Source organism: Oncorhynchus kisutch, linkage group LG13 (assembly GCF_002021735.2).
Source record: "Oncorhynchus kisutch isolate 150728-3 linkage group LG13, Okis_V2, whole genome shotgun sequence".
NCBI lineage: Eukaryota > Metazoa > Chordata > Actinopteri > Salmoniformes > Salmonidae > Oncorhynchus > Oncorhynchus kisutch.
The window spans coordinates 69,699,677-69,841,142 of NC_034186.2; the positions used below are offsets into that span (position 1 = coordinate 69,699,677).

General features: G+C 42.5%; 10 protein-coding genes and 1 pseudogene across 16 annotated transcripts; 4 read left to right on the top strand and 7 right to left on the bottom strand.

Annotated features, from left to right (window-relative positions):
* Positions 1-5,365: 5,365 nt before the first annotated feature.
* Positions 5,366-60,921, bottom strand: kmt2bb (lysine (K)-specific methyltransferase 2Bb). 3 transcript variants are annotated; one of them, XM_031837986.1, is made up of 34 exons: positions 60,500-60,921; positions 54,500-54,578; positions 43,950-48,266; positions 43,568-43,761; positions 43,229-43,342; positions 42,824-42,986; positions 42,442-42,676; positions 42,032-42,330; positions 38,457-38,560; positions 37,703-37,813; positions 36,774-36,887; positions 36,435-36,584; positions 35,884-36,094; positions 35,637-35,750; positions 28,144-28,328; positions 27,705-27,806; positions 27,470-27,580; positions 26,716-26,792; positions 25,294-25,529; positions 25,026-25,180; positions 23,685-23,822; positions 23,371-23,529; positions 23,162-23,279; positions 22,954-23,032; positions 22,696-22,856; positions 21,243-21,386; positions 17,780-21,080; positions 17,162-17,211; positions 16,839-16,970; positions 13,608-13,860; positions 10,028-10,135; positions 9,830-9,913; positions 8,407-8,536; positions 5,366-8,217 (listed from the first exon to the last, which is right to left on the bottom strand). In XM_031837986.1, the coding sequence occupies exons 1-34, from the start codon at positions 60,830-60,832 to the stop codon at positions 7,942-7,944; spliced, it is 12,537 nt and encodes a 4,178-aa protein (XP_031693846.1). In that variant the 5' UTR covers positions 60,833-60,921; the 3' UTR covers positions 5,366-7,941. The 3 variants fall into 3 exon arrangements, with proteins under 3 accessions (XP_031693846.1, XP_031693844.1, XP_031693845.1); XM_031837984.1 differs by having other exon boundaries at positions 17,099-17,211; XM_031837985.1 differs by having other exon boundaries at positions 17,099-17,211; positions 60,524-60,884.
* A 734-nt stretch (positions 60,922-61,655) lies between these two features.
* On the top strand, positions 61,656-63,358 carry LOC109901819 (presenilin enhancer, gamma-secretase subunit). Of its 2 annotated transcripts, none has more exons than XM_020497802.2 (4): positions 61,656-61,777; positions 62,180-62,290; positions 62,498-62,602; positions 62,916-63,358. In XM_020497802.2, exons 2-4 carry the CDS (start codon positions 62,230-62,232, stop codon positions 63,053-63,055), a joined length of 306 nt encoding a protein of 101 aa, XP_020353391.1. In that variant the 5' UTR covers positions 61,656-61,777; positions 62,180-62,229; the 3' UTR covers positions 63,056-63,358. The 2 variants fall into 2 exon arrangements, with proteins under 2 accessions (XP_020353391.1, XP_031693874.1); XM_031838014.1 differs by having other exon boundaries at positions 61,676-61,809.
* A 1,584-nt stretch (positions 63,359-64,942) lies between these two features.
* Positions 64,943-67,457, top strand: hspb6 (heat shock protein, alpha-crystallin-related, b6). 2 transcript variants are annotated; one of them, XM_020497796.2, is made up of 4 exons: positions 64,943-65,135; positions 65,532-65,697; positions 65,992-66,114; positions 66,334-67,457. In XM_020497796.2, the coding sequence occupies exons 2-4, from the start codon at positions 65,539-65,541 to the stop codon at positions 66,499-66,501; spliced, it is 450 nt and encodes a 149-aa protein (XP_020353385.1). In that variant the 5' UTR covers positions 64,943-65,135; positions 65,532-65,538; the 3' UTR covers positions 66,502-67,457. The 2 variants fall into 2 exon arrangements, with proteins under 2 accessions (XP_020353385.1, XP_020353386.1); XM_020497797.2 differs by lacking the exon at positions 64,943-65,135 and adding an exon at positions 65,165-65,329 and having other exon boundaries at positions 66,334-66,564.
* Positions 66,775-71,477, bottom strand: LOC109901818 (proline and serine-rich protein 3-like). The gene is made up of 5 exons (XM_020497801.1): positions 71,391-71,477; positions 70,675-71,253; positions 70,331-70,493; positions 69,709-69,788; positions 66,775-67,536 (listed from the first exon to the last, which is right to left on the bottom strand). Exons 2-5 carry the CDS (start codon positions 71,080-71,082, stop codon positions 67,513-67,515), a joined length of 675 nt encoding a protein of 224 aa, XP_020353390.1. The 5' UTR covers positions 71,083-71,253; positions 71,391-71,477; the 3' UTR covers positions 66,775-67,512.
* A 3,505-nt stretch (positions 71,478-74,982) lies between these two features.
* LOC109901815 (protein lin-37 homolog) lies at positions 74,983-77,857 on the top strand. 3 transcript variants are annotated; one of them, XM_020497791.2, is made up of 10 exons: positions 74,983-75,111; positions 75,456-75,505; positions 75,629-75,704; positions 75,840-75,887; positions 76,026-76,055; positions 76,155-76,240; positions 76,388-76,548; positions 76,661-76,792; positions 76,886-76,959; positions 77,142-77,857. In XM_020497791.2, the coding sequence occupies exons 2-10, from the start codon at positions 75,472-75,474 to the stop codon at positions 77,227-77,229; spliced, it is 729 nt and encodes a 242-aa protein (XP_020353380.1). In that variant the 5' UTR covers positions 74,983-75,111; positions 75,456-75,471; the 3' UTR covers positions 77,230-77,857. The 3 variants fall into 3 exon arrangements, with proteins under 3 accessions (XP_020353380.1, XP_031693870.1, XP_031693871.1); XM_031838010.1 differs by lacking the exon at positions 74,983-75,111 and adding an exon at positions 75,118-75,319; XM_031838011.1 differs by lacking the exon at positions 74,983-75,111 and adding an exon at positions 75,118-75,283.
* Positions 77,858-78,638: 781 nt separating this feature from the next.
* LOC109901657 (C3a anaphylatoxin chemotactic receptor-like) lies at positions 78,639-79,380 on the bottom strand (annotated as a pseudogene).
* A 3,676-nt stretch (positions 79,381-83,056) lies between these two features.
* Positions 83,057-85,366, bottom strand: LOC109901812 (chymotrypsin-like protease CTRL-1). Its single transcript, XM_020497786.2, has 7 exons — positions 85,215-85,366; positions 84,842-84,942; positions 84,536-84,615; positions 84,325-84,406; positions 83,997-84,177; positions 83,711-83,841; positions 83,057-83,439 (listed from the first exon to the last, which is right to left on the bottom strand). Exons 1-7 carry the CDS (start codon positions 85,327-85,329, stop codon positions 83,278-83,280), a joined length of 852 nt encoding a protein of 283 aa, XP_020353375.1. The 5' UTR covers positions 85,330-85,366; the 3' UTR covers positions 83,057-83,277.
* A 1,006-nt stretch (positions 85,367-86,372) lies between these two features.
* hsc70 (heat shock cognate 70) lies at positions 86,373-91,942 on the bottom strand. Its single transcript, XM_020497763.2, has 9 exons — positions 91,523-91,942; positions 89,533-89,738; positions 89,045-89,250; positions 88,699-88,851; positions 88,028-88,583; positions 87,731-87,933; positions 87,421-87,619; positions 87,012-87,244; positions 86,373-86,798 (listed from the first exon to the last, which is right to left on the bottom strand). Exons 2-9 carry the CDS (start codon positions 89,735-89,737, stop codon positions 86,610-86,612), a joined length of 1,944 nt encoding a protein of 647 aa, XP_020353352.1. The 5' UTR covers position 89,738; positions 91,523-91,942; the 3' UTR covers positions 86,373-86,609.
* Positions 91,943-92,300: 358 nt separating this feature from the next.
* Positions 92,301-102,165, bottom strand: si:dkey-238d18.4 (GTPase-activating protein GYP7). The gene is made up of 10 exons (XM_020497772.2): positions 101,404-102,165; positions 99,508-99,693; positions 99,171-99,289; positions 98,590-98,693; positions 96,475-96,542; positions 95,952-96,098; positions 95,739-95,829; positions 94,346-94,494; positions 93,694-93,835; positions 92,301-93,583 (listed from the first exon to the last, which is right to left on the bottom strand). The coding sequence occupies exons 1-10, from the start codon at positions 101,699-101,701 to the stop codon at positions 93,421-93,423; spliced, it is 1,467 nt and encodes a 488-aa protein (XP_020353361.1). The 5' UTR covers positions 101,702-102,165; the 3' UTR covers positions 92,301-93,420.
* Positions 102,166-105,676: 3,511 nt separating this feature from the next.
* Positions 105,677-110,945, top strand: LOC109901811 (uncharacterized). Its single transcript, XM_020497785.2, has 9 exons — positions 105,677-105,804; positions 106,042-106,102; positions 106,211-106,585; positions 106,688-106,735; positions 106,914-106,952; positions 109,730-109,841; positions 109,998-110,072; positions 110,213-110,291; positions 110,612-110,945. The coding sequence occupies exons 1-9, from the start codon at positions 105,724-105,726 to the stop codon at positions 110,684-110,686; spliced, it is 945 nt and encodes a 314-aa protein (XP_020353374.1). The 5' UTR covers positions 105,677-105,723; the 3' UTR covers positions 110,687-110,945.
* Positions 110,946-115,803: 4,858 nt separating this feature from the next.
* Positions 115,804-118,625, bottom strand: LOC109901655 (myelin-associated glycoprotein-like). Its single transcript, XM_020497649.1, has 9 exons — positions 118,265-118,625; positions 118,051-118,072; positions 117,781-117,956; positions 117,309-117,560; positions 116,909-117,178; positions 116,696-116,792; positions 116,505-116,591; positions 116,306-116,381; positions 115,804-116,176 (listed from the first exon to the last, which is right to left on the bottom strand). Exons 1-9 carry the CDS (start codon positions 118,623-118,625, stop codon positions 116,111-116,113), a joined length of 1,407 nt encoding a protein of 468 aa, XP_020353238.1. The 3' UTR covers positions 115,804-116,110.
* Positions 118,626-141,466: the final 22,841 nt, after the last annotated feature.

Consider the following 141,466-nt stretch of genomic DNA (forward strand, 5'->3'; position numbering starts at 1 on the left):
CCCCGTTGAGTTTCATGTCCAGGATCACCTCCGCATGATCAGCTATGACTGTGCTTCCTATCCTAACGGATAAAACAGACTGCAAAGACGTCCTGGGCATAAAAAAGTAATCTATTCTAGTCTGACATCCATGAGGCACAGAGAAAAAAGTGATCTCTCTGTTAGAGGGATGAAAGGTTCTCCAAACATCAGCATACCCCAGATCATCACAAATAGCTTTAAGCGACCTAGCTTGAGGAGAGAGTGAAGCTATACCGCTGGGAAACTTGTCAATAAGGGGGTTCAACAAACAATTAAAATCTCCTCCAACCACTTCAGTGTCTGAGTTCAATTCTGAAAAGTCTATAAATACCTTAGTGAGGAAATCAGGGGGGTGGGGAGTAAATATCCATTATGGAAATGTTCTGCCCAAAGGCGCCCATCTTAAAGAGTACAATTACCCTTTCAAAAAGAGGATGGTGTGATTGACTGAGACAGCCACCCCCAGGACAACACATAACTGTTTTCAAACATTTGTTATGTGGTCTCCTGAGGTGTAAGGGTTGTAAACATTGTTGACCCTTCATATAGATACGCCGAGAAGTCTTGACAGGTTTTAAAAAAACGCTGGTACAAGCACACATACAGACACACACAACCATATGTATTTGTCTTAGAAAATAATGTTTCCAGTAAGTTTCTCTGCTTGTAACCTAACGCCCTGCCTCAGGTTCACACACACAGAGCCTTATATTTCATAAAAGGTCAATTACATTTTAAAACCCTTTATTTCTTTGAAAATGTTACCACCAACATTTAAACATATTACTATTATTAAAAGTTACTATGCAATATTAAACTATACCTCTGTTTTTTTACTCAACCTTTATGTTTGTCATACAGAACTACAAAATACATATTTAAAAAGTATAATTATTTTAACTGTTGGAAAGACAGATATTTTAAAGGAAGACACACACACACACACACACACACACACGACAAGTCTAACAGCTACTTATACTCAGGCAGACCTACCTGGAAAATACCTTTTCATTTCAGCAGCTCCATAAGTTCACCACATAAATTCCCAACTGTTTCACATGTTCAACCTCAGGCCTCCCCAATTCACTATAAATACCCATCTGTTTAAAATGGTCAACCTCAGGCCTCCCCAATTCACTATAAATACCCATCTGTTTAAAATGGTCAACCTCAGGCCTCCCCAATTCACTATAAATACCCATCTGTTTAAAATGGTCAACCTCAGGCCTCCCCAATTCACTATATAAATACCCATCTGTTTAAAATTGTCAAACTCAGGCCTCCCCATTGACTACATAAATTCCCAAATTTCCCAGCTGTTTCACATCTTCTTTCAGTTCAACAAGGTCACTACACATCAATCACCAGGACAACTTTATTGCAAACACGTTTTACCCAAAACAGCTGCACTATCAGGTTACATAAGCACTCACTCAATAGCTTGAGAACACCCGGACAGGATGTCATAAATGCGCATAACTACGTGACACATAAAATAGGTCATCAATCACTTTCGGACACATGCGCTCAACTATAACTCTTCTATTAGTATTACTAGTACCTCTAAATCACTATTCTTCCATAAGTTGCTAGGCGGCTCTTGAGGTTTTAGCATGCAATTTGAATTTCAGCACAAATCTCCCATGACATTTGGGTGGTTCCACGAAATGGGTCCCTTTTGTGTGTCTTTCATATTTTAAGTAGAAATTGTACCCCATATTTAATTTTAAAAGCCTTTTATATTAAATTACATGCCATTTAATATAGACCACATGGATAATTACATAAATCAGGTCTTTCATATGACTGAAAAGACTTTAAACTATTCCTTTTAAACATTTAATAGTCAAATCATAGTGTAAAAGCAGGTGAGCTGGTTCTACTCTTTTGTACATTTTCTGGTGTTTTGAGGTTGAAAACTGAGTGGGTTGAGCATAACAAGTCAACCCTGTTACCCAACAATTTACATTGTGAAGCTTACATTCAATTCCCCCTTCCTGTTGCACACAAACTTCCATTCCCCCTGTCAAAGGGGGTTCATAGCTGATTTAAGATTAAATCGTCATCCCTGCCACTTAATATAGTAATTATTTGATTGAACCTCTTGATATGGGAAAACATGTTTTTTATTAAGTTGACTGTGTGCTCATGATATAATGTTAAAATGATGTGAAATCAGGTTTTTCTCCAAGTTACACTACGCAAAAGGGACTCATTTCATGGAACGACCCATTAATACATGATTTACACATTTGTTCTAGAGAAACTTGTGATCCTGCTGGACCCGGAGATCCCTGAGGTGAAGAACACCAGCCACCTAGAATCTCGCTGCTCCTTCCCCGACACCTAGATCACCTACACCTACTCCTTGATGGACAGAAAGAGCCCCCTGAGGGCTGTGCTGGAGGGGGTCATCATCAAGCACCCAGACGGGACTGTAGGACAATTGGCCAGGCTGCTGAGAAATGGACCAGAACGACGCAGTGGAAATACGCACCAAGCACATCTTGCTTACGGTTGTCTAGTCTGGGTGTGGTCTGTGTTGGGTGCGGAAAAGATGGCTCCATCCAGATACAATCACGGAGTCTCTACCACCTGCCAGGCACTGAGATATAACAGGAGGGCCAGTAGAAGGCATGCTTTCCGTAGGGACCCCAAGGTCGCAAGGCAGTGATTGGGAACACTGTTCTTTTGCATTAGGGTTCAAATAAGATATTTAACTGTGATAACATGGCGCTTACCACTTAAAGCAGGGATGTTAAAACCTCTTAGTGATCCCTTCACGCGCCAATCACGTTAGCGGGATAGATTTGACAACATCCAGTGAAATTGCAGAGCGCCAAATTCAAACTACAGAAATATCAATATTCAACATTCACAAAAATATAAGTGTAATACACTAAAATAAAGCTTAACTTCTTGTTAAGCTACTGTGTCAGATTTCAAAAAGGCTTTACGGCAAAAGCACACCATGCGATTATCTGAGGACAGCGCCCCGCATACAAACACATGAAAATCATTTTTCAACCAGGCAGGTGCGACACAAAAGTCAGAAATAACGATACAATAAATGCCTTACCTTTAAAGAGCTTGTATTTAATGCAATCCCAAATGTCTCAGTGACACAATGAATGATCGTTTTGTTCGATAAATTCCTTCTTTATATCGCCAAAATGTCAATTTATTTGGCGTGTTTGATTCAGAAATACACCGGTTCCAACTCGCCCAACATGACTACAAAAAAGGAATCTAAAAAGTTACCTGTAAACCTCGTCAAAACAATTCAAACAACGTTCTAATCCAACCTCAGGTACCCTAATATGTAAATAATTGATCAATTTAAGACGGGATAATTTGTTTCCAATACCGAAGAAAAATAACACGGAGCGCGCTCCTGTTCACGTGCAACAAAATACTAGAGACCTTCTGAGTGACACATGGAATGAATAGCACTACTTCTTCATTTCTCAAAAGAAAAACATCGACCAATTTCTAAAGACTGTTGACATCCAGTGGAAGCCATAGGAACTGCAACCAGGTTCAAAATAAATAGGTTTCCTATAGAAAACCATTGGAAAATCCTATGACCTCAATTTCTTCCACCCTGGATGGTTTGTCCTTGGGGTTTCGCCTGCCAAATCAGTTCTGTTATACTCACAGACATTATTTAACAGTTTTAGAAACTTTAGAGTGTTTTCTATCCAAATCTACCAATTATATACATATCCTAGCTTCTGGGCCTGAGTAACAGGCAGTTTACTTTGGGCTCGCTTTTTCTCTGGACGTCAAAATACTGCCCCCTAGCCTTAAGAAGTTTTAACCCCGGTGTCCTGAAAAAGGAAAGCCACACACTCCAGGAGCTCAGATGCAATAATGTAATAACCAACGTTTCGACAGACAAGCTGTCTTCATCAGGGTATAACGACAAACGCTGCAGGTCACTAGTTTTTATAGTGTCAAAGGACACACACAGGTGTCTGTAATCATGACCGGGTGTGGCTTGACATCATTGGTTAATTTTCAGATATAAATAGAACATACAAAAAACATGAATGGATAGCATACAATCATAGATAACATTTATAATGAATAGCAAAATCACAATAATGGCTTCAGATCAGTCTACGTTGAGCCCGAGGGGAGCAAGGGTAATTAAATTTAAGATCCAGGCAGCCTCTCGTTTTAACAATAAGGGTGGATGATGTGTTCGATGCCGATATAACGTAGGGATGAAATCGAGTGGTTCACTTCCAAAAGGTGGGCCGCAACTGGGTACGTTGAGTTTTTGCACATAATGGTACTACAACTTGCACTTTTAATTCACCCTTGGTTTTACCCACATCATTTTACCACAAGGACAAGTTAAGATACATAATACCGTTGATTGGGATCTGTTTCCCTGTTTGGGGGTGTTTAAGGGATCTACATTTGTAAGTGACATTGCATTGAGCGCAGCCATTACATTTGTAGTTTCCATCCGGTAGAGGTGCAAATAGACATTGTGCAGGGGCTGTTCTACAAACAAATTTCTGTGTTCATGCAAGTGGCTGACTGGAGAAGTCACACCTATCAGTAACTGCAATTTGGCAGTAAGCCCAGAACGTGTTTTGAGAACAAAAAGATCTGTTTCAAGGTCTCAGCTTAGAGAAAGAAGCCTTGTGAGGTGTTGGTCTGTCATGTTATGAAACAAAACGGTAATGATTAATGAATTATTCTAAATCATGCAAATGTAACTAGTCTGTGTATAGCCGTACATGAGACAACTGTTGGGACTGCCCCGGCAGAGTTTTTCCTGACAGACGGGAGTACTATAGTGCAATGAGTTGGTTGGAACCTTTCTAGCGCACTGACATATAAACTATTATTCATTTAAGATTGACATTCAGTGTCCCTGTGTAAATATTTGTTTTGGATTTGCTCAATGGCAGTATTAAATCAGACAATTTTTGTACCCTCTCCCCTTGAATTTTCTTTGCATCTCAGCCAAGTTTTTTGATGCGACAGAATTGGCTGTAGGGCAAACTGTATTTAATGGGAAGCGTGTGACAGCTATCAGCCCTCAAACTGTTACATCAATAGGTTTCCTATAAAGATCAGTGTATAGAACATCATCCTCACACGAAATCAGATCAAGGAAACTGATTTGACGTGTGTCAGATGGCATCGTAAATCTCAGGTGCTCAGAACAGGTGTTACGTTCCCAGCCTGGCCCTCACACAATCATTATCATCGATTGTCAAATGTAATATCACCAACCAATGATATTGCTGTACTTATACATTGCATGTTATATAAATGTCATATCAGCATTTGTTTATTTACATTTTTAATTGACCAAGTCTGATTTGTTCAAACATCTTAACATCTTTATTAAGCAAATAACATTATAAATAAAAAAAGTGCATAGAAAAATTAAACGGGTTTAGAAATATGTATACAATTATTTACAAACTCAGGGTTTATTTGTACAAGGTAACAAAGACAAGTTCACACATTTTCTTATGTCTTTTACACTTTGTTATACTTTAAAATAACCCTACCATATAGAACATACAGCTTTCTGAACCAGTTCTGGGAGAGATCGTCATGGTAACTTCAGGTTTCCAACTAGTGCTTTGTATGCTTCATCGAACACACAGGCCAGCTCTGCAGGACATTAAAACCAAGTTACTCTTATTATCATCATCATCCTCTTTTTTGCATTAGTATTCTTTAACATCTGTCAGAACTACTGAGGTAGAATCCTGGCAAAAGGTTGGGGAGTAGAGTGGGCATAGAGAAACCTTCTCCTCTGAGAATTGTTCCCACATCAGGTTTTAAGCAGAAAAGGAAGCTAGGTAAAGGATAGCCGTATCCCTGAAAACCAGATGCATCCTGTTAATGGCAAACTCTGCTAAGGGTGTTAGATGATTGACACATGGGAATACAGGCTCCATCTCACTGATTGGTCGCGCAGGCAGGCGGGCTTAAGCTCTTCCTTACTGTGTATTAAATTCCAAAAGGACAGTGCTCATTTCCTTTAGATTATTATCTCTAGCTTGAAAGGTTCTCTGTGGCACGCAGATGGGAAGAATAGCATGGACTCGAATGCTTGCTATTCTTCTGTTATAAGGCCTGCCGATTATAAGGCCTGCTGTACTTTCTCCATGAAAATTATACCAGAACAAAGAAATAAAATCAAAAACAATTAAAAAAGACCTGCTTTAGAACAACGTCTTGTGTAAAGACTGAAATGTTATACACAACTTTCCTCAAACATCAAGGTTCAAATAAAAGAAAGAGGAAACAAAGTAAACAAAAAGAGGAAACGAGGGGAGGAAGATTTCCCACAAGACCACCACCATTTACACTAAGCAAAGCTAGTTTCACCAGTCCAAAATCTGAACAGAAACATGAATAAATACCACTATTCTAGAACTCAAGCATTCTCCCACTGTAAAGATGTGAACAACAGTGTGTACATTTGATTTCCTAATATGTCTGACTGAACTGACAGCGTTGTCTAAAGTTGTACGACAGCAAACGTTAAGGTGCTGAGTGCATTCTCTCCCCATCTTGGTTTTACACCAAGACATGATTCTCTCTTAAAGCCATCCTACGGAGCAACATACAGTACAGTACTGGCCTAATGCAATGCTTGAGATCTCCAGTGCACAGGGGTGCTGTCAGTCCACACAGACGGGAATATATAGAGTTTATAACACATCTCTTTGTGGTGTAACATGAACAGTGTTCCACCCTTTGTGGATTGTGGAGAATGTCAGAGAGAGAAGTCAGTTCTTTGTTAACTCCACTGAATGTTGAGAAATATGGAGTCTGGATTTTGTTAGTTCACTAAAGACGAGCAACTGTAACGCAGCAAAGTCATAGGCCTAATATTATTGCAAAAGGTAATCAGCATTTGCCATGATAGTAATAAAATATATTTTAAAATAAAAAAAGATGCACTGAGGTTTCCAGCTAAACTCTTCACTCTTGGATTGGGTAGTGTTTGCAACATACAAAAATGGCAAAGGGAAAGTTCTTAAAGATATGATTTAGCTGCAGCAAACTTTATAAGGGTGACACTAACCGTTATCTAACCGTTTAACTGAACATAATGGAGGTCCCTTCCCCGGTCTGTGTGACAAGGGAGTGGAGAATGGATAGAAAAATAGGTATTATTTGCAGGGTCTCTGACCTAGGAGCCTCCAAGCCTATTGCCCATCATATCTAGCACCATGGTTCTCTGAACAGTCAACGGAAAGCAAATATGTACAACCTGACGCATGATGAGCACTGTGAAATATGATTTCAAATAAATAAAACTATGATTACAGGATCAAGTAAAGATGGGAGATATGGCTAAGGGATCAACTAGATAGCATGGAGCCAACATGATTATGGGTGTCAAAATTCAAAATATACCCACGCCACCCGACAACAAAATAAAGAATATCTCCAAGTCTAGCTTTTCTGGTCCACCCTTATTTCAACAGAAAGGACTTGACGTTATGGCGTCAAGGAAAATACCTTCATGCAACATAGAACCAGCATAACCACAAGATGTCTGCAGGGTTCCTGTTCTCAAGAAAAAACCCACACTATAACGGTAGCTACTTCCACCCTTTCCTGTGGTGAACTTGTCCAACCCTTGGCAAGTGCATATTGGTTAGAAGTCAATGTGAGCTTATGGATGCATGTCTCTGTGTGGCGCTCCTCTTCCCTCTTGCTCCCCATCTCCTGGCCCCTCTCCCAGTCTCTTCGTAGTGGCTCATCCTTTCCTGTATTTTCTCTTCACCCACCTCCCAACCCAGTAAAACCTTAATTTAAGGATTTTAACCTCTGTCTTCCCCTGTTGCCTCTGCTCGCACCCCATTCCCTTGTGCCTTGTTCCCCCTGCAGAGACTGTGGCAGTACCACGTCCTCCTCCTGCCCCTAGTTGAGGAAGCGTCTGCATTTCCGGGCCCCGCAGTTGCAGTTGAGCTTGCTTGCTGGGTCTTCGATGGGGAACTTGTAGTCGTAGGTGAGCTCCTCGCCCCGGTAGATCTTGCGCAGGGCGAAGATGACGATGTGCTTCTGGCCCTCCACGTTGATGACGCGCGAGTAGCAGTTGGGCTCGCACGAGTGGTTGATGAAGCGCGCCGCATTGCCGTGCATGGTGGCGTCCACCACGTCAAAGTCATCGATACGGAACATGTAGCAGCCGATACCCTGTGGAGGAAGGAGGGAAGGAAGACAGGGGACCTAGTTTTAGTTTAACATGTATTATGTTGGTATCAATAACATTTATTCATTCAAGCCCACAATTTGTGGATTTAAAAAAAGTCCAACTAAGGTCTCGTTGGGACAAACCATAGGGCTCATGTCGTCTCAACCACACTCTGGACTGATAAATCTCACCTTGCCATCGTAGTACTTCTCCCGCTTGTCTGTGAGCACTGAGCGAATGACGATGCCGGCATACTCGATGACCATCTCCTGAGCATCGATGTTCCTCTTGCAGAACAGACCTCGGCCGTGGATAGCAGACCTACACCAGAGAGAGATGTCAAAAGAGGCCCAAGTATGAACAACAGTTTCCATAGCTAATCTCCTTGGCAAATAAAAGGATGCGATGATCACATGATTTATTTATTTATTATCTGATCCTGAGTCAATGGGAATTCATGTTATTCATTTTGTAACAGAATGACATAATAGCAGAAAAGGGAGAGACAGGAAATATAAACCATGCCTCAGTTTCTAGTTTGCTGTGATAGCTGTAGAGAACCGCAGTGACGGCTTCCTGTCCAGACAGACTGCAAATTATCTGTTGTGGGGTCAGTTGGCACCCCACTGGCACACTCCAACACTCTACTCAGCAAACTGGATGCAGTCTATCACAGTGCCATCCGTTTTGTCACTAAAGCACCTTATACCACCCACCACTGCGACTTGTATGCTCTAGTCGGCTGGCCCTCGCTACATATTCGTCGCCAGACCCACTGGCTCCAGGTCATCTACAAGTCCATGCTAGGTAAAGCTCCGCCTTATCTCAGCTCACTGGTCACGATGGCTACACCAATCCGTAGCACGCGCTCCAGCAGGTGTATCTCACTGATCATCCCTAAAGCCAACACCTCATTTGGCCGCCTTTCGTTCCAGTACTCTGCTGCCTGTGACTGGAACGAATTGCAAAAATCGCTGAAGTTGGAGACTTTTATCTCCCTCACCAACTTCAAACATCAGCTATCTGAGCAGCTAACCGATCGCTGCAGCTGTACATAGTCTATTGGTAAATAGCCCACCCTTTTCACCTACCTCATCCCCATACTGTTTTTATTTATTTACTTTTCTGCTCTTCTGCACACCAATATCTCTACCTGTACATGACCATCTGATCATTTATCACTCCAGTGTTAATCTGCAAAATTGTAATTATTTGCCTACCTCCTCATGCCTTTTGCACACATTGTATATAGACCCCCCCTTTGTTTTCTACTGTGTTATTGACTTGTTAATTGTTTACTCCATGAGTAACTCTTTGTTGTATGCTCACACTGCTATGCTTTATCTTGGCCAGGTCGCAGTTGCAAATGAGAACTTGTTCTCAACTAGCCTACCTGGTTAAATAAAGGTGTTCTCAACTAGCCTACCTGGTTAAATAAAGGTGTTCTCAACTAGCCTACCTGGTTAAATAAAGGTGAAATAAAATAAATTAAAAAAACTGAGAAACACATGAGCTCTTCAGCCCAGAATCATGATCATAGTCACAGGCTCTGTCCATAGTATTGGCTTTGACCTCAGGGCCTCAGGCAAGGATGAGGACTAGTTGTGTGCTGACCTGTACACGCCTACAGCCTCCTTAGATGTCCTCTCCAGATGTCTGAAGCGCATGGCCATGGGGAGCTCCAAGCTAGTGGCACGTCTAGGAGAAAAGGGATAAGGAAAGAAGATGACGATGTGCTTCTAACCTTTTACCTTTTAGCATTTAGCTAACTTCCTTTACAATGGCCAGCATACAATAACTCTGTAATCCGACCTTGTGGATTTGAGTGGGACTTCATCTTCTTCCTCATCGTAAGGGTTGATGTCAGGCAGCTGGCGGTGCTGGGAAGCCAGGAAGTTGAACATGTCGAAGGTGGTCTTCCTGTAAGAGAAGACAGGAACAAGGTGTCACGTTACATTTTACAGTATGCAGGCTTGACTTTCTTTATCATTGTTTCCCCCCCAGCATTGGTGTAGAATTTGGGATGTGGACATCACCCACACACTCTTCATATGTTAATGAATGGAGCAGCATAGATGTCATACAGGTCTTATTTCTAGCTTACGCAGACTGTGGAGGTGGAGATGACGCTCACATAGAAACACAACAGCCACAGCCCTTGTTCCTCTAAACCTGACAGATGTCTACATTCAAAACATACATTCCACCAATACTCTACACAGAGAGACTAGCTTCCACTTTGAAGTTGAAAACCACCTACAGAGGGGAAAACCCAGATTCTCCAGACATTTGCTAGACAGTGGTATGGGTTGACCAACTGCAAGGTATGGACAAAGTAATACCGGTTCCCACCATTACACTTGTGGCGATGTACCAATTCTCTGAAACTTCCAAATTAACACATTTTTATTTATTAAAACTTCTTCCAACCAATAACGCATGATTAGTGTTGCACATTCTGGGGGAAATTCAGAGGTGGAAACTTTCCGTGGAAATTAACGGGAATATACAGGAATATATGCAAATTAATATTAACATAATTTAAAAGTAAATGTTTTTTGCATTAGATATATTTACCATATCATATGGAGACAGAAACAAACATTTTACCTTATCATAAGTAGACATAATTGCAAATGATTACCGGTAAATCCTTCCAATAGAAGAAAAAAAAACTTGGTTGCGAATTTAACTTTAATTAAATGAGTTGACTCTTCACATGGCATGATTTCACTGAACAAAACGAAAGGGAATATTGAATGATCCATCGCATCTCCCAAAAACATTTTCAACATACATCTGTAAAATGACAGTCTAGAAACTAAAGCTTTAGTTGTCTTCCTCTCAGGCTTCCATGTCTTCTCCCTGGACCTCCTCAATGTCCACCTCTTGAACATCAGATTCTGAGGCCTCATCTTCACTATCACTTTCCAACCTTGTTAAGGATTGTTCGTTGTTAGGCTCAAAAAGCCTCAAATTTGCCCGGATGGACACCAATTTTTCAACCCTTGTATTGGTCAGCCTGTTGCCTGCTTTGGTGTGTGTGCTCCCAAACAAGGACCAGTTGCGCTTTGAGGCAGCTGATGTTGGTGGGATTTGGAGGATGATGGAGGCAACAGGGGAAAGAGCCTCAGATCCACAAAGCCCCTTTCACCAGGTGGCTGATGAGATATGCTGGCACGACTGCCATATTGCATCTCCATCCCAAAGCCCTTGCTTGGAAGTGTACTTCGCCAGACTGCCAAGAACCTTGCCCTCATCCAGGCCAAGGTGGCAAGGACACGGTAGTGATGACACCATAGGCCTTTTTGATATCTGCACCAGACAGGATGCTCTTGCCAGCATACTTGGGGTCCAACATGTACGCTGTGGCGTGTATGGGCTTCAGGATTTCAGAACTGCCGTTTCCTCTGCTCGGAGCAACAGTGAAGTGGGCAGGGCAGTACGGATTTCTTCTCTTTCATCTGCAAGCAGAGTCTGAACATCAGACAGGATGACATTGTCTCCCTCAATCCGTGCAATGGCTACTGCTATAGGTTTCAGGAGTTTCAGGCTACTCACCACTCTCCCAAAATACATCCTCCAGGAGGATCCTCTTGATGGGGCTGTCCATATCGGCAGACTGTGATATGGCCATTTCTAGGAGAGACTCCTTCCCCTGCAGGAGACTGTCAAACATGGGTGGGTGCTGCTGTGCAGCTTCAATGTGGGGCTCTTATTCTTCTCACTTTTCTTGGTGACGTAGATTGCTGCTATAACTTGATGACCCTTCACATACATAACCATTTCCTTGGATCTCTTGTAGAGTGTATCCATTGTTTTCAGTGTCATGATGTCCTTGAGGAGCAGATTCAAAGCATGAGCAGCACAGCCAATAGGTGTAATGTGAGGGTAGGACTCCTCCACTTTAGACCAAGCAGCCTTCAAGTTTGCAGCATTGTCAGTCACCAGTGCAAATACCTTCTGTGGTCCAAGGTCATTGATGACTGCCTTCAGCTCATCTGTCCCTTGTGTCTGTGCTCTTATAGAATACTAGTTGAGGGGTGGAGATGATGTAGTTAATTATTCCTTGCCCACGAACATTCAACCACCCATTAGAGGTGAATGCAATACATTCTGCTTTCTCTATGATTTGCTTGACCTCATCCAGCAAATGAGTAGATGAAGCATGTCTGGTTGGAGGGGTGAATGCTAGGCGAAGAACATTCAGAAATCTCTTCCAATACACATTGCCTGTGGGCATCCGAGGTGAACCAGTTGCATGCACAGCTCAAGCAAGACATTCATCAGCATTTCTCTGATTACGTTCCTCCATTGAGTCAAATAAACTTCTGATTCCAGGAGGACCATGAGCTGTTGCTATCGATAAGGTGTCTCATCATTTTCACCTCGAATAGAAGTAGAGGGACATTTGTCAGAGGTTGCTTGTGAGCGCTGAGGGAACTTTATGCACTTGGCCAGATGATTCTGCATCTTTGTTGCATTCTTCACATGGTTTGGCACAGTATTTGCAAATGTGCACAACTTTTCCTTCTACATTAGCTGCAGTGAAATGTCTCCATACATCAGATAGTGCCTGTGGCATTTTCCTGTAAAGATTAGAAAATAATTGTAAGAAAAACCAAAATACAATTCCATGTACAGATAAATAGTTAAGCAGTCAGATTAAACAACTCCTTTGTAAGATAAATGTTTTAAAATGAAACATGTATGGAAACGGGTGAATTAATACTTCTCAGTTAGCAGGCTCAAGCAAGCTGAAACCCACATGGTAGCAAACACTAACTAGCAGAAATTGTTAACCAGTTAGAAATTATTTAAACACACTTTGCTGTAGACTACCATTTACTAAAAATCATGTTTGTCATATAAAATATATTCACCCCACCCAGTATTGTAATCTAAACTTACCAGAAAGCATGTAGTCCATGGCTCAGACAGTGTAGTAGTGTGGGCTCAATAGCATCTCATTAGTGTGCAAGATCTTGAGAATCTTGATGGAAGAGTACACTGCACATGTGATGGAAGAATGCACTGTGCATGCAGAGGGTTGCAATTCCATTGAATTGGGGATAGTTTAACCAAAATATGCCACCAGACCTTGCCTTATGTGTATCCCACAAAAAAGGTTTACTGTTATAAGCTAACTTTTTTGATGAATTTAAGCAAAATTCCCGGGCTTAACTTCCCATGGAAAAATTCCTGGAAAGTTTGACACTTTGCAACCCTACTCATGATACCTAGGAAGTATTGGTGAAATGTTTACAAGATATGTAAGATTAATCTGTAAGACAACTCGGACTCAATTTACATTACAAAATAATGACTTCCCTTATATTTTCTATATTTAACTTCCAGGGCCCCTGTAGTGAACAGACACCGGGACACTGACCTGAGGTAGACCTCAGAGCGGGCGCATCCAGAGGGGTTGACAGGCAGGTCCTCCTCTTGGCTGATCTGTTTAAAGAAGCGGAAGGCGTGGCTATGGCAGCGGCGGGCCCCCTGGAGCTGCTCCACCAGGAAGACCACTGTATCGTGGAGCAGGCCCAGCATACGGGCACCTGTCATCCCAGAAAAGGACAGCTGCCGAAGCCTGGCCCCTGCCCGCGCCTCCTGGACACAGTCTATCACTGCCCTCCAGGCCTCTGAGGGAAAGGAGGGGGAAGAGGAAGAGAAGAGTCAAACGTGAGTAACACAGAATAACACACAAATGTAAAACAGCCAACATTTAGTGCTAGATGGTTTATTACACAAGTTCATTCTAGCTGATTACGAGAAAGAATGTGTCATAATCTTATGTTTAGTCATACAGTCAAAGTCCGAAGTTTCCATACACCTTAGCCAAATACATTTCAACTCAGTTTTTCACAATTCCTGACATTTAATCCTAGTAAAAATTCCCTGTCAGTTAGGATCACCACTTTATTTTAAGAATGTGAAATGTCAGAATAATAGTAGAGAACGATTTATTTCATCTTTTACTTATTTCATCACATTCCCAGTGGGTCAGAAGCTTACATACATTCAATTAGTATTTGGTAGCATTGCCTTTAAATTGTTGGGTCAAACGTTTTGGGTAGCCTTCCACAAGCTTCCAACAATAAGTTGGGTGAATTTTGACCCATTCCTCCTGACAGAGCTGGTGTAACTGAGTCCGGTTTGTAGGCCTCCTTGCTCACAAACACTTTTTCAGTTCTGCCCACAATCTTTCTATAGGATTGAGGTCAGGGCTTTGTGATGGCCACTCCAATACCTTGACCTTGTTGTCCTTAAGCCATTTTGCCACAACTTTGGAAGTATGCCTGGGGTCATTGTCCATTTGGAAGACCCATTTGCGACTAAGCTTTAACTTCCTGACTGATGTCTTGAGATGTTGCTTAAATATGACTTACTTTTCTTTCCTCATGATGCTATCTATTTTGTGAAGTGCACCAGTCCCTCCTGCAGCAAAGCACCCCCACAACATGATGCTGCCACCCCGTGCTTCACGGTTGGGATGGTGTTCTTCGGCTTGCAAGCCTCCCCCTTTTTCCTCTAAACATAACGATGGTCATTATGGCCAGTTCTATTTTTGTTTCATCAGACCAGAGGATATTTTTCAAAAAAGTACAATCTTTGTCCCCATGTGCAGTTGCAAACCGTAGTCTGGCTTTTTTATGGCGGTTTTGGAGCAGTGGCTTCTTCCTTGCTGAGTGGCCTTTCAGGTTATGTCGATATAGGACTCATTTTTACTGTGGATATAGTTACTTTTGTACCAGTTTCCTCCAGCATCTTCACAAGGTCCTTTGCTGTTGCTTTGGGACTGATTTGCACCAAAGTACGTTCATCTCTAGGAGACAGAACGCGTCTCCTTCCTGAGCGGTATGACGGCTGCGTGGTCCCATGGTGTATATATTAGCATACTATTGTTTGTAAACTTCTGACCCACCGGAATTGTGATACAGTGAATTATAAGTGAAATAATCTGCAGTAAACAATTGTTGGGAAAATTACTTGTGTCATACACAAAGTAGACGTCCTAACTGACTTGCCAAAACTGTAGTTTGTTAACTTCTTTGGGGTAAGGGGCAGTATTTTCACGTCCGGATGAAAAGCGTGCCCAGAGTAAACTGCCTGCTACTGCAGATCCTAGGATATGCATATTATGTGTAGATTTGGATAGAAAACACTCTGAAGTTTCTAAAACTGTTTGAATGATGTCTGTGAGTATAACAGAACTGATATGGCAGGCAAAAAAACGGAGAAAAAAATCCAACCAGGAAGTGGTTAATCTGAGGTTTGTAGGTTTTCAACTCTTTGCTTATCCAAGATACAGTGGAAACGGGGTCATGTTGAACTTCCAAAGGCTTTCACTAGATGTTTAGAACCTTGTTTGATGCTTCTACTGTGAAGTGGGGCCGAATGAGAGGGGAATGAGTCAGAGGTCTGCCAGAGAGCCACGAGCTGATCACGAGCATTCACATGAGAGGTAGCTTGCATTCCATTGCTTTTCTACAGACAAAGGAATTCTCCGGTTGAAACATTATTCAAGATTTATGATAAAAACATCCTAAAGATTGATTCTATACATCATTTGACATGTTTCTACGAACTGTAACGGAACTTTTTGGACTTTTTGTCCGTACGGTCCGCTGGACTTGTACGTGTGTCGTGAGTTTAGATTGTGTACTGAACGCGCGAAAAACAAGGAGGAATTTGGACAAAAATGGACATTATCAAACAAAACAAACATTTGTTGTGGAACTGGGATTCCTGGGAGTGCATTCTGATGAAGATCATCAAATGTAAGTTAATATTTATAATGTTGACTCCAACATGGCGGATATGTCTTTGGGTAGATTTGTCATCTGAGCACCGTACTCAGATTATTGCATGGTTTGCTTTTTCCGTAAAGTTTTTTAAAGACCTAAGGAGAAGTGGATCTAAAATTCCACGTATAACACTTGTATTTTCATCAACATTTATGATGACTATTTCTGTAAATTGATGTGGCTCTCTGCAAAATCACTGGATGTTTTGGAACTACTGAACATAACGCGCCAATGTAAACTCGGATTTTTGGATATAAATATGAACTTTAACGAACAAAACATACATGTATTGTGTAACATGAAGTCCTATGAGTGTCATCTGATGAAGATCATCAAAGGTTAGTGATTCATTTGATCTATATTTCTGTTTTTTGTGACTCCTCTCTTTGGCTGGAAAAATGGCTGTGTTTTTCTGTGACTTGGCTCTGACCTAACATAATCGTTTGGGTTGCTTTCGTCGTAAAGCCTTTTTGAAATCAGACACTGTGGCTGGATTTACAACAAGTGTATCTTTAAAATGGTGTAAAATAAATGTATGTTTGAGGAATTTACATTTTGGGATTTCTGTTGTTTTGAATTTGGCGCCATGCAGTTTCACTGGCTGTTGATGAGGTTAACAAGAAATTTGTGGAGTGATTGAAAAACGAGTTTTAATGACTCCAACCTATGTGTATGTAAACTTCCGACTTCAACTTTATGTAGAAATAGTGGGTATTTGTGCAGAAATCATTGCCTTGAGTATTGGGTAAATGAACACTACAGGTAAGACACATGAAGTCTATTCATTTGCCCTTTCCTCCCTGAAACCTCACCCTCTACGCTGTCTGCCTCCACACTGAAGCCGTCATCGCTTTTGATCTCAAAACGGAGGTGGGGCTGATCTCGGCTGGGGGGACACTCATCGTCTGAGGGCAGCGGCTCATCATCTGAGCACGATACAGCACCTGACAGGATGGAAATACCACAGGGTATTTTCAAATCAGGCACACTTGTTTACATTGTACAGGTATAAGAAGTATCATCAGTCATCATACAGACATACTGTTCATAAGGCACTATTACACATAAGTACCGGAGTATTTGTTCCAGTCAGTCAGGGCACTGCGGCCCACTGCATCCCAGTTCTGTTGTTTACCTGTGTCCATCCCTAATCGAGGTATCGACAGGCGGTCCCAAAGCCCTGGCCTGTGAGGAATACAACAAGAGAAAACACTGAAATTGACTGGATACAGGCTGTATATCACTCACTGTATGAGATACACACTTCGGTTAGGGCAAAAATGCAGTGACCACCGTCACCACTCATTTACCAATCTCAGTTATGACTTCAAAAAGGTTTCTATAGTTACTGACCTCTACAAAGCATATTGACAGTTCTATTACAGGAGTAAAATGCCCTGTTCCATTTGTCATATCATACTATAGGTTACGAGTAGGGAGAGGAAGAGTTTAGCATAAAGGTTAAAAATAGCCAGACATGATCTTATCGACACTGACGAGAAGAGGCCCACACTGGAAACATGAGTGACGTGCTAATAGTGAAAAAAAATCTATTTCAATATGATTCTGACCTTTAGCATAGTTGCAGATGTAGCAAGTTAACCACTTAATATAAAATGAACACTACAGGAGACAACACTACAAACATCAAGGCATGACTATTCTTGTATTATTCATTGAAAATAATATTTGTACATTTTGTACATTACTAATTTCATAAGATCACTGCCCTGATAAGTTCCAAAAGACTAACCTTGTGCATTCAGAGTCACTCAAGTGCTCCTCCTTTAGCTTGTCCAGGTCCAACACACCTTTCACCGTTGGGGTTTTAATGCGAACACCCCCAGCCCTGCTGGAGACAGCAGCAAAGCTGTCTTTGGGTACCGACAGGTCCTCCTTAGCACTAGGGGGCTCTGGCTCTAGGAAGTCTGTCTTGGACTTCTTTGTGGCACCAATGCGATCAGAAAGGGAGGACACCCTCTTCATACGGACATGGGCGCGAGGAGGGCGGGGTGTTGAAACAGACAGTATGGTGGCTGCGGGCTCGGGTTCGATGAGTAGTCCTGGGGGCAGGACCACAGATTTCAGGGAAGGGTTGTTACGGAATGTGGAGGGACTCAGTATGCGCGGACCGGTCCGGTTGGGGGTGTAGTTACTGGCCATGGCTTGGTTGATGATGGCTTGGGCACTCTCAGTCTTGGTCATGGAGGAACTCCCGTCCTGACCAGCAAACTCAAACAGGTCTGCAGCTTTGTCAGACTTTTTTCTCCCAGAAGTTGTGGAAGGTTCTTTCTTCTTTCTGGGTTTCTTCATCCCTGGTATAGCTCCATCTGCAGATGTGCTTGCGTTCTTCCTGGGTTTCTTGACTGCTGCCACTGTCCCATTGCTGTTGTGAGTGAGCAGTTGAGTGATGGTACCTGGGTTCTGAACCACAGGCGTGGCCATCCTAGGGACATGGGTTGGCATGGCTGTCCCTGGAGTCGGGGTGGACATTGTACCAGCTGGAGCTGGGGTGGACATTGTACCAGCTGCTGCCAAGGTGGCAGACAGGGCATTGCTCTGAAGGAGGCTGGCTATCTGAGTGACACAATTATAGGAGGGAGAACTCTGACTGGGCAGCTGGAAGGTGTTGCTCTCTGGGTTCTTCACAAAGATCTGGCCCAGGCGGTTGACCAGCAGAACGTGAGGTGTAGGGTCCACGTTGGGACCACCCACTTCCTTCACAGTAAGGATAGCGTGGCCAGGTAGTCCCTGAGGTAACAGCGGCTGTTGGGGCTCCAGTGGCGGCCTGGGGGTGGAGAAGTTGATGGAGATGGTGTGTCCCATGGCAGCTTCCTTCTGCAGAGACGTGGAGCTGTATCCGTTAATCATCACAGGGGCAGAGGAGGGCTGAAGTGAAGAGAGCATGGGGTGACACTGGGTGGATAGAGCATTGGAGAGAGAGCATACGGAGGGAGAGGAGGATACAATGGTAATTGCTGTGGAGACCATGGCCTGGGATTGTGTGGAGTATATAGGCAGAGAGACTGATCCATAAGTTGGGAGACTGACGCTTGATGTTGCAGACAAAATGGGATCAATTTGAGAGGACAAATGTGGAAGGGCACTGCCTGGAATTGGTGCTGATAATTTGGTACAAAAGGTCTCCATGGGTGGCAAGACTGTTGACCCTTGGGAGAATGTCAGGGGTTGTAGTGAGATGCTACTGAGAGGTGGCCTTGAAGGGTTAAAGCCAGGCAAAGAGGACTGCACAGAGGGACTCATTTGTAAAGGGTTCATCTGTGCTACGCTGGGGTTAGGGAAGTCCGAGGAGATAAGAGAAGAGGGTTGAAGAAGCTCCAACAGGGTGCCCTGACTACTGCTCAACGAGAGATCTCCGGAACTCTCGGTCAAGTGGTTCATGTAAATGGCAGATCCATCTGTGGGCAATACAAAGTGGCCGCTGTTAGAATCCAAGAAGAGGTCTTTTGGAGCTTGAGGCTGATGGGTTTCCATGGGAGCATCAACCTGGACAGGGACCAGTTCAGTGAAACAGGTGCTGGGGGAGGGAGGATCACACCTTTCAAGAACAAGTGGAGCCTCAGGGGCAAAGTCTAGACTGGAACCTTGGAATAAATCCTCTGGGTAGACCGTATCAGGCACCTTAGTATGGACAAAGTCTGGCAGAGTTCCTAGAAGGGGTGCAAGCGGCACTGGTTCCTGGGCTTCTAAGGTGGGGATTGAGTTTTGTTGTTCAAGAGGAGTTGGGAAGGTGTATAACTGCAGGGGAGTAGTATTCACATCAGCAGGGCTGTTTGTTGTGGATGGGTCCACTGCAGCTGGTCTCGGAGCTTCTGGTGAGATCTCAATTGGCGCAAGGGTCACACTGTCCAAGTCAGTCCCAGCCAGTTGTGAGGCATTAAAGGCTTTGGATGGATCCTGGGGTATATACGCTGGGGGAGGTTTTGTAGAGGGGAGGACAACTCTGGTTGAAGATTTGAGAGGGTTGCTAAGGGGTGACTGATCTGAGACAGGGCTTCTAGAGTCTGCACTTAGACCATTTGTTGTCATTTCTACTTCAGGCGGAACATGCATTTGAGCTGGGTTCTGAACTTGACTGGCGCTCTTCAGTTTCTGAGCCCCGTCCGTGGTTGTCACGCTGGCATCACTCTCCGTCCCATCGTCCACACCGTCCAGTTGAGGGATAGATCTTGAAGAGGGAGAGGCAGGAGCCTGGGTTGGGTCCCTGGAGCCTGTGCGACTGACCACAGTCCGCGAGAAGTCAAAATAGTGCTCCATGTCCTCATCGGAGGAAGTGTTCCCCCAGTCTTGCCTGGCAGATGCAGCTGAGCGGGTTAGGGCTGTACGGGTCTTCCTCTTGCGAACCTCTGGCTCCCAGAACTCCTCTTGGTTGTCGTCGCCCTCCACGTCTATCTGGGCACCACAGTTCATGGCCACTCCTTCATTCACTAGCATCTCCTCAATCTCAAGCTCAGTCTTCAACTCGGAGCCCATGGCCACGTCAGAGTCCTCGCGGAATTGTGTGAAAGAGCCCCTAAGTGGTGAGGTGCTGTTAGGTGCAGGGTTATCCTCCGGTTCTGGGGAGGCCAGGAAGTTGTGTGGTACCTCCACTGAGTCTGACTGGTTCAGGTCGAAAGACAGCCTGGGTCTAGGAGAGTGCTGGATGGTGGGGGAGAGGGACAGGCCAGGGGAAGGGAAGCTGCCCACACTGTCTTCCCATGGTGGCTGGGGAAAGAGTCCTGAGGTAGAGTGAGTCATGTTCCCGGGGCATCGGGCAGAGGAAGCACTTCGACCTCCGACAGGGCGGGTAGAGGGAGAGGTCAGCAGGATATCAGTAGCCCCTAGGGGAAACAGCGGAGAGGTGGGCACGGAGGCCTTGGGATGCATGGAGCCCCCAGTGCGGAGAGTGATTAGTCCAGAACCAGTTGGAGAGCCTAGGGGTGGGGAGGACATGTCCCTGCGGGTTTGGGAGTGGGGGCTGTGGCGACGGGGCCTGCGTGTCTCCTCCAGGTCACTGATGGTCAGGATGTGGTGGGGTTTGGACTTGGTAGCTCCTGCAGAGGAAAAACAGATAGAAGTAAGACAACTGAACAGACACACAAACAACCAATGCTTTCTGGGTAATATCTATAAATCAATCCAAACCTGGCAATTGTTTTGTTTTTTTACCCAGAGGTGTTCTACAAAACAACATCAGCTAACTACGGAACGGTTACCTGGGGAGGGCAGAGGCCGGAACAGTCCTCCAGCTGGTCTCCTGATTTTGGGCCTTGCCCCTTGGTCAGGTTTAGGGAGTGGAGCTGAGAAGCTTGGAGTAGTGGGTCGGGAATGTGCCACATCAACCTCTTGGGCATCAGATTCTGAAGGTGAAGCAACAACAACTCTGTTTACTATGCCACGGTTAAGTCTTTGCCAATATCAACTTTGCAGTGTAAGAAAGCCAACAGTTACACATTCACACTAATATTTTATGCTGAACAAAAATACAAACTCAACATTCAACAATTTCAATGAGAGACAGTTCATAAGGAAATCAGGGACTTTAAATAAATCCATTAGGCCCTAAATCTATGGATTTCACATGACTGGGAATACAGATATGCATATTCTGGTCAGATACCTTAACAAAAAAAAAGGTAGGGGCGTGGATCAGAAAACCAGTCCATATCATGTGGGACCACTATTTTAACCTCATGAGGCGCAACATCTCCTTCGCATAGAGTTGATGAAGCTGTTGATTGTGGCTAAAATAGATTGCGGCTGCGCGAAGTTGCTGGAAAGTGGCGGGAACTGGAACACACTGTTGTACGTCAATCCAGAGCATCACAAACATGCTCAAAGAGTGACATGTCTGGTGAGTATGCAGGCCATGGAAGAAATGGGACATTTTCAGCTTCCAGGAATTGTGTACAGATCCTTGCGACATGGGGCTGTGCATTATCATGCTGAAACATGAGGTGATGGCGGCGGATGAATGGCATGACAATGGGCCTCAGGATCGCGTCACGGTATCTGTGCATTCAAAATGCCATCAATCAAATGCAATTGTGTTCTATGTCCGTAGTTTATGCCTGCCCATACCCTCACGACACGATGGGGCACTCGGTTCACAACGTTGCCATCAGCAAACCGCTCACCCACATGACGCCATAGACGTGATCTGCAGTTTGTGAGGTCGGTTGGACGTACTGCCAAATTCTCTAAAACGACTTTGGAGGCAGCTTATGGTAGAGAACTGAACATTCAATTCACTGTCAACACATCTGGTGGACATTCCTGCAGTCAGCATGCCAATTGCACGCTCCCTCAAAACTTGAGACATCTGTGGTATTGTGTTGTGTGATAAAACTGCACATTTTAGAGTAGCCTTTTATTGTCCCCAGCACAAGGTGCACCTGTGTAATGATCATGCTGTTTAATCAGCTTCTTGATATGCCACACCTGAGGTGAATTGATTATCTTGGCAGAGGAGAAATGCTCACTAATAGGGATGTAAACAAATTTGTACACTAAATTTGAGCGAAATTGGCTTTTGTACATACAGAAATTGCTATGATATTTTATTTCAGCTCATGAAACATGGGACCAACACTTTACACATTGCACTTATATTTTTGTTCAGCGTAGCAGTGAGGGTTTGATGCAGTGTTGCATTACCAGGACTCTCACCTGACTGGGCGCAGGGGCTGTGTGCTATAGTGCTATTCTCTCCTTTGTCAGGCATCTCTTCAGCAGGTTTCTCAGGGACTGGAGGGCGGACCTCACGGATCGTACACGTGTATTTGCATCGCCGCAGTGGGTTCACCGTGCTCCAGTACCAGCGAGAACACCTGCAGAGAGGAGTTGAAAGGAAGGAAGTCATAAAAAAACCACATCTAAACATGCCAATTTCTGATTCATTATTAACTATGAATTGCTGCTACTTACCGGTAACCCACTGGGAAAAGTTTTCCTTGCTTTGCAGACAGCTCAGTCAGCATACCTAGCTTTTCAATCTGCAAAGAGCCTGAATTCAGAAAATAACAATGATTAGATGAGCAAAACCCATGACCCGTCCTGTGTCCACCCACTGTACTGTGATACCTGTACTCAAGGGAGCTAAAAAATAACAATGTAATGTGTCGAGACAACATACCAATCATCAAATTGATGTTTTCTGGCTCCAGTCCGGTCAAGAACTTCCTGCGAAGACTGACCCCATCAAAGTCCACGTACATCCTCCGATTCACCTCAAACCCTTGGCCGGTGATGATCTGCAAACGAACAAGAACAATGTACACATGCGTGAGGAAACTCATAAAAAAACAAACATAGTCTCACTACTGAGTAGTCCCAGGACTTTACCTTGCCACTGATGAGGTCTCTGTGTTTGTAGCAGTAGACCTTCTTGTCGTCCTGGAATACACAGTTGCGGGAGCGGGCACACATGAAGTGGTAGTTGCTCTGGCAGGAGGTCAGACAGCAGCCCACTGTGGCACCTGTATGGTTACAGCGCTCACAGCGCTGAGAGAACAAAATACAGACAGGTTAGATCAGTCCAGGAGGAGAGAATAGGGGTGGATAAGGCGTTTGAGAGAGACGGACGTTGGACAAAGATACACAAACTACAGCTGCTGGAAAAACAAGAACGTCACTGCACAAATAAAGTGAAGCCTTACCATGAAGCGCCCCCTAGCAACGGCACTGTGCACGTGCATCAGAGAACCATTGTCCTCCTCGAACACCTCGGCAGACCACATGGAGCAGTTGATGTGAGCCCATTCGTTCTGGCCCAGGTACAGCAGCCTGCCCGCCTCCTGAGGAACACACGGAGGTGGTTAGAATTACAGAACTGGTGGGTTACCTACTGTGTGGATTTGGTTTACTTAATTTCCTGATAGTCACGGGCTGTTATGTTGAACAAGGGTATGAAGGCTTAAGTGCTCTGAAGTCAGTGTGGTTTGTGTTTCTTCCCACCATGCTGTGATTCCTTACCTCTTGGTGTTAGGGGCAGTAGTTTCATTTTTGGAGAAAAAAAAACGTTCCCGTTTTTAACGGGATATTTTGTCAGGAAAAGATGCTAGAATATGCATTTAATTGACAGCTTTGGATAGAAAACACAAACGTTTCCAAGATATTGTCTGTGAGTATAACAGAACTGATGTTGCAGGCGAAAGCCTGAGAAAAATCCAATCCGGAAGTGCCCCAGGTTTTGAAAGCGCTGTGTTCCAATGACTCCCTATTCAGCTGTGAATGTACCATCAACGAGCTTACGCTTTCTACGTATTCCCCAAGGTGTCTACAGCATTGTGACGTAATTTTACGCATTTCTGTTGAAGAATAGCCGTAGGCGGCCACATTGCGTAAGGGGTCACATGGTGGCGCCGAGAGAGATTCTCGCGTAAAATACAGAGGTAGCCATTACTCCAATCGGTCCTAGTGAAAAACGAATTGTCCCGAAGGATATATTATCGAATAGATATTAGAAAAACACCTTGAGGATGGATTCTAAACAACGTTTGCCATGTTTCTGTCGATATTATGGAGCTAATTTGGAATATTTTTCGGCATTGTGGTGACCGCAATTTCCAGGCGATTTCTCAGCCAAACGTGAAGAACAAACGAGGCTATTGCGCCTACAAAAATAATCTTTTGGGAAAAAATGAACTTTGGCTATCTACCTAGGAGTCTCGTGAGTGAAAACATCTGAAGTTCATCAAAGGTAAACGATTTAAATTGATTGCTTTTCTGATTTCCGTGACAAGGTTGCCTGCTGCTAGCAAGGCATAATGCTATACTAGGCTATGATAAACTTACACAAATGCTTGTCTAGCGTTGGCTGTAAAGCATATTTTGAAAATCAGATGACAGGGTGATTAACAAAAGGCTGTGTTCCAATATATTTCACTTGTGATTTTCATGAATAGGAAGATTTATGTCCGTTGCATTATGCTAATTGGTGTCAGATGATGACAACGGGATGGGTGTTCTGAAACCTAGTTTCATTTAGTCTTACTCACATTGGACTTGGCATCTCCATACTTTTGGCACAGTGAGCATTGCCTCCCGTCGTCCTTGGACCACCCTGTGTCTAGGTCAGCCTTGGACAACCGTCCCTCAGACTTGGATGGCCATCCCTCAGACATGGATTGCCGTCCGGCTCTTCCCCTTTTCCCTGAGGGACAAAGAACAGACATCATACCAAAACCACAACAATCCCTTTTGGAAATTGGTCTATTCAATATTTGCTTTCTCATTGTTTTTCCTCCCCTCAGTTGTGTAAAGTACCTTTAAGTTTATTAAGCCTGAAAGCCCTGTTTTTCCTGAAGTGGAGGCCCCTGGTTGGCTCTGTGGTCAGTGGGGTGGTGGGGTGAGGCACCTCTTCTTGTTTCACCTCCAGGCGTATTACGTTCTCTGTCTGCAGGGTCCCCAGAGGGGTCCTGGACCTTAGCTCCTCCCTCTCACGCCACTGAGCGTACACATGCTCAGTGGTGGGGGGCTGAACCGCATGGGACAGCATCCCACTGGAAAGGGAATGGATGGAGAAATGGAGGGGTGAGGAGATGAAAAAAATAGTTAGTCAAGTTGTGTTAGAGTCATGCTGTGCCAGATTCCAACTTGAGTTACCAGCACGTAACTCAAATTTGGATGGTTTAAGCAAACATCTGAGTTACATGCACACAGTTACACTCAAGTTAGAATTTGACTTGGAGTACACAACTGAGACAGTGGCTCACATCTAGCTGATTATGATTACACTCATTTACATTAACAAATAATTTATGTTTATTAATAAATCTTTCCCCCCAGAAGATAAGGTGACAGGCAGGTCAGGTCCTGAGCTTACCACTCTACCACTCTGTGAATCACCCTACAATGAGCTAAATGAAGTCACTACTCTGTGTCCTCAGATGTGAACTGGGAATGTGTGAGAGAAGGGGACAGTCCTGGTTTTAACATCCAGAAGAAGAAAATAAGAAAATAATTGTAAGACTAACTTCTGTAACATTGGATTTGAATGACTGTTCCCCACTTTAAGGTTGTTGTTGACAGTATAGTATAATTTAATCAACTCATCATTTCCCATCAGGATGTGAACAACAGGGGTGTCATACAAATGTTTGGCAAACCAGAAAACATAAAATCAGTTGCTCCACTGAATGTAGGCTTATGCTGCTTCACGGGAAAATACATAAATTCCTGCAGGGCAGTAGTGAAGCAATATGTTACAACCCAAAGTTAAACTGGAATTTCATAGAAATGTTCACATGAGTCAATATCTGATGACTTAAAACATGGCAACTTCTTCAACCTATGTGGTAAATCCCCAAATCCCAATGTCTGAGAAATAACTCCCAGACAGATAACCTTCTAAGAGCCTTGGTTAATCGTACGTCGAGTTCACAAGCATAACAAAAACCAGGTTTAACAGACAAGGACAGGGATCATCAACTAGATTCAGCCACGGGTCGATTTTCTCTTGAGAAGATGGGTCAGGGGGCCGGAACATAATTACACATCATTTGTAGGACTGCAAAATGATCGCAAGAAGCCCAAACAGATATAATAATTTGACTAAAACAGCCATTTCAAAACATACATTTGTATAAAACCACTTATTTCTCTTTTATGCACGGGAAATAAAATCACTGTGGGCCACCAGTTGAGATACCCTGAACTAGGAGATACGAGGAGCAGATTGCTACTCACATAGGCAGGTCTTTGGATCGGGGGTCCCACACTTTGGGGTCCTGACTGTTGAACCAGTTGAAGACCTCCTCCAGAAGCTACAGAGAGAACAGTGAGGAGAGGGTGAATCTACACTCCTCTGTTGGCCATTTTAAAACATGTACTGCTTTTTTCTTTCCAATAAACATTACAAATGGACTTGGATTCAACCATCTTCTATGACTTTAGTCTGAACCAAGTGAACCTATGACAACCAGGGGATTCATGGCCACCAGAATCATAGCGCCCCATAACTCATTCCCAATTACATACCGTTCTGCTGACTAGACAGCCATATGGAACAACTTAAGACACCACAAGACATTTTCTGAGGACTGATGTCACTGACTGAGTACAGACCATGCATTGTGTTAGGATGAGGGTATTCAAGGGTCTGTGTTGTCTAACTTTATGAAACTACAGTCTGTACACAATATTTCAAAATAAGTTGAGAATGTCTCAAGCAAGATGAGCGTAAATAGCTGTGTTCAAAGTGCAGCCAAGTGTAGTGAGAACATTTGTTTATCCGTTTATTATCACGTGTGTGTGCTTTTAACAAAAAAGCTGTGTTTATGTAGCTAAAGTACAGGACAAACGCGATAACATTGCAGAAGACATCGTTCAACCAACTGTTTTTCTGTCATACTGAAAGTACTTTGCTTGCAGCAACACGATCAAGTAAATACTTCAGATTAGTTTCCTCCCAGAATGTTGCTGTCTGAGTACTCAGCATTACCTTCAAGTAGTAGGAGCGGGCCACGGCTGTGGGCCTTTCATCTTCCGGTAGAGACTCCTCCTGGTCCAGACGCCTCCGCACCACTTGCACAACATCTTCATGGAATGATTTCTACAACATAAATAGACATGGAAATATACAAACATAGTTATTTAGCTGACACTACTCACTCATCTTCCTTTGAAATCTGAGATCCTGTCCTGCCAATTCAGATGCTATATAGATAGACACTGACCAGTGTGGTGTAGAGGCCTTTGTCAAACTTCTTGCCCACAGCACGGAGGTCACAGGCTGGCAGGCCCTCCGCTCCACTGTCAGGGACAACCTGGGTCACACACTACGAGGGGAATAAGGACAAATTTAGTACGCTACAGAGAAAAAACACTGAACATATAGCCACACAAGCACTTATGTGCAACAGTTCAAGAGGAACAGGCAAATATTCCTAGCAGATCTGTCTGCAAATGTACATCTGATATCAGCTAATAAACTTTTTTTTAAAGTGGAGAGTCGTTGCACTCGTTCTTTGAAATTATTTCTTCAGAAAAGCCACATCAAAACTAGACTACAAGTCATGATAGGTGTTAAAAAGTCTGTTGCTATTTTCAGCCTGCACATCCGGTCTCATTTAGCATCCTGTGGTAAGAAACATTGTACGGCCTGGTACCTCTCACCTGTGAGCAAGCAATGAGGTGCTGGGTGAGAGTGGAGGTGAGCAGGCAGGCCAGCACCTTCTCTACCCCGGCCCTCAGCTCCATGTGGAGCAGCTCTCTCCAGGCGCTGGGCTGGGACTGGCTGCAGGGCCGGCAGGAATACGCCACACTCTCTGGCAGGCTGGACAGAATCTCATACAGGTCACCTGGAGGGGGGGAGAGCGGAGAACAACCATAAGAACCATTCCTTGGCACTACATCAAAGCATGGGAGATACCAGCATGTGATAAACTTCAGATTTGGGCTGTCCCAGACAGAGGCGTCTGTTCCTTAGACAAATCACAAATTTAATATTTTCCCCACATAGACACACCCTATGCATTTGAATAAAATCAACTATATGCACCAAGATTGTCTGATGATTTAAGCTCAATGTTTGATTAAATAATTTAGACAAGGGAGCCCATTGGCCACACTGAGTAAAAACATTTGGTGCAGCAAGTGTTTATTGCACTGTCCGCGCCAATGCTGCAACATAATAACAGCGATTTCATTTCTTACTTGTTTCTTAAACTGAAAAGTTATGTTACTGAAATACCTACATTTGTTAAGGAAAAATATTCCCTAGATCCTTGTTCTCTTTGCGTGAAACATGTACGCACTGCATGCACGAGACCAATAGGGCCTCGCCTATAGCCTATCATAATCTGATCAATAAATTGGTTCTAACAAACTCTGAACACATGAATACAAAATGGATGTGAAAGACAAAGGGTGTCAAGACAAAGGGTGGCTACTTTGAAGAATCTCAAATAAAATATGTGTTTGTTTACTACATGATTCCATGTGTTAGTTCATAGTTTTGACGTCTTCACTATTATTCTACAATCTATCAAAATAAGGATTTCAGAGTAACAAGATCCTGAGGCCCATTGCCGTGCCACTCATCCGCCACCATCACATTTCAGCATGATAATGCACAGCCCCATGTCGCAAGGATCTGTACACAATTCCTGGAAGTTGAAAATGTCCCAGTTCTTCCATGGCCTGCATACTTACCAGACACCCATTAAATATGTATTGTATGCTCTAGATCGCCGTGTACATCAGCGCATTCCAGTTCCCGCCAATATCCAGCAGCTTCGCACAGCCATTGAAGTGTGGGACAACAATCTCATCTCTGTACCACACACAATCAATTCTCATCTCTGACCACACACACTTATCTGTAAGCTCCCTCAGTTGAGCAGTGAATTTCAAACACAGAATCAACCAAAGACCAGAGAGGTTTTCCAATGCCTTGCAAATGACACCTATTGCTAGATGGGTTAAAAAAAGCAGAAATTGAATATCCCTTTGAGCATGGTGAAGTTAATAATTACAGTTTGGATGGTGTATCAATACACCCAGTACCTACAAAGTTGCCAGAGAGGAAGGAAACCTCTCAGGAATTTCAACATGATGCCAATTGTGACTTTTTTAAAAAACAGCTAGAGTGTAATGGCTGTGATATAGGAGAAAACTGAGGATGGCTCAACATTGTAGTTACTCCACAATACTAATTGACAGAGTGAAAAGTAGGAAGCCTGTTGTATATACTAAAAATCCTCCAAAACATGCATCCTGTTTGCAGTAAAACTGCAAAGAATTTGAATAAGAAATTAACTTTATGTCCTGAATACCAGTGGTGTAAAGTACTTAAGGAGTACTTTAAAGTATTTAAAGTTGTTCTTTTTTTCAGTATCTGTATTTCACTATTTATATTTTTGACAACTTATACTTCACTACATTCCTAAAGAAGTTATACTTTTTACTCGCTACATTTTCCCTGACACCCGAAAGTACTCACTACATTTTGAAAGCTTAGCAGGACAGGAAAATGGTCCAATTCACACACTTCTCAAGAGAACATCTCTGGTCATCCCTACTGTCTCTGATGGACTCACTAAACACAAATCCTTCATTTGTAAATTATATCTGAGGGGGAGAGTGTGCCCCTGGCTAGCTGTAAATACATTTTTTTTTAAACAAGAAAATTGTGCTGTCTGGTTTGCTTAAGGAATTTGCAATGATTTATACTTTTACTTTTGATACTTAATTATATTTAAAACCAAATAATTTTAGACTATTACTCAATTAGTATTTTACTGACTGTCACTTGAGTCATCTTCTATTAAAAAGGTATCTTTACTTTTACTCAAGTATAACAATTGAGTACTTTTTCCACCGTTGATGAATGCCAATCAGTATGTTTGGGGCAAATTCAACACATCATGGAGTACCACTTTTCATATTTTCAAGCATGGTGGTGGCTGCATCATGTTATGGGTATGCTTGTCATCGGCAGGGACTAGGGAGTTTCTTAAAAATACAAATAAATGGAATAGAGCTAAGCACAGGCAAAACCCAAGAGGAAAACCTGGTTCAGGTCTGCTTTCCAACAGATATTGGGAGACAAATTAATCTTTCCGCAGGACAAGAACCTAAAACACAAGGCGAAATATACACTGGACTTGCTTACCAAGTTGAATGTTTGAGTGGCCTTCTTAGTTTTGACTTAAATCTGCTTGAAATCTATGCCAGACTTTAAAATAGCTGTCTAGCAGTGATCAACAACAAACCTGACAGAGCATGAAGAATATTTTAAAGAATGTGCAAATATTGTACAATCCAGGTGTACAAAGCTCTTAGATATTTACTCAGAAAGACTCACAGCTGTAATAACTGCTAGAAGGTGATTATAACCTTGTGAAGACTTACAGAAAACGTTTGACTTCTGTCATTGCCAACAATGGGTATATAACAAGGTATTGAGAAACTTTTTGTTATTGACCAAATACTTATTTTCCACCATAATTTGCAAATAAATTCATTAAAAAATCCTACAATGTGATTTTCTGGATTTTTTCCCCCTCATTTTGTCTGTCATAGTTGTAGTGTACCTATGATGAAAATTACAGGCCTCTCTCATCTTTTTAAGTGGGAGAACTTGCACAATTGGTGGCTGACTAAATACTTTTTTGCCCCACTGTACATAGATTACCACTCACTCTCTCCCAGGTACTTGGGGATATATTGATCTATCGATTTTATGGGCTTAATTTAAACTCTGTTTTCTGGCTTCTATATATACAAACAGATTTGTCTGTAAAAAAAAAAATCTACTCACTCCCCATGCGTCCTAAACAGAGCTACTCACTCCCCATACATCCTCTCGGTACCCGCATGCCTCTCCTATGGCGTAAATTCCAAGGAAAACTAACTGAAACTAGACAACAACAAAAAATGTGAGAAACATGTTCCTGAGAGCAAAGGTCAACTTCTTCATAACTGGAGAAAAAACCCACTACAAAATCACAAGATGGGAAACTTTGTAATTATATACAGTTGAAGTCAGAAGTTTACATACAGCTAAGCCAAATAGCTTCCCACAATAAGTTGGGTGAATATTGGCCCATTCCTCCTGACAGAGCTGGTGTAACTGAGTCAGGTTTGTAGGCCTCCTTGCTCACACACTTTTTCAGTTCTGCCCACACATTTTCTATAGGATTGAGGTCAGGGCTTTGTGATGGCCACTCCAATACCTTGACATCCTTAAGCCATTTTGCCACAACTTTGGAAGTATGCTTGGGGTCATTGTCCATTTGGAAGACCCATTTGCGATCAAGCTTTATCTTCGGACTGAATGTCTTGAGATGTTGCCTCAATATATCCACATAATTTTCCTTCCACATGATACCATCTATTTTGTGAAGTGCACCAGTCCCTCCTGCAGCAAAGCACCCCCACAACATGATGCTGTCACCCCGTGCTTCAAGGTTGGGATAGGGTTCTTCGGCTTGCAAGCCTCCCCTTTATCCTCCAAACATAACGATGGTCATTATGGCCAAACAGTTCTATTTTTATTTCATCAGACCAGAGGACATTCTCCAAAAAGTACAATCTTTGTCCCCATGTGCAGTTGCAAACCGTAGTCTGGCTTTTTTTAATGGCGGTTTTGGAGCAGTGGCATCTTCCTTGCTGAGCGGCCTTTCAGGTTGTCGATATAGGACTCGTTTTACTGTGGATATAGATACTTTTGTACCGGTTTCCTCCAGCATCGTCACATGGTCCTTTGCTGTTGTTCTGGGATTGATTTGCATTTATCGCACCAAAGTACATTCATCTCTAGGAGACAGAACACCAAAGCTATATTTTGTTAACAAGAAATTTGTGGAGTGGTTGAAAAATGAGTTTTAATGACCACAACCTAAGAGTATGTAAACTTCCGACTTCAACTGTATGTTTCTGGGTAACCCCGATAGCAAAAGGACAAAGCAAGAAAGCAGAACTCTAGTCGTGCATTTTTACTACTCCTTCAGGCAGAAAGTGACATCAGGGCATTACATTAAATAACTATTTTGAGAATCACCCACGTAATTCATTCGACCTTTCATACTAGTTCTCTATTGGAAACTCCTGTGCTTAATGTGATGAGTCATTTGTTGAATGCTCTTTAATGCTACTGGGCTCATTGCACCGGATGTTCTGACTTGTGTCAATATACAGTGTAGGCTTGTCACAATACCAACATTTTACAAACGATACAATACCAGGCGAAGTATCACGATACCGAGCAGTATCAGTGGCCTAGCATCCCCTGGATGCTTTTCTAAATGTTCTCCAAAAACCACACTTGTACTCAATAAAACATAATGAACTTAATAGAATACCGCATAGAATGGCTGATTTTCTGATATTTGCAAAGCCCTACCTGTGATTTGGCTGGAGTAATGGGAGGAAGGAATATATATCAGTGGAGGGTGCTGATGGGAGAACGGCTCATAATAATGGCTGGAACAAGACAAATGGAATGGCATCAAACACATATAAACCATGCGTTTGATACCATTCCACAAATTCCGCTCCAGCCATTAGCACAAGCCTGTCCTCCCCAATTAAGGTGCCACCAACCTCCTGTGAAATAGACGCATAATGATCTGCATGTCATTGTGTCAGTAAGGAGAAGACACTGCATGAAACCTTTACTCTTCAGTTGACACACACACACTCACCCTCCCTTCCTCACACACTCTCCCTCATGCTCAAACATCACTCTCTCCCACAAACACACATACACACACTGAGCCCAACTTAAAACATTAGGCACCAAACAGAATTTAAAGGAGCACCAGAAATAGATTTTTTTATATAGTTCAGGCTTACATTAGGTCTATATGAAGCCTACATTTAAAGCACATCTCATGAGTAGCAGACCCAAATTCCTTTCCTCGTATACCAATCAAATTTGCCCAAACCTACTGTCAAGTTAGCAGGTTGTTAGGTAACATGTTATTTGTTATTTGATGTCAAATCAATGAGCAACCCGGGGTTTGTTCAAAACGTCCCGCGTCATGGTTTGTGATATATAAAATGCACGCGAATCCTGATACAAATAAAAAAGGCATCTCTGGTACTATGAGTCATATTTTTGTAACCGTTTAGGGTAGAGACAATTTGTTGGGGCATGGACTCTACAAGGTGTTTAAAGCATTCCACAGGGATGCTGGCCCATGTTGACACCAATGCTTCCCACAGTTGTGTCAAGTTGGCTGGATATCCTTTGGGTGGTGGACCATTCTTGATACTGTTAGATTCTGGATTCTGACTTCTTAAACTTGGAACATTGTTATTGTTAGAGACATGATACATCAGATGTAATACTATAGTATCTGAGGAGTGAAACAGACTGGTTTTTATATCAGAAGTTAATGGTTATCTGTAGGAGCCAGATGGCTTTGGAATGTGCTGAGTAGAGGGGAGGCAATCACATGATTGCTATAGGTGGAGAGCTTTGGATTAGGCATCAAGGGGGTTGAGGTCAGGTCACCTTAAGGGAGAGGGAACGGTTTATTACCCCATCACTTCGCCTTCCTGTCGAACCATAAAAGATGTAAGGGTTGGAGAGAAGGAGGAGTGCATCTAAATTGGAGTATATATACACTTGTGTTGGTGGAAACATGTTTTGTCTGAATGATCTGTACTGACCCACTGGGAAGAATAAAGATGGTTAAGCTTTCATAGTATCGGTTGTGGGACGGCAGTATCCCACCTGACCAACATCCAGTGAAATCCGCAGAGCGTGAAATTCAAAAATACCAAATTCAAATATTTAACATTCTAGAAAATATATGTGTGATAATGGGATTTATATGTTCATAGGAATTATTAGAATATTCCACCCTGAAACCATATGATTGTATGAAATTGACTAGAATCATGAGATTACTCTAATGATGTGTGTGGGTTTAGTTAGTAGAATTATATATCCTTGTGTGTAGTTTATGTCTATTATAGTATCTTAAAAACAGATTGTCTGAGCAAGAGTCGGTGCTGACCTTGGCTGGGGCCACAGAGTACTTCCCAGGGTCTCCCTATCTTGAGGGAGGATGGGGAGTAAGTCTCACGGATAGTCAGAGGATGGTTTGTCCTCTGGGTTTCGCCTGCCATATCAGTTCTGCTATACTCACAGACATTATTTTAACAGTTTTAGAAACTTGAGTGTTTTCTATCCAAATCTACCAATTACATGCATACCCTAGCTTCTGGGCCTGAGTAACAGGCAGTTTACTTTGGGCATGCTTCATCCAGAGGTGAAAAAACTGCCCCCTACCCAAGAGAGGTTAACTTGTCTCCTCCCCTTCATCTACACTGATTGAAGGTAACATCCATAAGGGCTCATAGCTTTCAACTGGATTCACCTGGTCAGTCAGTCATGGAAAAAGCAGGTGTTTAATGTTTTGTACACTCAGTGTATGTTCTCTATTGTGAAAGCGGGGATGTAAACTGTTGAGGGCCTAAAAAGGTGACAGAAATTCTTCGCACAGAAACGCACAAAAAAATACTACGTAAACTGCAAGAAAATATGCCTATTTTCAGAGTGGGGTTGTCACCACACCAACACTTTACTAAGGATGTGCTACCAGACCAAGTATCATAATACAGAGTAATATGTATCTACTTCCCTTGCACTGCGAGCAGCTCCAATTATTTAACAAATGTAACACAAACCACATCACTATCTGCACACGCCAGCTCGCCATCACGGCTAAATAGCATTTTAAAAGTGATAGAGATGTGCAGAAAAAACAGATGAAGAGATGCCGCTGAGCAGGCTAATGGCTGGTTAGTGGGACGCAGCTAGCTGCTCACAGCTGTCATACGTGATATTGGATGAAGCACTCGTTCTGATATGACATATCTGACATCACGATCTAAACCCTGGTATTCTATTTGTAGGACGCAGAGGTGATCACACAGGGAGAAGATCTGTTGGGGCCTCAACGTTATAAGTCAATGAGTTATCTACGCACTTTTTGTCAGATCTACATGACTCACGTGGATGACCTTTATTCTGAGATAAAAAGGCAAATATCACGGAAAAGTGACGAGTTTGCATCCCTGTGAAAGGTACCGCTGAGCATGGGAGCCCGTTACACAGCAGAAGAAGTTGGGCGTAACACTGGAAGACCCACCTGTCAGGTCCTCACACTTGGCATGGACCCAGTGGTTACAGGTGGCACACTGCATCATCTGACTGTCGTAGTCACTGTCCTCATAGCACTTGAAGCAGATCGGACAGTAGTTGCCTTTAGAAAGAGATACCGTCAATATCCTGCCATTCCCATATGCACAGTGAAATCAAATAAATTAACTTGTCTTATCATGTTTTAACATTAGTGTTTGCAGATCAACTTCCCCAAAGCGCTCACGTCATCTCACCTTGGTCGTGGAGCTTGGTGCAGTCTGGACAGAGTCCTTTATCGTGGTTCCACTCGGTGTCCCAACTCTTCCCTGGTGTAACCCCACAGCTTTTACACCTGATGCATGTCATACACACCCAGGCCTTCCTCCTCCTGTTGGGTTTGGGGTAGTTAGGCCCCAGGCATGAAGGGTGATAACAGTTCTGACATCTGTCACACTCCAGCAGAGGCTGAGGAACACCAGAGAGATACAGTATTAGAGTTACACATAGATTGGTTGCAACACTGATGTCACTGTTTGGATATATGAAGATCGTTCACACTCAGGCCGTTAACAATTTAACAAAATGTCTGTTGTGGTCTACTTAAGTGTCTCTCCCATAGACATCAATAGCAGCTAGATCTGGTCTACTCAGTTCATCAACTCTCATTGAACCAGAAAATAAACAGAGTGGAGTGTCACTTCCTCTTCAGTCTATGGGTTAACTATAGACCCTAGATATAGCCTAAAAACTAGTGACCAGGTATTTAAGTTCTCAGGAGTGACTGGGGCCTTGTGTGGACCCATACCTTGGAGTGCTTGTTTTTTCTACCACATATATGGCAGCACTTGCAGCGACGACAGCACCAGTTCTCCTTGTTCTCCTCGGAGGGCCGCTCCATTGGCTCAAGGCAAAACCGGTGGAATGGCTCACAGCACACCTGGCAGTACAGCATTTGCTAGGATAGGAACAGATAAGTCTGCAGGTTTAAGACCTTCCAATGGTGGATTCAAAAGATCCATCATGGCCATACATTGACAAAAACATCCTACATGTCAAAACATCCTATAGCAAATATCAGTGTTGAAAACAAAGACATTCCTCCAATGGGACATTGTAATAACAGAGCCATGTTGTGAGCCTTTACCTCTTGTTGTCCTTTACTGGCACACAGCAGGCAGACACAGGGGGGCATGATGGGTACAGAGGTCAGGATACTCAGGCCTCCCATCATCCACACGTTCTGGAGGTCACAGTCCTCCTGCATGGCAGACAGGGGAGGCTTAGACACAGCTTTCAGCTTTCATACGGAGGCCCGCAGTACAGAGTCAGACACAGGAGTGGGAGATACAGAGATGGAAAACAGCCTTCTGGACTCTTGATGTAGAAGAACACTGACATCCAGTGGATAGATAAGGGTATTACAGAAATAAACCAAACCAAAGACAAAACCTGATGATGATAATGGCTAATTTAACCATGGTTATAAACAGAGTAGTTTGGGTCCTGGATGCTGATAGGCTGAAACAGCATTCTTGCCGTATATTTTGCATACAATATAGCACGGGTATGACACAAAACAACTTATTTACTGTTATATTTATGTTGGTAACAGTTTATAATAGCAATAAGGCACCTCAGGGATTTCTGGTATATTGGCCATTATAAACTGGGTGGTTCAAGCCCTGAATGCTGAAAGCTATGAGCCCTGCTCTAACTCTGTTGGTAAACGGTTTATAATAGCAATAAGGCACCTCAGGGGTTTGTGATATATGGCCAATATACCGCGGCTAAGGGCTGTGTCCAGGTACTCCGTGTTGCGTCGTGCTTAAGAACAGCCCTTAGCCGTGGTATATTGGCCATATACCACACTCCCTCGGGCCTTACTGCTGAAATAAACCACACCTGTGCTTTATTGCTTAATTATAATGCAAGGCTGAAGTTCAGTTGTTTAAATCAATGCACTTGCGCTGGGCCTATATTTTTCTGGATTGGCTCGACAAGCAAAATCAGTAGCTAACTGGTAAATGAGATCTCTAAAAACACAGCTACAAGAGTCAAAGTAAAGCATCCGACCTTGAAGTCCACGCCGATCTTGTGCGTAGGCTCGGAGGGCTCCCTCTCCCTCTGGTCGAATCCATTGGCCAGGGCGGCCAGGACGCTGGGTGGCGTCTGTTCCAGAGGATTCTGGGAAAAATATGACGGAGGATGAAAACGGGCTCGTCCCCACCCCGCCTCCACCAACATCCTTCCCCTCTCACCCCCTACCCTGGCCCTTGGCCACCCCAGAGTGGCCCCAGTGTGGGATAGCAGGCGCCAGGGGTGGGGAGACCCTTGGTCCTCGGGGTAGGAGGAGGATAGCTCCAGGTCTGGCTGTGGGTGTCGGGGGGACTGAGTCATCTGTGCAAGTAGCTGCTCCGCCGACAGCCCCTCTGACTCTCCCTCTCCCTGGTGGTCATCGTCCAGCCAGCTGTAGACACCACCACTCCACAGGCCTGTTTGCTTCTGCTGTGCCTGTGAAGGGTGGGACTGCTGAGGCCAAAGCAAAAGAGCACCAGCGTTATCTGCCACGAGCAGCTATAAGCAAGCAGCAGCTTAACTCAGAATGAGAGGAGAGAGAAGGAAGAGGACAGGGAATCCCACCATGAGGTGCAGCAGAGGGAACACGAAGTGAGTGGAAATATGGAGAGATTGGAGAGAGAGAGAGGGAAGGGTGGGGAGTGGGTTGTGGAGATCCTTTGTGTTATACACCTAGGAGACCCAGAAACTGTCAATTCATGCACCGCCTGCTCAGTGGCATCAGAGCAGCAGCCCTGTTGTGATTCTTTACCTTGTCAGTTTTACGGCGACCAGGAGGGACTCGGTGGTGCAGCCTGCGATGTCTCACACCGTCGTCCGACAGATCTCCCAGGAATCCATCCAGAGAGACAAAGTCTGAAGACGAAAAGGAACCATTGCAGTGGTCATTAGACATACAGCGTTAATACATTACCTCACAGCTATGAACGGGATCTTCTAGAACAGTGGTTCCCAAACTTTTTATAGTCCCGTACCCCTTCAAACATTCAACCTTCAGCTGCACTAATACCAGGGACAGCACACTCTCAAATATTGTTTGTTGCCATCATTGTAAGCCTGCCACACACACACTATACATTTATTAAACACAAGAATCTGTGTGAGTTGTCACAACCCGGCTTGTGGGAAGTGACAAAGAGCTCTTTTTGGACCAAGGCACAAATAATAATATAATAATATTTGCTCTTTATTTAGCAATCTTACATATAAAACTTTATTTATTAATCGAAAATTGTGAATAACTCACCACAGGTTAATGAGAAGGGTGTGAATAACTCACCACAGGTTAATGAGAAGGGTGTGAATAACTCACCACAGGCTAATGAGAAGGGTGTGAATAACTCACCACAGGTTAATGAGAAGGGTGTGAATAACTCACCACAGGTTAATGAGAAGGGTGTGCTTGAAAGGATGCATATAACTCTGCAATGTTGGGTTGTACTGGAGAGAGTCTCAGTCTTAAATCATTTTATCATTCATCATTCTGTGCCTGTATTTAGTTTTCATGCTAGTGAGGGCCGAGAATCCACTCTCACATAGGTATGTGGTTGCAAAGGGCATCAGTGTCTTAACAGCGTGATTTGCCAAGGCAGGATACTCTGAGCGCAGCCCAATCCAGAAATTTGGCAGTGGCTTCTGATTAAATTCAATTTTCACAGAACCGCTTGTTGCAATTTCGAAGATGCTCTCTTGTTCAGATATCGGAAAGTGGACTGGAGGCAGGGCATGAAAGGGATAACGAATCCAGTTGTTTGTGTCATCCATTTCGGGAGAGTACCTGCGTAATTGCGCACCCAACTCACTCAGGTGCTTCGCTATATCACATTTAACATTGTCCGTAAGCTTGAGTTAATTTGCACATTAAAAAAAAACTACAATGATGGAAAGACCTGTGTGTTGTCCTTGTTAATGCAGACAGAAGAGCTCCAACTTCTTAATCATAGCCTCAATTTTGTCCCACACAATGAATATAGTTGCAGAGAGTCCCTGTAATCCTAGATTCAGATCATTCAGGCGAGAAAAAACATCACCCAGATAGGCCAGTCGTGTGAGAAACTCATCATCATGCAAGCAGTATATACAAGTGAAAATTATGGTCAGTAAAGAGAATTGCACTTCTGTGTGTGGTTAAAACGTTACATGGTCACTGCCCATATCCTTGCATAGTGCAGAAAATACATTAGAGGTCAGGGGGCTTGCTTTAAAATTTTACCATTTTCACTGTAGTGTCCAAAACGTCTTTCAAGCTGCACATTCCCTTGGTAGCAAGAGCCTCTCGGTGGATGCTGCAGTGTACCCAAGTAGCGTCGGGAGCAACTGCTTGCACACGCGTTACCGCTCCACTATGTCTCCCTATCATGGCTTTTGTGCCATCAGTACAGATACCAACACATCTTGACCACCTAAGTCCATTTGACAAGGCCCAGCATTGTCACAAAGATGTCCAGTACTTTAAAAATATCCTCTCCTGTTGTTTTGGTTTGCAGAAGAGGATGTCTTCCCCCATAAACGTAACGGACCTATACCAGAAGCTGTGCCAGGCCCACCACGTCTGTTGACTCATCCAGCTGTAACATATAGAATTTACTGGCTTGTTTGCGAAGCAGTAATTGTTTCAAAACATCTGCCATGTCACTGTTGCGTCGTGAAACAGTGTTGTTTGATGAAGGCACTGTCTGTATAGTTTATTTGGCCTTTCCCCCCAGCCATATCCACATCAGCAGGAAGTAGTAAGTCCTTCACAATAGTATGGGGCTTGCCTTTCCTAGCCACTCTGTAGCTCACCATATAAGATGCTTCTAGCCCCTTCTTATAAATGGCATCTGTTGCTTTTATACATGTCTTACTACTCAAAAAGTCATCTTAATTCTCACTCAAAAAACTGCTTTGGCTTATTTTTCAAATTGGTATGTTTTGTTTCTAAATGTCTGTGCAAGAGTGAAGGTTTCATTGAGTTCTAAGATAGTGCTTTTACACATATAACACACAGTGGCTGAGGAAAAGCACTACTCCCAATGTAAATGAACCCCAAATCAATGTAGTTGTCATCATATTTGCACCTCTTCGATGGTCCAATGTCCCTGTCTGTTGTTCGGTGTTTTCCTGGGGAAGGGGGCAGTAGCTCTTCGGCTGCATCAGATTCACAACTGTCAGTGTCCATGCTAGCTGGGCTAACAACAAATGTAGAATTACTGATGCTAGCATTGGACGTTGTTGCGGATGAATCAGAATTAGTTGGGTAACATTGATAAATAAGATGTTTTATTTACTTTCATAATATGCTTATATGAGATTTTTGTCATTAGAATGTCTCTTTTTGGACTATACTGTTGGCAGTTGCACTTTTCCCTTCACAGCTAGGGAAAAGTCACTTGGGGCACAAAGAGGGGAGAGGTCAGGTTTGAACATTATCTTCATATGTGAATGTATCTGTTAAACCATGTGAAGTGCTCCACAATGTCTGTACGCCAGTCACTCCCTCCTTTTCCCATTGGGGGGAGGAGTATGGCAGTGTCTGGAACCATTGTATTACCCCTCTGATGTTGCACTTATCTTTCATAGTATATGACCTAGAGGCTCACTCCCCTCAGTGAGCTTGTCCAGGAGTGGGGTGTTCTTGAGATGTATCTAAAGTTGACAATTGATAAATGCCATTGGATGAGGTAATGTTTTGGTACTATGAAGTCTCAGGAACGAGATGAGAACCTCGTCTTAGAGACCAAACTGAATGATAATTTATAGCTAATGCTATCTGGCTATGGGATACTCCTCTCTCAAGTAAAAGTCTTTCTTTGTGAACTGTTCCTAAGATCTGTGGTTCGTCATGTAAGTTGAGAGGGGTGTATCTTGGCTATAAAAGATCTTGGTATTCTCTTATAGGCACTCTCAGAATTAATTTATAGACACTGAATTGATCTGAGAGTCAAAGGGCTATGGTGAAGCTCATATAATTAAAGATGAAGTTTAAGTATAACTGACTGGTGTGTGGTTTGTAAACTCTCCTCATTTAGTAATACAGGAAATTACCACGACAACGTGCTTGTGGAAGCAGAACAATGTATAGTCGACGGGTGCAGGTGTAGTACTACCAGTAGAGCTGGTATGTGTCTCTATGGAAGTGGGCCTTACTAAATGGACTGTTTGAAAATGTGAAGAATTTCTATTTATTTATTTTAAAAATGTGAATCACATTTGTATTTGGCGTACCCCCGACGGCATTGTGCGTACCCCAGTTTGGGAATACCTGTTCTAGAAGATCTGACAATATTAAATAAACAGAGGAAAATCCGTTTGTATGATCACTTCTTAATAATGTTATATTACTACCTTGGCTGCGTGGGCCGGGGCCTCTCCTCCGGCCGGGGGAGGCAGAGTTGGAGCCCACAGTGATCTCCAGGTCGGAGTCATAGTCCAGCAGGTCAAAGTAGGAGCGCGGCTTCACACAACGCCGCGGCTGCTTCCTCACAGATGGGCTCTGGCTGTCCCCCACCTCCATCCCATCAACTTCCTCATTGCTAGACTGACCCACGCTGAGGGAGTGCCGCCTGCGCTTCCCAGGACCTCTAGGAAACTTGCCACTCAGACGACGTGCCTTTCTGTCTTCAATCTGATCGCATCTTTTATATCTTTTGGAGAGAGAAATACATTTGTCATTTAGTTGTCTATTCAATCTATATAATTCAGTAGCATATATGTGAGTTGGTCACCTTTGCAATTCTGATGAGCAGTACACTTACACGCAGCACTGTCGCTTCGTATTGGGCCCTCCAAATTTGGGTTTGTCCAGGCAGTTCATGCACTCGCCACAGTCCTCCTCATGGTTGCAGCCCTTGCAGATCCCACACCTCCGAGAGCGGAGCCCGAATGGTCCAAGGCTCTTTTGTTTAGCAAAACCTGCTCCCGACTTCCTGACCTTGGTAACCTTCTGGTCCGGCAGCCCAGGGCTGTCTGGCCCAGAGGGAGACCGACCACCTGCAATAGGTAAGGTATATGATTATGATATCTTTCATAGGAAAGTCACAGAAAGTTGTGGGGAAAGACAAGAACGCATGATGTCACTTAAAAAAGTTTGTTATGAGATTTGCATTGATAATCCGTTTTGAAAGCTTGAGGCTCTACCTTGGTTCTTGCCAGAAGGAGATATGCCAGTTCTCTCATGCAGTGGCAGAGCACTGAGTCTGGGGATCATGTCATCGGGCACCAGTGCACGAGGTTGGCCCAACACCACAGCTGCTGCACGGCACACGTGTTTGATGCGTGGACCCCCCGCTCTGCGGAACTCCTGGTAACAAGGAGAGAGGGGGACAGGGAGGGATGCTGTTATGACACATTCTTTTATCACAATGAAAAATGTATTTATGACCAGAATAGGTGGGTCTTAGTGAGGAAGAAACAACATACTGATACTTTATTGAGTAAGAGAAAGAGACAAAGTTGCATTCAGACACATTGAAAAGCGAGAGACACTGAAGCTAAAATGTGCAGAGAACAGCACAGACCAGGATTGTGTTCATATACCAATACCTGTGACAGGGGAGGGTCAGTCATGTTTGAGGCAGCAGGCTCAAGCTGCTCTTTCGGTTTCCTCCTTTGTCTCTTCCCTGCTGCATCTCTGGAGCCAGCAGGCCCTGATAGAAGCTGCAGGTAACATGTTTCATCACTATGGGCTTACACAGGAAGCTCTCCAGAGATATCACAATAGATGTTAATGAATATCATCCTATTTAATGACAATGAGGGGAAACATAAAGCATATTCTGTATCAGAAAAAAGTCCCATCATGCATGTTGTTTAGTGCAAAAAAATAACTGTCTGCATGGCAATTTTAATGTGTATTCTTTTTATGAGTGAGACAATTATTACCCCTGAGGACTTGAGTTGTTTCTGCTGGTCGATCTTGTTGAGCTGGACCTTGGCTTTCTTGAGCAGATTGAACATCCTCTTATTGGCCCCTGTGAGGCAAACTCTCTGGGTGGCTCCTTTCTCCTCAGCAGCAGCACGGTCAGGCTCAGCGATCGTGTCCAGATGCAGTTCCTGTGGCTCAAGCTTTCCTGCTTCTGGGACAGAGAAAGTCCAAAAGGTATGTCACTTTACTTTCCAGGGTAGTTCAAGCAGTGAAAACATACATATTAAACCAAGTAACATACAAATAAACAAAAATACCAGGTTTACATAATGTGCAGTTATTTATCAAGCAAGTTAATGTTGAACAACTATACGCATTAATTGATTGCTCTTTTCTTACCTGCAATAACATTTTCAGCATTTGTTTTGTCTTCCTCTGTCAACTCCTCATGTTCTCCATATTGAAATGTTAAGAACTTTGAGTTCATAGTCCGAACACACACAGAGACTTTTCGCACAACCCCAGGGCTATCAAGGTCCTCAATCTTGAGCTTGGATTTGCCTTGCTTTGATTTGGGTTTGCTTGGAGCTGTGATTGTGGGACGTTTCTTTAGACAGATGCTCTTGACTTCATCATCCAGACCTTCCGCTAGCATATGAACAGAAGATTGAAGAGTATTGCAAACACCATCTGTCATCATGTTTTTTCTTCTCCTTTTGGGAAGTCCTGGTTGCAGCTTCTTCAGTCGCTTGTACATATTTAGGTGAGATGTTTGCTTGTTGAACTTGTAGCACCTTTTCTTTTTCTGAACCTCCTGGGGATCGGTTGATGGGTCAGAAGCAATTTGGATTTCTTTGGATAAAAGTAAAGTCTCATACTCGCTCTGAAGAGTTTTGTCCAGCGTATATACTTCCTCACCAGACTCTCCTGGCACATGCCACTTGAAACTGGGATTCCTCAAAAGGGACCTCCTCTTTCCAAATTGCTTTCCGGAGGATAAGCCGTCACTCATGTCAGTGGTTTCCTGTTCGAGTTCCTGAGTTGAGAACAAATCGACATCTAACTGCGCCTCATTCAGAAATTCTTCATCGTCGACATGCAGATCAGGAGTAAGCTCTCTACCTGTGCCATCTTCTCGTTTCCTTCCAGTGCGTGGGTGTAAGCCGAATAGTTGGCCTTTCTTTGGGGAGTTTCTACGAGGCAAAACAGACATGCCAGCATCATCCATAAACCTCTGTGGAGTCTTGATCACCCGTGAGGACCGGGCACTGACAACAGGCATGATGAAGTGCTTTATGTTTTTAAGGTACTTTGATTTACCATGCTGGTCATCAAAAGCATCAGACTGTGGTTCATCATCCACAGTGTCTTGTATATCCTGCTCCTCCAAAATTTGCTGGGCGAGATCAATTTCTATCTGCTTAGATAGAGTTTTAGGCCTGGCTCTTGGTCTTTTGCTACCAAGGAACTGAAGGCTTGAATTGGGGACCTTTTTCCTTCTATTCTTGGTCTTGAGGATACCAATGAGTTTAGAGCTTGCCAGTGTGGAAGCAGCCTCTGGGGAATAAACTTCCTTTAGGTCCACCTCTTCAACAGCTTCAGGTACCTTACTTTCAGGTAATTTACTCTCATCACTCGTGCTCCCTTCTGGCCTCTGCCTTAGTTTCTGCCTCTGTCCAATCAAGGCTCTTCGCTTCTTTTTGCCATGTTTGAACAGACTTCTATGATGGCGTCGTTCTGTCTTTTCAATAACAGAGGGCTCTAAAAGCAGCACCTTTCCACTCCCTATTGGCTGGGTCTCTGGCTCCACCTTTACCTCTGGTTGAGTGTCAGCCAAAGTCACAGGTTCAGATTGGGCTAATTCTATGTTTGGAGTTTCAGATGTTGGTGTCTTTGACTTCTTTCTAATCGAAAGGCTAGAAGTTCTTCTCCTAGGTTCAGAGACAAGAGACAATGTGGAGATCTCCTCTGTCTGCTGTTCAGATCGGGCCATCTCTGTGTTTGGAGTTCCAGATGATGTTGGTGTCTTTGACTTCTTTCTAATTGAAAGGCTAGAATTTCTTCTCCTTCTAGATTTAGAGACAACAGACAATGTGGAGATCTCCTCTGTCTGCTGTTCAGATCGGGCCGTCTCGGTGGTTGGAGTTTCAGATCTTGGTGTCTTTGACTTCTTTCTAATTGAAAGGCTAGAAGTTCTTCTCCTAGGTTTAGATACAACAGACAACGTAGAGACCTCCTCTGTCTGTGGTTCAGATGGGGCCATCTCGGTGTTTGGAGTTTCAGATGATGTTGGCATCTTTGACTTCTTTCTAATTGAAAGGCTAGAATTTCTTCTCCTCCTAGATTTAGAGACAACAGGCAATGTAGAGATCTCCTCTGTCTGCTGTTCAGATCGGGCCGTCTCGGTGGTTGGAGTTTCAGATGTTGGTGTCTTTGACTTCTTTCTTATTGAAAGGCTAGATGTTCTTCTCCTAGGTTTAGAGACAACAGACAACTTACAGGCCTCCTCTGTCTCTGGTTCAGATGGGGCTATCTCGGTGTTGGGAGTTTCAGATAACGTTGGTGTCTTTGACTTCTTTCTAATTGAAAGGATAGAATTTATTCTCCTCCTAGATTTAGATACAGACAATGTGGAGACCTCTCTCTGTTGTTCAGATGGGGCCATCTCTGTGTTTGCAGTTTCAGATGGTGTCTTCCTTGACTTCTTTCTAATTGAAAGGTTAGAACTTCTTCTCCTAGGTTTAGAGACAACAGACAATGTGGAGACCTCTGTCTGTGGTTCAGATGGGGCTAACTCGGTGTTTGGAGATTCAGTGGGTTCAGGTAACATCTGTGTCTTCCCTGGCCTCTTTCGAACTGAAACACTCAAACTTCTTCTCCTTCTAGGTTTAGAAACAGACAATGTGGAAACCTCAGTCTTCAAAACCTCATTGGTCTGTGGTTCTGCTTCACTGGCAGGTTCATCAGATGGATGTTCCACATTTGGACTTGTTTGAAGCTTGTGTTTGTGGGTTGTCCAGGGTTTATGACTTCCACGCTTCTTCCGTGGTGTAGACATCTTCGCCAGTCTTCTCCTCCTTGCTTTGAGAGTTGGCACAGCATTTGTGTCTGATAAAGACATTTTTTCCTCCAGAATTTCACTTGAATCTTTTGTGATTACCACCATCTTTTTTTCTTCAGGCGCAGGAGTAGTTTGATGGATCAGGAATGATGGTTTTGAGCGTTTAGGTTTACCGGGTGAGGAGACCTTTTTTATCTGAAGGGGTGGAACAACCATTGCCACAGTATCACCACAGTCAGTTTGAGTGGCCTCCTCTGGATGTGGTTGCATTCCCTGTCCCACCTCAACATGAAGAGATGACTTTTCCTCAAGAGACAAAGTCTCCTTAATCTTCTTCTTGGAAGACTTCTCATTATGTGTGTGCTCAGCATCTCTGGAAGTAGCACAACTCATGGCCCCTTTCTCTTCAGGGCTCTCAACATTCTTGATCACACTGGGTTCAAAAAGAGAGTCTTTGTCTAATTCAGCGTTATTCCGCTGCTTCTCTGTTCCTTTGACAGTATTTCCAGAGCTCTGCACTTGGGTGTCCTTTCTTTTCCCCTTAACCAATGTAAGTGTCCACACAAACTTGCTTCGTTTCTTCTTACGAGAGGAGCCCTTACTGTCAGTCCGAGATGAGCCTTCCAATTTGGGGTTTCTGATTTTAATCAGCTTAAAACTTGGAATCCCGATTATGTCATCATCATTTTTAAAAGCCAGACCGTCATTGGATTCAACAATTGGCTTTTCAGGTTCTGTGGCTAAAGGAACATGGATTTCTGTGACAATCTTCTCTCCTTGATGTGCCTTGCTTTGTTTACGCCTACTCTTTCTGGGTGGTGGTTTGGCTTCCTCTATTCTTGAAACCTCTAACAATGACTCTGCCAGACATACTTTGTCATTGCTCTGGTTTTTTGATTCTGTTACAAGGCCTTCATGTGTTTCGGAGGGTGGATTAGTAGTTCTACTTCTTCTCCGGATCACCAGTTTATTGACTTCAGTGCTTACCTCTGTGGTTCTTTCTTTCCGTTTGAATTTCTTAATGTCTGTTTTTGGCGCCGCATTTCCACTTTCCAGTGCAATGTCCTGTTTGCCTGTTGATTTTCTACCCCCCTCTGATTTTTGGTCATCAACATCCCCAACTTTGGCCCCACTTTGAACACAGGGTTCAGTGATCTTGGAGGCAGATCTACCACGCCTCCTTGCCGGTATGGCTCCTCCGCCTCCCTCATCCTCAGTGCCATTCAGATGCTGTGCCTCATCAGCTTGTGTCTCGGTCTTTAATTTGACATGGGCACTGGAGATCTGGTCACCTTTGACGTCATTAGCCTTTGATTGAAAATGTAATCCTTTTACCTTCAGCTTCTCCACAGATTTTATACGTCCTCCCTTTTCCTTTCTCACCGTCTTCTTGGCCACCAACTTGATGGTAATCCTTGGAGTTAAAGCGGCCCCGTTTTTCGCAGGACGCCTCTCCTTTGCTGGGTTTGAGTGCTTGTTTTTTGAACCCTTCCTACCTTCCTTGGAAGGCACTGCATCTGGAGAAATTGCACAGTGGATTTCTTGTGAAGATTGTGCATCTTCTTCAGGAGTGGGAGACACATCTGTCTCCTTTGGGGTGACAACAAGGGGTGGCTTCTCTCGTATCCTTTTTGATTTTGTTTGGACAGGATCACCTTATGGAGGAAAAGAACAAATGAGAGAAGAAATTACTATCATATCTAAGCTGATATACAATGGCTTCAGAAAGTATACATACCCCCTTCTCTTATTCCACATTGTTGTGTTACAGCCAGAATTCAAATTGGTTTAAAATGAAATTTCTCACCCATCTACACACAATACCCCATAATGACAAAGTGAAAACACGAAAAAAAGATTTGCTAATTTATTGCAAATGAAATACACAAATCTAATTTACATATATATTTACTCAGGGGTGTGAATAGTCGTCAGAATCACCGTTGGCAGTAATTACAGCTGTGAGTCTTTATGGGTGAGTCTATAAGAGCATTGCACCACTGAATTGCACAATATTTGCACATTACTCTATTTAAAATTCTGCAGGCTGTCATGTTGGTTGCTGATCTAGACGTCCATTTTCAAGTCTTGCCATAGATTTTCAAGCAGATTTAAGGGATAAGTTGTAACTAGGCCTCTCAGTAACCTTCAATGTCGTCTTCGTAAGCAACACCAGTATAGACTTGCAGTGGCGGAAAAAGTACCCAATATACCTTAACAGAAAATTACTCAAGTAATAGTGAAAGTCACCCAGTAAAATACCAGAGTAGAAGTCTAAAAGTATTGGGTCTTAAATATACTTAAGTATCAAAAGTAAATGTATAAATAGATTTCAAAGTCCTTATATTAAGCAAAACAGATCACCATTTTATTCTGGATAGAGGGGCACACTCCAACACTTACACATAATTTACAAATTAAGCACTTTGTGTTTAGTGAGTCCTCCAGCTCAGGCAGTAGGGATGACCAGGGATGTTCTCTTGATAAGTGTGTGAATTAGACCCTTTTTCTGACCTGCTAAGCATTCAAAATGTAACAAGTAATTTTGAGTGTCATAGAAAATGGAGTAAAAAGTACATTATTTTCTTTAGGAATGTAGTGAAGTAAAAGTAGTAAAAACATAAATAGTAAAGTCCAAAACAAACTACTTAAGTAAAAATACCAAAGTACTTTACACCACTGTATGTAGGTACGTACAGTTGAAGTCAGACATTTACATACACCTTAGACAAGTACATTTAAACTCAGTTTCACAGATCCTGACATTTAATCCTAATAAAAATTCCCTGTCTTAGGTCAGTTAGGATCACTTTATTTTAAGAATGTGAAATGTCAGAATAATAGTAGAGAATGATTGATTTCAGCTTTTTTTCATCACATTCCCAGTGGGTCAGAATTTCACAGACTCAATTAGTATTTAGTAGCATTCCCTTTAACTTGGGTCAAACATTTTGGGTAGCCTTTCACAAGCTTTCCACAATAAGTTGGGTGAATTTTGGCCAATTCCTCCTGACAGAGCTGGTGTAACCGAGTCAGGTTTGTAGGCCTCCTTGCACACACATGCCTTCTCAGTTCTGCCCACACATTTTCTATAGGATTGACCAACTGGAATTGTGATAGTGAATTAAGTGAAATAATCTGTCTGTAAACAAATTTTGGAAAAATGACTTGTGTCATGCACAAAGTAGATTTCTGAACCGATATGCCAAAACTATAGTTTGTTAACAAGAAATTTGTGAAGTTGAAAAACAAGTTTTAATGACTCCAACCTAAGTGTGTAACCTTCCGACTTCAACTGCATGTATGTAGTTCTCTCTACCGCATGGCAAGCGGAACCGGAGTGCCAAGTCTAGGACAAAAAGGCTTCAACAGTTTTTACCCCCACGCCATAAAAAAAACTCCTGAACAGGTAATCAAATGGCTACCCGGACTATTTGCATTGTGTGCCACCCCCAACCCAACCCCTCTTTTACGCTGATGCTACTCTCTGTTTATCATATATGCATAGTCACTAACTATACATTCATGAAAATACAACCCCAATTAGGCCGACCAACCAGTCCCCCGAGAACATTGGCTAACCAGGCTATCTGCATTGTGTCCCACCACCCACCAACCCCTCTTTTACGCTACTGCTACTCTCTGTTCATAATATATGCATAGTCAGTTTAACCATATGTGAATACTACCTCAATCAGCTTGACTAACCTGTGTCTGTATGTAGCCTCGCTACTTTTAGACTCGCTACTGTATATAGCCTTTTTACTGTGGTTTTATTTCTTTACTTACCCATTGTTCACCTAATACCTTTTTTGCACTATTGGTTAGAGCCTGTAAGTAAGAATTTCACTGTAAGGTCTACACCGGTTGTATTCGGCGCATGTAACAAATATTAATTTGATGTACATATTTGTCCTTGTGTAGTAGGTTATTGTCTTGTTGAATGGTGAACTTGTCTTCCAGTGGCTGTTGGAAAGCACACCAAACCAGGTTTTCCTCAAGGATTTTGCTTGTGCTTATCTCTATTCTGTTTCTTTTTGTCCTAAAACAAAACTCACTAGCAGTTGCCGATGACAAGCAAACCCATAACATTGTAAATATGAAGTGAGTTACTCAGTGATGTGGTGTGTTGGATTTACCCCGAACATAACACTTACTTCCTAGGTATCATGAGAAGGATTGCAAAGGGTCGGGAACTTTCCAGGAATTTTCCATGGGAAGATAAGCCTGGGACTTTTGCTTAAATTCTTCAAAAAAGTTCATTTATAACAGTGAACCTTTTATGTGGGATACACGAGGCACTTCTAGGTCTTGTGGCATATTTTGGTTAAACTATCCCCAATTAAATGGAATTGCAACCCACGGCATCTTCCATCACATGTACAGCTGATTCTCAAGATCTTGCACACTAATGTTGAGCCCACACTACTACACTGTCTGAGCCAAGGACTACATGCTTTCTGGTAGGTTTTGATTACAATACTGGGTGAGGGGATATATTTTATATGACATACATACATTTGTTAACTAGTAAATAGTTGCCTACAGCAAAGTGTGTTTAAATCATTTCTAACTGGTTAACAAATTCTGCTAGTTAGTGTTTGCTACCGTGTGTGTTTTAGCTTGCATGAGCCTGCAAACTGAGGAGTGTTAATTCATCCATTTCCATACGTTTCATTTTAAAACATTTATCATACAAAAGGAGTTGTTTAATCTGACTGCTTAACTATTTATCTGTATATGGAATTGTATTTTGTTTTTTCTTACAATTCTTTTGTAATATTTACAGGAAAATGCCACAGGCACTATCTGATGTTTGGAGATATTTCACTGCAGTCAATGTAGAAGGAAAAGCTGTGCCCAATTGCAAATACTGTGCCAAATCATGTGAAGAATGCAACAAAGATGCAGAATCATCTGGCCAAGTGCATCAAGTTCCCTCAGCGCTCACAACAAGCAACCTCTGACAAAAGTCCCTCTACTTCTATTCGAGGTGAAAATGATGAGACACCTTATCGATAGCAACAGCTCATGGTCCTCCTGGAATCAGAAGTTTATTTGACTCAATGGAGGAACGTAATCAGAGAAATGCTGATGAATGTCTTGCTTGAGCTGTGCATGCAACTGGTTCACCTCGGATGCCCACAGGCAATGTGTATTGGAAGAGATTTCTGAATGTTCTTCGCCCAGCATACACCCCTCCAACCAGACATGATTTATCTACTAATTTGCTTGATGCATAGTTCAGAGTTCAAGTGAAAGTCAAGCAAATCATAGAGAAAGCAGACTGTATTGCAATCATCTCTGATGGGTGGTTGAATGTTCGTGGGTAAGGAAAAATTAACTACATCATCTCTTACCCCTCAACCGGTATTCTACAAGAGCACAGACACAAGGAACAGACACACCGGTCTCCACATTGCAGATGAGCTGAAGGCAGTCAATGAACGTGGACCACAGAAGGTATTTGCACTCGTGACAGACAATTCTGCGAACATGATGGCTGCTTGGTCTAAAGTCAAAGAGTTCTACCCTCACATCCATTGGCTGTGCTGATCATGCATTGAATCTGCCCCTCAAGGACATCATGGCACTGAAAACAATGGATACGCTCTACAAGAGAGCCAAGGAAATGGTTAGGTATGTGAAGGGTCATCAAGTTATAGCAGCAATCTACGTCACCAAGAGAAGTGAGAAGAATAAGAGCCCCACATTGAAGCTGCACAGCAGCACCCGTTGGGGTGGTGTTGTCATCATGTTTGACAGTCTCCTGGAGGGGAAGGAGTCTCTCCTAGAAATGGCCATATCACAGTCTGCAAATATGGACAGCCCCATCAAGAGGATCCTCCTGGATGATGTATTTTGGAAGAGAGTGGTAAACAGCCTGAAACCTATAGCAGTAGCCATTACACGGATTGAGGGAGACAATGCCATCTTGTCTGATGTTCAGACTCTGCTTGAAGATGTAAGAGAAGAAATCCGTACGGCCCTGCCCACTTCACTGTTGCTCAAAGCAGAGGAAACTGCAGTTCTGAAATGCATCAAAAAGCGCAAAGACTTCTGCCTGAAGCCCATACACACCGCAGTGTAAATGTTGGACCCCAAGTATGCTGGCAAGAGCATCCTGTCTGGTGCAGATATCAACAAGGCCTATGGTGTCATCACTACCGTGTCTTCGCCACCTTGGCCTGGATGAGGGCAAGGTTCTTGGCAGTCTGGCGAAGTACACTTCCAAGCAAGGGCTTTGGGATGGAGATGCAATATGGCAGTCGTGCCAGCATATCTCATCAGCCACCTGGTGAAAGGGGCTTTGTGGATCTGAGGCTCTTTCCCCTGTTGCCTCCATCATCCTCCAAATCCCACCAACATCAGCTTCCTCAAAGCGCAACTGGTCCTTGTTTGGGAGCACACACACCAAAGCAGGCAACAGGCTGACCAATACAAGGGTTGAAAAATTGGTGGCCATCCGGGCAAATTTTAGGCTTTTTGAGACTGACAACGAGACATCCTCAACAAGGTTGGGAAGTGATAGTGAAGATGAGGCCTCAGAATCTGATGTTCAAGAGGTGGACATTGAGGAGGTCCAGGGAGAAGACATGGAAGACGACCAAAGCTTTAGTTTCTAGAAAAAATAATCATACAATGTGATTTTCTGGATTTTGTTATAGATTCCGTCTCTCACAGTTGAAGTGTACCTATGATAAAAATGACAGACCTCTACATGCTTTGTAAGTAGGAAAACCTGCAAAATAGGCAGTGTATCAAATACTTGTTCTCCCCACTGTATGTTGAAAACATTTTTGGGAAAAGCGATGGATCATATATTCCCTTTTGTTGTTCAGTGAAATCATCCCATGTGAAGAGTCAACTCATTTAATTAAAGTTCAATTAGTAACTACATTTTTTAAATACATTTTTTCCATTGGAAGGATTTAATAATTTGCAATTATGTCTACTTATGATAAGGTAAAAGGTTTATGTTTGTCTCCATATGATATGGTAAATATATCCAATGCAAAAAAAATCTATATTTAAATGGTATTAATATTCATTTGCATATATTCCCACAGAAAGTTTCCACCTCTGAATATTCCCCAAAATGTGCAACCCTATTTCCCCAGTCACATTTTTATTTATGAAGCATACCATAGTTTCCCAGAACAGCAGCCAGTCGTGTTCGGGAGAAAGCGGAAGTTGGTGAGTCCATTGTGTTCAATATCTATCGGTGAGTCTCTGTGTGGCGCACATGAGGTGATAAAGTTACACTTGTATGCAATTCACTACTAAGTGTTAGCCATCAGATATCTTAAAACTGTCTAAGATGTGCTATACTCTCCAGCTGTGTATTTGGTTACTTGTTCGTTATCTAAGTAAGTGGCTGAATTAATAAGGAGACGGGCGGTTAGCTTTCTGCCGTGTTTGATAAGTCAAAGAGCTATGGATGAATTATCTGTACAGTTGCCATTTTTTCTCTGTGCTTCCTACTCGTTTTTTTCACCCTTTCACAAATTTGTTTATTTGCACAATTTCTCTCGTTCACTTTAGCTTGTAAATGTCTACACCAGAAATTACTACTAGCTATACTTGTATAACATTATTAGCTGGATTTGCCAGTCTTTGCAATTGGTTTGTTTGTTTGTGCCCGTTAGCATTCAGCTAAAAGCATCTACGAGAATTTGCCATTAATTGTGCTAATTTTGTTGTAATTCTAGTAATAGACTGCCAATGGGCCTTTTTTTGCGTTTTGAGCCTCTTGTGTGCTGTGCTATACCAGTAATACCGTAAATCCCGGTATGGCAGAATAACAGTATGAAAATCTCGATTCCGCCCAAGAATAATAGATAGGTGGCAAGGGATGGGCATAGGTGTAGAATAGGCTAATACTTACTTTTGGAGGGATTATGTCTGGACCGTATGGGGCCTTTATATCCTTTACGATCAGATTCAAATCCTGTGAAATCATCTCCCTGAAAGGCAAGGTCAGATTATTAACTTTGGACACCCAACATTCTTTTTCCGACTGTTTCACAATTTTCCATAACCTCACAACAGTTTGATACCGAATATGCATTTGAAATTGATGAATAGTAGTTTACATGCAACAATTAGGTCTAAAAGCTTTGACAACAGTGACAATAACCTAACACACACACACACACACACACACACCTGAACACAACTAGGCCTATGCAATTGAATGCTAGTACTAATACTGTTGACTACAGGATCTTTTTTTATATCCCAATCTTGAGGGAGAACAGTGGCAGGGCAATCAAAAATTACATTGTGTAATGTCATGTAGTGAGTAAGTTATTCCATGATAACAGAATTATGCAGAGACTCCTATTGTTTTACATTAAAATGTATGCTAAGAAAAAAATATTGATTTCAAAGTTGAACAAACCGAACAAACTCTATGCACAAGGACTACTTTGAACAATTTACACAGAAAATTTCACAAAAATACATTTACTGGTAGAACTGTGCAGATGCTAAATTTGGTAACAGTAAAATCTCCCTCTGTTTATGCAACCACATTTTCCAAAAACATCAGATTCAAAGATGTTAGCAGAAAGAATGGAGTGTCAGCTATGACATGACACCTTGACTTTGAAAATCAATTTTGGTTATTGAATACACTATGTGAAGTGAATTTACAACCGGTAACAGAACAATGATTGCGGAATTACCTAATCGGTCTCTGATCTGTACAACACAGAAATGCATAATTATGGATATGATTTTCACTCTTCATGGTGACGTATCCTGAATTAGGTACACAAAAGGTAAAAAAAATATGCAATATCCTACTTTGCATATATGGGTATTATTCTACACACTGGCCATTATTCTCATGATCTCTGTCACCAATTAAGACCAAATTTAGTTGGTCCAGAACAAATCTGAACCAATCATAGACTTCTATGTAGGGTACAGTACAGCACAGTTCAGTACTAGGATTGCAAATTTTGGTAAATTTTGCTGCCGACTATCCGACCATCATTAACCGGTCAATAAAACAGCTACATTTTTACAAACAGTAAAATGGCATGACCAACTGAAAATACTATGCATTAAAAAGGAGAGGACATTTTTCATTAAGAGCTTAAATGCAAACATGCAACTCTACCACACCTATTGTTTTAAAGTCAAAATGTTATAGCCTATTATGGAACATGCAACTCTTGTAATGAAGCAGCCAATAAAACGTCATTTTCAAACACTTGCCAAAATGCATTATGCGGGAAAAAGTCGTTCTAAAACTGTGCACCTAAAGCGAGCCAATTCATGTGTGACAGGGATTCAAATCTGTCACACAAAAAGACGGGGAATCTAAAAGCAACAACTAGGATGGTTTGTTAATACGACTAGGATTGTTCCTTTTGCTTCTAGCCAACAAAAGAAAGTTGATATGAAAATCAATTGAACAGTAGAGAAATTAAAGTTAATGGCATGAGGAAGTCTATATAAAATAATTGCCTGTTTTTATGGTTGGATTTTCTCTGGGCGACCTTGAAGCCAGGTAAGAAATGGCTCATTATTTGAAGTAAAGTAAAACATTCAGGTTTTAAACAATTATACTGCCTAAAGCTCATGTTGCAAAGTGGTGGGTGATAGCCTGACTATCGTTGACTATAGCATATGCACTCGAATGGGAAATGGGAGGCGAGCATAAATTACGAGTTGAGATTGAGAAATAAAAAGTAATATATAAAAGCACGTTTTACTCCAGTACCATCTTTTGAGGAGCTGCTCTCTGACAGGTGATAGGCTATTCTCTGCATGCTGTGCACGTGCGATAAATAAGATACAGGAGAATCAATGAAAATACACAAGGACAATTTAATTCCCCTAAATTATGCCAATTAACCTATAGACTGATAAGCATGAGCGGTCAACTGTATTTTCGGCGGCTAACCAATTAACTGTTAAGATCCCTATTCAGTACAGTAGACTCTACTGTACCAAACTTTACTGTACAAGGGATCACGTTAGAGTTCAGAAATTTGCATTTTCATCAAAATCTGCGTTTTAAACCATTTCCCACGAGTTTTATGTTGAAAGAGTGCCTTTTTGTTTCAATAGGGTGATCAGTGGAGTGCAACTATAGTTGTTCTTTACAGAAAATACATTAGTGCAACACATTCGTCAGAAAATAGCTTCATTTTCATCAGATGACAACAGAAGTGCAACATTATCTGGCTTACAGCCACACAAGTAAATTAGCTTACAATGAAAAAAATCAAGGCATTTTTTGCAAAAACGCAGGAATAAGCATTTTAGATCTGTGCTTATAAAACGCAGCAAGATACAGCATCTTAGGCGTCCTCTTTTTCTGAGGGAAAAATGCAAAATTTCTGCATTAACGCGTAATGATCTATACTCTTTACTGTACCCAGTTGTGCTTCACTGTACTGTGCAAACTTGTGAAACAGACGTCTATGATCGGTGATCATACAAAATCATGGACGTCTATGTTTGGGCTAAATCGAGGCCGGTCTAAACCGACGTCTGTGGACGTTGAAATCAAGGCCATGGCGGACTGACCAAATGTCAATGTCCAAGCAAGTGGTCTCGTGGGTAGTTGTCAGTAAGAGCTGGGAGAGGTTACATTAACTGGGGGGGGGGGGGGGGGGTAAATCAGACCCTTTTGACTTTTTCCACAACCAAAAAATACATTACAACCTTATTCTAACACTCCTGTATTGTCTAGCCTAGTGGTTAGAGCGTTAGGCCAGTAACCGAAAGGTTGCTGGAACGAATCCCCGAGCTGACAAGGTAAAAATCTGTCATTCTGCCTCTGAGCAAGGCAGCTAACACACTGTTCCCTGGGCACCAAAGATGTGGATGTCGATTAAGGCTGCCTCCCGCACAGCTCTGATTCAAAAGGAGTTGGGTTAAATGTGGAAGACATTTCAGTTGAAGGCATTTAGTTAGTACTACTGACTAGGTATCCCCCTTTCCCTTTCTTGGCGCTTTGCTTAGTGTCGTTGTCCTGTTGAAGATTCAAACCAGTCTGAGGTCCTGAGCATTCTGGAGCAGGTTTTCATCAAGGATCTCTGTACTATGCTCCGTTCATCTTTCCCTCGATCCTGACTCCCAGTCCCTTCCACTGAAAAACATGCCCATAGCATGCTGCTGCCACCAACTTGCTTCACTGTAGGGATGGTGCCAGGTTTCCTCCAGACGTGACACTTGGCACTCAGAGTAGAGGTTGACCGATTAATCGGAATGGCCGAATAATTAGGGCCGATTTCAAGTTTTCATAACAATCGGAAATCGGTATTTTTGGGCGCCGATTTTTAAAATGTGTTTTTATTTATATTTACACCTTTATTTAACTAGGCAAGTCAGTTAAGAACACATTCTTATTTTCAATGACGGCTTAGAACCGGTGGGTTAACTGCCTCGTTCAGGGGCAGAACGACAGATTTTCACCTTGTCAGCTCGGGGGATCCAATCTTGCAACCTTACAGTTAACTAGTCCAACACAATAACGACCTGCCTCTCTCTCGTTGCACTCCACAAGGACTGTTACGCGAATGCAGTAAGCCAAGGTAAGTTGCTAGCATTAAACTTATCTTATAAAAAACAATCAATCATAATCACTAGTTAACTACACATGGTTGATGATATTACGAGATGTTATCTAGCATATCCTGCATTGCATATAATCTGACTGAGCATACAAGCATCTAAGTATCCGACTGAGCGGTGGTAGGCTGAAGCAGGTGTGTAAACATTCATTCAAACAGCACTTTCGTGCGTTTTGCCAGCAGCTCTTTGTTGTGCGTCAAGCATTGCGCTGTTTGAGACTTCAAGCATATCAACTCCCCAGATGAGGCTGGTGTAACCGAAGTGAAATGGCTAGCTAGTTAGCGCGCGCTAATAGCGTTTCAAACATCACTCGCTCTGAGCCTTCTAGTAGTTGTTCCCCTTGCTCTGCATGGGGAACGCTGCTTCGATGGTGGCTGTTGTTGTGTTGCTGGTTTGAGCACAGGGAGGAGCGAGGAGAGGGACAGAAGCTATAATGTTACACTGGCAATACTAAAGTGCCTATAAGAACATCCAATAGTCAAAGGTTAATGAAATACAAATGGTATAGAGTGAAATAGTCCTATAATTCCTATAATAACTACAACCTAAAACGTCTTACCTGGGAATATTGAAGACTCATGTTAAAAGGAACCACCAGCTTTCATATGTTCTCATGTTCTGAGCAAGGAACTGAAACGTTAGCTTTCTTACATAGCACATATTGCACTTTTACTTTCTTCAACACTTTGTTTTTGCATTATTTAAACAAAATTGAACGTTTCATTATTTACTTGAGCCTACATTGATTTTATTGATGTATTATATTAAGTTAAAATAAGTGTTAATTCAGTATTGTTGTAATTGTCATTATTTTGGTCCTCCAATAATCGGTATCGGCGTTGAAAAATCATAATCGGTCAACCTCTAGTCTTTACTTCAACATTGTGTTTTGATTTACTTCTAATACCTTTTATGACTTTCTGGTAGATATTTTTAAAGACCCGTTTCCATCTTTTTTTTGCCAGAAATCAATTCGTAATTTGCAAAAAATCCGTATTTTCTTTAATGCATCTGTACCTTTATTTTCCAAAAATATACTCTTCTCTTTCATTTGACACCCAATTTGATATGCTCCTACGAACTTCACGTTGGTGCTCATGGGTTCTTTTACATGGAAATGACCATGTATAGTGTTATAGGTTACTGCCTACTTGGAATAGGTCTCCCATGTCAAATGTTTACCATCACTGGGATGACCTGTAGATTATTGTGCTAGTCTTGAGCACCAAACTATACCATTACAAACCCAACACAAGTGCACTGGACAAGCCATTACATCAACTAGTTAAGTTAATCATTCAAAAACAGTCCAAGCACATCTTTCAAATGATCTTCTCCTCCAGGTAATGCATCTTTGTTCATGGATGGCGAGGCATTACCAAGAAACCAGCAGCAATTTACCCAGTCATGCCAGGGAACTGGGGAGGGGTTGCAGGCCTCTAACTACATCTGCTACATGCCTGTTAATATGCAAATAAAGTCGATATTGTGGCAGCAGCATTTTGTCAGCTAATGTGGAGCTTGGGTCCAAGCCAGATTATTAACATAAGAATACTTGCAGTCATTAGGAAGGCCTAGGTCATTTATATTTCAAATGTAAATATATAATATGCTTGGTGGTCCTCTCTTGCTTGTGATGAAATAGAAAATGGACTGCAATAGCAGGCCAAGTAACGTTAACATCTCACATCATGACAAATTTACCCACTACCGGGTTTCGTTATCAGTTTCCCTCCAATGACTTCAACAACCTAGTTACATTGACTCAGTGACAGCGACAAAAAAAAACTGACCTGGTGACATTCTGCAAGCCTTGTTCTTGAAAGGAACGTGAAATGATCCCCATACACCGTAGTTAGTTAGCTATCATAGAGAGTAGGTATCTGACGTAGCCCCTCCCCCTCTTGAATCCATAGAAACATTTATGTAGCTACGTTCGTTACTCACTGCAGCAATTACAGGCATAAACCAGCTAAATACTCATTTAAGACAAATACCTGACTAGCTAGCGTGGGTGTAAGTTATTCGTGGTAAATCTTATGTCTAACTAACCATAGAGCTCCAATGCAGACAAATATTACATTAGCCTTCCCCTTTGTTAGCTAGCGCTATTGACGAACATCTCATGAAGTCGCTACTGCTAACGTTAGCTGGCTAGCTAACTAATGTTGACACTTAAAGCAAAGTATTATGAAACGGGGCCAACTCTACATGACACACACACACAAAAAACTACACACCAACACAGGTAACCAAAATGGCATGATAAAATAAGCAAAAATATACTAACTCCAGCAGCGATTTGGGCTCTCACCTCTTCGCTCCCACTTGAGCTGTACCCAGCCTCCGCTAAGCTCTTGTGGTTCGACTCTATCCCAAGTAAGCGCAAGTGAGACTGGTCCTCGTTTAACGAGAGAACCAGGCTTGTGGGCCTTGGGCCTCCAGCATTAGTCACATCGTCAGCTTCTGCCCCTGATCGGTCGAGTTGCCATCGCTTCTCAGAACGCAAGCGGCTGCGAGACGACCATGGCCGACCAGGGAAGCGACCTCGGGGCGCAGCAGTACCAACTTGGCCTCCTATGGCAGCCGCGGTTGCTGATCCGCATCCCGCTGCCGCCATCATAGCTTCAAAAACAACACCGATAGCAACTTGAGGTGAGACAAGAGGGAAGGCGCGAGAAAGGGAGGGGGGACCCGCAAGGCTGCCGGGAAATGAAGTATGTCCAAGGAAAGCTTCACAGGGTAACTTGCAAATCTTTATTTAAATTATGATTGGAATTTATAGGGGTGGTGTGTGCAATGCATTATGTAATACAAGTAATAAACCCATTTGATATTAAACAAAGGACGCATTGCTCGATCATCGTTTCATTACAACCATTACGTTTATTGATAATTAACTACAAGGCCCAGCTTCCCTCCATGCAAAAAAATACACATTTTGTGAATAGCCATCTACCGCTGTACCAATATTTTTAGGCTTGTCCCTATTCCTCAGAGCGGCTTGTCCTCGTCTTTTGATATGATCATACAAATTGCACCACTATACATTATGTGCGCGCTCCTTACATGAGAGAGAGAGAGTCTATGCACTTAAATCAAGCTCTAAACATAATTTGAAAAGAAGAATTGAAAATATCCACAAGTCTAGGCCTATATTCTTTTGCATTGATAAGAGGAGAATTATGGTTGTATATTGTAGTAAACTTCCCTGATGAAAATTATTCACAGAATAAGACAGGCAGGTTAACTAATTTTGCAACTGCAAGGCACATATTTTGCATTGCAATTCACATCATCTGCACTGTCAGCAATCATAGGTGATTTACTACAAGCAAAAGTGAATTACACTGTTTAAATATATTTTAATATAAATGCCAAAACATACATTTCTATGTACGCTATCTGAACTACAGTACCCACAACGAACCGGGGGAGGGGGGGCAATATGAACGTCACATCCCCCTCTTCAGAAAACTGGAGTAGGAAGCGGAAATGAACAAATTGACATTCTCTTTTGTGTGTATGTTTTGAGCTGTTGAACGTGTAGTTGTCAAGCAATTTAGAGGTATTTCACATCTATATAATTAAAGATTACAGGTAAAAGCCTCGGAAAATATTATTAATGATGTATTTTCTGTAATAGAGGACAATTGCTGTTAACATTGTAGCATATATTGTTAGCCATCCAGTACGCATTATTCTCGACTGCTTTTTCAAAACGTATCTACTAGCCTACACATTTCGCCTTAAAATACTTCAGTTCGCAAAATTGTTGTTTAAATATGTTATCGTGTCACCTGGGCAGATAGCCAGGCAAAAGTTCGGTGGAAACACAAGACTTGTTCCATTCTTATCGATAGAGGGCACCCTCGTATTTTACAGACGGGCAGTTCCATGAAGCCGAAATGTGCCAGTCTTGATCTTCAAAATACCCTCTCACTTTTATCCTCTTCCATCATACTTCAAGGTCTCTTTGAAAAGCTGTCAATACGAAGGGGGGAATAACAGGAAATCAACATGAACCTAGAGCGCCTTCCCAATGAGGAGAAACTCACCCTCTGTAGGAAATACTATTTCGGTAAGTTGGTAAGTCTGAACCACCAAGTGTTGTTTTTCTCTAATTATAAGCCACGTGACCAGGGGATTTCTGTCCCCTGGTATGGTTCAAAGAGAAAAACACTGCATGAGCTCTCCAATGTTAGTGTTTACAATGTGTGTGTGTGTGTATATATATATAAGTAATGCAAGAATCATGTAGTAATACTGTAATGACTTTCTATCTCAGGGGGATTTGCATTCCTTCCGTTCCTGTGGCTGGTGAATGTGGTGTGGTTTTTCAAAGAGGCCTTTGTAAAGCCAACATATACTGAACAACTTCAGATCAAAACATGTGAGTGTCAATCATCCAATCAGAGTCAATGTACACAGAGAAAGTGCTGTTAATTAATGTAAGTCAAGATTCCTGTACAAATGATTAGTTGTCCATATTTGTTGTGGCAAATCCACATACTGGATAAATAATACATTTGTTACAGGTTGTGTGTCTTATGAGATGTAGGCCTATGATCCACGATGAGATAAGATGATCCAGCTAAAGCATAAAGTTGGCTTTGTATTAGTTTAATTAACATTAGTGTAAGTATTAGTGAAAGCATGCAGTTTCTATGCAAACATGACTACAATACATTACATCTCTCTTTCAGATGTAAAGTGTTCAGGGCTGGGGTTCCTACTGTGGGTTGCAGTACTCACCACATGGATAACCATATTCCAACACTTCAGAGCAGAATGGGGTGAGGTGGGCGACTACCTCTCCTTCACCATTCCACTTGGCATTCCCTGAGACAGACAAGGCGGGGAAACAAGAAAGCTTCCTACTGTATAAAACTTTACCATGACAGAATTAATAGGAAAATCTAACATAGGTTGAAATAGTTAAATGTGTAGTTTCTCAATGGATAACCATGGTAATTTTCTTCTGGGCTTTAATGAGTGGGAAGATGTCCTATGAACACTGCACCTTTTCCCCAAATTGTGTGTAGTGTGTGGATGTCTCAACACGTTTGAGTAAATTTGGAAGGTTATACAGGCGAATGGTATGTATGACAAAAATAAATAGCAAATTCATTAACTTTCCAAATTAAATGGAAGTGTATGCCTTTTTTATTTGCTGTAATAAGGTTTTGAGTTTAGATGCCAGATTGTGGTCTAGTGTGCATTTCATTAGACATTTGGCTCCTATGGATAATATGAATGGCATGAGCATAGCTTTGGATAACAATATCCAATTGGCTTTTAATATGTCAGTATTTGTGTAACACTGCTCACAATAACAACATACTTATTCCAGATAATACTATTCATAGTATCCTTTGTACTCTGTGTAAACCATTCCAACAGTGATGAGATATTAGCCAGTAAAGTACTTTATGATTGCCAAATTATGATTTTTTTAAGTGCTTAAATGAGGTCCGCTTCTGGCCAATCTCTTAGGCGCCTATTATGAAACTCAATCCATCTGTAGCAAATGTTACCCCCTCTTCAGGATCATGGTTGATGCCATTTTTAGGTACTCAGAGTCAGACTCTACTTCTATTACCAACTGACGCCATGGCAGGAAGGACATGTCACCCCACCAGCTCCAGTACTTAACAAGTCCATTGAGTCTGCCAGGGTTGTATAAGTCACACGACTGTCTGCTCTAAATGGGGTCAAGGGGCAGTGGATGTAAACCCAAATCAGATGTGTGTGTGATGGATGGTCATAAGATACCCAATCGATGAGGTGCTAAGACCTGTGACATGCTGGAGGCTTATATGACATTGTTGTGGATGTGGTGTCAGTGTAATTGTAGAACATGATGTTCACCCTGCATGTCATGATGACCTAATTATTATAAGGTCGTTTTAATCACCAGGGCAAAGTGGCTCAGGGAGACTGGCCAACATTAATCACAGATTTGTTCATCCCTCTCTTTGGGATTATGATCATCTCTGTAGAAATTATAGAATTAATACAAATATTGAATCATTTTTCTTTTGAATAGAAAGACTTCCAAATAAGGCCAAAGTGATTGAAGATTAGTGTGCTTCACATTGATCAAAATATCATTACATAAACAATGTAACAGAAAAATCTGAAGTATGTAGACCTATAAAATAAATATTGTAACATCTTAAACATTCCAGTATTTGGTAAAATATTGTTACAGGGTGTGACATTGACAATGTTTGTGACCTTGTTTAACCTCTGTTTAATAAGTTTAGGTAAAAAATAATAATCCTCATGCCCCAGTTGATAACCTGGGATAAGCACAGTTTATGCAGTGTAGGCCTAATGGATACCATCATTCAATCAGTTTTCAACGAATCTGTTGTAGCAATTATTGAGCAGTCCAGTCAGTTATGCAGTCTATCCCTAGAAGGAAGCGTCTGAACTGTTGCCTGGCAGAACACTGTATTGAGATGACCGTTTTTGGCAGTGTTGAATGTCAATTGACAAATTACCAAAAGGGGCTCCCAATAGGTGTCAAGGAAAACGACCATGTAAGCTTAATTAAAAAGGTGCACTGTCACACGTACACTATATGATTATAATGGAGAATATGGTAACAGTTCTTCATATTTAGGTTGATATGATAGGGAGGAGTGTTCCTTAAGGCAGGTCCCCACGCTATCGAAGCATTTGATCACAACTAAAACAAAATCATAATTCCCAGGGGGTCTGGTGGTGAATCCAAAAGCAAGCAGGGTGCCCCACAGCGAAGTTCCCGCCTCATTATGTAACTCCTGCTATCATAAATACAGACCTTAACTGGCACATCCACAGTTTGTCAGGGAAAAGGGCAGAGTCAGATACACGGACGCAGCAATCCATCCTATTGGCAGTCAGAACATAATAGGACTTACAGGCATCTCATAACGGTAAGTGCTAACGACTCTACGTCTCAAACGGGATTTTACACGGTGACCCTTCCCAGCAACAATTTGAAAGGTCTTTGAGGTTCAAGCGTATTCGGTATTATTTACAATATTCCAGATTTGACAAGGACTATAAAAACCATCGCTGTAGTCTTTACGAATCAATCACTTTCTGAACCTCCGCAGTGAAGAAGCGGGTATATTATAGTTGAATTATTTCTTGCTTCATTCTAACAACTTCTATTAGGCTAATAGTTTCTCGAATAGTCCAATAAATGTAGGTCTATCATTTTTCCCATGTGCGATTTCTTCCTGTGGCCTAGAATATTCGTAACATCCCCGGCCCATACTGGTGTGAAAGGCTGTAGTAATCACTGCATATTTGATTTTTTACCTCAGACGCGAAATGGACTTCGATCTGCCACCCACTTTTCCAGCCAGCGGTATCGCATGGGAGAGGGTCCTGCCGCCTCTTCTTCCCGGGCTGAACGGGACATTCGGGCTGTACTCATTCACGCCGTCGGAGCTGCTCACCCCAGTGATGGAGCAAACTGGCTCTGCACAGGTAGGTTTATTCCCGTTACACTGCACGCATGCAGTGTTCTAATTTCTCACTGATCAAACCATTTCTGGATTTATTTTTCATGACTTTGTTCTGTATCAATGAGGTAGCCTTGATTAATTAATTTTATGTTTTACTTTCTATATTCTACTGACATTTTAATGAATGCCATTTACTGCAGGTGCTCTTGCCTTTATCATTTGAATATAATTACATAAAAGTAGATTAAACCAGCAGTAATAGAGCAGCAATAGTGTCAATTTGAGTAGTAATATTGGTATCTTCCCCTGTTGCCAGGTGTGTTGTGACCACAGTCGATTCACAGTTCAGGTTGATGTGAAACACTTCAACCCAGAGGAGCTGATGGTCAAGGTGACAGGAGACTTTGTGGAGGTCCAAGGGAAACACAAAGAGAAAAAAGTAAGCAACTACTGTGTTACATGTATTATGCAAGAGTTGTTCTCTGTTCATAATCACACTGCCATAGTGTGATGACAGACATTGAATATAGCCTGGTTGCTATGCAGTCTGTTTCTGCTTCAGACAACTACTGACCAAACAGACTGGAAACCAGGCCACTTGTTAGCCTGAAAACGAGCATTCCTCACTGACTGTGTTCACTATAACGTGTGTTTGCAGGATGGGTCAGGGCTGGTGACGCGACAGTTTAACCGGCGCTACAGGATTCCAGAGGGAGTGGACTCCATGTCTCTGGAGTCGGCTGTGTCGCCTGAAGGCATCCTCATCATATCGGCCCCTATGCTGCAGGGGGAGAACTCCAGACACCTGTCCCACTCAGAATCATGAGCATACACACCATAAGAACAAACACACAATCCATAGGAACTAGTGTTGGGGGGGGGGGGGGGGGGGGGGGTAGTAGTAAACTACATGTAGTTCAACTAGTAATTTAACTACATTTTGCAGTAGCTTGGTGGCAGTTCATATCTGGTAGTTTGCTACACAGCAACAACAACAAAAAAGTTGTTAACTACTGGAACTACACACTACTTCTTTTGCAAATAGAAAACATGGGTGAAGTAGGCAATAATTTCCTTTTTCAGTTTTACCCCTTTCTAATTGTCATTTGAAACAGTTGTTTAATATGCTAAATTACACATTCTGTTAACATCTTACTCCAGAGTGATCTGTTCTTGCAATTTGTAGTCTGACATTTCAAATTTAAAATAGTTTATCGCAAAGAAATTAGCAATTTTTCAAATTAACTTTAGTTAAAGAAAATAAAAGTAGTTATGGGTATCTTAACTTCTTCCAGTGTGAAGTAATTGGTAACTTGGTAAACTGTACACACACCAAATAAGGATAGAAGCAAAAATACAGGCACGCTCTCCTCCAACAGACATATCAAACACTCACCAAGGAGCTGGTGCCTGCCTGTACCAAAACACCCATTAACTAAGCTGTCACAGCATTAAAATGAGGTTTGTACATATTAACAGGACAGATCGCTCATTTAAAAGCATCCCTCATCCTAAAGAATCCCATTTAACTCATCAATCTTAATAATTTTATGGAACCATTCATTGTAAATATGATATAAAACCATTGAAAATGTTGATTTGATTGTGTCTAATGCCCTCAAAATCATGTGTAAAGGTTTTAACACTCAGATTATCAAGTATGTTCACAAAACCCAACAGTAAGGTTGTTGTATATTTAACTATTCATTGTAAAAAGAGAATTTGTTAACAAAAATATATACACTATATTTCGGTACAAAAATAAAAATGCTGTTGAATTGATTGTTGTTTTTGTTCCATGTGTGTGCTCACCACCAGTGATCACGCTTCCTGGAATTCATCCAACAGTGAGTCCACCTCGCTGAAAGAAAAAACATCTATTTTTAGAGCATGTTCCAAGGTTGCTTCAACGCTTTGCATAGCCAAATATTATATCACTCTATGATCCATATCTGTGTCTGCAATGAGAAAAAAAAAAGTACAATTTTACTCCAAAGACAAAACAATCAGCATAACACATCATGATTTAACAATACAATGCATTCGGAAAGTATTCGGACCCCTTGACTTTTCCACATTTTGTTGTGTTACAGCTTTATTCTAAAATAGATGAAATCGTTTTTCCGCTCAATCTACATACAATGCCCCATAATGACCAAGCAAAACAGTTTGTGTTTTTTTTGCAAATGTATTACAAATAAAGAACTGAAATATGATATTTACATAAATATTCAGAACTTTCCAGTTCTCTGCTGCCAATGACTGGAACGAACTACAAAAATCTCTGAAACTGGAAACACTTATCTCCCTCACTAGCTTTAAGCACCAGCTGTCAGAGCAGCTCACAGATTACTGAACCTGTACATAGCCCATCTATAATTTAGCCCAAACAACTACCTCTTCCCCTACTGTATTTATTTATTTAGCTTCTTTGCACCCCATTATTTTTATTTCTACTTTGCACATTCTTCCACTGCAAATCTACCATTCCAGTGTTTTACTTGCTATATTGTATTTACTTCGCCACCATGGCCTTTTTTTTTGCCTTTACCTCCCTTATCTCACCTCATTTGCTGACATTGTATATAGACTTATTTTTCTACTGCATTATTGATTGTATGTTTTTTTGCTCCGTGTGTAACTCTGTGTTGTTGTATGTGTCGAACTGCTTTGCTTTATCTTGGCCAGGTCCAACATTGTAAATGAGAACTTGTTCTCAACTTGCCTACCTGGTTAAATAAAATAAATAAAAACTTTGTTGAAGCACCTTTGGCAGCGATAACAACCTACAGTCTTCTTGGGTATGACGCTACAAGCTTGGCACACCTGTATTTGATTTGATTTGAATTCATCTCCCAGTGTCTGGTGGAAAGTAGACTGAAGCATGTTTTACTCTAGGATTTTGCCTGTGTTTAGCTCCATTCAGTTTCTTTTATCCTGAAAAACTCCTCAGTCCTTAACGATTACAAGCATACCCATAACATAATGCAGCCACCACTATGCTTGACAATATGGAGAGTGTTACTCAGTAATGTGTTGTATTTGCCCCAAACATAGCACTTTGTATTCAGGACAAAAATATAATTTCTTTGCCACATTTTTTGCAGTTTTACTTTTTAATACCTTATTGCAAACATGATGTATGTTTTGGAATATTTTTATTCTGTATAGGCTTCCTTCTTTTCACTGTCATTTAGGTTAGTATTGTGGAGTAACTACAATGTGGTTGACCAATCCCCAGTTATTTCCTATCACAGCCATTAAACTCTGTAACTGTTTTAAAGTCACCATTGGCCTCATGGTGAAATCCCTGAGTGGTATCCTTCCTCTCCGGCAACTGAGTAAACAAGGACACCTGTATCTTTGTAGTGACTGGGTGTATTGATACACCATCCAAAGTGTAACTAATAACTTCACTATGCTCAAAGGGATACTCAATGTCTGCTTTTTTTCTTCCTCTTTGTTTACCCATCTACCAATAGATGCCCTTCTTTGCAAAGCATTGGAAAACCTCCCTGGCCATTGTGGTTGAATCTGTGTTTGAAATTCACTGCTCAACTGAGGGACCTTAAAGATAATTGTATGTGTGGGGTATATAGATGAGGTAGTCATTCAGAAATCATGTTAAACACTATTATTGCACACAGATTGAGACCATGCAACTTATTATGTGACTTGTTCAGCACATTTTTACTCCTGAATTTATTTAGGCTTGCCATAACAAAGGGGTTGAATACTTAACGCAAGACATTTTTCAGCTTTTAATTCATTTGTAACGATTTCTAATAACATAATTCCACGTTTGACACTATGGGGTATTGTGTAGGCCAGTGACAAAAAAATTCAAATGAATCCATTTTATATTCAGGCTGTAACACAAAATGTGGAAAAAAGTGAATAGTTTCTGAAGGCACTGTAATTACCCTGAAAATATATTAAGTTCATTATCTTAATGAGTACCGGTAATGGAAAGGTCAATGAAATAAATGACGAAGGATGTACTGTATCTAGGGAACATATACCAGTTCTTTACCTGATTTGCTCCTTCACCCATCCTCTGCTGCCTTAAGACATTCAGTAAGGGGTCGTCTTTAAACTCTTGCTCGTCTGAATCTTAAGGGGGGGGAAATACAGTTAAAAATGTCACTGTGCAGATAACAAAAGTAACTTTAGGAGCAGTTGATTACATGACAGATTATTTTTGTTCTAACTTTAGATACTTTCCAGCAAAGCTATGCCAGGTGTTCATAATATGTTATATTAGATCACATGTCAATTGTACAAAGGTATAAATAGCCAGAAATGTACACATGAACAAGAGCAATGTGAAGTAAAAACCAATAACTGTCACTGGTCCACACCGTCAATGTACTCCTGTATCAGAAGACTATGGCATCACTCAATTGTTATGCTGCCCTATATAGTTAGCAAAAGACCCCTTTAGCATTTAGGGCAAAATCCTAACTTAGTATTTAGAGTAAGTAATGCATGTATAGAAATGAGATTTTCAGGAAAAAGTTTGTTTGGATTCAGTCCCGGTGGAACTTGACTGGAGGCTATATATACACACACTGTATTATACGGCCAGAGTCTATTCCACCTCTGCTACCTAGAGAGTTATGGTCAGCAGTCCCCACTGCACCAGGCAGTCTCACCTTCAGCCTCCTGCAGCAGCTGAGCTACGACCTCCCGGGGCTGCTGTGCACTGGGAGGCGGGGCAGGGGACTGCGGGGGCACATATCTGGGAGAGTCAGAGGACACAGGGGTTCTGGGCGGGTCCGGGGAGTCCATGGTCAGGAACATTACCTCTGAAACTACCTGCCAAGGTAAATGAATATGCTTTACTCATCTAATATCTTTATCTAAATTAAACTAACCTGGATAAATTAATAAAGTAAATGAATATTTTTGTAACAATGAAAAATGAAAAACGGTCTTTCTTCAATGTATTAATGGCATCTAGCATCGGTGATGCTGATGACCCACAGTGTTAACTGACCTGTCCCAGGGTAATGTGTATGGGAGAGGGTGATTGAGCACGATCTCCAGGGCGGCCCTCTCTCACTACCCCTGGCCTGCTTTCCTGTTGCCCCCAGTCTCTGCTGGGCTCCTCCCTCCATGGGGTGACCCTGTCTTTACATCTGGTGCTGTGTTGGCTCACACTCCAATCTGTATAGCTGGGCCTCTCAGCATGGTCCGCATCACCGACGTGATGCGGGCAGTGGTGAAGAGGACTCATGTTTACTAGTGGGCTCTTCAGTGGAGGTGTCTGTGGAGCTGAACTGGGCTTTGGGCTGCCTAATGGTCCGGTCGGCCCTAGAGACCTCCTCTTTGGGCTCCTCTGGTGGCTGGGTGGAGGGGAGAGGGGCTGAGCGGTATAAGGAAGGATGTCACAGAGGAGGTGCATGTGGGGACAGACCGGGGTATCCGGCTGCAACTTGGAGACGGTGGGGCTGGAGATGGGGAGGGCAGCTGCAGGGGAGAATGGTCCATGGGGGACACTGGTCTCCTGGGGGGCTGGGGTGAAGGAGCGGGTAACTATATGAGTGGAATATGCAGGGTGGGGATTCCGCTGTACCTAACGAAGGGAAATAAATTAAATGATCTGTGATTAGCTAAATGCATTGGAAAATACTACCACACAATAGCAGACATTTCAAAGAGACTTCAAAACATATTTCTAATAGCAGGTGTAGTAGACAGGAGGGTAAGTACCTTGTGACTGCCAGCTGACAGAGTGCTGATGAATGGTGTGAACCTGATGTGGGTGTGACCACCAAAAGGCCTGCTCCATCTTCCTCCTCAGGCGCCACTGAAACAGGATGTCCTCCTTTGGGCATGTGCATGGGTCAGGGGGACCAACCACAGACAGTTTGGGCACGTTTCCAGCATAGAGGTCTGCTGAGCTTAGGTTCCCCACAACTTGAGGAAGCGGTTGCACAAGAAGAGTTATTGCAATATGTGTGAAAATAAAGAAAGTTGCAAAAGGAAACTAAATGGTGACCATGAGAAATGAGGGACGTGGCAAGAGCACAGAATAACAGTGGCTATGGGAGTTTGAAAAAGCAATATAATGTGGTTGAGACCAGGGAAATTCATGCAAATCAGATGTTTTGAACTTCCCAACCCACATGACTCACCAGTGGTTGAGTTGATAAGACTGGTAATTATAGGCCTTCGGACTGGCTCATCTATGCTCACAGAGGAGGACAAATTGGAGCAGCCCAGGCCCTCAGAGCTGATGAGGATAGATCCACTACTGAGAGTGCTCACTGAAAACATATTTTTTTAAATTGTAAGACTAATCCAATTCTCCACATTGCAACTGACTGAATTACATTTAATTGACCCCAACCCTGCTCAGTGTATTCTATTCCTCCCAGCATATCCACCTTCTGTGTAGCAGTCTACTGGCCTTCTCCTGTAGATGCAGTATCTCAGAGTCTCCAAGGTCACCGTAATAGGAGTCTGACAGGCCCTGCCAGGGCATCAGAAAGAGAGGCCAGTGAGTGCATCAGAGGCATCATCTCCTGTCACCATTTCTATCACCAACATTCTAGAACATCCACAATGTTGTGTAACTGTGAGCCCTCAGCGGGTTTAGTTTTGAAAACACTTTATGGATCAGTTCTATAAAAGCTCACGTCAGTTGCATAGAGTTTAGCTCATTCCCTCAGGGATATGCAGCAAGCTGGATATGGAGCGGTGTTTTGACCAGAAGGGGTATCAACAAAGGCATCAAACACAGTTGCATAATCAAAGGGAACAGCTTCTAACTAGTTCATAAACACATTGGTTGGGCAGAACATGTCGTCTGGTGTTGGTATGCAAATATTTATGAGGAGAGGCACTCTGCATGGGTAGTCTCTTCCATTAGATCTCAGCCATTCTGGCTCTTGCACACTTGACAGCATTACATAAACCTGTCCAATACATCTCAAACACAAACTCTTACCAAAACATAGCATGAACAGAACAATGCTGTTCCGATTAACACCACTAGATGGGTACACTGACTCCACCAATTCAATGTACACTTGTAACAACAAGGTTCATCACACACCATGGCACTAAGATCAAGGAGTCCCCTGCATGGGGAGAGGGTAGTGCCATGCCAAAACTACCCAACTGGACTGAGGGTGGTGGCTGAGTCTTTTCTAAGGGAAAGGCCTGTGTACATAAAGAAAAATGGAATTAATAAGAAATTGGATTTTACTGTTTATACACAGCATATTTATTTATATACTTGATTCTTGATATAGCTCACTAATATATCTACTGCTGTACATATTAATCCAGTGTATAGATTTCATTTTGATGGTGCTATTTGTGTTGTTAGATGGATTTGTCCTTACATTCTTGACTTCTTTCCTTTAAAAAAAAACATTTGTTTGACATTTTACTGCATTGTTAGGAGCTAGTAACATAAGATTTTCGCTGCACCCGCTATAACACCTGCTAAACTGTGTACACGACCAATAAACTTTGATTTGAAATGGAGAGCAGAGCAAGACAGTTGGTCAAATGCATCACAACAGTCACTAGATTCCTTGTTTTATCGAACCAGTAAAACTTTTAATGAGTTTCAATGAGATGTAAAGAACAATGAATGAGCCAAGTGAAGTACCTTTGTCAGTGGTTTGAGTGGGTGTAGAACTGGAGGGTAGAGGGGAGGAGGAAAGCCACCAGAAAGGCTGCTGGCCCTCTCCCACCATTGCCGACGTCTGCAGACGTTCCTCTTGACTCTGCGGCCTTCCGTGACGAAAACGTTCAATGTTCCTGGAAATAGGAATTATTGTAGTTACTAATGAGACATGTAAAGGGCATAACACCATAAAGCAATACAAAAATCCTATATTCGTCACCTGCAAGCTTATTGTGGATATCATTATACACACTACAATGAAGACATACATGAGGATGCAGGGTCACAAATGCTGTATGACACATCACAAATAAAACAAATTACCATTATGTAATTCTAGAAATAGTATTAAGCATACTTTGCCAACACTGAATCTTCCTGCTCTCCTCCCCCAGTGGAAACCAGGGACTTTCCCGATGTTGGGTCCTATGTCAGTGTGTCTGTGTTCGGGGAGGCGGCAGTGTTGGCCGGGGAGGACACAAGATCAGTGGAGGGCCAGGACTCTTAAAAATTAGTCTGGGCCTAGTGGCAGGAGGAGGACAGAGGACAAAGTGGTTGGCTGCCCCAAGGAAGCACGGGTCTGATGGGCACAGTGAGTGTGTCTGGAGAGGAGGAGGGCTGGACAGCTGGGCAAGGCCAACAGGGTTCAGGGTCTAAGACAAACCAGGAAAAAAGTTAGTTTGATCAGGAGACTATACTGACAATACATGTATTTACTGTATTGGAGTAAGTGTATTTGGAAAAGACCCCGACAGCCCCATAGTGCAGTTCTTACGGTTTTCCTCTGTTGCTTTGGAAGCTTCTTGGTGCGTGAGGGGCTGTAAATGTGTTTTTCCCCAGAGGTGGGTCTGGCGGAAAGGGATTGTTCCTTGTGAACAGAGCAGCACCACTAAGAGAGCAAGAGAGACAAAATATGACCATTTTCATTGTGGTAAAAAAAACACAACGTTCTGGTTTTGAAAACGGTAGTTCTGCATTCATTTTTATTTGTTCCACGTCTCACCTGGATTTCATGTTGACAGTACCACCGGCACCAACTTACACAATGGGCAGCGAAGTGTTATAGCCCACATGTAGACTACTCTTTGCTATAATCATAGGATGAGACAGTTTTAAAGTGTGTGTCAGGTAAATAGCTAGCACACATGCATTTGATTTAACAAGAGAGTGAAAAGAGCTAGCTGGCACTGCAAAACGTTTTCCCTGTAACTTAGCTAGCTAACAGCATTGCAGTTTAAAACTAGTTTGTTCATTTAGAAAGGCTAGATCACCGACACCGATAACGTATTAACTTTTTAAAAAGCACGTACTTTCCATGTAAATGTTACTTGAGCATCTCGATTTGATCACTGCCTGGGTTGATTCAATGAAAGAAAAACACACTGTGCCTTCCGTGTTTTTATCTGGCTTGGACTTGTGTCAGTTACCAGGCAACCAAACGGCTAAATAAAATAGTTAGATTAGGAAAATATGCATAGTCTAGACAATTAGTTCTACTTTTCTAAATGTTACATTCCTCGTTGGATAATTTTTTATTCAATTGTTTGACAGATTCGATAATGTTGAGTTGATCTTTTCCGAGAACATCATTATCGACAACAATCGATTCTGGCCAATCTACAGAAAGTTGGTAAGTGACAGACATCGATCTGGACCAATGATAGTCGTGTAGTCGACTCCGCATTGCCCAACCAGCAGAAAGGAAACGACCTACGCGCGGAAGAGGAAAGTCTACTGAAACAAATCCGACCACCGCGCTAACTAGGCAGCTAGCTAGCTAGTTGTTGGAGGGTAACAAAACTACGTTCTATGTATAGATACGTGGCCTTTAGACATTAATTCGACAATAATGTTCTGCTGATGAAAAGTGATGTATCAAATAGACACAAGTCGAATAATGCGGCTACACACGCATATTCAAGAAAAGACTGCTTCAATTAGCTAACGTTAACTAGCTACTTAGGTTCGGTATCCAGGCACAACAACAGTGTCCCCTTGGGTCATTTAACGTTAATATCTAGAAACATTTTGAATCAGTGTTTTCCCTTATATAATCAATTTAGCAAGCTTGTCGTTGTAGCTAGCTACCAACTAACTTGTATTTTATCTTTGTTTTGGGGATTTCTGAATGTCAGTGTGAACGGGTAGATCATGCATCACGTCAAGATCAAGACTGAGAAGCCAGGTGAGAGCTTGAACATTTCAAAACCAAAAACCCATTCAGCTGACGATACAGTGGTACCTAACACTATCTACTGGAATTATTATATCTCTACTAAGTAAAGTCGACTGTATTTATATATGACAGATGCAGAGGGGAGTGGTGCACGCAGCCGACTAGATGCAGTATTACAGGGGCTGGTAGAGAAGAGTGACAGTGAGAGGTTGGTGTTTTTATTTTATTTGTGAAGATGCAGTACATTAACTGGTTTGACATTGAAACGTACAGCTTCAGGAACTTTTCATTTTCCTCTAATCAAGCTTAGGTGATGGGAAATGCTGTTTTTGCTGTTTTACAGGGAGCAAAATGAAGACGAGACAAAGATGGCAGAAGAGTCTCTGAGCAAGTATGGCCATTTTCTTTCTTTTCTGGTATTTTTTTTATATTAAAAGAAGTATGCTATTTAGACTTACTCAATAGCCTATTGTGGTTCCGTTAGTCCCACTACTTCTGTAGTAATTCTGATTGCCTATTTCTTCCATAGGGATGTGTCTCCATCTTCTGCTGGGAAGCGGTAAGCCTTATTTGATTTTTTAAAACACATCTGACTGTGTGGCTGTTAGACACTGACAGGCCTTGACCTGTCCCCTTTCCCTTGTTGTTGATGTCATAGGCCATCGTCACGGTTTCCACAGCACCGGAGAAAGAAACGGAAAGAGATGGATGATAGCTTAACAGAGAGCAACCAACATAAACAAAGTAAGTCTGCTGCAGATGTCAATCCCCTGCCAAACACAGATAGTTTGACTTTTAAAAACCTTTTGTCTCTCACTCACTGACTCTACCGTTCAAGCTCTAGCTATTCACCTACATATACAATCATTTGTTCTCCTCCCTCTCTGCTAGATGCCTACATTATCAAGTTGTTTGACCGCAGTGTGGACCTGGCCCAGTACACCACCAGTACCCCACTTTACCCCATTTGCCGGGCCTGGATGAGGAACAACCCGGCAGTGAGAGAGAGAGCTGCATCCCCAAGCCCCCCACACAGCATGGGGGAAGAGGAGGTAAGCTCACACCCAAAAAGCAGGACAAAGATGCCCACAATGTGGGCATAAATATATATATTTTTCAATAGAGCTCTCTGTTCAGTATTTGTTTTCACCTGCATCTTACCAGGCTGCAGACATGCTCAATGGTAAGGGACAGAATGTGTATCGCCTCCCTCCGCCCACCTCCTGTCCTCTCAACCCTTCTGGAGATCCTGTCAATCTGAGGATCCCATCCACAGAAAAGCCTATTGTCAGCAAGGTACTGTATAACATCTGCTACGCCTAGCCATCACTTTCATATTTGCCACAGTAAAACGGTTGATTGTTTCAATCTGTCTGTCTTTGTCACCAGTCTACAGATACAGCTCTAGTCTCTGGTCCCCTCATATACAACCACATAGAACGCTGGAAAAAGATAAGGCAAAAGTAAGTCCAAGGCATCTAAATAATCACAAAAGCTAACTTAGTTGACATGGATAGATTGGGGAGTCGAATATCAACTATTGATCCGAATGTAATCTTGATTGGAAAAAAAGTTGATACAAATTCTGTCAGTAAACATTGTTTATCTAGCTGCGATCAATCTTAATATACATAACTGTGTTCAGATGGAAAGAAGCGTCCAACAAGAATCAGCTGAGGTATAGCGAGAGCATCAAGATCCTGAAAGAGATGAAGGAAATGTACGACCGCTAGCTGGGAATCCTCCAGGTAGTATCCCACAGCAGAGGGAGGAGAAAAGAATAGAGCAGGTAGGAGCTACGAGGAAGTCATCTACCCCAGGACGCTGCCCTAGTCCTCTCCCCAAGGAGGCCATTGCGTGTGACAATGTCAGAGGAGCCTCATGGAGCCCATTTTTACCATATACTGCCACATTTAAGGACCCAAAGTCCTCGTTTTGAAAATGTACCAATACTTTCAGCAAGTTGATGCTTCTGGTGGGCCCAAGTTCACCTGTGACTGGTATATTGGGATTCTTGGATAATAATTACATTAATGTTTTTTGTCATATTACAGAATATCTGGTAATGCATTATATAGTCTGTTGTCGATCCCACAATGTGTCATGAAAAATTTGTAAACAGGTTAAGTAGTGTACAACATTTGTCTAAATTCTGGGATACTCTAAATCAATTCCAATGGTAAATATTTGTTTTAGGATCACCAGTTTCCCAGACAAGCAGTGCCCTTTGGATTTTTTGTTTGTTGCATAGATGTTCAAAAGAAAAGTCTCACACACGTCTGTAAAAAAGTTATAAAGTATTGAGCTATTGTAATTTATTTATCGCTATAATAAATCTGCCAGAGTGCTGTTTTTACAGTTGATTGATTTTTGAAATGTAATTCAAAGGATTTCTCCACAGCAGTTATTTTGGGAGAGGGTTTTTCCAGAGGGATCTTGTCATCTGCAGGTCATAAACACAGTCCACATGGATGAAATAGGTCCAAGATATTGATCACATACAGGCAATAAATGTTCTGTTTGTTTTGGATCACAAAGGAATGTTGTCTGAAGTTAAACCTTTATTTGACCAAAGAAAAACACTTACGAAGAGTCCTTTTAGTTGTCAACTCTTTTATATTAGCTACAAGCAAAATATAAACACAGAAATCAATAAATGACCGTAAGAGTTTTTTAAAAACATTTTTTATACCAAAATACCTTCAGTTAATAGATCCGTCTGGTCGAACAGTCTTGTAAGATTTTGAAATTAGAGGTTTAGGAGTGTTATTGTCTATTTGTGTGTGATAATGTCCCCATCATTTCCCTATAACGTTAACATAGCATCCCCATAATTTTCCCATAACATCAAAATAAGGTCCCCATAACTTCAACATAACATCACTATAACATTAGAAGTTAAATCCGGTAACTGCATTTGCATTACTTGCACTTTTGAGGTTTTAGGCTGGGTATCTGTAAAGCACATTGTGACAACTGATGTAAAAAGGGCTTTTTAAAAGACATTTGATTGATTTGATTAATACCACCATGAAAACCACAATGACCACAACTACTGACCATTTCAAGTCTCATAACTACCGTATAGATAGTCAAATTACACTGTAATACAGATGTACTAGCCCTGTCTTTTGCAGACATCTCACACCTCGGTTTCCACTTTACCATCAGACTGGTCACCAGTGAGGTGTAAATGTCCTTCTCTGGAGTCAGAGACTTAGACTTAACGGGAGAGATGGGAGCGCATTAATGACACAAAGTTCATCCCCTGGTCCTCTGGAAAAGCGTTCTCGAATACAACCAGCACGGACTGACAAAGCTTCTTCTGGAACTCGTCACACATGAAGACGTACAGGATGGGGTTCAGGCAGCTGTTGAGGAAGGCCAGGCTAGCGGACAGGGGAATTCCAATATGCACGACCAGGTTGAGGCCTGGGCTGCCATTTGTCATGATGTCCAGAAACTGTAAGACGTGGAAGGGCATCCAGCAGATGAAAAAGGCCAGGACAATGGAGACGATGATCCGGAGGGATCTGCACGTTTTTCCTCTCAAGGAGCCTGGTGCGTATCCATATGGCAATGTAAGAGGCTATGGTGACCAGGAAGGGGATAAGAAAGCCCAGCAGGAAGCGGAACACAACCATGTTCCTGTAGGTGGAGGAATCATGGTAAAATTAATAACCGCACATTGTCCTATTACCATAGTGCATGATCTGCCGAAAGATGGTGAACGGGAGGCTGCAGACCAATGAGGCTAACCAGATCCCCACACAGATGACCTCGGCCCTGCATGGCGTGCACTTGTTTTGGGCCCACACAACCACCCACATGGACAGACAGCGGTCCAGGCTGATGGCCGCCAGGAGGAAGATGCTGGCGAACATGTTGAAGGTTACATTTAGGTAGGACTTGAAACAAATAAAGTCATTCGATTTATAGAAGACATTTAGTACATGACTTCGCCCTCATATGGTCTTTATTCACACAATGCAACAATTCTAATGCACATGAGTTTCTAAAAAAGCACTCTTCCTCCCTCCGTTCTCTCCAAACATCCTCTAAGTTTAAAGTGCCTTTAGTCAGTATTTAGTCAGCCACCAATTGTGCAAGTTCTCCCACTTAAAAAGATGAGAGGCCTGTAATTTTCAGCATAGGTACACTTCAACTATGACAGACAAAATGAGGGAAAAAATCCAGAAAATCACATTGTAGGATTTTTAAAAATGAATTTATTTGCAAATTATGGTGGAAAATAAGTATTTGGTCACCTACAAACAAGCAAGATTTCTGGCTCTCACAGACCTGTAACTTCTTCTTTAAGAGGCTCCTCTGTCCTCCACTCGTTACCTGTATTAATGGCACCTGTTTGAAGTTGTTATCAGTATAAAAGACACCTGTCCACAACCTCAAACAGTCACACTCCAAACTCCACTATGGCCAAGACCAAAGAGCTGTCAAAGGACACCAGAAACAAAATTGTAGACCTGCACCAGGCTGGAAAGAATGAGTCTGCAATAGGTAAGCAGCTTGGTTTGAAGAAATCAACTGTGGGAGCAATTATTAGGAAATGGAAGACATACAAGACCACTAATAATCTCCCTCGATCTGGGGCTCCATGCAAGATCTCACCCCGTGGGATCAAAATGATCACAAGAACGGTGAGCAAAAATCCCAGAACCCCACAGGGGGACCTAGTGAATGACCTGCAGAGAGCTGGGACCAAAGTAACAAAGCCTACCATCAGTAACACACGCCGCCAGGGACTTAAATCCTGCAGTGCCAGACGTGTCCCCCTGCTTAAGCCAGTACATGTCCAGGCCCGTCTGAAGTTTGCTAGAGAGCATTTGGATGATCCAGAAGAAGATTGGGAGAATGTCATATGGTCAGATGAAACCAAAATAGAACTTTTTGGTAAAAACTCAACTCGTCATGTTTGGAGGACAAAGAATGCTGAGTTGCATCCAAAGAACACCATACCTACTGTGAAGCATGGGGGTGGAAACATCATGCTTTGGGGCTTTTTTTCTGCAAAGGGACCAGGACGACTGATCCGTGTAAAGGAAAGAATGAATGGGGCAATGTATCATGAGATTTTGAGTGAAAACCTCCTTCCATCAGCAAGGGCATTGAAGATGAAATGTGGCTGGGTCTTTCAGCATGACAATGATCCCAAACACACCACCCGGGCTACAAAGGAGTGGCTTCGTAAGAAGCATTTCAAGGTCCTGGAGTGGCCTAGCCAGTCTCCAGATCTCAACCCCATAGAAAATCTTTGGAGGGAGTTGAAAGTCCGTGTTGCCCAGCAACAGCCCCAAAACATCACTGCTCTAGAGGAGATCTGCATGGAGGAATGGACCAAAATACCAGCAACAGTGTGTGAAAACGTTGTGAAGACTTACAGAAAACGTTTGACCTCTTTCATTGCCAACAAAGGGTATATAACAAAGTATTGAGATAAACTTTTGTTATTGACCAAATACTTATTTTCCACCATAATTTGCAAATAAATTCATTAAAAATCCTACAATGTGATTTTATGGATTTCTTTCTTTCTGATGAAAATTACAGGCCTCTCTCATATTTTTAAGTGGGAGAACTTGCACAATTGGTGGCTGACTAAATACTTTTTTGCCCCACTGTATGCCATATCTAAATCTGTCTTCTCTGGAAAAAGTAAAGAGACCCTAATAGAAAGGTTACTCAAGTGAAAGTCAGCCAGTAAAATACTACTTGAGTAAAAGTCTAAAAGTATTTGGTTTAAAAAATACTTAAGTATCAAAAAGTATGAATAATTTCTAATTGCTTTATATTAAGAAAACCAGACAGCACAATTGTTTTTCCAACAATTGAATTTACCACAGGTGGACTCCAATCAATTTGTAGAAACATCCCAAGGATGATCAATGGAAGCAGGATGCACCTGAGCTAAATTTTGAGTTTAATAGCAAAGAGTCTGAATACTAAATAAGGTATTCCTGTTAATTTGTAATAAATTAGCAAACATTTCTAAATCTGTTTTTACTTTGTCACTATGGGGTATTGTGTGTAGATGAGGACATTTTTTATCAAATCCAGTTTAGAATAAGTCTGTAACGTAACAAAATGTGGACAAAGGGAAGGAGTCTGAATACTTTCCGAATTCGCTCTATAGCCTATAGATCTTTGAGCCTACCTGTTTCAGGTAATACATTAAATGCAGTATTAGCCTTATTTAGCTAATGAATGATGGGTTATGCATAGGCTAAGCTTCTAATTTATAGCTCCTTCACTTGCATAATCCACACCTAGTTTCTCTCCTTAAAAAATGCTCCTTAGCTCTTGGAGTCCTAGGAAAAGCTAGACTAAAATAATAGCTTGCTGGATATTTTTTTAAGCATGATTAGACTATCAGTAGACTATTCGAAGAGGGATGCAGTCTCTTCTTTGCTGAATGTTAAATAGGCCTACAGCATCCAATAGAACTTGCATGGAGTTTAAAAGAAGAGAGAATGCACGATGGTAGGCTCTGGCAGTTATTTATTCAGACCCATAACTGGTCAATCTTCATGGAGTGAATAGATAGCCATCTGCATCTTATTCTGGTGCTATATTTATTATTCAAGGATGTCATTACAATGGCAAAGATAAGGACAACAAAACGTATTTCATTTAACTGTTGAAAGCAAAGAAGGAATGACGCAACAATGGAGAAAGAGTAGGTAGGCTAATACACACATGGTAAAACATTAGGGGAAATATTATGAAAGGTATATATGTCAGCCTGCAAATTATACACATTTTAAAATAGGCCATATTATATTTCCAAATATAATTGTGACTTTGTAGGCCTCATGTCCTGCACCAGCATCACATTCTCTCCCAGCTTCATGTTTTGAATGAGGTCTGTAATTCCAGTCCTTAAAATACAATACAGTATACTATTACAGTCCACACTCAAAAATATTAGGCTACTAGAGCTTGTTTCCTTTATTTACCCAAGAGAGCATTGTATACTTTTATGTTTTTGTGTCATGTGCGGTAGCCTATATCATAAACAATGTATTAGATAATGGCACGATCAGTTGGGCTTTTTTGGGCTTGGGATCATGTCTTTGATGTATGGCTCATCAGTCTTGGATGTTCATGCTGATCAAAGATCTAATCAAATCCAGACATTTATATTCTTTATATATTTTAGAATGGCACTTCTGGTTTTGGCATGAAATACCGGGTTCGTCATGTGACAAGTCATTTATTTTTGGGATGGAACATTTGTAAAATACCAGGAAAATATGTAACCCTGGTATGGCTTGCTCGCTTGACATATGTTTTTTAATTCTTTCCATATTTGCTGTCTGGGGAAAAGTTTTGTGGAAAAAAACTTTACTTTCCCCAGGACAGTTCACACATTTAAAAAAATAAAATAAAAAAATAACCGTGCCAAATGTGTTTTAGTAAGACTCCAAGGGTTACTATTAATGAATGCTCCGTTTTTGTTGTATGTGTGTGCTTTGTTTTGTTGATGAATATTTTTTTCCTGAGTGGTCTCTCGGCACTGTTTTGACTTCAAACAGAAACAACTTCTTTATACAACTTTAATTGAATGCATATTTTTCAGTTACATTGAAAACAATTAGACGGTGGCAACACAGTGAGCGGCTGTGCATGAGACAGGTTGAAATGTCACTTGCAGATGGGAAAGCCTGTATGACATCAAACACTCATCTATGGGACCACTGTTTGCAGGAAGAAGAGTTTGTGTGCGGAGACATGGCTGCTATTGCAGCTGGGGTCCACTGTGACTAGTTGGAAGCGACGGTCTGGTCAATCCAGCCACGCAGGTAGGCGACACGGGAGTAAACGGCAGGGGTACTGACGTTGCAGTTGCTGGTTCCCCAGGACACGATACCCACCTGAAACCACACGCCACTGCTCTGACACACCAGAGGACCGCCAGAATCACCCTGGAGATGAAGGAGAGGTTAGGAGCACTGGCACTGGTGGAGATTATTGTAATATAGGGGCTGAGTGGTGGCCTATCTGACTTCCATTGTCATGCCATTGCCAGAGAATTTGGTTAAACAAATCTGTATCTGGCTGCTTTAAGATGGCGCGTGTGTTGGGGGAAAGGTTATTGCCGGATGAAATGATACCAGAGTAGTGATTAGAGAGAAATGTTCAGAAACAGACTGGAGAAAGGTAGCCTCAACTTGCTCCAGGAGGTCAGTCAGTTACCTGGCAAGAGGACACTCCGGAGGCTCCGGCGCAGATCATGGCGTCAGTGATCCTGTTCTGGCCCCAGTACTGCTTGCACTGAGCAGGGCTCAGCAGAGGAAGGGCCACCTGCTGGAGGATACGGGGGCTTGCTGGGGAAGGGGATCAGGGGACATGGTTAGGAAGGAGCTCAGTGCTCTAATGAAAGCTGAGGTGGAAACATTGGCATCCATTTGCACATACTCTTGTATTAACTGTAAATCTATCATGTATCAATAATGGTTCAGTAGCTTGTGTGGCCACTCACAGGTGGTGCCAGTCTTGCCCCAGCCAGTGGTGACACAGCGGGTTCCAGAGGGGAAGGAGGTGCTAGAGGTGGCCAGGCACACAGGGGACACGCGGGCGGTGATCTGGACAGGGGAGGACAGCTTCAGCAGGGTCACGTCGTTGTTAAAGTTCTGGCTGTTGTAGTAGGGGTGGGTGATAGCCTACAGGGATCAAGGAAAGATGTAGACACATAGTGAAGTGATTCATCTTCGAAAGTGAACAGAATCTCAGAACTCCTAAAAACCTATGAAGCAGGCAGGCATGTTGTGGTTAAGTGAGTGGATCTCTCCCCAGGCTCCTGGACTTACCCTGGAGATGCTTTTGACCTGGATCGGCTCAGCATTGGACTGACGATCGTGCTCTCCCAGGATCACATGGTGACGGCCAGGACTGGAGAGAGAGAAAACAGATTACAGTGTGTATGAATGAACACAGCTCATCTGAGTGAAACTAAGAGGAATGTAATATGTACTTATGAACATGGTGCTTATAAAGCACTATGGAATGAAATGCACTTACGTGACACGGCAATGGGCAGCAGTGACAACCCAGTTCTGGCTGATTAGGGAGCCTCCACAGAAGTGGAATCCAGAGGCATCCTGAAGGAGAAAGGGAGAGGTGGAAGACAGTATATAGTATGGGTCTGACCATAATGTGAAGACAGTAGATTGATAGTATGGGTCTGACCATAATGTGAAGACAGTAGATTGATCCCAACATTTTCAACATACATTTACTCTAAGTGGCTAACAAGAATCATCAGTGATTACAGCATTGTGGTGTGAAAAAACAATGTATAGAATGAAAGAGTGGAAATGGGGATACCTGAAGGGACACTTGCCAGGGCCAGGAGCCAGATACGGCGTTCTGTCCGTTCACAATCTTCAAACCGCCCACCTGCGGCGGGATGCTAGGCACTCCGCAACCTAGGGCACGAACACACAGTCTCAAACAACACCCTATCCTCATATATAGTGCACCACTTTTGACCAAAATCCTACATAGTTTTGATTAGCCTCAGAGTATGGACTGACATGCCTTCAGTAACTACCAAAGTATAATACAACACTTCACCTCCTTGTTGGCCAGGGCTTCTTTTAGCTATTCATCTCAATAGGACTTACCTATGTGAATAAATCAAGGATAAAAAAGATCAAATCAGTTCATGTTACCAGACATTGATGATGGCACCACTCACCCAGGGCTGAGGCCACCAAAGCGAGACAGCTGACGATCCAGAGCATGGCCATAGTGTAGTAGACTGTGCTTGACGTCTCTTTGTCCCTCTCCCTCTTATACCCTGGCAGGCCCATCAGTCATGTCTCCCACTCACCCACAGGTTCCCCCAAGGTCTGATAGAGCTGGGAACAGTCAGGTGGAACAGGTGGGAAAATCTCACGCCTCAGGGACAGTCAGATACATGCTTGTGTTTGCCATGTAGTGCACTATACTCTGTAGTGCACTGTACTCTATGTGGGATAGGCCTAAGCAAACAAGGCTTTGCACAATGATTCCAGGGAAAGTCATAATTCTTTATCTTTATGCTGAGTGGAATATATGCCCAGACCCCAAATTTGGTCCTCTGAAATGCCCTTAATGTCTTTTTTTCTGGTTTCTTATCACGCTGTCCAATTGGAGTTCTGATGATGGGCAGAACAATAACATCTTGTAACCGTGTGTTGCAATCCCACGAGCAGGGTGGAAAACCATGGTCTGACCATTCTGTTTCTATGCAGCCGTACATGACAGCAAAACAATCAAAAACAAAACACTTGATTAACAATATGGATTCAGATCATATGTTTTATGGAGCTCTTTGTGACAAAAACCTTTGTTTTATTAAGAAAGGAAGCTATTGGGATTTATTCATCTACACAAAGTAGCAGTAAGGACATGTGTTCACATTGCTATTCAAGTTCATGCTTTGGCACATTTAAAATGTCACTACATTTGAGGGTTGTAACAGAGGACCCACCACCATGAGGTTGAGGCCACTGAGAAAACCTCCAGAAAATAGGATCTTATCCCATTACATTTTGAGAAAGTGACAAGTTTATCAACCAGTCAGGAACAACATCTGAATCTACACATGGTGCTGTCTTCACACATCATGATCACATACATAGCTTTTCCTACTTCTTCATAATAAGATTGCTACAAGATGAATCTCACTTTTGAGGGAACTTTTCTGATGAGCAATAGTGCAGATGTTCATACAAGTTTATACGACTTTAAGCACTTTGTGACTCTGTTAATGTACATTAACTCTGTTATCTCTGTTAATGTACAACATGCATTTGTCATCTCAAACCTAAGGGAGGGTATTTGGTGGGAGGATAAAGAAAAACACAAAAAATGCATATCAGAATCCAGCTTTATTGGTTGTGATATATTCAATCTGATAAAAGTGAAGGTTGTGTGAACTGCACAACAGTACAAAGCTGTAGGAGCCTGCCGTAGATATAAATATTACACTGGACGTTCTCAATAAGAGAAGTGATGACACAAGCCAGGTCTGCAGTAGGTGATGTGTGAAGCCTGGGAGCTGAGATGTGGACAGGATGTGGATTCTCTCCTGTAGAGGTGAGGGATTTTAGTCCACCTCCTCGATGGTTGGACCAGAGGAAGAGCCAGCTCCAGCGCCTCCAGGCATACCGCCTGGCATACCGCCTGGCATACCTCCTGGTGGGCCTCCGGTACCCTGATACAGATTGGTAATGATGGGGTTACACACCTTCTCCAGCTCCTTCTGCTGGTGCTCATACTCATCCTTCTCTGCTGTCTAGATGAAGACAAGGGGAGAGACGAGAGATGAAGAGAGGGTAAGAGACACAGGTGGTGATCACAAGATTCTATCTTATATGATTTACTTACTGTGTAGCCTACTTTTACCATGGGAGGAAATGCATCAGTGTGAAACCAGTGCTAACCAACTGACGTTGCACTAAGAACACTCAATCTAGGTGGAACTCTAGACCAGCCACCTGTGGTTTACCTGGTTCCTGTCCAGCCAGGAGATAACTTCGTTGCACTTGTCCATGATGGTCTTCTTGTCCTCCGGGCTGATCTTTTCCGCGAGCTTCTCGTCGTCCACGGTGCTCTTCATGTTGAAGGCCAGGGACTCCAGTGAGTTCTTAGCTGTGACCTTCTCCTTCTGAGCCTCGTCCTCAGCCCTGTACTGGTCAGCCTCTTGCACCATGCGCTCAATGTCCTCCTTGGTCAGACGTCCTGGGGATAACAAGATACCGACATCATTATATAATTTCCCATATGTGACATATTCATTATCTCCGACTCGCTCCTGTTGTCTCTCTTTCTTTTTGGGACTCTTTTCTTTGAGGAAAGGGTTGGAAATCAATAAGACCTTTGATCATATCGTGAGGTTCAAGGTTAAGGAGGCATACCTTTGTCATTGGTGATGGTGATCTTGTTCTCCTTGCCGGTGCTCTTGTCCACCGCAGACACATTGAGGATGCCGTTGGCGTCAATGTCAAAGGTCACCTCGATCTGGGGGACGCCCCTGGGGGCAGGGGGGATTCCGGTGAGCTCAAACTTGCCGAGGATATTGTTGTCCTTGGTCATGGCTCTCTCCCCCTCATACACCTGAGAAAGATATTGTGGGAATGGATTAATACCAGATAGAATCACAGAGGGTATAGGTGATCTGGCTACTTTACACAGACGTTGGCCTTGTACAGCTGATAAAAGACTCACCTGGATGAGCACTCCGGGTTGGTTTTCTGAGTATGTTGTGAAGGTCTGGGTCTGCTTGGTGGGGATGGTGGTGTTCCTCTTGATAAGCACGGTCATGACCCCTCCGGCTGTCTCAATACCCAGGGACAGGGGTGTGACGTCCAGCAGCAGCAGGTCCTGCACGTTCTCTGACTTGTCACCCGCTAAGATGGCAGCCTGCACAGCTGTGGAGGACAGAGAGGAGATGTTGGATGATACATTGAAACACATACACTTGACACAGTGACATTTTCCTGCAACACACAGTGAGATACCTACCGGCACCATAAGCCACAGCCTCATCAGGGTTGATGCTCTTGTTGAGGTCTCGGCCATTGAATAGGTCCTGCAGAAGCTTCTGGATCTTGGGGATACGTGTGGAGCCTCCCACCAGGACGATGTCGTGTATCTGGGCCTTGTCCATTTTGGCATCCCTCATAGACTTCTCCACAGGTTCCAGGGTACCGCGGAACAGGTCAGCGTTGAGCTCCTCAAAGCGAGCCCTGGTAATGGAGGTGTAGAAGTCGGCACCCTCATAGAGAGAGTCAATCTCGATGCTGGCTTGGGTGCTGGAGGAGAGGGTGCGCTTGGCCCGCTCACAGGCAGTGCGCAGGCGCCGCACCGCCCGCTTGTTGCCGCTGATGTCCTTCTTGAATTTACGCTTGAACTCACCGATGAAGTGGTTGACCATGCGGTTGTCGAAGTCCTCGCCTCCGAGGTGGGTGTCGCCAGCAGTGGACTTGACCTCAAAGATGCCATCCTCGATGGTCAGGATGGACACGTCAAAGGTGCCGCCGCCCAGGTCGAAGATCAGGACGTTGCGCTCACCGCCGACCTGATAAGATAAGAGAGAGCAATTAAGTCCGTAGGACTTTCAAAGGACTAATCAAGCAGATCTAGTGTGAACCGTACAACCCAGTGTTTTCTTGTTTGTTTTGGGGTTTCTGTACCTTCTTGTCCAGGCCATAGGCGATGGCTGCAGCAGTGGGCTCGTTGATGATGCGCAGGACGTTGAGTCCAGAGATCACTCCAGCATCTTTTGTTGCTTGGCGCTGGGAGTCGTTGAAGTAGGCAGGGACTGTGATGACAGCATTGTTCACTGGCTGAAGAGGGAAAACACTATTAGTTAGATCTAGTGTGTATCATCCCTAAATAGACTTGTCAGTTTGAGTTATTAACATATAATGTATACCCATCCAATCTTTTCAAACCTACATGGGGTGCATGGAGTGGGTAGGAGCTAAGAGTAGATTTGGAATTAAGGTGTTTTTTCATTTGGTTTGTCAGACTCCCTACCTTGCCCAGGTAAGCTTCAGAGATCTCCTTCATCTTGGTGAGCACCATGGAGGACACCTCCTCAGGGAAAAAGGTCTTCCTCTCTCCCTTGTACTCTACCTCCATCTTGGGCTTGCCACCATCGCTCACCACTGTGAAGGGCCAGTGCTTCATGTCCGACTGTACCACGGCATCATCAAACTTACGACCAATTAGACGCTTGGCATCTTTGGACACAGGGATGGCAGAGTAGGGTTGATTTTCAAGAGTAGGATGAATTTGTCTGTGGACACTGGTCTAAGGTCAGTTTTGCATTTCCCCCTAACGGAGTGGCGCGAGGCTGATGGATTTAAATCTAGTACTTTTAGGCCCTCAAGTGGGGACTACTGATAACAACAGGCAAGAGGCTACATCGCTGAGCTTAAAGTAAACCTTGATTTGGTTCCCTTTGTCCACTAGAGGCTTCATCTAACTACCCACTGTGTGTCAAGGTGAGGTTATGTGCTTACCGAACACAGTGTTGGTGGGGTTCATGGCCACCTGGTTCTTGGCGGCGTCACCGATCAGCCTCTCCGTGTCGGTGAAGGCCACATAGCTGGGTGTGGTTCTGTTGCCCTGGTCATTGGCGATGATCTCCACCTTGCCATGCTGAAAGATGCCCACACAGGAGTATGTGGTCCCCAGGTCAATGCCTACTGCTGGTCCTTTAGACATCCTGCAACAACAAGACCAGAATTAGATTTCATTAGTGAGAGGAGAATTACTTGAATTATTTGAGAATTACGTAGGCCTACAGTATCATACAAGAATGTTGAAAGATACTTTTCATGAAGGTGATATTGTTATAAAACCTTCTCTTTTGAATATTATCAGTTATTAGGAGTTAGCAACAGGTAGTTAGATGATACCAGTCAAATGTTTCAACTTGTGTTGAAAGCCTTTGGGGTTAAAGGTCATCATGTTCATGTATGTGCACGGGTGTGTATGCGTGCCACGTGCACGTCTTTGACAGTGTGTGTGTTCCTTCCCTGTCATTCACAGAGAGCAGATGCAGTCCCACGTGAGCCCCCAAATTGGAAGTGATCCCCGGGGCTCAGCTGTTCTAGAAAGTGCTGTCTTGGCAACATGCCAACCAGTGGAGTGGTACCAACACCACAACTCCTTAAAGCAGCAGTACCACCAGTAGCATGCCAACAGGCCACCCTCCCCTCCCTAATCCTGTTTTCCGCTCTCCACAGATCATTCTGGCAATACAACACCCAACTGTTACCAGCCAGGCTAAATCAATGTGATGTATTAACACAGTGGCTTTTTTCCAACAGCTGAATCACACAAACTACCAACACATTCTATTAATATGGCTCACAGATCTGTTGTTGGAACACGGGTTGGATTAAATTAAGGGATTATTAATGAGCAGTTAAGTAAAACTGGACTTTGCCAATATCATATGTACTGGGCAGTTACCTTGTTGAAATACTTACTACTGTACTTCACTATTGTGTAATATGGAAGTTATTATGGGCCTGGACTGTAATAACAGTAAAGGCCTTAGAAACCTCACTGCTGGAGAAGGAACTATGATATATTTCAAAGCTGTTACCTCACAATTAACTAATACATTAAGTCAGTGGGGAAACAAGTGGGGATTGTTGAAATGGTGAACATGCTAGACAGGGCCAGATGAAGTGGTGAGGCCCAAATATTTTATCGTAAAAAAAAAATGTTTGGCATGTAAATACTGTACCTAATTATGTTATACAGCCACCCACTGTATTCTTGTGAAAGGATACAATTAGCATTTCTCATATTCGGGATGGATTAAATAGACAAAGCCACCTCACACAAACAACTGGTACTGGTAAATTCCTTATCACTTATGATCTAATTCTGTTACTCCTGGTATATTCATTTAATTTGAACAAACCCTTGTTAGCATCCTTTTTATCTATTTAAAAAAAAAAGTATCTAATAACTATCGGTGCTAAGCATACCATACATACCACTGTACCCATATTTAGATCAGCTGCAGATATTTCATATGTGCATGATTAGTGTTCAAACTGACAGAGAAGCATCAAGCATGGATCAAGCACATGGACAGAGCTGACACCATTGGGTGTGGTGTGTGAAACTATGACAGTGTTTGTGACATACAGTGAGACAAGGCAGGCCACAAAGAGATTACAGGCACAACTTCCACTGGTCAAGCATGTCACTGGACACTGGACAGGTGTGCCCAGAAACAGAAAGTCATGCAATAGACAAATCATTCAAACAGGCTTTACAAGAACTTTTGGCTTCATGCTACTTAAAAAACACTACTTAAACCATTTGAGATAAGCTTTATGCTAGCTCTTAATGCTCCTCCGACAGCCAATAGTTGACATAAAGCATGCTAGCATCATTATGAGAGTGGGGTCATGTCCCTTGAGTTGGACAGGAGCTGGCAAGTCAAAAAGCAGAGCTGAATGCAACACTTCTTAGAAAAGGAGTTACCTTGCTCAGTCAGTTGTGCAACGCTTCAAAGATTACCACACAAACCACAGAACACCGGCTGCTCAATTCCACTGAAGCACTACTCTCCTTTTCCTGGACAGAAAGACTAAGAGGACGAGTGTCAGGTCTCTCCAGAGTATATAGCCACAGACAGACAGACAGACAGCACACGGCTCACAGATTCCATCAGGGAATCAGGTGACTCAGCCAGAGAAAGTTCTAGGCCCACGTAGCTGCCTGCATGTGCCCATTCAGTGCTAGCCAACTAACTTTATCTGGGATAGGAGTTATCGGAATTGCTGTATGCCCTTTTTCAGTGAATAAAAATAGAAATGAGAAAAGACTATTGTATTTTCTCTCTACACTTTATCTTAATTCCTGTTTTATATTAAAAAAAAGTGAAACAAGTTTGTCCTGTTCAGAGTAAGGAGGTTTTCTCAGGGCATGTTAAATTAGATTCACATGGTCTGGGGGCTGTTCAGTGAGATAAGCACTGTGAGAAGACTACAGATATCTCCTACCAGCAGCCGGCCTGTGGATTCACATTCATTAGAAAAGCACATTCTAGTTTGTACAGTAAATTACATGATGTAATGAATTTAAAGTATTTTGGAATAAATTAAGCATATTTTTTTATATATATAGTTGTCTGAACATTTCATAGCATGCTCCATGAAAATACTACCCTAACCATGAAAGCATTCACCAAGGGCTTACGTCAAGTAGGTCACACTAAGGCTATTCTAAAAAGGTTAAATGAAGAAAAGATTCACACATCTTTAATGTCCCACAGTTTATTACATTTAACCCTTATATAATAACAGTCCGTACATACAATGACAAGCCTGTCCCTCCAACATGTGGAAACCTATTCTTCACTCACTAACTCGCAGGTCGAGGAACTGAAATGTCAAGCAGTGAAACATCTGGAAATAATCCCCCTCCTCACTGGTGGCCTTCGTTTGTAAAGCATTTTGTAATTAATTGCTCCAAACCCAATTATACTCGGAATTACATGTTCACTATCTGCCTAAAAGCACTGGACACCTGAAAGTGACATCTCCTTCAATGGCAATTAGCTGCATCAGAATAAAAACATTTAAATCACCAACAAACTAACATCAAACTTTCACTAAGCAAGATTGTGACAGACATGCATATTTATTTTAGTATTCCAGACAGTATTGGCTCAGAACTGAACCAATGAACAGCTACTCCTGTCACACAGGTCCACTATGACACACAAGTCAGCTGGCGTCCTATTTTATACCTTTAGAAATAGACTGACTAGAACAGGCATCCCCGTAATTATATTTCTATGTTTACCAATAGCAGGGAGTCACAACACATGCAAACTGTTGCTACATGCAATTTTTCTGTGGTCTTGATGCAGTTCCAAGACTTGTTTTCTTCCAGTAGTATCACATATTATATAGTTGAATCTCAGATCAAGGGTGAGAACACCTTTTGGCCACATCATAGTCCTAATTATTCTATCATTTTGTAAACAGGGCTTTCTTCTAAACTCACCAAGAAAAACATAGAAATCAAGAAGACCAAACTCCAGGTGATGTAACCAAGTCAGCGTTGCACACTTTTTTACCCGTTCATTGACACCTTTCTAAATAATAAATAGATATGTTTTAAATAGATAGAAATTAGCATAATCAGATACAACAACAAAGACAGTCCAAATTGATAGAATTGTTGGTAAGTAAGCAGCATCACTCACTCAAGGTAGATTCCACAGAAATATGAATGCTTCAACATTAGTGGACAAGACATGTAAATAGCACACACTCATCTTAGGAAATAGGTCCCTTGTTTTGAGTCCACCCCACAGTTACTACAGGTTGTAGCTGAATGTTCAAGAGGTTAAGTTAAGGACTGATCTGGGTTCAGGAGAAGAAGCTGCGGAGCTGGAACAAGAAGTGTCCCTCCTTGTTTTTACTTGTCCTGCAGCGGCCGTTCATATAGTCCCAAGCAGAGCGCTTACAGTAGTTGTAGAAATGCTCCTCTGCTTTCTTCAGGGTGAGGTTCAGGTCCAGAGTTCCCTGCAAACTGCACAGAGAGAAACACGGAGCGAAAGACTGAGTCTGGTTGTATTGCTTTGTAATGACAAGGCAAATATTTTCGATGATGGACAGACGCAGATACACACACACACACACCTGTTGGTGAACTGGATGAGCTGCACATCGTTCCTACACCTCAGCAGGGCATCTCTGTTGTCCAATAATATGGTGGCACAGATGAAGAGTTCAAAGGTGAATTCTGTGTTGACGGCCTGTGCCTCAGACACTGGTTTATCCTCTGGAACAATCCCAGAGCATTCGTTACAACACAAACAAATCACAAGAAGGACAACATACCATTGTTATAAGCAAATACAGAAGGACCAAAACGGGCTTCTGTAAATTCATATGACCAATTGTATGGACATATACACTACATGACCAAAAGTATGTGGACACCTGCTCATCGAACATCTCATTCCAAAATCAGCACTCGGTGGTCCTGTTCTGTGAGCTTGTGTGGTCTACCACTTCGCGGCTGAGCCGTTGTTGCTCCTAAACATTTCTACTTGACAATATATTGTGTATTTGGAACCATACTTTGCAGTGTTTATGTACTGTCACACATGTGACATGTCACTGACTCACTAGCCTGGAACTTGGAAGGATGGCCACAGGAGACCACGGTCTCACCTATACTGTGACCACGGTCTCACCTATACTGTGACCAAGGTCTCACCTATACTGTGACCACGGTCTCACCTATACTGTGACTACGGTCTCACCTATACTGTGACTACGGTCTCACCTATACTCTGCCTGCGGGCGATCCTCTCCTGGTAGCGGGCGCGGTCCACCTGCTGGGAGATGAGCTCCAGGTGGTCACAGCTCAGGATCTCAAAGAGACGCAGGGCATCACAGTGCTCAAACTCCCTTTGGAAACCCAGTAGCAGCCATCTGGGAGAGGGGACACACATAAATGTAAGTATACACATTTCATGCAAATACACCCCTTCAAATTAGTGGATTCTGCCATTTCAGCCACACCTGTTGCTGACAGGTGTATAAAATCGAGTACAGTCATGTAATCTCCATAGACAAATATTGGCAGTAGAATGGCCCTTACTTAAGAGCTCATTGGACTTTCAACGTGGCACCGTCATAGGATTTCACCTTTCTGCCCTGCTAGAGCTGCCCCGGTCAACTGTAAATGCTGTATTGTGAAGTGGAAACGTCTAACAGCAACAACGGCTCAGCCGCGAAGTGGTAGGCCACACAAGCTCACAGAACGTGACCGCCAAGTGCTGAAGCGCGTAAAAATGGTCTGTCCTCGGTTGCAGCTCTCACTACTGAGTTCCAAACTGCCTCTGAAAGCAATGTCACCACAATACATTTTATTTGGGAGCTTCATGAAATGGGTTTCCATGGCCAAGCAGCTGCACACAAGTCTAAGATCACCATGCGCAATGTCATGCGCCGGCTGCAGTGGTGTAAAGCTCGCAGCCATTGGACTTTGGCGCAGTGCAAACGTGTTCTCTGGAGTGATGAATCACGCTTCACCATCTGGCAGTCTGACGAAAGAATCTTGGTTTGGCGGATGCCAGGAGAACGCTACCTGTCCCAATGCACAGCGCCAACTGTAAAGTTTGGTGGGGGAGCCATAATGGTCTAGGCCCCTTAGTTCTAATGAAGGGAAATCTTAACACTCCAGCATACAATGACATCCTAGATGATTTTGTGCTTCCAACTTTGTGGCAACAGTTTGGAGAAGGCCCTTTCCTGTTTCAGCATGACTTTGCCCCCGTACACAAAGCGAGGTCCATTCAGAAATGGTTTGTCGAGATCGGTGTGGAAGAACTTGACTGTCCTGAACAGAGCCCTGACCTCAACCCCATCGAACACCTTTGGATTGCCAACTGCGAGCCAGGCCTAATCGCCCAACATCAGTGCTCGACCTCACTAATGTTCATGTGGCTGAATGGAAGCAAGGCCCCGCAGCAATGTTCCAACATCTAGTCGAAAGCCTTCCCAGAAAAGGTGAGGCTGTTATAGCAGCAAAGATGGGACCAACTCCATATTAATGCTCATGATTTTAGAATAAGATGTTCAACTAGCAGGTGTCCACATACACCACATGGTATGTGGGAAAAGTATGTACTGCAAACACATACAAATGCAGTATATGTGTGTGTGTTGTGTACCTGTGACAGAAGGTGAAACTCTCCATGCTATCTGTAATCAGGTGGGTGTGGAGCTGAGGATCTAACTCCTTCAGCAGTGCTGCCTCCAGCTCTGAGTGACAACAATCAAAATGTTAATAACATTACCTTATTATCAAGTCTACCATATTATTACACATGTACAGAGAAGACAGAAAAATACAAATAAAAAAACAATTAAAACTAATAACAAACCTATCTTCCTGTGCAGGCCGTCAGCACGGAAGTCCTTGGAGAACTTCTCCATGTAGTAGGAGAAGCTCCAGTAGGTGTCCACCTCAGAGTCCAGCACCTCCAGGAATCGGCTACAAAGGTCATTCATCCCCTGGGCATAGCTTACCTCTGACCCCCATCACATCAGCATGAAGAAAGTAAATAAATACAGTTACTTTAGCTTCCTACTAAGAATAAGGGGATAATCTGAACATGTGTATATGCGTGTACATTTACTTCCATGGCAGATAGGGGCGAAAACGTACACACACATTTGTCAAGTTAGGATTGTGTGACATATTACTCCGCCAACATATATTTCTCCACTAGAGGGCTCTCTAACTAAACGTCCTTTCAGTGTTTGGGTGACAACCGGCTCATGACCAGTATACAGTATTTGCAGCACTAAAAACTGAGATAGGCAGGATCAAAGATAAACAGAGTGAGAAAAAGAAAGAAAAAGAGAGAAGAGAAAGAGACAATGGGAGAGAGAAAGAAAGATTACCTGGGTGAAAAGCAGCATATGTGATGAGAATATCCCTCAACACCAGCAGATTGCCCAAGCCTTCACCCCTGTAAAAGCAAACAAACCAAAATCACTAGGGTTGCAAAGGGAGAAAAGGTTACCGGTACTTTACCAGTACACTACTAGAATATTGGACACTTTCTAGGATTTTAGGTAATTTTCATAACATGTAAAATAAGAGGTTTAAATGTGACAAAGCTGTTAAACCTAATTCTTAATAAAACCCATTATTTATGAATACAGTTAGTATTTAATATGAGGGTTTCAGCATGGAATGTCCTTTATCTTTTGTATATGTATTTATTTATTTTACTATGGGTATGTCAATATGTCTTTGTTGTAAATGTTTTGGGGCCGAACTGGTGGCAGTTGTGAAAAAAGTAAATAGTTGGAAGAGTTGAAGAGGTAATTGCAAACAATGTCATTCTATTTAATATGCTTTTTTCCATTATGTAGGCCATTTTCTCCTGAACCATATGGTCTATCCACTAGAACAGGGTTTCTAGAACTTTCTTTTTTTTTGCAACCCAACCATGTAAAAACAGTGATGTAATCAAAGGCCAATGTTTACTTTTTTTTAAATTGGGTCTATAGCAGTCTATTACAAATCAGTTTGACAGTACTTCAATCTAAAGGAAGTATGGTTTGAGGTGACAAATGCATCAGAAAGGTATTGGGAAGTTCAGAAGATCATCAGGCAATCATTTTGCATGGTATTCTGTGTAGAAAAGATCATTGATATTATTTTCCCCCCAGTCTGATTTAGAGCCTGGTCTTGTCCACTCTGTTCTAATGAGTCCTGCGCAGCTTGAGGGAAACAGAAGTCACATACGTATTCCTTATCTTTCAGTGAAGGGGGTCATAATATTTTGTAGCTTAAACCATAAAAGAAGTTGAGACATTTGTAGGAAGAAAACAGAAACTGCTCTGTTTATTACAACTGTATCTAGGAGGCTACTGGAGGTTACTGACAGAACCCCGGTTCTATGAACCAAGCGCAATAATAATTATTTTTTCTTTCAGTCGCAACCCCTAGTTTGGGAAATGCTGCACTAGAAACTAATGGACAATATGGACACACAGATGTAAAGATTAAGAAAAGATCACTATTTTATATGATTTAAAAAAAAAGTTACCATAGATAAAGTAATTTTGGTAATTAACAGTTCATTTGACAAAATCTGATAACTTTGGTAAATGACCAGTAGTTTTGCAACCCTCGTTAAAACTAAATAAGTTCAAATAGACTGATACCTCACACAAAAAGACTGATCCTTAAAATGAGCAGCTACATGTAGCCTACTGGCTTTATATGGGTTGTAATGTCAAGCTAAAAAAACTACCGTTGTAACGACACAGCCTTCTTATTCTAAAACCAACTGGTAGTCAGTGTGTCACTGCTTACACATGTTGACAGAACGAACACTTAAAGCCCTACTCCAATATGCCCTGTTGATTTAAGTGTTGAACTGTTTGTAGCCGACAGCCTGCCAGAGGAGTTTAAACAGAAATCCTGTAAAGCTTCCTGTTTCTGTATTGAGCAATGTTCCCTGTAAAGGCATCAGCATGCTTTAGTTCACCTGGCAGCTAGCCGAGCTCGGCTAACCGAAACCAAACTAATGTGATCACTTACTCCAATAAAAAACCTCCGCTTGAAAAACGAGAAAAAAACTAGAGAAAAAAAAAAAAAGTGGCAAGAGTACTGTTTGTCCATTTTGAGACGCCGTAGCCAGATCACACTTCCTCAAAAAATTCAGGATTCATTTAAGGTAACTCAAGAAATCTGTCATTAATTTTGAGGATTTCCAGAAGAGATCTTAATCGTGCAATTTTGTATCTGACTAGAATGTTTGGTGCAGTATTTCTCAAGTGAAAGAAAATGTGCACGAGGACGAGTCATCTCTCATTGAATGACAACAAGCACTTAATTGAAGAATCCCTACTGGTGACCAATCTCTGACGAAGGGGCGTAGACTCTGGCTACCGACTTACTATTTGATCACCACAAAGTACTGAGAATTCATCTGTGAGAATTTCATTGGCGCTCTGTCTCTGTACAGAGACTGAAGTTGATAATGAACTAAAGCCACTCACGAGTAGTAGGGTAGGTCTCGGTCTGTCCGAGGCACGTCCTTGTCGATGATTCGGATGGCCTCTTGGAGCTCCTCCAGATCAAAGGTCACCCGCTCAAACAACACCTGGGTTCAGGGATCAGAGAAACAAAGATATTAGTGGTCAGATGACTATGTCATCATCTCAGACTTCAGTCTGTAACATACTGTAGACTGTAAAGGTATGTAACAAGACATGTCAACCTCTGAGAGTGTGACCAGCTGTTAAGAGATTGTAAAATATAATAATATTCAGTAATAAAATGACAGAGTGGATTATATTGACATGTCCATGACTAAAACACACAGTCTGTAGCCTAACACCCATATCCTGGTACAATATAAACTGACAACATTTCAAACAGCCCCAAGCTAAATTACCTTAGTACATTTTCAACACATAGCACTTCTGCTGAACATATTAACTATGAATAGGTGAATGGTCAATAGGGAAGGTGTATGGTAGTTTTGATATCTTACACTCAAAACTGTAAAGGAGGGAGAAGCAGTTAAACCATGTACTTTTCAGGGGGTTCTGTGTGTACTTTGAGGCTGGTGGTTTACCTGGGCCTGTAGCTCCAGGAAGGACAGCCTCTCCCTGACCTCATCACTCTGGTTCTGAGTCTGCAGCTGGACCCTGTCCTGCCTCACATCGAAGTACCGTACCGCTGCCACCAACTCAGCTAGAAACACACACAGGGAGGGAGGAAGAGAATGGGAGACAGGTGAGCGAGAGTGAAGGAAGTAATTTACAGGAGGAAACCAGGGAGAATTTACAAAATTGGTTGAGCTCATAGATTCCAGCATAAAGTTGATGAGTCTAGAATAAGGTGCTGAACAACAATAGATAGCAAGAGAGAGAGAAAGAGAGAGTATAAATTGATCTACATCTGGGCCCTACCATCAGTGCCATTTATACGCAGTCGGATGGCGGCAGGAAAAAGCTGCTGCCACTTCCTCTTCATGGAGTGGTAGCGGACATTGAGCTGCTCCTGCAGTAAGGGGCGCTCCAGAGAGGTGGAGCTGCAGGGGTACATCCCAAACAGGAAACGCCACACCTGGCCACGCCCCGAAGGGGACACACCACCTAGACACATACAGCACAGGTTGAGTCCAGATACTTTACAATGGCTTCTTTCCTCCTGTGTATTCCATTTCCTCACTCCTCAACCTCACTGATGGGAAACAACTGGATAGGTGAGAGATGCAAAGACATGTCCACTTGGTGTTCTGGACTGGTAGGTCTCTAGCTTTTCAGCAGAGTCGACTCAGATTATAATGTTGAGACAAGGACTTCTGCATAATTTTACAGGAGTGTGAAGACTAGACTAGAACTAAAATTTAAAAGATAAGCTATTGGATCAATTGGCCTCTGACTAGATTTTTTTTATTTTTTTATTTAGCTAGGCAAGTCAGTTAAGAAAGAATTCTTATTTACAATGACGGCCTACACTGGCCAAACCCTAACGATGCTGGGCCAATTGTGCGCCGCCCTATGGGACTCCCAAGCACGTCCGGTTGTGATACAGCCTGTAATCAAACCAGGGTCTGTAGTGATGCCTCTAGCACTGAGATGTGCAGCGGTCTAAGACACTACAACTCGGGAGATAAAGTGGCTAATTTATTCCTTCTAGCTAATTAATCCCTAAACAAACTAGGCTTCTCAAGGAATGAGTGGCTTATAATGGTTAGTGTGCAAAACAAGTCTTGATCCCCAGCATGGAGACCTTTAGCCCCCTTCTTAGAACTCTGACAGGGATCATTATATAATGTTTTTGCACCATAGTCATTTCAGCTAATGATATTATCGCACCAGAGGAGAGAAGGAATGTGCATCAATGAAAGAAGGGGGGGGGGGGGGGGGGTCCATGTTCCTGATTACGTTTTTTGATAAACACACAGTCACAGTAGTAACACCTCTGTACCATGTACCTAGCTCACAGAACTCTACCTTGGGTGCATTGGAAAACTCATGACTCTCTCTGAGCTTTTCAGCATGATGAAGCCCTAGGGGTTCAGTGTTTACAGTCAACACTATGCACTCTGATTCCTACATCTTGGTCATATACTGTAGCTGTCCCCTAACCACTGATACATGGTCAGATATTTTGTCATCCCTAAATGGTTAAGATTATGATTGGTAGTTGATAATCTGATCCTAGATTTGATGTTAGGGTCCATTTTCACCTTGAGCTTGAAAACATGTGAGTGAAGGCCCTGAGTGTACCGGTGACTGCAACTTACTTATGGAGCATTGATGCAGATAGAAGCAATTAAGTATACAGTCCCCAGCTATTCACCCATTCATACACTCCCCTCTTGTTTTCCCTCGGGAGCAGATGTGTGTGGACTGTTGATGTCATACCCACAAACCATGACTGATGGATTTCATGTGAATCATGATTTTTCCTCCCTCTGAAAATAATCTGTCAGATCACAAAGGTCTTGACTGGTAACTGTAAAACCAAACCATTGTCGGTTTCTAAAAGTCTTTGCTTGAGGGGTCTCAGTGAGGTTTGATTACATGGCTTTCTGGAGAATGGTTGAACTGTAGTGCAGTCAGCTAGCGCCTCAGGCAAACATCACTTGACTTCCTCTTGACTTGTAGATATTGATAGAGCAATATCTGGGAAACAATTTAACTTTACTTAATTTAAACTGTGATAGGCTCCAGCTTACTGGCCCATAATGTTTGAATATTAAATCACTTTCAATCAATTAATGTTGAATTATGAATTGGCAGTGATTCATGCCCATCGATTTCTCTTTAGGATATCGTATCGTATCCCATCCTTACCATTCTTGAAAATGTGCATCCGCAGCCTGGACTCGTCCACTCTCCCCTCTGCGTCCATAACGCCAGGTAATTCGAGTGGTGTCGTGGGTAGTGCAGGTGCGTTTACCAGTGATACTATCTGTTGGTTCCCAGACTCCGCCGTGACATTATTGACTGGTGAACTTATTTTAGTTGTCCCATGCTTTCCCTTTGTTTTAAGGGGAGTCCCATGTACTCCGTGTTCTTTGGCGGTACTTTCACGACCGGGAATATCTAGTGCAGGTGAGTGCTGTAGCCCGTTCTCCTGTAGAGTGTCCATGATGTATATTCTCACTAATGACACGAAGTGTAAAACACAAACATCCCTCCTCGTGAAAACGGTGTGCCCGCTAAATTTGTTTGTTGTAAAAATAAAAAAATAAAAATCGTTTTACCTTCCTTTCAATTTTATGTTTATGATGCGCTGCGCTCCGATTTTAAATGGAATATCCTTCAATACACAGGAGTTAGGACATTTCCCAGTCCAGGCAGGAATCCATGTTGTGTGAGACTGCTATGCTCTGCCCACTTTAAACCTCACGACCAAAGTTCTTCCTGTGAGTCAGTCATATGACTGAACCTTACTGTTTTGTGTGTGGCCTACATTCGGGTTTTTATGTCGGGTTGAAAGCCGCAATTCTTAGGCTACAGGAGCATTTTAACACCACCTAGGGGGTTTTACAAGACAACTAGTTCTACTGTATAAAGCTAGGCTACACATGGTTAGTCTGGCATAAGCGTTTGGAAGTGAAACGCCTTCATTCATATTCGTGGCTTCTTATGATGGACAAGGTTTACAGCTAACTAGTCTAAACTGCTCTTTTATCATGCTACACCCAAACCTAACTCTTCACATTTCCTCCCACACTATGATTTAAAAAAATACAAATAATAATATTTATCCGTTATTTTACCAGGTAAATTGACTGAGAACACGTTCTCATTTGCAGCAACGACCTGGGGAATAGTTACAGGGGAGAGGAGGGGGATGAATGAGCCAATTGTAAACTGGGGATTATTAGGTGACCGTGGTGGTTTGAGGGCCAGATTGGGAATTTAGCCAGGACACCGGGGTTAACACCCCTACTCTTACAATAAGTGCCATGGGATCTTTAATGACCTCAGAGACTCAGGACACCCGTTTAACGTCCCATCCAAAAGACAGCACCCTACACAGGGCAGTGTCAATCACTGCCCTGGGGCATTGGGATATTTTTTTAGACCAGAGGAAAGAGTGCCTCCTACTTGCCCTCCAACACCACTTCCAGCAGCATCTGGTCTCCCATCCAGGAACTGACCAGGACCAACCCTGCTTAGCTTCAGAAGCAAGCCAGCAGTGGTATGCAGGGTGGTATGCTAAATGGAAGTGGTCTGTGAAATGCAGATTCAGTGCAATACTAAAAGTACAAACTAATGACCATACAATATGTTGGGCCTTTTTCCATTAATGAATTGAATAAGTACTTAATATTTTTTAAATTGAACCTTTATTAAATCCTCCAAATGAAATCTTTAAGAACTGATTGTGAGGCTTCCAAGCACTATGATGACCAACAGCTTCACTGCCAGAAAAGCATAAAAAGGAAAGTTGCATCTCTGAAGTATTCTCTTCTGCACCTTAAAAAAACCCAAATCATTTTGAAAACATTAACTACAGAGGGAAGGACAACATCATCTGTATGATAACGTGATACATTTTTGAGCAATACAATAGTAAGGGAATAAATGTGATATTTTTTGGCCTAATATGTGAAAAATGTTGTTGTTACCTGGGATAACTGAGGTAAATATTAACCCATAAGGTGTGTGTGTAGCCTCGCTGATGAGGAGTCTTGTCCCATTGCCATGGTACTGCTTGTCCTTTTCCATTGACGCAGCACTGCAGAGTGCAGAAGTAATAGCCTATGTCATTCAGCTCTAACCAGGTCATCAGGATGCTTGTATCTGTTGTGTTCAGGTCATAGGTTTTCTGAAACCTCCCCTTGAATCGGGGCAAGTCACCCATCTCCCTCCACACCTTCCTCTGGCCATGTGTGGCCGTGTTGATGTACCACTCTGCCCTGCAGCCAGTGATCAGCTCCCCGCTGTCCGACAGGACACGGCATCCCATGGGCCAGTGTAACGGTCACCACAGGGTCCTGGTCCACCCATACACGACAGAAAGCTTGATGAGGGACTGGACAACAAAATAGACAAATACTTGTGACAAATATTCAAGAGGATGTCAAGAGGATGACTTTCTTTGCCATCAAGACAAAAGAGTGAAACTAGATGCACCTGTTTAGATCTCTCCTATAGTCAACATTTGGGGTTTGTCTGTGAACTGCACAAAACTAAATTAAAACCCAAACAAGATAAAACCATTACCTTTGAGAAGGATGATCACAATTAGGACAATGTGAAAGGCAGTCATTCTTTATGTCAACAAGAAGAGACAAATAATTAGCATGTTGTATGATACTAAAAGTTTCATCCAGATAAGAGATTCAGAGAAGAAATGTACTAAATGTGTCATTAAAGTCTTACCTTATGCCCCCAAATAGTACTGCAAAACAATTACAATAACCAACTTTACTTCCTTAAGTTCATTTCCTGATGCTCTACCTACACTCTGAGGTTTAAAAAATATATAGATATGAGTCAAACCCACTGTGGTTTCCAATGTAGGTTTGTGTGAGCAAATGTCAATTGGATGTGGATATCAGAAATACTTCATGTGTATGTTTAAATCATTGACCTTGCAAAGGCCTAAACAACATAGAAGTGGTTTTGTTTTCCTACTTTAAAAGTTCCAGAGAGGGGTGAGCGAAAGAAAGAGGGGTGTGAGCAAAAAAATAGTTGAGAGAAAGACAGAGAGGTGTGAGGGATAGAGAGATCGAGACAGGGATGAGAGAAAGGCAGAGAGATTATATGAGATAATATTTTTCTGCGTTCCTGATCATGCGTCAGTTACATTCATACTCACTACCCCACAATCCCCACCCCGTGGTAGCCCCTCTCTAGTAGAACACCATGTACCTAGCTAACAGAGCTCTACCTTGTGTGCAATGGAAGCCTCATGACTCCTTTTCAGCATGACAAAATCTCTTCAGCAACCACAGGTTAGAGATGATTGTGTTTACAGTTCAACACTGTATACCCTGTGTCATATCTCTCTTTCTCATATCTCCCTTACTGATAGAGAGAGAAAGACTCCTCAGCACATTTGGTTCCTTGAAAGTTGTGGGAATGTACATTTTTAGTTACCCATTGGTTCTGGGAACGAAGCCATACGTTTCCTGACTGGTAAAACGTTGTTTTTTAAACGTTCTGTTAACGGAAGCGAAAATGTAGCCTGTTCTGGGAATGTTATTTTTTAGGTACAGGGAGGTTCTGAGAATGTTTCATTTTGGAACCCTGAAAGTTTTCCTGGGAGGTTTTATTAACATTTTGAGAACAAAAATGCTAGGCTATTTGGAGGTAATTAAATAACATTCTGAGAACATGTTTCAATAACACTGTTGGCCTAGTTTGGGTTAACTGTTTTGAACACATGAAAATTAATTTGTTTAGGAATTTTTATTGTTATAGCAAGGCATCGTTGAGATTCAAAACTATGATCTTCTGTTTTCTATTCATGGAATTAGTCCACTGCGCCACCAGGATGTACAAACAGGCCCAATTTCAAAGGGAACAAGAGCTCATTAAGATTAGGTGTCGATAGAAAGAGTTTTGTTGACGTTGAGGACGGAATGTTTTTAAATTTAAAAGATGTATTGTGGTTTTTATGTAACGTTTTTTAATGTTCTGAGAACATGACTTTAAATAGAACCATGAGGAATACCTGCAGAAAACATTATGTTGAAGTACTGAAATTCCCACAGAAGAACGTTGTTTCTTAACATTCTCTGAAAGTTCTGAGAACTTGAGTTTAATAGAACCGCGAGGAAACCTGTAGAAACCGAAATGAAATTCCCACCTAAGAAACATACGGTTCTCAAAACGTAATGTGCCATCTGGGTATCCTGTAACGTTCCCAGAATGTTGTGGGAAGGTTGTATTCAAAATAACCATAGGACAACCACACTCTCACCAAGCTCTAAGAAACATATGGTTCTCAGAATGTTATGTGCTGGCTGTTTCTCAAGTAATTAGCCAACAGTCACCTTCAGTTTACACATTTACACAAAACTTCCTCTAATTCCTTTTTTTTTTCAATCACCATCATTGTTAAGTAACAGGAAATATACATGCAATACTTTTGACACCACTCTCGTTATAACTGCATGTCACTCATTTTATTGGAACCAGTTGGCTTTTAAAATGTGTGCCGGTGCCATGGTCACTGCTGGTGTTTTCCTTGGACCTGTAGCCTCCTGTTTTGGCACCTCTTTTCACAACACAGTGAGTATCCTCTGTAGATTTGGGTTTTTATTTTGTTGTTGCTGAACCAACATTATTTCCCAGTGCTTTACGGTCTGTGCTATGCTTGTTGGTCAGTGGTAATGTTGTATTTGTTTGACATAATTCTGATGGGAGTTCCATCTGACACCAGGCATCTTTAACACAACATGTAAACGATATTAGGAATCTGGTGCGTCATTAGTTAGAATTAACTTTCAAATCTCTCTGTTGGTCCAGATGAGCCCATTGATATGGATTGAGATGATGCTCATTTTGTCTCAGGCCTCTGGCACTAGTGGTATGTGATTCATTTTTATGTCAATATGCACTCAGTGTTTTTTTTATGCTATGTCTAAACAACATGAACTGAATAATCCTAATAGTTTTGTTGTTAATTCAAACACAGGTGTGGATTGGAAAGCTGATTACCCGAAGGTTGTTTTTACCAATAAGGGAGATGATGTGACCATTCCATGCAATTTTACCTCTCCCCCGTCCCCATCTAAAGAGCCTATCCAGGCCTACTGGAAACGCCTGGGAAATACTAAACTTAACATCAATGACAATGACAAGAATGAATTCCTCTATCACCCCAACAACACATTTGTCATCAAGAGTTTTCAGAACAGGACCAACATGACAGGAAATGTCACTAAGGGAAACTGCTCCCTGAACATCAAGAGAATTGACGAAGGCGACATAGGGCCATATTACTTGAGAATTGCCACTGGAACCAACAACTTCAGTTTTATTAATGAACTTGTCTACATTAACGTATCTGGTAAACAGTAGAGGATGCAATGTAAAGTGCTTTTGTTCAGTGAAATGTGTCATTAATTTGATATGGAGGAAACTAATCCCTACTGTATTTTTTTCCATTCAGGAACCTCCGGGACTATTTCAATCATACCAATGGACAAGTCAAACACAGGTGAACTATTCAGCTTAGAATTTTCACGTACACACAGAATTTTAACTGTTTCTCTGAATCAGATATTGGTTTACTTTAGAAATGACCAGTGAACCTGCCTGACACAGTTGATAACAGCAATAACAATGTATTTGTCAAAGTTAAAAGATGGGCTGAAGTTGTTTTGTCTCCTTCTCAGTTGATTCCACGACTACAGTCCCACTAGCCACCACAGAATGTAAGTAGACTCTCAGGGCCAGTTTCCCAGACCCACATTAAGCCTAGTCTTGGACTAAAATGTATGCTATATATACCGTGCCTTCAGAAAGTATTCACACCCCTTGACTTATTACACATGTTGTTGTGTGACAGACTGATTTCAAAATGGATGAAATATTTGTTTCTCTCTCACCTATCTACACCAAAGGAGGTTGGTGGCACCTTCATTGGGGAGGACAGGCTCGTGGTAATGACTGAAGCAGAATTAATGGAATGATATCAAATACATAAAATGTAAATCAAATCAAATTTATTTATATAGCCCTTCGTACATCAGCGGATATCTCAAAGTGCTGTACAGACACCCAGCCTAAAACCCCAAACAGCATACAATGCAAGTGTAGAAGCCCGGTGGCTAGGAAAAACTTCCTAGAAAGGCCAAAACCTAGGAAGAAACCTAGAGAGAAACCAGGCTATGAGGGGTGGCCAGTCCTCTTCTGGCTGTGCTTGGTGGAGATTATAACAGAACATGGCCAAGATGTTCAAATGTTCATAAATAACCAGCATGGTCAAATAATAATAATCACAGTAGTTGTCGAGGATGCAGCAAGTCAACACCTCAGGAGTAAATGTCAGTTGGCTTTTCATAGCCGATCATTAAGAGTATCTCTACCACTCCTGCTGTCTCTAGAGAGTTGAAAACAGCAGGTCTGGGACATGTAGCACGTCCGGTGAACAGGTCAGGATTCCATAGCCGCAGGCAGAACAGTTGAAACTGGAGCAGCAGCACGGCCAGGTGGACTGGGGACAGCAAGGAGTCATCATGCCAGGTAGTCCTGAGGCATGGTCCTAGGGCTCAGGTCCTCCGAGAGAGAGAAAGAAAGAGAGAATTAGAGAGAGCATACTTAAATTCACACAGGACACCGGATAAGACAGGAGAAGTACTCCAGATATAACAAACTGACCCTAGCCCCCCGACACATAAACTACTGCAGCATAAATACTGGAGGCTGAGACAGGAGGGGTCAGGAGACACTGTGGCCCCATCCGATGATACCCCCAGACAGGGCCAAACAGGAAGGATACATCCAACACATGGTTTCCATTTGTTTGATGCCATTCGATTTACTCCATTCCAGCCATTATAATGAACCAACCTCCACTGATCTACATGCATTACTCCATATTGAGAAAGAGAAAACATATTTTTAGAAATGTATGTAAAGTTATTGAAAATGAAATACAGAAATATCTTTAAATATTCACACCCCTGAGTCAATACTTGTTAGAATCAGCTTTGGCAGTGATTACAGCTGTGAGTCTTCCTGGGTAAGAGCTTTGCATGCTTGAATTGTACAATATTTGTAGATAATATTTTTTTTAATTCTTCAAGCTCAGTCCAGCTAGTTGTTGATCCTTGCTAGACACACATTTTCAAGTCTTGCCATAGATTTTCAAGCCGACAAAACTGTAACTAGGCAACACAGGAACATTCAATGTCGTCGTGGTAAGTAACTCCAGAGTATATTTTGCCTTGTGTTTTAGGTTATTGTCCTGCTGAAAGGTGAATTTGTCTTCCCGTGTCTGGTGGAAAGCAGACTGAACCAGGTTTTCTTCTAGGATTTTGCCTGCTTTATCAACCAAAAAAACTCCCTAGTACTTTCCGATGACAAGCATACCCATAACATGATGCAGCCAACACCATGCTTGAAAGTATGAAGAGTGGTACTCAGTGATGTGTTGTGTTAGATTTGCCCCAAACATAATGTTTTGTATTCAGGACATAATGTACTTGTTTGTTTTTTTGCTAACAGGATGCATGCTTTGGAGTATTTTTATTCTGTACATGCTTCCTTCTTTTCACTCTGTAATTTAGGTTAGTATTGTGGAGTAACTACAGTGTTGTTGATCCATCCTCAGTTTTCTCCTATCACAACCATTCAATTCTGTAATTGAAATCACTTCCTCTCTGGCAACAGAGTTAAGAAGGACCCCTTTATCTTTGTAGTGACTGGGTGTATTGATACACCATCCAAAGTTTAATTAATAACTTCACCATGCTCAAAGGGATATTCAATGTCTGCTTTTTTTACCCATCTACCAATAGGTGCCCTTTGCAAGGCATTGGAAAACCTCCCTAGTCTTTGTGGTTGAATCTGTTTGAAATGTACTGTTTGACTGAGAGACCTTACAGACAGTTTTATGTGTGGGGTACAGAGATGAGGTAGTCATTCAAATATCTTGTTAAATACTATTATTGCACACAGTGAGTCCATGCAACTTATGTGATTTTTACTCCTGAACTTATTTAGGCTTGCCATAACAAATACTTATTGACTCAGGACATTTCAGCTTTTCATTCTTTATTAATTTGCAAACATTTCTATAAACATAATTCCACTTTGACATTATTGTGTATTGGCCAGTGACACAAAATCTCAATTTAATCAATAAAAAATTCAGGCTGAAACACAACAAAATGTAGAAAAAGTCAAGGGGTGGGAATACTTTCTGAAGGCACTGTATCCATTTCAAATCATATGTTTTGAGAGAAGGTCTCTTGATTTTGCATTGGGAGGCAGGTTGTCTAGCAGTTAAGAGTGTTGGGCCGGCAACCAAAAGGTTGGTGGTTCGAATCCTTGAGCTGTGAAATATCTGTTGATGTGCCCTTGAGCAAGGCACTTAACCGTAGTTGCTCTGGATAAAAGTGTTGACTAAAATGTAAAAAAATATTAATTCAAATGAGTAATGGAATGAATAAATATTCCTCAGTCCTAATCAGAATGTTTTTCATAGTGTGTGAGGAAGCGCTATCCACGACCATATATATTGCCACCACGGTCCCAGTGGTTGCAGTTCTACTGGTTGCTGTATTGGGGATTGTTTGGTTCTTCAAGTACAGGAAAAGGTGAGTCTGGTTGATGGGTGTCCCCAGAGGGATGCTCTCAAGTTTGACTGACATTGATCAATTTCTATAGCAACATGATGTCCTCTGCCTTCTATTAGTCATTGCAGATACATTTGACTCACATTCGCTAAAATAACAACTGATTTGATTTTCTAGGTCCAGGTGTGTCACTATGCAATTGTCTGGATATTATGCTAATTTCACCATGACTCCAATGGCCAAACCTGAAAGGTATGCTTAAAACTATGAAACATCCTTCAGTAAATTGCTAGTTTGACATATTTCAGTTTTACTTCTGAATGTTACTCTAAAATATGTTCTTTGATTTGACCTAGTGTCAGTGAAATACTTGTCTTCCCCTATCTCCACAGAGTCAAAACTACAAAGAAAGATGACACCCAAGTTCCTCCTCCAAGGGTCATTGATGAGCCCGTCTATGGCAACGTCCAGGTACATTACAGCACCCTGAGCAGATCTGTTTTAAACTGACAGTACTCTTTATAAAGATAGTACATGTAGACTGTTGATAAGTCATCAGCTTTGGATCTAATGTTCTTTACCCACTGGGCACACACTGGTTGACCCAATGTTGTTTCCTCGTCATTGAAATGACATGACAATGAAGCAACGTGAAATAGATGTTGAGTTGACGTCTGTGCCCAGTGGGTACTATATATGTTTAGCATGTTGGCCATTTAGTGTTGTGCTCATAGCTTCTTGATAGACCTTTCCCTACCTTCCCTGCCTGATTTCTCCATTTCTCTTTACAGGATCCAAACGATCCCATGGACAGTATGGATCAAATGGACAGTGTATATGCAAATGTGGATCATGCAAAACAGTGATGAGGCTGCATCTCAGATTTCGTCACTGCTTAATAATACTTGTTGAGTGTGTGCGCGCGTGTGTGTTTTTATCTTGATGGTTTTCTTGTCAAAAGGCAGTTTACAGAGTGTCAGCCCTCATTTCTCACATCCTGTTTGACTTTCACTTGGTTAGACAATAATATGTGCAGCCTGTTTGTTAAATGTAAAATACATAGTTCAGTATGTAACTATTTTTGAAAGGACTGGCTTTCAAATAAACATACTTACTGAGATGATATGCTACCAGTTGTTTGATTCAATATCAAAACAATTCACACAAAAACAGCTCTCGCAGTCCTATATTGATAAGCATTCGCAACTAAACATAATGTTTGTGCTGAGTTGGACAGAAACATAATGTCAAAAAACAATGTTTTTTGACAAAGGCTTTCTGGGTAGTCATGAGTGAATGAAGTCATACACATGAGATTCACGTGTCAAAGTGAATTAAGTTTTTAAGTTTTGAATGGTTGAGTGTTAAGTTTTCTATGTTTCATATGTGAACAAACAGTATCTGATAAGAAACTTTGCAGACAATAACTGCCATTGTTAGTTTTTTTAGGCCTTGATATATAGGCCTTGATTTTGGTACTTGATTTTGCAATCTCAACCACACTGCACACTGCCTTGACCCATCTGGACAAGAGGAATACCTATGTGAGAATGCTGTTCATCGACTACAGCTCAGCATTTAACACCATAGTACCCTCCAAACTTGTCATCAAACTCGAGACCCTGGGTCTCGACCCCGCCCTGTGCAACTGGGTACTGGACTTCTTGACGGGCCGCCCCCAGGTGGTGAGGGTAGGTAACAACATCTCCACCCCGCTGATCCTCAACACTGGGGCCCCACAAGGGTGCGTTCTGAGCCCTCTCCTGTACTCCCTGTTCAACCACGACTGCGTGGCCACGCACGCCTCCAACTCAATCATCAAGTTTGCGGACGACAACAGTGGTAGGCTTGATTACCAACAACGACGAAACGGCCTACAGGGAGGAGGTGAGGGCCCTCGGAGTGTGGTGTCAGGAAAATAACCTCACACTCAACGTCAACAAAACTAAGTAGATGATTGTGGACTTCAGGAAACAGCAGAGGGAACACCCCCCTATCCACATCGATGGAACAGTAGTGGAGAGGGTAGTAAGTTTTAAGTTCCTCGGCATACACATCACAGACAAACTGAATTGGTCCACTCACACAGACAGCATCGTGAAGAAGGCGCAGCAGCGCCTCTTCAACCTCAGGAGGCTGAAGAAATTTGGCTTGTCACCAAAAGCACTCACAAACTTCTACAGATGCACAATCGAGAGCATCCTGTCGGGCTGTATCACTGCCTGGTACGGCAACTGCTCCGCCCACAACCGTAAGGCTCTCCAGAGGGTAGTGAGGACTGCACAACGCATCACCGGGGGCCCTCCAGGACACCTACACCACCTGATGTCACAGGAAGGCCATAAAGATCTTCAAGGACAACAACCACCCGAGCCACTGCCTGTTCACCCCGCTATCGTCCAGAAGGCGAGGTCAGTACAGGTGCATTAAAGCTGGGACCGAGAGACTGAAAAACAGCTTCTATCTCAAGGCCATCAGACTGTTAAACAGTAACCACTAACATTGAATGGCTGCTGCCAACACACTGACTCAACTCCAGCCACTTTAATAATGGGAATTGATGGGAATTGATGTAAAATATATCACTAGCCACTTTAAACAATGCTACTTAATATAATGTTTACATACCCTACATTATTTATCTCATATGTATACGTATATACTGTACTCTATATTATCTACTGCATCTTTATGTAATACATGTATCACTAGCCACTTTAAACTATGCCACTTTGTTTACATACTCATCTCATATGTATATACTGTACTCGATACCATCTACTGCATCTTGCCTATGCCGCTCTGTACCATCACTCATTCATATATCTTTATGTACATATTCTTTATCCCTTTACACTTATGTGTATAAGGTAGTAGTTTTGGAATTGTTAGCTAGATTACTCGTTGGTTATTACTGCATTGTCGGAACTAGAAGCACAAGCATTTCCCTACACTCGCATTAACATCTGCTAACCATGTGTATGTGACAAATAAAATTGGATTTGATTTGATTCAAATGCAACGTCTCAGGGTAAGAGTGGGTGAATCTCTGGCATATTACTGGACATGAACTAAGGAAACACAGGAAAGGTACTTCTGCATTCTTATTTTTTCAGTTCAAACTCATACATTGTATTCTGTGTTTGACGAATGAGAGCTGTTCCACTTGCCTTGGTTTTAGGATTTCATCTCTACGGTATCTGTTTTAACGCATTTCCTCTCTTTTCTGGAGCTGAAACTGCTGTTTCCTGTTTTGCTGTTATATGGTACCTCCTTAATTTCCTGATAATATTACAGCAGTCATGTTTGTGCAAGCTGTCTATGTACACTAGGAAGGGTATCGTTTAACTCATGATTGACTTGAGCCCAATGACTTCTCCAGTGATCCATGGGGTCGAGTCTCAGGTCAGCAGACGTCCCAGGGGGTCAACAGACATTTCAGGTGTAATTATACATTCAGGTACCCTCCCACATGGACACACATCACAGATTATAGAGGCACCTGTTATACCCTCTCCTGGTGGGGGAAGGTCAACAAATATCTAGAACCTACAGGAGAACACCAGATGGCCCCAGAGTTTGCACCCAGATCCTGGGAGACCTGAGCAAGGGAAACTGCATCCTGAGGATCGATAATGTTCAACACGATGACGTTGGACCGTTCTGTTTCAGGACTGACATGCCAGAGTACAACCAGTTCTCCTTTGTTAGTAACATGGTTTGCATCAATGTGAAAGCTGGGTAGGCCTATGTTTATTTGGTTGAGGATTTTTTTGTCTATCTGTATCCTGTTGAATTGTTAAACGTGGCTTGTGCCTTTCAAAAGGCCATATATCAGTTTTTGACTAATTGTTCAATGGATGCTTTTCTTCCATGTCAGGCTGTCCAGTCCCCTCTTTGTCAGTGAGGGAGGAGGTGAAAGAGGGGGACGTGGTATCTGCCTCCTGCTCTGTGTCTCACTCCTGCCCATCTGATCCCCTTCTCCTCACCTGGAGCCACTCTGGAACACCCAGCATCCAATCACAGCAGCATACCAAGGGCCATTGGGAGGTAACATCATCCATGACCTTTACCCGCACCATCACTGATAACAAACCAACCTCTGGACAGTGAACAGCTCGAGACTCTCAATGTCAAATGTCACTCTCTATGTCAAAGTCCCGTATAGTATACATGAGAGTGGTGATATTTCCTGACAATGTTGTTCCAAACCAAGTGGTGTGGCAGCTGTTGGGCTGAACAAACAAACTCATGATTCTTGCATTGTGGGAAAGAATGACCCAGTCAGTGGCTCATCTGCATTGTCAGTGGCGATTTTAACATGTAAATCTTGGTGGGGCAAACAAAACATAAAAAAATTGGAATGCATGCCAGCAAAGCCACTACAGTATACAACACAAAAACAATAAACAATAGATGAATTGCACTATAACTGTGACAAACTGTGCCCACAAACTGTTAGGGCCTACATAAAGCTGTACCAAAAGCAGAGTCCCAAAAGCGGTCCCAAAACCTTACCACTGCTACACCTTGCTAACAGCGTAGCCTTGTCTGGTAGCAAAACAGTTAATTCAGCCTTATTTACTGCCTTTCAAAAAAATAAAGCTGATATGGCTGACTTGCTTAACCAAATGTGGTTTCTGACTGACTATTGAGATGTACAAACTATGGCATAAGGGGACGACAAGCGGAAAAGAGGCAATCCGTAATTTCAATTAAAACATTAATGAGCGAGCTAGGACGGACGAAGTCAAAATAACTATTTGTTCAGCACTTTTGAAATGTACAGTGACAGAAATCAACATGGGCCATTCTTACAGTGTTCTCTCTGTACACCAAGTCAGGAACCGTAGGGTAAGTAAAGGGGGCATATAAGCAGACAATGAAATCTCTTACAATATTAGATAATTACATTTCAGTTTAAGTGTAGGGGGAGTTTGAGGATAAGGACACTACAGCGGGGCAAAAAAGTATATAGTCAGCCACCAATTGTGCAAGTTCTCCCACTTAAAAAGATGAGAGAGGCCTGTAATTTTCATCATATGTACACTTCAATTATGACAGACAAAATGAGAAGAAAAAAATCCAGAAAATCACATTGTAGGACTTTTTATGAATTTATTTGCAAATGATGGTGGAAAATAAGTATTTGGTCACCTTCTGGCTCTCACAGACCTGTAACAACTTCTTTAAGAGGCTCCTCTGTCCCCCACTCGTTACCTGTATTAATGGCACCTGTTTGAACTTGTTATCAATATAAAAGACACCTGTCCACAACCTCAAACAGTCACACTCCAAACTCCACTATGGCCAAGACCAAAGAGCTGTCAAAGGACACCAGAAACAAAATTGTAGACCTGCACCAGGCTGGGAAGACTGAATCTGCAATAGGTAAGCAGCTTGGTTTGAAGAAATCAACTGTGGGAGCAATTATTAGGAAATGGAAGACACTGATAATCTCCCTCGATCTGGGGCTCCACACAAGATCTCACCCCGTGGGGTCAAAATGATCAAAAGAACGGTGAGCAAAAATCCCAGAACCACACAGTGGGACCTAGTGAATGACCTGCAGAGAGCTTGGACCAAAGTAACAAAGCCTACCATCAGTAACACACTGCGCCGCCAGAGACTCAAATCCTGCAGTGCCGGACATGTCCCCCTGCTTAAGCCAGTACATGGCCAGGCCCGTCTGAAGTTTACTAGAAAGCATTTTTATTTTACCTTTATTTAACTAGGCAAGTCAGTTAAGAACAAATTCTTATTTTCAATGACGGCTTAGGAACAGTGGGTTAACTGCCTGTTCAGGGGCAGAACGACAGATTTGTACCTTGTCAGCTCAGGGGGTTGAACTTGCAACCTTCCGGTTACTAGTCCAACGCCCTAACCACTAGGCTACCCTGCCGCCCCAGAAGAAGATTGGGAGAATGTCATGTGGTCAGATGAAACCAAAATAGAACTGTTTGGTTAAAACTCAACTCGCCGTGTTTGGAGGACAAAGAATGCTGAGTTGCATCCAAAGAACACCATACCTACTGTGAAGCATGGGGGTATAAATCCTTCTGAATCAACCAAGCTACAGATTAACAAACGCCTTGTAAAAGCCGTAACATAAACGCCACAGCCCAAATAAGAATGCACCATATTCATTAGCCATAAGAACCATAAAGCTACATCAAGTTAACAAATATAAGCAGTCACCAGTTCTGCTACATAATATTTTACTGAAACCTTTGACAGACTGAGTACCATGGGCTCTGAACCAGCTGACTTCCACATGCTTCCCGTTGTGTTCACACGTTACCATAGACTGAATCATCTTCACCATCACATTCGAATGGGTCGCCATCCTCTTCAGCCTACAGGAAACCAGATCAGAGATATCATCAACAACACCTCTATTGTTGAAAAAAAATACTCTTATTTAGAGCAACATGTTCTCAGATCTCTACAGCAGTAAATGTCTGCAGTAGAACCACAGTACATACCTCCATGTTGCCATATAGGTGATTGTTGGTGTAGTAGTTTGTGAGGATTTCACTGCTGGTGTCTTTCTGCTCTTTCCTGTGGATAGAGTTAGAGTTCATTGATAAGACACTACAAGAGTGAATGTAGGCTAATGGGCTTTAACAACTCATCAGGATGTATACATTATGATCACAGACTGAACAGCCTGTAGAAAAATACCTTGATGTTGAGGGATCTGAGGAAGCACACTTGGCTGCATCCATGTCCTGTATACTGGCTACTGGCTGGTCACTATGACTCCTCCCACTGATGAGAAAAATAATGCCAATTTATACAAACAGAACAAAACAACTAAAAACAAATACAAATCTGCGTAGCTCCCTCCAGAAAGAAATACAAGAGTAACTTACCCCTTCTTGTTCAATCGGCAAGCTGACATGGGAACTAGTATTACTACCACCACTAATGCAGCAATACCAATTGAAACGTACAGCATCGACATCTTATCTGTCCAAAAACAAATACATATGATTTATTAATGTACAAATAATATCCTTTATAAATCCTTTAATATAGTATGTAATACTTTATTTATGATACACTTCCCCAACTGGTTCCCTTACCATTTGTGGGCACAGTGAAGGACAAGGTGGCATTGCCCTGGGTGTTGCTGGCATGGCAGTGGATCGTCTCTGAGAAGCCTAGTGCCCTCTGTAGGGTCACCATGGTAACTGACCCATACCTTTCAAGTCTGGTACTGGGCAGGGTGGGCAGGGGTTCGGCTGGAAGAGACCACTCCACGGTGCCGGGGGGCTCCAAATTCACAATGCACAGACAGGTTACCATGGAGATGTCTGAAGTGCAGGCAGAGCCCACTTTGATCTCAGGGGGATCTGGGATGAGAATGATGAACAGTTTGGTTTTAACTGAAAATGTAGTGCTACATCCTGAAGATAGCTTTCTTCATTATATCTACACAGACATGACATGTTCCTTATTAACAGAATGACGGCATCTACTTACACTCTACGTTGAGCTTCAGGGGGCTGGATTGGCCTTGTCCCTCTGTGTTGATGGCAGTGCAGTAGAGTGCTTCAGTGAGTCTGGTCACATTCTCCAGTGTGAGTGTGGGTCCAGTGGTGGGCAGAGGTCCTCTGCTGTTGTGCCAACGGTAGTTGTGGGCAGCAGGGTTACTGTCACTGGAGCATCTCAGCTCTACAGAGTCTCCCTCCTTCACACTGGACACTCCCTTAACCTTCACATCCACTGGGGCATCTAGGAATAACATCATTAGTAAGAATGATATTACTATGTAATGAACATCTTAGGAGAAATTCAGTGGATCAATTACATGCTTTCAATTTATTTCGATTTTTCAAATAAGTTTTGTTTCTAGTTTCACTTTTGTCATATGCACAGATCTATTCAGTTTTCACAGAAGTGAAAGTGTAATTTACCAAACAATGTTGTTAACACACAGGTGTGGTCCACTTACATTTGACATTAAGAGTTTTCAACGTTTTCGTTGTCTCCCCCCCCCCTGTGTATGCTGCTGTGCAGACCAGAGACTGGTTGTGATCAGTGCTGCTGGGGGTAAAGGTCAGGGATGACGTCACTTCCCACTGTCCGTTGGGCAGCTGCTGTGATTGGACACTGGGTATTCCGGAGTGGCTCCAGGTGTGGAGAGGGGAATCATATGGGCAGGAGTGAGACACAGAGCAGGAGGCAGACAGCCCCCCCCCCCTTCACCTCCTCCCTCACTGACAGAGAGGGGGCGTCTGGAGAGCCTGAAATCAGCAAAGACAAGAGAACAGTTATTGCAGTTCTTTTGAGGTGGGCATCCACAAGTTCTTGGTTCTGTCCTTTCAGCACTATAATTTAAATCAACAAGAAGCTACAGCTATCATTAGGGTAAGTAATGGGATACTATAATACAACAATTGAAATTCTCCTTGTCGAATCTTCCCTTGGGAACTTACTGCTCACTGCAATGGAGACTGTGTTATCTTTGTATAAATACTTGTCATGGTCTTTGATTTCAATCCTGAAAGTAAAGGGTCCTTTGTCACTGCAATGGAGAGGGTCGATTTTGAGAGAGCAGTCCTTCTGCCGGACGTCTCCCACCAGCTCTGTACGACCCTTGTAGTCTTGACTGATTTTGGAGCTGTCTGGGTGGTATATAATCTCATTTTTGTCTTTGAACCAGATGCCAGTGAATTCAGAGGGCTTCTTCTCTGGTTTCGAGTAGTTGAATGAGCAAGGAATCACAAAGGGTGAGCCCTGTAGGCCAGAGACTGAGCTTGGCACCTCAGCAGTCCATGACGAGGCATCAACTCCCATCCCTCAAATAGCAGTGGGAAACATTTTAATAAGAGATGTTGGACAGTTAGACATGCAACTGACCACACTGGTTAGTTTGAACAAATGTTTAAAAAATCTAATGATTTACTATATACAGTATGCAAGCCATACCTCCAAGCCAAAAGCAGTGAGTAAGAAAATGCCACAGTAATTGTTAAATTCCCATCCCCTCCTTTCAGTGCTGGACCTGCAGGAAAAAGGGAGAAGTTACTCTACATATAATATTTAATGTTTTACATGTGAGACTTTCAATGTACAATTTCTTGCTTACTATTATCTATCTTGCTGTAGTCTGATAACCAACCTTCTTCAGAGACTAAGGGCATTGACATATAAAGGAAATATTACCATCCTGCTCACACTACCCATTTCACATCTAATGTGATTTCTTTATTTTTGGGCTTCACCTATTTTATCTCTGACTGAAGCTCTTCCCTTGAGGGTTAAACCCCTAAAATGAAATGTCTTTGACAAGATTTTTTCACATTGCCAAACTCAAAGGTTTTCAGAAGCTAAAGGTGAAATCTCTTGAAATTAGCATAAATTCTTATGACTGTTTCTATACCTTTCCCCATGTTAACTTTAGTCAGGACTATTACACTCAGTACCACTAAAACCACATGATTAAATCAAGCTTTTTGTCATATGAATTACAATTCACCATTTTTTTCAAACAATGTTCTTGTGATCAAATCTTTCACATCCTGTGGTGTATCATGATCTGTGCCGTAATTCGACTACATATTTCACTAATCTGTCGCTTGGCATTGATAAAGGTCATTAGCCACTCGCAAGTCTAATTACAATAACCATGGCCGTAGCTACATACACGTAAGAGGACACAGAGGTCCTGCTCTGTAATTGTTTCAGTCGGGTCTCAACTTACTGTTGAAAGTTAGAATAGTAGAATATGAAAGGTGCATTTTTTCATCAGCAGTTTTCTTCTTGTTATATGTCACTCACTGACAGTCACTCAATTAGCCCATGTCAGTATTTTTCAAAAGATTGGTTAATTAGTCTAGCCAGCTATCTAAACTTGTTGTAATAATGGCTGAATTACCAACCGGGTTGGTAGGGAGCCCACATTGATTTTGTTAGTTACTCTCACCCAGATATCATAGGTAATGACATTATGTTTAGAATTGCAGGAAATTAGCTGTACAACTGCATCACAACTGTCACACCCTGACCTTTGAGAGACTTTTTATTTCTCTATATGGTTAGGTCAGGGTGAGATTTGGGTGGGCATTCTAGTTTGTCTATTTCTTTGTTGGCCGGGTATGGTTCCCAATCAGAGGCAGCTGTCTATCGTTGTCTCTGATTGGGGATCATACTTAGGCAGCCCTTTTTCCCACCTTCAGTTGTGGGATCTTGTTTGTGTGTGGTTGCTTTCTGCACTGCATATAGCTTTACGTTCGTTTAGCTTTTTTTTTTTTTGGTGTCATGCTGCACCTTTGTCTCCTTCTAACAAAGGACGTAACAGAAGATCCCACCACCAAAGGACCAAGCAGCGTGGCCAGGAGGAGCAGGGATCCTGGGCCCAGGAGAAAAGTGAGTGGAGGACATCATGGACATGGGAGGAGGTTATGGCAGGGGACAATACCCTGCCATGGAAGCAGTCGGAGGCAGCGAAGGAGGACCAACGGCGACTCCGAAGATCACGACCACAAGGGAAGCCTGAGAGGCAGCCCCAAAATGTTTTATTGGGGAGACACACGGGTTGGTCAGCGAAGCCAAGGGGTGAGTTTGAGAGCGAAGAGGAGTATTGGGATAGACTGAGCAAGGAGTATTGTGAGATGGTTGAGGGGAGTGATGAGGTAGAGTGGATGGTTTGGTGTCTGGAGCAAGACAATCGCCGTGAGGACCGTGGGACCAGTCGGCCACCATGTTTTGTGAAGGTACGCAATGTGTCACCAGTGCGCATCCACAGCCCGGGGCGTTCTGTGCCAGCTCCTAGCACTTGCCATGCGAAAGTGTGCATCCAGCCTGGACGGGTTGTGCCGGCTCAGCGCTCCTGGTCTCCAGTACGCCTCCTCGGTTCAGGATATCCTGCGCCAGCTCTACACACTGTGTTGCCAGTGTGCCTTCACAGCCCAGTGCGTCCTGTGCCAGCGCTCCGCACTTGCCTTGTTAAAGTGAGCATCCAGCCAGGACGCGTTGTGCCAGCTCTACGCTCCAGACCTCCAGTGCGCCTCCATAGCCCAGTATATCCTGCACCGGCCATATGTACTGTGTCTCCAGTGAACCTCCACAGTCCAGTACGTTCTATGCATCCTCTCCGCACTCGCCCTGAGGTGCGTGTCATCAGCCCGGTGCTACCTGTACCGGTCCCACACATCAGGCCTCCAGTGCGCCTCCACAGTCAGCTTCCGGCAACAGTTCCACAGTCCAGAGCTTCCAGCGACAGTTCCACAGTCCGGAACCTCCAACGACGGTCCACAGTCCAGAACCTTCTGAGACGGTCCGCGGTCCGGAACCTCTTGAGACGGTCCGCGGTCCGGAACCTCCTAAGATGGTCCGCAGTCCAGAGCCTCCAGCGGGGATTCTCAGTCCGGAGCCTCCTGCAAGGGTTCCCAATCCGGATCCTCCGGCGGCAAACCACGATCCGGAGCCTCCTGCGAGGGTTCCCAGTCCGGAGCCTCCGGCGATGATCTACGATCTGGAGTCCCCGGCGACGATCTACGGTCTGGTTACTCCGGCGGCGATTCATGGTCCGGAGCCTCCGGCGAGGATTCACGTTCCGGTTCCTCTGGCGATGACCCATGGTCCGGTTCTTCCGGCAACGAGCCACGGTCCGGTTCCTCCGATGACGTGTCCACGAACGGAGTTGGTACTTCGCCCCGCACCGGAGCTGCCCCCAACGGTAGATGCCCACCCAGACCCTCCCCTATCACGCCCTGACCATAGAGAGCTTTTATTCTCTATGTTGGTTAGGTCGGGGTGTGATTTAAGGGTGGATTATCTAGGTGAATTATATTTCTATTGTGGCCTTGTATGGTTCCCAATCAGAGGCAGCTGTTTATCGTTGTCTCTGATTGGGGATCATATTTAGGTAGCCATTTTACAATTTCTGCTTTGTGGGATCTTGTCTATGTATAGTTGCCTGTGAGCATTATATTAGCTTCACGTTTCATTTGTTCGTTTCGTTGTTTTGTTCTTTAAAGTTTTTTATTCCAAAATAAAGGATGGAAACATACCACGCTGCATCTTGGTCCGCTCCTTATAACGATCATGACACATCCCCATATTGTTACTTATCCTATTGCTATTTTGCACCACAGTATTTCTACTTGCACATCATCATCTGCACATCTATCACTCCAGTGTTAATGCTAAATTATTATTATTTCACCTCTATGGCCTATTTATTGCCTTACCTCCCTACTCTTCTACATTTGCACACACTGTACATATATTTTTCTATTGTGTTATTGACTGTAGGTTTGTTTATGTGTAACTTGTGTTTTTGTCGCACTGCTTTGCTTTATCTTGGCCAGGTCGCAGTTGTAAATGAGAACTTGGCCTACCTGGTTAAATAAAGGTGAAATAACAATAAATAAAAATGAGTCATGACCAATTCTAAATACAGTAACAGTTCCGTGCAACAAAAAAACTGCATACAGTATATCCTAAACTAACACAATTATTCAAATTGTCTTTACTTTATAACAATGTCCGGTCTTCAAGTAGATGTGTGTATGGTGAGAAAGTGTTGTTTGTCATGTATAGCTTTTCGAATCAAGTTGAGCAGTGACTCAATCAGGAAGTAACAAAAGGTCTAATTGTAGAACCTCATACATAGATAACGGTTATCGCGCCTGAATGCATCGACTAAACATGCCCATTAAGATGATAAAGTATCAAATGTTACAGTGAGTAACTTAAAGACTACAAGCAAAGAACATGCTGAACACAAATGCTGAAGCAGTTTTATTGTATTCCTGAGTGTACCTGACCCTTCGATGCTATCACCATCAAAACCCCCTGTGGGTGTCCTATTTTCATCTTTCAGTGTCTATGTGTTGCATGTATTAGCCTACACAGAATCTGTCTTCATTGTTCTATGTATTCTTGGGGAGTGAGAGAGTACACTCTATGGAAAGAACAGTAGAGAATCAGACCAAAGGCCTTGTGTAGGCCTACTATTTTCACACCAATGATATATTCATATTCTGTACTGTAGTCATATGGTCAAGAGGAAAGCCTGACGTCCATGTGCAGAGTGGAGTGGTTTGGGAAATTCCAACTCAAACAAATGAGGCGAAACAAAATTGACAGTGTTTAAAATATAATTTTTATACTGCAAAATTAACATATTTAAAGAGAGTAAAGACAAGTGTATATAGTAAGTCCTGACCTAAAGACATTGCAGTCAGGTGTGGGTAAAATCACTGGGGAAGAATATGATGTGGCTGTCCATGGTTCTGATTTCTGTGTTTGTGCATTTCTGCGTGTGAGCGTGTTCATGCAAGTAGAAAATAATGTTGACTGACCCTCCTTGTAGAGCAACGCCAAACCATCCTCCTCTCTTTCATGTTTATGAAACGATCTACCACTCTGTCATACAGTAGATGCTTTTCTTTTTGTCCTAGGCTACCTGGCTAAAATGCTTGCTCACTAGCTTATCTTCCATTCATGGGACACGTTACCTAGTTAACATTAGCCTTCCACATCTAGCTACATATTGAACTTCCATCCTCTCATAACAATGTATGTACACTGCTCAAAAAAAGAAAGGGAACACTAAAATAACACATCCTAGATCTGAATGAATGAAATATTCTTATTAAATACTTTTTTCTTTACATAGTTGAATGTGCTGACAACAAAATCACACAAAAATGATCAATGGAAATCAAATTTATCAACCCATGGAGGTCTGGATTTGGAGTCACATTCAAAATTAAAGTGGAAAACTACCTGGCCTGCTGGAGCTCATTTTGCAGGGCTCTGGCAGTGCTCCTCCTGCTCCTCCTTGCACAAAGGCGGAGGTAGCGGTCCTGCTGCTGGGTTGTTGCCCTCCTACGGCCTCCTCCACGTCTCCTGATGTACTGGCCTGTCTCCTGGTAGCGCCTCCATGCTCTGGACACTACGCTGACAGACACAGCAAACCTTCTTGCCACAGCTCGCATTGATGTCCCATCCTGGATGAGCTGCACTACCTGAGCCACTTGTGTGGGTTGTAGACTCCGTCTCATGCTACCACTAGAGTGAAAGCACTGCCAGCATTCAAAAGTGACCAAAACATCAGCCATGAAGCATAGGAACTGAGAAGTGGTCGGTCTGTGGTCACCACCTGCAGAACCACTCCTTTATTGGGGGTGTCTTGCTAATTGCCTATAATTAGCTATGTCCCCAAAAAAGACACCTGTCCACAACCTCAAACAGTCACACTCCAATCTCCTCTATGGCCAAGACCAACGAGCTGTCAAAGGACACCAGAAACAAAATTGTAGACCTGCACCAGGCTGGGAAGACTGAATCTGCAATAGGTAAGCAGCTTGGTTTGAATAAATCAACTGTGGGAACAATTATTAGGAAATGGAAGACAGACAAGACCACTGATAATCTCCCTCGATCTGGGGCTCCACGCAAGATCTCACCCGTGGGGTCAAAATGATCACAAGAACGGTGAGCAAATATTCCAGAACCACACGGGGGGACCTAGTGAATGACCTGCAGAGAGCTGGGACCAAAGTAACAAAGCCTACCATCAGTAACACACTACGCCGCCAGGGACTCAAATCCTGCGGTGCCAGACGTGTCCCCCTGCTTAAGCCAGTACATGTCCAGGCCTGTCTGAAGTTTTCTAGAGAGCATTTGGATGATCCAGAAGAAGATTGGGAGAATGTCATATGGTCAGATGAAACCAAAATATAACTTTTTGTTAAAAACTCAACTCGCCGTGTTTGGAGGACAAAGAATGCTGAGTTGCATCAAAAGAACACCATACCTACTGTGAAGCATGGGGGTGGAAACATCATGCTTTGGGGCTGTTTTTCTGCAAAGGGACCAGGACGACTGATCCGTGTAAAGGAAAGAATGGATGGGGCCATGTATCGTGAGATTTTGAGTGAAAACCTCCTTCCATCAGCAAGGGCATTGAAGATTATACATGGCTGGGTCTTTCTGCATGACAATGATCCCAAACACACCGCCCGTGCAACGAAGGAGTGGCTTCGTAAGAAGCATTTCAAGGTCCTGGAGTGGCCTAGCCAGTCTCCAGATCTCAACCCCATAGAAAATCTTTGGAGGGAGTTGAAAGTCCGTGTTGCCCAGCAACTGCCCCAAAACATCACTGCTCTAGAGGAGATCTGCATGGAGGAATGGGCCAAAATACCAGCAACAGTGTATGAAAACCTTGTGAAGACTTACAGAAAACATTTGACCTCTGTCATTGCCAACAAAGGGTATATAACAAAGTATTGAGATACATTTTGTTATTGACCAACTACTTATTTTCCACCATAATTTGCAAATAAATTCATAAAAAATCCTACAATGTGATTTTCAGGATTTTTTTTCTCAGTTTGTCTGTCATAGTTGAAGTGTACCTATGATGAAAATGACAGGCCTCTCTCATCTTTTTAAGTAGGAGAACTTGCACAATTGGTGGCTGACAAAATACTTTTTTGCCCAACTGTATATCTCACATATTCTAAGTCAGAACTGTCCAGAGTAGTGATGCTAGTCGGGCCGGAGGGGGCGCGCAGCGATTGGTTGAAGAGCATGCATTTAGTTTTAGTAGTGTTTAAGAGCAGTTGGAGGCCACGGAAGGAGTGTTGTATGGCATTGAAGCTCGTTTGGAGGTTTGTTAACACAGTGTCCAAAAAAGGGCCAGAAGTATACAGAATGGTGGCGTCTGCGTAGAGGTGGATCAAGGAATAACCCGCAGCAAGAGCGACATCATTGATATATACAGAGAAAAGAGTCGGCCCGAGAATTGAACCCTGTGGTACCCCCATAGAGACTGCCAGAGGTCTGGACAATAGGCCCTCCGATTTGACACACTGAACTCTATCTGAGAAGTAGTTGGTGAACCAGGCGAGGCAGTCATTTGAGAAACCAAGGCTGTTGAGTCTGCCGATAAGAATACGATGATTGACTGGGTCGAAAGCCTTTGCCAGGTCGATGAAGACCAAGCCAAGACCTGAGTTTAACCACATTATTTGCTGTATAATTTGTTCTATCTATTTCAGGTGGAAACTTCTTAGGGCTGAGATCCCGTTAACGGGATCGATATGACAACAGCCAGTGAAAGTGCAGGGCGCCAAATTCAAAACAACAGAAATCTCATAATTAAAATTCCTCAAACATACAAGTATCTTATACCATCTTAAAGGTAATCGTGTTGTTAATCCCACCACAGTGTCCGATTCCAAATAGGCTTTACAGCGAAAGGACCACAAACGATTATGTTAGGTCAGCACCTAGGTCAGCACCTGTTCACATGTTTTGTTCGATACAGTTCATATTTATATAAAAAAATCTCAGTATACATTGGCGTGTTATGTTCAGTAGTTCCAAAAACATCCAGTGATTTTGCAGAGAGCATCATTTTACAGAAATACTCATTATAAATCTTGATAAAAATACAAGTGTTATACATGGAAATATAGATAAACTTCTCTTTAATGCAATAATCTGAGTACGGCGCTCAGAGAACCAACAAGCCAAAAAGATATCCGCCATATTGTGCAGTCAACAGAAGTCAGAAATTACATTATAAATATTCACTTACCTTTGATGATCTTCATCAGAATGCACTCCCAGGAATCCCAGTTCCACAATAAATGTTTGATTTGTTCAATAATGTCCATCATTTATGTCCAAATAGCTACTTTTGTTAGCGTGTTTGGTAAACCAATCAAAACTCACGAAGCGTGTTCAGAAGTTGCAGACAAAATGTCAAAATGTTCTGTTACAGTTGTAGAGAAATGCTAATTCTTATGTAGGTGACCAAACTATTGTTGATAAAGGGCTACCACTCAGAGTTGAGCCTGTGGGGTCCCCTACAGGATAGCTCCCGCATTACACTAATGGCCAAAACCAGCGCACACACACATGATCTCCGTTGTAGCTGAACGTTGAATGCCCGAAGAGGATTCTACGATGACGGACAGACAACTGAGCCAATGGCGGAAGACTACAGACTACACCCCAGATGAACCAATCCAAAGATCCGATCTTCCAGAATCAACCTACTTTCTGTTCTATATATAAGTGGTGTACTGATTGTATCGGTCTCTTCTTCGTCTGCGCTTCCGTACGAACCAGCGGGAGAGCCGTAATTACGCTGTTCTAGATATCTTCACTCTGAATAAACTGTAGCTTGTCATACAATTTACCACCTTGTCTGAATCGATCCTTGACCGACTCGTCCGTCTACATACCTAATTACTAACAGAAATGGTAGCAGAGTATAGTTTACTAACGATCCAGTCGAAGTGAGTTGATTTGGGTGTGGAGAAGGCGAGTTGGGGAAAGGACGATTCATTAAATAAATAAGAAAGACGGGTGAAGACTTTCGGGGGAGGGCAACAATTCTGCTCAACTCGGAAAACTGATTTCAAGGTGCACCATATAAAAATAAGGTAAGCAAAAGCCTGTTAAATCAAACTTTGCATATTGTCGAATAGTCTGTCCAAATTTTTATCAGTTTTTCCGAGTAAGTATGAATTCTTGTGTAAATTTATAATTTGCTGACGAGTCGAAATAACAGTGTATGTGAACATATGTAGTAACGAACCGGCGACGGCCGGTGTGATTTAAATCATTGATGAGATATCAGTCCGGTCAGCACGGTCTGCTAGCTTTCAATGATGAGTGATCACTGTTTTGTCTTTGTTAGTTCCGATAGGGGTCGGGAATAGAGATCAGTAGGGGATAGCTAATTACTATTCTTCAAATCTGGCACCGAGGGGGATAAATTGTAATTTTATCCTGTGGCCCGGTACGGCTCAGTCTGATAGAGATTCACCGATAGGGGTCGGACATGTGTGTTAGTTCCGATAGGGGTCGGGAATAGAGATCAGTAGGGGATAGCTAATTACTATTCTTCAAATCTGGCACCGAGGGGGATAAATTGTAATTTTATCCTGTGGCCCGGTACGGCTCAGTCTGATAGAGATTCACCGATAGGGGTCGGACATGTGTGTTAGTTCCGATAGGGGTCGGGAATAGAGATCAGTAGGGGATAGCTAATTACTATTCTTCAAATCTGGCACCGAGGGGGATAAATTGTAATTTTATCCTGTGGCCCGGTACGGCTCAGTCTGATAGAGATTCACCGATAGGGGTCGGACATGTGTGTTAGTTCCGATAGGGGTCGGGAATAGAGATCAGTAGGGGATAGCTAATTACTATTCTTCAAATCTGGCGCCGATGGGGATAAGTTGTAATTTTATCCTGTGGTCCGGTACGGCTCAGTCTGATAGAGATTCACCGATAGGGGTCGGACATGTGTAATAATTCTGATAGGGGTCAGCTCGATAGGGATCAGGAATAGAGATCAGTAGGGGATAGCTAATTACTATTCTTCAAATCTGGCGCCGATGGGGATAAGTTGTAATTTTATCCTGTGGTCCGGTACGGCTCAGTCTGATAGAAATTCACTGATAAGGATCGGCTTTCAGGGGTCAGAGATATAACGTGCTGTTTTGTCTTGTTTTGTCTATTTGTAACTGTTTATGTTATGTTATGTTAAAATGCAATGTGGTTGTAATTGTTTCCATTAAGATTGTTGGTGGTTAGATAGAGGGAGAGAGAGAGAATTATAATAAGGGATATTGGATAAATCCGAAACTTCTATATTGTACCTATGTACCTATGTTAATAGGTACATGTATAAATGTATAATCAGGAATGAAATGACTGATGTATAATTGAAATAATATCTGAATATAATATTTAAATATTGAGACTAAATAGTCGAATAGATCCCTTGGTTGTGCGCTCCACAAATGCTATACCAGCCCATGCGGTTTTTCTCAACCTGAATATACGAAGGAGAAGCTCTGAGATAAGGCAGAGCACGAGCAATAGTGTCTCTTCGAATACCTCGTGGGCATTAATCAACGTCGGGCGAAGTATATGCTAACTATATTCAGATAGAAGGAGAGAATTTCGATTAAAACTACGATTAAATTCCGATTGAATTAAATTAAATTACGTTTAAAGCAAATTCACAATGGCGAACCCCAATACTCCAAAGCTGAGGTTTAATGAGTTCCTAGAACAAAAAATTGAATATAGATCAGGGGGAAAGGAACGATGGACGCCTATAAAGAAAGTTTGGGAGGGATTGAAGTTAAGATGGACACAAGCAGGTTATCTAGGGGGGTGGCCGCCAACAGGGGCCCAGCTGAAAACAATGGAACGTGAGTTGAGAGGGACGTAGCAGGAGGCCAGAGACAAGGAAGTTGAAAGAAATAAAAGCCATGTATTTAAGAACCAAGGGACCAAACAGAGAATGAACAGAAGGCGGGGCCATTGCGTCTCCCACTGGTCTGCTTACTGGCGTAAATGAAGATTTGCAAGAATCAAATCCTGTGCATGAAACACGCTTGATATTCAGTCGGGGACTAATATCGATATGAATGAGGTCGGGGACAAAGCGAGTGTGGTACATGAGGTGTTTCAGATGGAGCTGGAACCGGTGAGAATGTTGAAAAAGTCGCAGGCTTGCTGATGAGAGTTATATCGTAGAATATTGAGGGGGGTGCATGACTGTTGGAAAGAGTGTTAAACTCTATTAACGCAAATTTCTTTTTGCGGATTTATATTATGAGGTTTGAACTATACTAATGTTGTAGAATTACATAATCAACATCTGAACATACTTACGTTAAACATGAATTGAGCCACTGAGTAATAGATAAGCTGTACACTAGGTACGGGGCGAAGGGTGTGGTCGATGTAAGACTGGAGTGGTGTTCTAACCAAATTATTTAGTTATTTTAATTCATTTACACAAGTACTTCCCGGGTATTGATTTTGGTTTGATTGTTCAGATAACATCATTGAAATTAAACAGGAGGTCAAGGTATACTAACATTAGAATCTGTTTTCATTATGGAGAACTATGAAAGGCCCGCAGAGTGGATTGCAGGCTGAGGTTTTTATGTTAAAGGGACAGTGCACATTTATCACAGTTGTGTGTGTCTGTCTAATGGCTGGGTATTTAAGAAGTATTTTTGGGAGAAAATTTGCAGAAACACGAATAAGACATGAAACATCGAGACAAATTATTTGAGTTTGAGGGGATTATCATAATTATTAGGTTTTGTTTTTGTAGTAAATGTTTGGGTTAAGGGGATTTCCATGTTTCCAGAGACATGATATTTTAAAAAGGCACGCTCACATATGGAACCTTTATGAGTTTTTTATTTTATGAGTTTTAATTACACAAGTGATTTTTATTTTATTTTAAGGATAAAGGGTTCTTTAATATGTCTATGGTATGGAACACGAATGTGGGGGGATGGTGTAACCCGTGACCGGATTTCATGGCTCCCTCGGGTGGTCTGATCAGCCACAAGGGGGTGCCATTTGAATAATACATTTGTGGTCATGGGTAATACTGTTTTATAAAAAAAAATTTTATTTTATTTTATTTTTTTTAAATTTAATTTTTTAAGGTAACTTAATTATAGTGGAGTTTACTTAACCTATATAAAGACTTTAGTAATTGCCACCATAGACATGTTTTTCAAAAAATAAAAATCCATGAGTTTAGATAAAGCCAAACAGTGAGACATTTAGTTAAAATGTGGAAACATGGGAAAAGGCAGACAGATGAGCCCTCCCCCGCACTGCAGAGACCTTGACGGTTGGAGAGCAGAGAGGAGAAGTTTTAGAAGGGAGCCAGGACGAGCAAGGATAACGGAGTGTGTAGATAACAGTCACTGAGTGGAGACAAAAGGGAGAATTGGACATGTGGAAAATTAAAGGGGCGCTCCTACATGATAATGTCAGAACAGACGGATAATATACTAATCTTACCTAAGTCATTATTTAGAGCAGGTAAAGTTGTTACCTGGGCAAAGCTAGGTATCAAAAGGGGGATAGGTAAATTGTGGTCTAGGATAGGATGGGGCCTATTGGATAAGAAACTAATATTTTTTTAAATGTAGTTAACAAATGGGCATAGAAGTTAAAGATAGAATCAGATCAAACATGAGAAACTGTTTGTTAACCAAGCCTGTATGTCCAGCATTTTATGCATTATAGGTGAACTGCAGGTGAAGTCACTCAATCCAGTCCCAGAGGCTTGTTGGGGGGACCATACCAAGGTCTCCTGGTGGCAGCTAGCTGAAAGAGCTACCCGGATTCATATCGCACGGTGGGAGGGTAAGACACACTGACACTATCGAACAATAAACAGTGTTCGAGAGGAGAACTGGAATTAACAGAATTCCGGGGGCCAACTCTCGAATGAAGAAAATCCTCCCTGTCCTGTCACCCCTGTTTTTGTTCATAGAAGTGAAGATGTGTCTGGCTCTTGCTAAGTGATGTGTTCTCGGGGAAAGGGTGGGGCTTCACATGGAAGCTGTTTGTCTGAGCGGTCTTATCGTGGGTGACATCCCAAATAACACAGCTCCGGATGAATCAGTACCCGAAGCCTCAGCTGGTTTGACCACCCTGGATCACGGGTTGACAGAAAACACTGGGGTGGATACTTCTGATTAATTGGGTTGGATAATATGTTTAGAAAATGGGGAAAATATTATGATCACTGTATTATGGGCTACATTCACCTGTGTGACTGTTTTAGTTTTATGGGGCTGTTGTCTAACTCCCTGTCTATGAGGCCTTATTTCCAGGACTCTGGAGAAATCGATGGAAATAGATGGTGATGTACCAGCGGATTCCAGGTTCTGACCCGTGGAATGCTGAATGTATGTCTACAGAACAAGTGGACGAAAATTATAAATGAAATTATATTAAATTGGGAGGGTGTCCGTATGGGGATTACAGGATAACCGACTTGGGACAGTTCTGGGATTGGAAGAGAGGGTATCCTTATAGCATAGGGGATCCCACAAAGGTGGATAGGCTTTTCATGATATGGGAAAACCTGGGAGCACTGTTGAACTTTGTAAAGGTGATGAAATCTTGCTAACCATCAAAACTATTAAGCTCTCTGATGCAGGCACTTACACCCTCGGACTACAAAGGACCGGGACAGACACGATGGGTGTGTTTTCTATTAAGGTGCTGCCAAAACCAGAGGTCCCAGATGAACCAGGGCCAGACACACTCCTCTACCACCCCTGGACCGAACCTGCCACCACTGTATTAAAAAATCCCATTCAGGTAATTAATGTTAGACTATTCAGCTATTGATCAATTAGGCACTGAGACTGGTGTTATTGGTAGGGACAATTTGTGGCTTTCTTATGAGGTACAGTTAAGACCCTGAAAAGAAAGGACTACATGAGTTACATGAAACATTGGTCATGATGGACCTGTTCTGGCTACACACCCATTTGCTATAGGAGAAGGAGAGGGGTGGTTGTGTATTCTGAGAGGTTTATACCTGGTTGAGGCCAATTCAACTCTCTGTTCCTCTTTGAGCCTTGTGTTTCCTACAGTACCTCCTCATCGGGCCCCTTGGGGTGTTGAGGCATATGGGGGCAATTACAGTTGCATCACGGGTACAGGTAATGGCATTGATTATGGGAGATTGCCTGAAGCTGATTGCAGTAGTAACATAACCATTAATTCCACTTGGCCAGTTACAGGCCTAAACCAAACTAGTGGTCTGGCTGATGTGTGGTGGATCTGTGGACCCAAAAGAGTGCTGAGACTCATTCTTAGAGGAGACTGGCAAGGTACGTGTGCTCTGACCAGTTTGATAATTCCACTGACCATTGTTGATGTTACTGCTGAACAGTTGTTGGGTTCTGTATCCAGGGGACCTGAAAACATTCCATCCCATGGGAGACATAGAAGTAGTGCTCCATGGACAGAGGATGTAGTTGACATACACACTAACCTGTTGGGAGTGCCGGTGGGGGTTCCTCATGAGCTTCAGGCCTTGGGCAGGAATGATGGATTATAGGTCCAGCCACAGTGGATGCAAGACAGACTGCATGGATTCATTACATCTACTATGATCAACAGCGTTTTGTTAATTACCCCCGTGATGCACTCACTGGTATGTCTGAACAGTTTGAGGCCACATCTAGGGTTGCCAGACAGAATAGACTTGCTTGGGATATGCTTCTTGCCAGTCAGGGGGGCGTATGCAAGATGTTCGGTGAACAATGTTGCACGTATATTCCTAATAACACCAGTCCAGATAGTAGTATATCTAAGGCCCTTAGTGGGCTTGATGCACTATCTGCTGAGATGTGGACCATGGCGGGGGTGGAGGAGTCTGGCCTGTTCTCTTGACTGGGAGCCTGGTTTTGGTAAGTAAACTAGAATGGTGGTTACTGGATTTCTGACCCTAATTTTTGTTATTTGACGTGTTGTGCTGCTTGCATCATACCGTGTTTTAAGAAGTCTGTTACAGATGTGGTGAAGGCTTCAGGCATGATGATGCCTTTGCTTGATGCTCCAGTTGGAGATGCTGATACTGAAGCATGCTTTCAGGGGAGGATGAGACTGACTGAGGATGACCCATGGTATGCTGTGGGCGAGGTAGTAGAATAAATCTTACACCACCACAGTTCCTTGTTATACATCTTTATGATGGGTTTTCTTTCCAGTATGTTTGTTCTCCCTGTTGTGAAGGTTTTGAGTCCCTGGGTGGCATGAAGCCCAACTGGTGCAGGATAGGAGTAGCTGAGAGGACCAGATGGTTTATAATAATGCTTTGCTTTGTTTTACTCTGTTTTCCATGACCAAAGTTTTATCCGGTATCTTACATGTCAATAAACAAAGTGTTATCCTGTTTTTGCTAAGTGACACCCTTGTGGGTGTCAAAAGGGGGACTTAAATTTCACACAAATTTTTTTTAATGTGCTGTTTTTGAATGAGCTGTTCTCTTTTGACATGAAGGTATTTTAAACTCTGTGACTGTTGTATGATTCATTGCTGAATTTTTGTTCACACCCTGGGGGGTGTGAAAAAGAGGGATTATTGGTTCCTGTGTTTTACATTATAGCCATTACCATATATATGATTGAATATTATCTGCTGTTGGCTTGTGTTGATGTATGCAAGTGTTATGCAACATAGCTGACTTGAAACATTGTTAAAAGTGTCAGGGCCAGGGGACTTTCTCATGCTGGAAAAATACAGAAGGGAGGGCACATTCAGAGCGTGGGGTTGCGAGAACAAGCATTTTTTTGTTAGATAACAGGAGCCAGGTGCGTGATAACGGTATGGAGCATGAGAGCCTGGCTGCAACTTCTCTTATGACATTCCAGAATCGCATTGCAGTAGATATGCTACTGGCGGAGAAAGGTGGAGCTTGTACTATGTTTGGTGAACAGTGTTGCACTTTCATCCCTAGTAACACAGCCTCCGATGGTAGCTTGACCATGGCCCTAGAAGGTTTGAGGACGCTTAATGGTAAAATGAAATCTCATTCTGGGATGGATACCTCTATGTGGGGACTCCTGGATGAGTGCGTTTGGTAAATATAAAACCCTGGTGTCCTCCATTTTGGTATCCATTTCGGTGTTCGCTGCCATTTTAGTTCTCTGTGGATGCTGTTGCATTCCATGCATCCGTCCCCTTGCCACTAGGGTTATCTCTAAAGCCATTGACCCTTCCTCCCCTTCCCAGATGTTTCCTCTGCTGGATAAAGACCTACATGAATTCGAGGAGGAGAGTGCCTATTTAGGTTTACATTATATCTGCTGTTGCCTTATGGGGATGTATGTGTTATGCAAGTGGATCATTCCGCCTGACTTGCCTAGTTTAAGTCACATCTCTTTGGAGATGTGAAGAGAGGGAATCACAACTTTTTCCTGCGGGAAAAAAGTTGGCTTATGTAGACAAGCATTTACTTTTATTTTGAGCTGTTGTTCTCCGCTCTGTAAAATGAGGGTTGTAAGTTCCTAGGTGGCTGGTAGCCAACTTAGTACATAGTGGGATTGAATGGAGAACATGATGTAATACATATATATCTATTTCTGTTTAAAACCGTGCCTTATTTCATAGTCCCATTGGGAGAAGTTTCTCTTTGTGTCTGGATCCAGTTAGGTTGTGTCACGTCTCTGGTGAGACGTGAAGAGAGGGTTTTGTAGAGAAATGCTAATTCTTATGTAGGTGACCAAACTATTGTTGATAAAGGGCTACCACTCAGAGTTGAGCCTGTGGGGTCCCCTACAGGATAGCTCCCGCATTACACTAATGGCCAAAACCAGCGCACACACACATGATCTCCGTTGTAGCTGAACGTTGAATGCCCGAAGAGGATTCTACGATGACGGACAGACAACTGAGCCAATGGCGGAAGACTACAGACTACACCCCAGATGAACCAATCCAAAGATCCGATCTTCCAGAATCAACCTACTTTCTGTTCTATATATAAGTGGTGTACTGATTGTATCGGTCTCTTCTTCGTCTGCGCTTCCGTACGAACCAGCGGGAGAGCCGTAATTACGCTGTTCTAGATATCTTCACTCTGAATAAACTGTAGCTTGTCATACAATTTACCACCTTGTCTGAATCGATCCTTGACCGACTCGTCCGTCTACATACCTAATTACTAACACAGTCCATAGAAACATGTCAAACGATGTATAGAATCGAGCTTTAGGATGTTTTTAACATAAAACTTCAATAATATTCCAACCAGAGAATTCCTTTGTCTTAAGAAAAGCAAATGGAACGGGAGCTACCTCTCATGTGAATGCACGTGACCAGCTCTTGACTGCTGGCAGACCTCTGACTCATTCCTCTCTCATTCGGCCCCACTTCACAGTAGAAGCCTCAAGACAGATGACATCTAGTGGAAGCCTTAGGAATTGCAAGATGACCAATATCGCACTGTATCGTCAATAGGGGCTGAGTTGAAAATCGACCAACCTCAGATTTCCCACTTCCTGGTTGGATTTATTCTCAGGTTTTTGCCTGCCATATGATTTCTGTTATACTCACAGACATCATTCAAACAGTTTTAGAAATTTCCGAGTGTTTTCTATCCAAATATACAAATAATATGCATATATTAGCAACTGGGACTGAGGAGCAGGCAGTTTACTCTGGGCACCTCTGGGCACCTTATTCATCCAAGTTCCTCAATACTGCCCCCAGCCATAAGAAGTTCAACTGAAATTGCAACCAACTTTCTAAGGCTTGTTTAAAAAAATACCTATATTTTGGAGATGATTTCATTTTCAAATAACCAAAAGTCAGCCGTTATAATCTGAATAAAGGGAAAAAGGCCATTCTAGAACATGCGGTGAGACATTCTTAGTAATTTACTAAAGAACCATTTCGGATTTATCTATAACTTTTATATTACTGATTCCTTTAGTGAGAGGTCTAATGCTTTAATGTTTAATCATTTCTGCCCTCCGAATTCATAGTCGTCATATAAATAGGCCCTTTTAAGGCCCTTTTAATTTTGTTCATATAATTTACAAAGCAGGTCACTAGGTGTAGGCAAAACCATAAGCAAATATGTAAACTGTGATATGACTAAAGGGTTAATCAGGGTGATTTTTCCTTTCCATGGTAGAAAGATCTTATCTATATATGCTAACTTGCTATTCACATTTATTGGAGTGAGATCATTTATTTATTTCAGGATATGCATACCTAGTATGTCCACATCCCCGTCATACCATTTTATTGGTAAACTACACGGTAATGTAACAGTTGCATTTGTTTTGTGATCCAATTCGTAATATCATAATTTGGTTTTAATCCAGAGAGGTTAGAAAAAGTATCTAGATCCTCTGAGGCTGTGGAGGGATTCTAATTGTGGTTTTAAAAGAAAACATGAATCATCAGATTACAATGACACCTCTGTTTTTAAACCATGGATTTCTAATCCCTTAACCTTTTTGGGACAAGGGGCAGCATTTTCACATTTGGATGAATAGCGTGCCCAGAGGGAACTGCTTCCTACTCTGTCCCAGATGCTAATATATGCATATTATTATTAGTATTGGATGGAAAACACTCTGAAGTTTCTAAAACAGTTTGAATGATGTCTGTGAGTATAACAGAACTCATATGGCAGGCGGAAACCTGAGAAAAATCCAACCAGGAAGTGGGACATCTGAGGTTTGTCATTTTTCAAAGCTCGGCCTACCGAATACACGTTGAGATATGGATGAGGTTGCACGTCCTAGGGCTTCCACTAGATGTCAACCGTCTTTTGAAACTTGAATGAGGATTCTACTATAAACGAGGGGCTCATGAGACCTCTTTGAGTCAGTGGTCTGGCAGAGAGCCTTGTCACATGACGCGCGCTCCCGACAGAGTTACCTCTCGTTCCAGTGCTTCTCTGAAGACAAAGGAATTCTCAGGTTGGAACATTATTGATGTTTTATGAACCTCTTAGAGCTCCCCCCTACTTTGTGCAATTTCCACCTAAAGACATACCCAAATCTAACAGCCTGTAGCTCAGGCACAGAACCAAGGATATGCATATTCTTGGTACCATTTGAAAGAAAACACTCTGAAGTTTGTGTAAATGTGAATTCAATGTAGGAGAACACAATAGATCTGGTTTAGATATGTTTTTTATTTTTATATCATCATCTTTAAAATGAACAAGATAAAACAAACATTCAGATAGGATGATGGGGACAATTTCAGTGAAAAATATAAGAGGGCAACAGTACTTGTGCAAAGTTTCAGAATGATAACTTCCAAAATGAGTGTGCTACATGATATTTATCATGAAGTCACCCAGGTGTCCCACACAAGTAGCCCAAATGTACCCAAGTGGCCAAATTGGTGAAGGTATACATTTTGAAACAAATAACTATATACAAAATAACACAATGGTATTCTAACACACACACACACACCAAAAAATGAGAAAATAATAGGGAAAAATAATCATTATTGATAAAAAAAATATTAATATACACATTTACAAAATAACATGGGTAACTATTTACACACTTTCAATATTTGGAAGACCCTCAGGTCCTCTATCAAATCAAATCAATGTATATAGCCCCAGCCTAAAACCCCAAACAGCAAGCAATGCAGGTGTAGAAGCACGGTGGCTAGGAAAAACTCTAGAAAGGCAAAAACCTAGGAAGAAACCTAGAGAGGAACCAGGTTATGAGGGGTGGCCAGTCCTCTTCTGGCTGTGCCGGGTGGAGATCACAGTGGTTGTAGAGGGTGCAACAGGACAGCACCTCAAGTGTAAAAATGAACAGTTTAGGGTTCCATAGCCGCAGGCAGAACAGTTGAAACTGGAACAGCAGCAAGGCCGGGTGGACTGGGGACAGCAAGGAGTCATCATGGCAGGTAGTCCTGAAGCATGGTCCAAGGGCTCAGGTCCTCCGAGAGAAAGAAGGAGAGAAAGAGAGAGCAGACTTAAATTCACACAAGATACCGGATAAGACAGGAAAAGTACTCCAGATATAACATACTGACCCTAGCCCCCACCCACTTTGCCATATAACCCCACCAACTTTGCCAAAACAATATTCTGCTGCTGATGCCAGATGCCATAGCAGTCTCTTTCTGATGTAAAGCAGAGGGTCACTGAGCATGTGGTGCATGTGATGGGAGACTTCATCTTGCAAACACAGCAACGCCTCCATGCTGTGCCCTTTTGGCCCTTAGGCACATCCATGCCTGCACAAATATATTTGGGCAGATGAACACTTGTGGCAGGAGCAGAAGGGACAGGGCTTGGTGCAGTGGTGCTGTAGCCAACAAGCTCCTTGATGGTGTCAAGGCAGATTTCCTCCTCTGAAGAGGTGAAACAAGGATCGGACCAATATGCAGCGTGTTAGGTGTCGATGGTTTAATAGGGAAAACTGAACATGACCACAAATACAAAATAACAATGTGAACTGGCACCAACACAGACACAGGAACCAATCACCCACAAAATACCCAAAGAACATAGCTGCCTAAATATGGTTCCCAATCAGAGACAACGATAAACACCTGCCTCTAATTGAGAACCAATCTAGGCAACCATAAACTTACATAAACACCTAGACCAGAAAACACCCCATAAACATACAAAACCCCTAGAAAAAATAACTTTATTCGGCTACCTGGATAAAGCACTAAATAAACTTCAGTTAGTGCTAAATACGGCTGCTAGAATCCTGACTAGAACCAAAAAATGTGATCATATTACTCTAGTGCTAGCCTCCCTACACTGGCTTCCTGTCAAGGCAAGGGCTGATTTCAAGGTTTTACTGCTAACCTACAAAGCATTACATGGGCTTGCTCCTACCTTTCTCTAATTTGGTCCTGCCGTACATACCTACACGTACGCTACGGTCACAAGACGCAGGCCTCCTAATTGTCCCTAGAATTTCTAAGCAAACAGCTGGAGGCAGGGCTTTCTCCTATAGAGCTCAATTTTTATGGAATGGTCTGCCTACCCATGTGAGAGACGCAAACTCGGTCTCAACCTTTAAGTCTTTACTGAAGACTCATCTCTTCAGTGGGTCATCTGATTGAGTGTAGTCTGGCCCAGGAGTGTGAAGGTGAACGGAAAGGCTCTGGAACAACGAACCGCCCTTGCTGTCTCTGCCTGGCCGGTTCCCCTCTTTCCACTGGGATTCTCTGCCTCTAACTCTATTACAGGGGCTGAGTCACTGGCTTACTAGGGCTCTTTCATACCGTCCCTAGGAGGGGTGCGTCACTTGAGTGGGTTGAGTCACTGATGTGATCTTCCTGTCTGGGTTGGCACCCCCCCTTGGGTTGTGCCGTGGTGGAGATCTTTGTGGGCTATACTCTGCCTTGTCTCAGGATGGTAAGTTGGTGGTTGAAGATATCCCTCTAGTGGTGTGGGGGCTGTGCTTTGGCAAAGTGGGTGGGGTTACATCCTTACTGTTTGGCCCTGTCCGGGGGTGTCATCGGATGGGGCCACAGTGTCTCCTGACCCCTCCTGTCTCAGCCTCCAGTATTTATGCTGCAGTAGTTTATGTGTCCGGGGGCTAGGGTCAGTTTGTTATATCTGGAGTATTTCTCCTGTCCTATCCGGTGTCCTGTGTGAATTTAAGTATGCTCTCTATAATTCTCTCTTCCTCTCTTTCTCTCTTTTCTCTCTCGGAGGACCTGAGCCCTAGGACCATGCCTCAGGACTACCTGACATGATGACTCCTTGCTGTCCCCAGTCCACCTGGCCGTGCTGCTGCTCCAGTTTCAACTGTTCTGCCTGTGATTATTATTATTTGACCATGCTGGTCATTTATGAACATTTGAACATCTTGGCCATGTTCTGTTATAATCTCCACCAAGCACAGCCAGAAGAGGACTGGCCACCCCTCATAGCCTGGTTTCTCTCTAGGTTTCTTCCTAGGTTTTGGCCTTTCTAGGAAGTTTTTCCTAGCCACCGGGCTTCTACACCTGCATTGCTTGCTGTTTGGGGTTTTAGGCTGGGTTTCTGTACAGCACTTTGAGATATCAGCTGATGTACGAAGGGCTATAGAAATACATTTGATTTGATTTGACCCGACAAAACACATAAATCCCCCATGTCACACCCTGACCTAACCAAAATAATAAAGAAAACAAAGATAACTAAGGCCAGGGCCGTAACAGATGCTCCCTCTAATGTAGACTGATTGGAGGAAGCATGTTGGCTGTGTTGAGATGTATGGGTTTGCATTCTACACAATACCATTTTATATAAAATGAAATGGGTAAAGTACACGTTAGCTAGTCATTGTGAGTGAGGGTCTGTTTGTTTGTATGAAAACGACCATAGCCTATGTCTGTGTGTATATATCTATACTTTATATATATATATGTATACTTTTGGCCCTTAGGCACATCCATGCCTGCACAAATATACTTCAGGCTGCAAGATTAACTTAACTAAATCAAAGGCTATGCCACTTGGTAACCTTCACTCTGTACCTAATACTTCTCCCCCTTCCCTTTTAAATGGTCTCCCTCAGATTTCATGTATATTGGTATATTTGTAACTCCTAAATTCCAGCAAATGTACGAAGCCAATTTTCTTCCCTTGTTTGATACAATAAGACAGGATCTGGAGCGCTGGAACTCTCTCCCGATTTCTTGGTTGGGTAGAATATCCCTCTTGAAAATGAACATTTTACCTAGACTACTTTACACAATCCAAATGATCCCAGTATTACTCTCCAATAAGGTAATACAGGATGTAAATGGATGGCTAAGTTCCTTTATATGGAGTAAACGCAAGCCAAGACTTAAGATGGCAATATTGCAGCTGCCAAGTTCTATGGGTGGCTTGGACCTGCCCAATATCAGGTTCTATCAGTTATATTTCTGAATGGATCACAAATGATGGGGCGGCAGGGTAGCCTAGTGGTTAGAGCGTTGGACTAGTAACCGAAAGGCTGCAAGTTCAAATCTGTCGTTCTGCTCCTGAACAGGCAGTTAACCCATTGTTCCTAGGCCGTCATTGAAAATAAGAAATTGTTCTTAACTGACTTGCCTAGTAAAATAAAAAAATATTTGCTTAGACATTGAGACTTCTCTTTCAAAATACCCCTTACAGGACTTTTATTTTTCAGAAGTTTCAAGTCTGTAGAAGATCACTGCAATAATCCCATTACACTTAACACACTCAAAGTATGGAGGTCAGTTCAACGCTTCCTGGGAAGGTCCAAACTAACGTCTGCTCTAACCCCAATTCTTAACAACCCAGATTTGAGTCCAGGATTGCTGGATGCTGGCTTTACCTTTTGGCTTAATAAGGGCATATACAG

Coding starts and splice junctions, on each gene's coding strand:
- kmt2bb (XM_031837984.1), bottom strand. CDS start 60,832: ATGATGGCGGCAGCGGGATGCGGATCAGCAACCGCGGCTGCCATAGGA. Junction 42,987..43,228: donor CTGACCCTCCCCTGTCACAG/GTATTGGTATAT, acceptor CCTTGTTACCAG/GAGTTCCGCAGAGCGGGGGG. Junction 36,888..37,702: donor AGATCGGCGTGGACTTCAAG/GTCGGATGCTTT, acceptor TCTGCCATGCAG/GAGGACTGTGACCTCCAGAA.
- LOC109901655 (XM_020497649.1), bottom strand. CDS start 118,625: ATGGGAGTTGATGCCTCGTCATGGACTGCTGAGGTGCCAAGCTCAGTC. Junction 117,957..118,050: donor TCTCCAGACGCCCCCTCTCT/GTCAGTGAGGGA, acceptor CCACACCTGGAG/CCACTCCGGAATACCCAGTG. Junction 117,179..117,308: donor CCTGAAGCTCAACGTAGAGT/GTAAGTAGATGC, acceptor TTCTCATCCCAG/ATCCCCCTGAGATCAAAGTG.
- LOC109901812 (XM_020497786.2), bottom strand. CDS start 85,329: ATGGGCCTGCCAGGGTATAAGAGGGAGAGGGACAAAGAGACGTCAAGC. Junction 84,407..84,535: donor GCTGCCCATTGCCGTGTCAC/GTAAGTGCATTT, acceptor CTCTCTCTCCAG/TCCTGGCCGTCACCATGTGA. Junction 83,842..83,996: donor GGGCAAGACTGGCACCACCT/GTGAGTGGCCAC, acceptor CCCCTTCCCCAG/CAAGCCCCCGTATCCTCCAG.
- hsc70 (XM_020497763.2), bottom strand. CDS start 89,737: ATGTCTAAAGGACCAGCAGTAGGCATTGACCTGGGGACCACATACTCC. Junction 88,852..89,044: donor CTGAAGCTTACCTGGGCAAG/GTAGGGAGTCTG, acceptor TTCCCTCTTCAG/CCAGTGAACAATGCTGTCAT. Junction 86,799..87,011: donor CCTGGCTGGACAGGAACCAG/GTAAACCACAGG, acceptor GTCTTCATCTAG/ACAGCAGAGAAGGATGAGTA.
- LOC109901818 (XM_020497801.1), bottom strand. CDS start 71,082: ATGCACCTCCTCTGTGACATCCTTCCTTATACCGCTCAGCCCCTCTCC. Junction 69,789..70,330: donor GCTGCTGCAGGAGGCTGAAG/GTGAGACTGCCT, acceptor CCCCCCCTTAAG/ATTCAGACGAGCAAGAGTTT. Junction 67,537..69,708: donor TGGGTGAAGGAGCAAATCAG/GTAAAGAACTGG, acceptor TTTTTCTTTCAG/CGAGGTGGACTCACTGTTGG.
- LOC109901819 (XM_020497802.2), top strand. CDS start 62,230: ATGAACCTAGAGCGCCTTCCCAATGAGGAGAAACTCACCCTCTGTAGG. Junction 62,291..62,497: donor CTGTAGGAAATACTATTTCG/GTAAGTTGGTAA, acceptor TTTCTATCTCAG/GGGGATTTGCATTCCTTCCG. Junction 62,603..62,915: donor ACAACTTCAGATCAAAACAT/GTGAGTGTCAAT, acceptor TCTCTCTTTCAG/ATGTAAAGTGTTCAGGGCTG.
- LOC109901811 (XM_020497785.2), top strand. CDS start 105,724: ATGTGTGCCGGTGCCATGGTCACTGCTGGTGTTTTCCTTGGACCTGTA. Junction 105,805..106,041: donor GCACCTCTTTTCACAACACA/GTGAGTATCCTC, acceptor CTGTTGGTCCAG/ATGAGCCCATTGATATGGAT. Junction 110,073..110,212: donor CCAATGGCCAAACCTGAAAG/GTATGCTTAAAA, acceptor CTATCTCCACAG/AGTCAAAACTACAAAGAAAG.
- hspb6 (XM_020497796.2), top strand. CDS start 65,539: ATGGACTTCGATCTGCCACCCACTTTTCCAGCCAGCGGTATCGCATGG. Junction 65,698..65,991: donor AGCAAACTGGCTCTGCACAG/GTAGGTTTATTC, acceptor CCCTGTTGCCAG/GTGTGTTGTGACCACAGTCG. Junction 66,115..66,333: donor GGAAACACAAAGAGAAAAAA/GTAAGCAACTAC, acceptor GTGTGTTTGCAG/GATGGGTCAGGGCTGGTGAC.
- LOC109901815 (XM_020497791.2), top strand. CDS start 75,472: ATGCATCACGTCAAGATCAAGACTGAGAAGCCAG. Junction 76,056..76,154: donor CCATCTTCTGCTGGGAAGCG/GTAAGCCTTATT, acceptor TTGATGTCATAG/GCCATCGTCACGGTTTCCAC. Junction 76,549..76,660: donor ACAGCATGGGGGAAGAGGAG/GTAAGCTCACAC, acceptor GCATCTTACCAG/GCTGCAGACATGCTCAATGG.
- si:dkey-238d18.4 (XM_020497772.2), bottom strand. CDS start 101,701: ATGGACACTCTACAGGAGAACGGGCTACAGCACTCACCTGCACTAGAT. Junction 98,694..99,170: donor TCCTGGAGCTACAGGCCCAG/GTAAACCACCAG, acceptor CCCTGAACCCAG/GTGTTGTTTGAGCGGGTGAC. Junction 94,495..95,738: donor AGTTTCACCTTCTGTCACAG/GTACACAACACA, acceptor CCCCTCTCCCAG/ATGGCTGCTACTGGGTTTCC.